Source organism: Schistocerca nitens, chromosome 2 (assembly GCF_023898315.1).
Source record: "Schistocerca nitens isolate TAMUIC-IGC-003100 chromosome 2, iqSchNite1.1, whole genome shotgun sequence".
NCBI lineage: Eukaryota > Metazoa > Arthropoda > Insecta > Orthoptera > Acrididae > Schistocerca > Schistocerca nitens.
The window spans coordinates 136,895,873-137,040,051 of NC_064615.1; the positions used below are offsets into that span (position 1 = coordinate 136,895,873).

General features: G+C 38.6%; 1 protein-coding gene across 4 annotated transcripts; it reads right to left on the reverse strand.

Annotated features, from left to right (window-relative positions):
• Nucleotides 1–17,054: 17,054 nt before the first annotated feature.
• LOC126235828 (tetratricopeptide repeat protein 14 homolog) lies at nt 17,055–99,819 on the reverse strand. Of its 4 annotated transcripts, none has more exons than XM_049944679.1 (20): nt 99,778–99,819; nt 85,819–86,046; nt 85,617–85,741; nt 67,224–67,306; nt 60,722–60,844; nt 49,720–49,937; nt 48,218–48,358; nt 42,654–42,845; nt 41,653–41,775; nt 40,732–41,010; nt 40,310–40,495; nt 40,146–40,234; nt 39,967–40,035; nt 32,537–32,684; nt 29,569–29,648; nt 23,540–23,768; nt 23,214–23,312; nt 22,511–22,641; nt 20,924–21,026; nt 17,055–19,434 (listed from the first exon to the last, which is right to left on the reverse strand). In XM_049944679.1, exons 2-20 carry the CDS (start codon nt 85,986–85,988, stop codon nt 17,790–17,792), a joined length of 4,233 nt encoding a protein of 1,410 aa, XP_049800636.1. In that variant the 5' UTR covers nt 85,989–86,046; nt 99,778–99,819; the 3' UTR covers nt 17,055–17,789. The 4 variants fall into 4 exon arrangements, with proteins under 4 accessions (XP_049800636.1, XP_049800634.1, XP_049800637.1 ...); XM_049944677.1 differs by having other exon boundaries at nt 20,924–21,053; XM_049944680.1 differs by lacking the exons at nt 60,722–60,844; nt 67,224–67,306; nt 85,617–85,741; nt 85,819–86,046; nt 99,778–99,819 and adding an exon at nt 50,641–50,778 and having other exon boundaries at nt 20,924–21,053.
• Between the last annotated feature and the right edge of the window lie 44,360 nt (nt 99,820–144,179).

Sequence of the window (144,179 nt, forward strand, 5' to 3'; positions counted from 1 at the left end):
CAGTGACCCCCAATTATCTTCAATTACTTATCTAACTTGTCGTAAATTACAGTGGCTGATGTGGCTTCTCAATAATTATACAACGGAAAAATCATCACGTTTCAGATTTTAACTTCTAGTAGCAAATGTGAATACCATGAGCTTTAATTGACGATCGACACGAGTATTACGTAGAAAGGGGATGTAACAGATGAAACTTCTGCAGTTCTGAGTGAAGCCTTATGCGCTCTTATGCGGTATCACGTGCGTTCATTACCTTGTCGGTGGTTAGGCAGCGTCAGGGAGCGGCGGGCGGCGCAGATCCACACACCTCGCTGTCTCGGAAGCAACTCTCCCTAACCTCTGCTTACTACAATTTACTGAAGTTGGTTTAAGAAAAAGATATCTGGCTGTGTTTTCAACTGACCAATCAGCATATCAATGTTAACTTTAAGCTCCGCCTACAAAAATTCTGTCTATTCAATGAGAAACGTTATACTTTTCGTGGTGGGGCAATGTTTTTAATGCTTGCTACGTAACAGAGACGCGTATAGTCTCACGCTAAAACTTGCAGCTGGTATGGCCCTTTAGTGTTATCGTAAGATCTATACTGTTCTTCTGGAGGGCTCTATCTTTTAACATGGGCTGGGGTTGGTCTTGGCGGTCGGCAGGTGATGTGGGTGTCTCTTATCGTAGGGCCTTCTAGCTTATATGGCTCTGCTCTCGGCTTATGTTCTGGTTTGCCTCCTCGGAACTGCGTCTGTTTCACGGTGGGAAGGTATGACATGCATTTAGGCGTTCTTGTGTTAGTCTGTGGTATTCCATTTCCTCACTCGTTGATCATATTACTTTGGTTAATTTAATGTCAGGCTTTATTCGGAGCTATGTGACATACTGCCGGATTTGCTATCATGTCAGGGTTTTCATGGAAGGTGTTGGATTTTCCTGAAACCTTACAGGCTACATTAAGCATGCGACAGTTGGGTTAAAAACCAGTTTGGGTGGAGTCTCCGAACTATCTGCGTAGCCATTTTGAGTAGTGGATTGTGCTGAACTGGGAATGCATGCATAAGATCTTAGCAGCAGACAGCAACAGAGCAGCTAGCCACTGCAGCATGTATAACTACTAGGTGGGCCATTCGTGAGTGAGAGTCCACAGGAAAGGTTCACCAAAGTGATCAGAAGTACTGAGGAAAGATTTCTATGGAAAAGTCGACCAACTTTCACTTCGGTAGCTCCAGGAACGGTCGTGGTCGGTCCTCGTTCCTGGACGGTAGTGGCCACTTCTTTTTCCAGGTTTGGTGGGTCCTTGTTGCTGGAACGGTTGCAGTCAGTCTTCATTCCAGGAATGGTTCCAGCCTGACTCATTCCCACCCGTCCCGTTCTTTTTCGGGTAGTCACACGTTTCATTTCAACTTTTTTGTAATTATTCATAACTTATATAAAAATTAAATGGTATGTGACAAATACATATTCTAACGCAGTAAACAAAGAAATCTGCTTATCTCTTGGTAGTTTTGATTAACTGTAGAAAACATATTTATCACAAGGCAAGTTGTTGTTGATTTCTTTTTTTTTTAATCTGTCAATTTTTTAGGTTTCATCTGCCTGATTGAACGACTATTTCTTAAGATAACTTTATATCTTGTTTTTCTGCAGTGTAAGAAATATTTATGTAAACTTGCCATTTTCGCATTTCTTCCAAAAATAAAAGAGAAGCTAAGCTTTCACATGTAATGTTGATCTGCGAGTGTTACACTTTAAGATACATCACACAAATGTGTCAGTGAAATTTTTAACAACGACATTAATGTCTCATTTCTGGGCTCGAAATTATTCTAAATGGTCGTCCTCAAACAGTTGATTTTTAAATGAGAGTCAAACGCTCTGTGATGTAAGAAACGCATCCTACAGTCTCGCACATAGTTCATCTTGTGTAAAAGGAAATTTACTTTGAAAGAAACGCTTTTCAAACAACCATTGGCAATATTTTCCCGCGACTTGTTAGGAATAGGTTCGTTTCAGCAGTTTCCAGAGAACGCCAGATAACAGGCGTCACCGCGCTTGCGCAGCTACAACGCACGAAGCCCCGTATGTTCATATGCGTAAAACATAAAAAGATCTTACATGATGTCATAAAAGAAACCATTAGAGAATACTCCAAGGGCATCGGAATTTCGGGAACCATACTAAAATGTATAATTTGGCTTAAAGTGCACATTCGTATGCACAGATTCGGATGTAAATTTTCTTGGAGTATCACTACTGTATTATCTCATGTTTGGCCCTTTACTGTGTCATAATGCCATACGTGCTAGCAGATGAAAACGTGCACTTGAAAAGCAGTGAACAGCTGAAACTAGTCACGAGGTGTGATTGGAAAGTTTTCAGAATGGGTCCGCTACTGCTTACTGGTTTGGTCGGCAGGTACACGGAGGGTGGAGAGTGAGTCATTGCCCTGTCCTTCAACGCCCTCTGATAGGAAACTACGTTTCCTTTATTCAGTTCGTTGTGACAGCTGGTTGAGTGCGGGTCTGTTAAGGCTTGTTGCCAGATTCTGTCTGCGTGAAGGTGGACGTAAAAACGGAGCAGCGAGTTTGTGTGACATTTTGTTTTAAAACCGGGAAATCAGCTTCTGAGACATACGAACTGTTAAAAACAGCTTTTGGAGATAGCTGTATGAGCCAGTCAAATGGTTTTGTCTAACAGATTTAAAAATAGCCGCGAATCCTTTGGAGAAGAACCACGCTCTGGTCGTCCTCCCACCTCAAAAACGAATGAAAACGTTGCGAAAGTTCGTGACTTAGTATGCTCTGATCTTAGACTTACAATTAGGGAGATTGCTGACGAATTTAAGTATCTATGCAGTTCAGACAATTTTAGCTAATGATCTGAACATGTGTCGAGTGTCTGCAAAATTCATTCCCAAAGTGTTGTCTAGTGACCAGAGACAATATCGACTTGAAGTGTGCCAAGAACTGATTAATCAGACTAAAATGACCCAGATTTGTTAAATAGGGTAATTACAGGTGACGAATAGTGGGTATATGGATATGATCCTGAAACCAAAGTGCAGTCTTCGCAGTGGAAGACTCCAGGTTCACCACGACCGAAGAAAGCACAGCAAAGTCGGTCGAAGGTGAAGACAATGTTGGTTATTTTTTTATTCTACCGGTATTGTACATCATCAATTTATCCCTGGAGGACAGACAATTAACTAGGAATACTACAAATGTGTCCTTGAGCGTTTGCGCGTAAAGGTGCAGAATTAAAGGCCTGCATTGAGGAAAGACAGAAGTTGGGTGCTACACCATGATAATGCACCAAATTTTTGACCAAAATAAAAATTCCTGTACTTCCACTACCGCCATATTCCCCTGATTTGCCCCTGCGGAATTCTACCTGTTTCCTAAACTGAAAATTTCACTGAAAGGGAAGCGATTTTACTCGATTGAAGACATCCAGGCAAATACGGAGAGCGTCCTTAACACACTTCAGGAAAAAAATTTCCAGGAATGTTTCCAAAAGTGGAAACACCGTTGGAGTCGGTGTGTTCAGTCAGAAGGGGACTATTTTGAAGGAGATGCATCACAGTAGCATGTAAGTATAACCATTGTACAATTACCACCCCATTCTTAAACATTTTCAGTCACACCTCATAAAAGCCAAATTTCTTTAGCAGACCGCCAAAAATAACTTCATTGTTCTGCAAGGCGATTAATGCTTGACTATCACAAAAGTGGAATAAAATAAAATCTGAAATTAATCATATATTTTAGCCTTACATAATTATGTGAATGTATTTTAATTCACTAGATAGCTCCTGGCCACAGAAATCCGTTTTGTTTTCGTTTGACATGAGAGCAATAAACGAAGAGGAAACAACAGATTCGCTAAACGCAAACACGTGTCACGCGAAGACTGCGCTCTGTGCATCAGCCCGGAACTACGGCGTTTCCGAACTGGGGCAATACTAGATAGTGGCGCCACCCGTGCCCCCTCCCTCGAGCGTTTGAGGTAAGACGTCAAAAATTTAAAAAAAATCGACTTTTCAAAAATTTGTTCATTTTGCTGCGCACATCTTTCTGAAGAGTCTGATACATTAAACATATGTGTTCGAGTAAATGTAAGACATGTTACTTAGTCTTAAGTATGCCAAACTGTAGTGCCACGCCTCTTCACACAGCGTTCTTCTGTCGCATGTCACTGTATTTCGCTCTATGGACTTCAAATGTGTAATATTTTGCAATGGGTGCCATCGAACTATATTCAGGACAGTGGGAATTAAAATGTCCTGTGGTGCCTCTCCTGCTCCCACTCAGCCAGTTTGACATCCTGCCCCCTCTTTACCAAAACTCGCAAGTAATACTGTATAGGATTAATTGTAACTGGAAGAACAAGAACTCTTCAGAAAATTTGCACTCTTTATTGCCTATTAGCTACTAACTTGCTGTTTTGAGTGACATAAAATTAAATGTTGGATACATAAAACCAGTAAAGACAAGAGACAAGCAAGACAGTACACATTTCTTCAATCTTTATGCCCTAGCATTTTTTTCTTTCTAATCTTGTTACAGGTTTACATGGCATTCTTTCCTTTCTGGGAAGGAATCTATTACCTCATCGAAGTACGTCAAACGTTTTTCTACATGAAAAAACGAAATGTCGTAGTCCAATACTGGAAAATCTGTTAATACAAACAGTACCCAAGACTGGTGTGCTTTCTCGATCTGATTACGTGTATTTTGTTATTGTCTGCTAGATAAAACGAAACAGGCCTGCCTAATATTGCAACAATTGTAACACACACCAAATAAACGAGGCTGTTAGGCCTAGTACAAGCAAAAAGTTTTATGTTAGGAAATAGCTTCACATTTCATTCATGCGCTCCAGCTTCTGAAGCATGAAGTCGAAAAGTAATAGTACGAAATTTTTATATGAATTTGGAATCGCCATATTCTTCCGTAATTTGTGTGATGTTCCCGTTCCTTCCTCTTCCTCGTTCTTACAAAAAAATCTTGTTATCACTAATTCTGTAATTGTTCCTGTCAGTGTCAATACTTATTCTCCCGTTAACTTCACAAACCCTGCCACAATCACCGGTAGAGCTACCCCACGTTTATTCTCCAGTTAGGCGTTATTACGTGTTCGTACAACGTGTTTTCCGCGCTGCTCCCGGTATAGAACAAGGCTGCTAGCCGAGGACTGTACAACTGACCCATACTAGCGTAGCGGACTGGCCAAAAAATTTCTTTCAAAATCTCATTTTCTTGGATACATCGAGAAGATAAAAGGTAATCTTTCTTACCTGTTGTTCCTGGTAGTCGTTTATTTCCGCTCTGGTAGTCTGAATCTATGGATTTCTCTGGTAATTATAACAACGCTGATCATTCGCAAACCCATTCAACCATATAAACAGCGATTGGCTTTCACCCGTTCAGCTTTATTCTGCTCAGCTGGTCACAGCTCCGCCCTCTTTTGTCTGCAGGAAAGTTTATTTCTAGATGCGAAGGGGGTTCCCCTGCCAGAGACATTACGTAAACATTCAAAAATCAACGTATGATTCATTCAGAAGTCAACTTAGAATTCGTTCAAAAACCAACAGCGATACGTTTCAAAATCATATGAATAATCGATAGACCAACGTGCGCTGGATGCTGGGCGCTTTTGTGGAACAAGGTCTTTTTCTTAAAGAGTGTGAATTTGATCCCCCCCCCCCCCTTCAAATTGCCAACCGGAGGAAATCCCCGGTTTGTCCCCCGCTCCTAATACCGGGCCTGTTGCGCATGCGTGAATCTGGCAGCTTAGGTGCGCCAGTAAAATTTTTCCGTGTAACATCTGGCTGCTTGCTGCTATTGGTTATACAGCTACAGCCAAGTTTTCCTAGCTGCCGGAATTTGTCGCAGCGAGCTGCAGAATACGCTAGCGTCTCCCACTGTGCGATGCGGGTCGCAGGGTGCTGCGTGTAACGTTTTCCTAGGCGCGGCGCGGTGAGCGTCAGAACCTAAAAATTGAAACTTTTTTTAGAATTTGGCAACTGCTCCTGATAGAGTGATACGAGATCTACCTCCTGATACCTTTTTTTAATTCTATGAAAATTTTGTGCTATTGAAATAGATAAATATTTAATATTTTAAGGAAAGTTGATTTTTCGTGCTACTCGATATTTATGACGCCATACCTTCTAAACTAATAGTAGTACAACAACGTAACTTTATAGTTGCCTTCAGTAGTATATGTCGATAACGTCTGCAAAAGTTCTCGCCAATAGAGTCGATTTCTGGCCAAATTAAGTCTTGTTTTTTTTTTCATTTGATTTTTCCACTCGGCGTTGGCCATATTCAACAAAATTTGCTTTTCGGAAACCAATTCGATAAGTTGCTCATCCTCTAAGGCAGAGAATTGGTCAGCCGACATTTCTGGTGATTTGTTTCAATAACAACTCTGTTAAAAATTGTCTGTTGTTGCCCGTGCGTGCGAAAAAAACAGTGCAGCTGTCGTCTCGCTGCTGCTCAGTTCGACTACCCCCGCTCCTCCGCCCAAGTAAATCGCTGCGACGTGCGGGACCGGCTCCTCACGAAGCACGCAAGCGTTTCTCGCAGGCGGAGCCCGCTGCGTTGTCTGTCTGCAACCTAGGAAAATGGTCACGTATGTTTGCATTGTGCGAGTGAGCAGCGAGGTCTCGCACGCGTTTTACGCAGCGTGCTGCGGGAAATTCCCGCAGTTAGGAAAACGCAGCTTAACTGCCACACCTCTGTAGCCAGAAGCGGGAGAAGGTACCACTCATACGCGACTCAACTGCGCATGAGCTCGCTCGCAACTTCAAAACGAATCTAATGTAAGCAGTTGTGATGTCAATTTCATCGGAACAATTTGTTGTTATGAATAGAGCACGGATTTTGCATATTTTTTACGGTACCTGGTATTATATCTTTACGAATTATATTATTTTGGAGGTACTAGGCTACTTTAAATTCAAACTTAAAATGCATATTTTTGGTGTTTGAGCATATTATTGTCATATTTAGAGGAAATGGCCGTAAAGATGCATATTTTTGACATTTAGAGGTCATATTGAGGTTCATTTTGTTCCCTGACAACCCAAGAACGTCCCAGAGTATTAGGCCAATATCTGTGGCTTGGTTCTAAAAGTGCCAATATCAATACTTGTCAAAACCGGTTTTATTGGTGTACGCCATGTAGTTTCACGTGCACTTCATAATTTTAAAACGGCCAATGTCTAAGCCACACAGGATGAGAGATACTGGGGTTTTAATATGTAAGCCTCAGAGCATTTTATCAAGTTCCCAATCAGCATAGAAGAGCCAACTTAATGCCAATCTAAAATATTATTAACCGTCTATTAAATTTATTTCATTTTTATTTGCTTTAAGGTCACCCCAGTACCAGTACAGAAGGAAATGCATGTTCGTCATTATTTCAAGTTCTGATGAAGATATATTTGAAGATTCTGATGAATATGTTCCAAATGGTGACGAAAGTAGTGATGAAAGCAATGACAGAGGGAATATGGCAGTACGAAAGGCAGTTAAAAGATCTTCAAGGATTGAAGAAACTGATCTAATTCAACAGCAGCCTGGCAATGAAACAACAAAGTTCAATGGAAGGGGGAGGAAGAAATGTGATCCACGGGATTCATCCAGGAAAAGAAAGCGAAACGAAAAATTGTGGGAGAAAAATCGGAGGAAAGAATTGAAAACTGCAGGAAAGGAAGATGTGACGTCGAAAGGAAATGTTATAACTGCTGAGTTCTGAAATCATCGTGTAAGTGCAGGAAAAATTGCGGAGGAAAAGTAAATGACGAGAGAGAGAGAGAGAGATGTTCATAGAATATAGCAATTTGTCCCCAGAAGCTCAAAATCAGTTCATACCTAATCATGTGTCTGAGGAAAAGAAACATTTGGAGCGTTTAACACGTTCACTGCCATCGGCGCACCAGCGCGTCCGGCCGATACTAGTGCATATGCCGTCGACGCGCCTGCGCGGCGAGACACTCAGCTGTTTCTCAGCGCCACAGTTTAGTCGGGCACAGCCATTCGGTGTGGTTCATTGCGCAGGCACTCTAAGAACGTATTGTTTTCAATTTTTGCGGGTGCGGTTCGTGTGTTTTCCCTACAGTTTTTCTCTGTTGTGGGACTGAAAATGGAAGACAATCGTGACACGGCGGGCCCTTCAGAACCTAAGAAACGTAAAACACAGGACACAAGAAACGTACAAAAACTAACGGATGCGGAATTATTACGAATATTAGAAGAAAGCGATTCGGAAACGGAACTGGCCAGTGAGGAGGACGGCGTGGAATCCAGTGAAGAGTCTGACGGAGCCGAGTTTGTTTTAGATGAGACTGTAGAAATGGCTGTGAATCCTAGCGACAGGGAAATGGCAGAAGGAGTGGTAACAAGAGATAACGCAGCTGATACAACTGTTGCGTGGGAAAGAGAGCCAGTTGGAATGATAAATTGCCCATTTATAAAAAAAGAGGGACTGCTTATTCAACCGACGGAAAACACTCCCTTAGATTATTTTCGTCTTTTGCTGACGGACGAATTTCTATTGACAGTTGTAGAAGAAACAAATCGAAACGCGATTGAATTATTCCTTTCTGCGGGAACCAAAGGACAATCACGAATAAACTGTTGGAAAGATGTGACTGTTGGCGAATTGTTAGTGTTCTTGGGAGTTTTCCTGCACATGGGAAATGTAAAGATGAGGAATTTGCAGGACTATTGGAAAAAGGACGCTTTATTCAACGTGAAAGGAATTGCCGATAGTATTTCACGAAATCGTTTTCTGCTAATACTACGTGCATTACACTTTTCTGAAAATCCAAAACAGGGCAAACCAACACCATCCGACAGGTTGTATAAAATACGTCCCGTTATCAATTTTTTCAATGAAAGGATGTGCCAAGTTTACTACCCTGGACGGGAACTGTCTCTGGACGAATCAATGATCCTTTGGCGTGGACGATTACTTTTCCGCCAATACATCAAAAACAAAAAGCACAAATATGGCATAAAGCTATATATTTTGACAACTCCCACTGGAATGGTCCTAAAATTCGCGGTATACACTGGCATGCTGGACGATTTAGGAGGAAGAGGCCATGCGCAAAAAATTGTTCTTCATTTACTAGATGAAAAGTTGAATGCTGGTCACCATGTGTACATGGACAATTACTATAACAGCTTCGCATTGGCAAAGCTGCTCCTGGATAAGAAGACCCACTGCACGGGAACTCTGAGGGCGAATAGGAAGGATACACCCAAGGAAATACAGGAAGCAAAACTACGAAAAGGTGAAGCCGTTGCCAGATTTGCGGAAGGAGTTATGATAGGTAAGTGGCGTGATAAGAGGGAGGTTTGCTACATTTCTAATGCATTTACAAATGAAATGGTTGAGGTTGAAACCAAAAGAAAGGAGAAGAAATCTAAGCCCTTGGCCATTGTAAACTACAATAAATTTATGGCGGGAGTTGATCGGCACGATCAGATGTTATCATATTACCTCTCGGAACGCAAAACCATACGCTGGTACAAGAAACTTTTTATCCACGTTGTGGAAATGATACTGACAAACGCACATGCCCTACACAATAAATATTGTGGCACAAAAATGCCCCTCCAAGAATTTAGACTCAGTATTATAAGAGCACTATTGCCACGAAAGCAGGTAGAACGGCCAGTCAGAAATCCCCAACATGTTGTGGTAAAACGAGAATCAAATGGAAAATCAAAAACACCGCGAAAAAAGTGCAGATCATGCGCCAGCCGTGGACAACGAACAGACACGATTTACGAGTGCCTAGATTGCCCAAATAAAGCAGGATATTGTTTGAATTGTTGTGTTATTCACCACCTCTAAAGGCAGATAGCACTTTCGTTGCTCATTTATTTTTCGACAGTTATGTGTCGGTACTATTCTTAAACTTTGTATTTATTTTATTTGTTTGAGAGTAATGGATAAAGCTCTAGATTGTATTTTTCTTAGATTTGACATACATTTTATTTCAGAAGTTTCTTCGAGATCTTGTGTTTGTATTTGAATGTTTCTACTATATTTTTTGTCCAATAAATATGTCGTTTGTCAGTAGGATGTTTCGTTTCATTTATGAATATAAAATGAAATTGTAGTAACCTAAACTGTCACACTAACCAGGAACAATACACTAGACGCATTGGCGCGTCCACGGCCACCCGCTACAGAATATGGCCTGATATGCCACTGACGCCTTAGTGCGCCCCAAAACAACTTTGATTCACGAGAGTAAATTTGATTGTGTACTTATAAAATAAATACATGTTATATTACTTTTAGCAACATATTTTCAGATTCTATTAAGAAAAATATTGGTTACGTGGCAAAGCAAGGCCAATTACAGTGGCAGTGAACGTGTTAAGGAACAAACCTGAAGGCACTGCGAGCAGGCGAAAATATTCCAGGAAGTACTTCCTTTAAAAGAAGATAAGAATAATCGTACAAGACGGGGCTCTGAAGGAGGAGTGTGTTCTGAAGATGGACGTGGTAAATATTCTAATCATCCTAAAGTTCCATCTGACGACATCGATTTAATAAAGGAACACATTAATGTGTTTCCTCCCTACGAAAGCCATTACCCGCGATCTCATTTTCTCCAGACTTGAGAATTTCAGCAATGTACCAGCTATATCAAGAATTTTGCCAAGTAAAATGTAGGATGCCAAGAAGTGAAGCATGTTATCGAGGAGTTTTTGTGACCTGTTTCAATCAACTGAAGACTGACACCTTTGCAAAATGTGCAAATAAGTCTTGTTACTCAAGAATTGTACTGATGATGCTGAATGTTATAAGGTTGAAGTGGAACGACAGCAACATTTGGATTTGGCCCAGGCTGCTTATGATCAGAAAGACAGTGATAAAAAGAAAGCTGAGCAGAATTCCAATGTAGTAACCCTGGCCTTTGATTTGCAGAAATGTCTACTCACTCCTTTTCTACGCTGTGGTGTGGCATTTTACAAAAGATAACTTTGGACTTTCAACTTGACCATCTATGCAAAAAGATATGAAGAACGTTCTCCTGTATGTTACATTTGGAATGAAACAGTGGCAGGAAGCGTGGCCAAGAAATAGTTTCTCGTCTATATTGTTATTTGATGAAACTGGCCGACGAAACTGAGGTATACCTGTACAGTGACTCGAGTACCGGACAAAACAGAAATATTTTTATTGTCATCATGTTTCTGAGAGTAGTGGACGAATTCATGATTCAGAGAAGACGTTTGGAAAGCAACCGCAAGTTTCTTGATGTAACTTGGAATCTGGCTCAGTTCACACAGCCATTAAGAAGACAAAGAAAACAACAACTGTTGAAGTAGAACTGCCAAGAGACTGGGCCAAATTAATACACATGGTTCCCCAAAAGCCACCCATAACTGCAATAGAGCTGGAACAAGACTTCTACAACTCTAAAGACTTGATGAGACGTCATTATCCGCACAAGAAAATAAACACAGAAGAGAATCCTACCGTTTGAAGTCACTCAGGTATGCCAGGAATTGTCTCCCACAAACACAGTTACATTCAAGACGATGGATCTGAACAGAAAGAAAACTCGACATTTGTCTATGCCAAAACTTGCACCTATTTCTGATGCCATCATACCAATTTCAGAAAAGAAATTAAAGGACTTAAGGGATCTCTTTCCATACATCAATGTAAGTGGTTGTCCATTCTATATGCAGTTCATCAATCACCTGAGAGCCAGTACACAGCTGAAAGAGATACACACACATCTTACGAAGTGGAGGATGAGGATGGTGATGGAAAGGAGTGATATATTTTGTTCTCTCCCCTTTTACAGTATCAAACATAGTGTATGCAATGAGTGACAGTTTCCCCTGAATACGAAATCAAACAGTGTTTTCACGATTTACAGTGATAAAATGTGATTTTTGGAACACGTAACAGTTCCTGTCAGGTATTAAATTCTTGAGGAATATCTAAAGTGATTTAATCAATGAGTACAAGGATATATTTATCTTAAAATTACCTGTTTCTGGTTATTCAGTGTACCTTACCCTGATGTCCAAAGAGCCAATGTCAAATAATTTAAAAGAGTTCATGATGTTAGAAAAGGCCAATGTCCTCTCAAGTCCTTTAATTTTGAAGTTGAAACCTCTAGAAATTTATTATTTGAAAATAAGCTTTAATTAAGTTGATTTACTGTAATGACAGTAACAAATTGTCACAAATATACAGGGTGTTACAAAAAGGTACGGCCAAACTTTCAGGAAACATTCCTCACACACAAATAAAGAAAAGATGTTATGTGGACATGTGTCCAGAAACGCTTAATTTCCATGTTAGAGCTCATTTTAGTTTCGTCAGTATGTACTGGACTTCCTCGAATCACCGCCATGATTTCATACGGGATACTCTACCTGTGCTGCTAGAACATGTGCCTTTACAAGTACGACACAACATGTGGTTCATGCACGATGGAGTTCCTGCACATTCCAGTCGAAGTGTTCGTACGCTCCTCAACAACAGATTCGGTGACCGATGGATTGGTAGAGGCGGACCAATTCCATGGCCTCCGCGCTCTCCTGACCTCAACCCTCTTGACTTTCATTTAGGGGACATTTGAAAGCTCTTGGTTACGCAACCCCGGTACCAAATGTAGAGACTCTTCGTGCTCGTATTGTGGACGGCTGTGATACAATACGCCATTCTCCAGGGCTGCATCAGCGCATCAGGGATTCCATGCGACGGAGGGTGCATGCATGTATCCTCGCTAACGGAGGACATTTTGAACATTTCCTGTAACAAAGTGTTTGAAGTCACGCTGGTACGTTCTGTTGCTGTGTGTTTCCATTCCATGATTAATGTGATTTGAAGAGAAGTCATAAAATGAGCTCTAACATGGAAAGTAAGCGTTTCCGGACACATGTCCACATAACAAATTTTCTTTCTTTGTGCGTGAGGAATGTTTCCTGAAAGTTTGGCCGTACCTTTTTGTAACACCCTGTAATGTTAATAGTTGTCAGAAAATATTCAGAAGCTTGTAACTTCAAACTAAGGTTCTTGACAGTTGCCCATTTAGAACCAAGCCACAGAAATTTCCAATGGGGTAATGTAGGGCGAGCCATCAGAATAAAAGCCTTTCCAGTAAATGTGGGTAGCTTATGGAGGGACATGGTCTTTTTCCACTTAGGTAGTATCTCGGATAAAGATGCTAAAGACTTGTGATGGTTAATTGTTGAAAGATGGATTATCGGAGTAGAATCGTGCTTCGGTACTTGTTGCCCGCAGTTAATGCGGGTTCAAGTTGCTCGCCCGCCTAATCTCTGCAGTGCACCAACAATGCCCTACTAGTTATTGTTGGCATTTCAGAGTGTTTCCGTGCTGTTCACACCAACTCTTTGCTACCTTCTTCAAATTTCAGTATGCCAGGCCAAAGTCCAATAATTTACGGCAATGCATCAGGAGCTATTGTGCTTTCACAACAGACGGAAAAATAATATTCTGCCAACTATGTGAAAGAGTTAAGTTTAATTTTTTTTTTCTTTTTTGATAATTTTTCCAAGAAATTAAAACAATTAGTAAGCTCATTTGTACATTTGCTTGCTGTTTTCTATGTATGAGTGGGAAGGAAAAAACAAAAAAAAAAACAACCTTTAGGAATTACCTTTGGCGTTCTTGCAAATTAAAAATAATAATAATAATAATAATTAAGTGTTGTGAGGGGATCGAAGTTCCAATTTTTAGAAACTTATTTGTAGTCTTAATTCACTTTTTTGAGTGACCATCTTGCAAGTACACAATGTTATCTTACATTTTTGTACAACTGTACGTACTTGATATTTACTCACTTCTCCAACACTTTAGGTCAGGGTTGGGAAAAAATTTCAACTGGATCAGCTAAAAAGACATCTCAGCACCAGAACAATGAAACCGAGGCACGGTTAAAAATTTCACAGCTACCACTGATCTCATTTCCGAAGCACATGGACGACAAAAATGAGTCCAATGAAGATCTTTGCGAGGCTTTAATAAAAACAAACAACCCTTTGAATAAGCTGGAGAATGAAGGATAAGGACCTTCTTAAAAAAAATACACAAAAGATATTCCTCATGAGTCAACACAAAAAAAGAAATACATGAAGCCGTTGTAAAAGACCCTTGAAAAATAAATTTAAACTATGTTTGAAAATTGAAAGTGAGTGAAGTATTTCAAGAAAGGAAAAGACAAATGAAGAACGGGCTTCAGGACGAGTCTGCCTCTAAATGTTCACTGCAAAAAAGAAAGTAAATTAATTTTTAAATATAATTTTTTTGAGCAAATTAAATAACTATTATTTTGGTCAATGTATATACATAAGAAAATAGTCAACATTTAGGTAGGTGCTAAAACAGATAAAGTTTGTTTTTGTATGTGTGTCTGCTACATAGTGTCCACATGTTTGTGTGTATTTTTTTAAATTTAGTTTCTCTATTACAGACACTGGAGAATATTAGGAAAGACAGTGGCGATTCTCCAGTCTGACTATCCGTTGAAGAAACCATTGATTCTTGCGGTCAGTATATGGTACACGTCATAGTTGAAAATTTTTTTCCGGTGACGAGGACACCTCCTATGTGCAAAGAAGTGAAACAAATGACACACACCACGATTGCATGCACAGTGCAGGAACTATTGTGTATGATTCACCAATATTGAATAGTTTAAATTATAGGTAATACGAGTGCAGTTTTTCACATCATATCCCGAGCCAATAATAAAATTTGTAAAATCTTTTGATTTTCTTTCACGTGTGCTATGGAGAAGTGAAGATCGGAAACGTGGGGAGAACAATGTTTAGGCCCCTGCTGCATTAAATTATGCTGAAGGCTGCAGTGTCTCCAGGTGTTTTACCTTAAAATTATTCACCTCATGTGTCTGGCTCATGGCATCCATTGAGTCGGTGAAGAGGTCAGAGCCCCAAGCGGAGTGAGAGCTTTCAAGACTGCTCACCCTGACTATCCTCTGCCACCTGAACCAGTCTTGACGAGGTGGGGAAAATGGATTTCAGCTGCAAACTATCATGCACACAACCACAGAAAAGTTGAAAAGGTATGGATGTGTGTGTAGTTCCAGATAAACTGAATAAGCAAAGAAAACATAGCATAGAATTCCAATATTAAGGTTATTTCTCTTTACAGCAGTTTTTAGCTTGAAACTGACATTCACTAGATTACTTTCTTGTTCCAGGTCCTAAAGCACTTTGAAGATTGTGAAAATTTAACCATATTAAAAGCCAAGAACACCCTGAAGAATTCCAACGTGTTACACAGCCTATCTTTCATCCGAGCGCACTTGGGTGGCCTTCCAGACATAATTGAGAAACCTGAGACTCGTAACATGGAAGTTACGAAGGCAGTGCCTCTTGTCGAAGGACTCAGGACACAGAGCAAGAGTTGGCAAGGTCGGATTGGTGAGTGACTTAGAAGAAAGTTGGATGCAGTTCTTCATAGACATCCTGATTGGCCTACGATTCAGAATATCGCTCAGTTACTGGAAGGAGAGAAACGCTCCGAGAATCTAGATGATTTCACATTGCCTGCTGTCGCTGCTCTTAAATTTTTACCTGTAGTGTAATGTGATGTTGAACAATCATTTTCAAGACTGAAAATGCTATTATCTGACCACAGGAAAAATTTTCATGTAGAGAATATGGAAAAAATGTTGGTAGTTCAAACAAACTATAACTTTTAGAATTTACGTTATATTCCATTTTATTCCTTGAATTATAGCCATTATTGAAAATATTTGATGGTTAATTAATTAATTTTCCCAAGTAAGATGAATATATTGAAGACAGAGAAATGCATAATTAAAGAATTTTAGCTGCACATTTAAAGGCATATACTGGCAGTAAGAGCATATTTTAACTGCATGTTTCAAGGAGTTTTGCCGCACATTTTGTGGGTTTTAAGCGCATATCAATCAGAACACTAGTTATGAAGCATTGCGTAGTCTTCCTGAACCCTTTGATACATTTTGCTCTTGTATAAGCACTGTGTTTTGTTGTATATGGCGCATATCCTTTGCAACTTAGTTTTATTTTCCCCGTCGTTCATGTTGTATTGCTGCAGTATTATTCTGCCATAGCGAGATACAGTAATATCCTTTGTCCGAGTATTGGTTCTTACCAGTCAAAGTTACAAAAATTTAACTGAAAACTAAAACAATGAAAGATTCTCAGAACTCTAAAAATTTCCCGGGTTTTTCCCAGATGAAAAAATTCTCGGGTTTTTCCCAGGTCATATACACCGTCTTTATATCACTTTCATGACCACCTGTTCATTTTCATGACCTGTAGACATCTTGTATTACATTTTAATCGTATTTCCAATGGTACTACTGTGCTTTTTGCCTCTGTGACATTCCCTGCACTACTCGCCCCCATGTTCTGCCAGTTATTAGTTCATGGCACTGGATTCTGTGACTATGAACTTCAGGGGCATCTGTGTGTTAATCTATGTGACATTACTGCAAGTACTTTTTATTTGAGTTTATTTTTACTGACTGACTTTAATTTTTAAAAAAGTATATAGATTGCAAAGATGTCCCTTTCTATGTAGAACCACCTGAAGATGCTGCTTTAATGCAGCAAAACTCGCCTGAATAAATCTAACAGCTGTTAGCAGTTTATTATGCTCTCATGGGGACCTACAGATGACCACCTAATGAGCCTATTAAATACAGAATTTAAGGTCTTTGTGACTATTTCGAAGCATATGCATGTGTGCAAACTCATCACTGATGTGTTGTAACACAGTAATATACTGTCATTAAATGGCACTAGTTTCAGTGTCATTTGCATTTTTGTTTCCTTTGTTCATCCAGTGAAAATACTTCCATATTTTGCAAGTAATGTCACCAAACTGCAATTTAAAATTGCACCTTAGCATGTATCAAGTACTGCAACTGAAAATAGTTCGTTACCACAATACTTTCAATTCTGCACAACACTTTATAGTTTGTATAGAATAAAAAAATGCTTAATCAAATTAGCTCAGAATTTACAACAAAATGCCAGGTTCATTCATTTATTTGTTTAGCTGTAATAAATACAAAGAATGAAATACAATGTATTTTGATACAATTTATTACTGTATCCAAGACAGTAAGATGACAATTTACAAAATTTTAAAATGAAGTTCGTATCTCACATTTCTGTCAAGTGTCAAATATCCTAAATGAAGTTCAAATGAGGTGTTATGATATTTGTACAGCCTGAATGACAGCCTGATTTTCCTCGTAATGAACTGAAATATTTAGTATTGCAAGAACATCACATTTCTGTTTTTGATAAAACTATGCAGTAATAAACTGATTACATTCAAAGAAATTACTATTCAACTACTGAAATGCTTAAAAGCTACACACAGTTTCAGCAGTCTTACAGGCACTATTCTTAAAAGTTGGAATGTTCTATCAATTATAATTGGAGACTCACTTTTACATAAATCATACTTCTGCCCATCTGCTGTGCTTTCAAATAAATGAAGGGAACAATACATACCTCACACAACGAACTGGAAGGTTATATTAAATAACGTAAGATCACAAAATATTTACAATGTGTATCAGCAGTGTCATGATAATAGTGCACAAGTCAAAATAGTGACAGAACAAAAATAATTCAGTTCACTATGCACACAACACTACAATTACTTTTACTGAGATGTACACAATTTCTCACACACAAATATAACATGGAAAGTTAAGGCAAAGGAATATTTTACAGTCACAATTCTGATGAAGATCACCAGTTACTGCTCGATTTTCCAAATGATTTACTTCTTTCCTTTGAGTCATCTTTTTTCTGACCTTTAACTTTATTCAGAAACTTGTCCATTTCCTCAATGCTATTTTCTGGTGGTAATCTTGGGCCCTCTGATCCCCTATTTCTTGAACTCTTCTCTTCAGAGTCTTTCTCAGCCCATTTACCTTCGTAAGATTTACGGTCAACATAACTTGATTCTCTTGATGGTGGGCCACCTGGAGGTAATGGTGGCAACCCATAATCATCATCATCAACAGCTTCCCCTTCACTTAATGGTTCATCCCTAGATTTACTGGAAGCTGCTTGTGCATCATCTTTCTTATTTTCCTCTGCAATATACTTATTTATCTTTTCTTTCGCTGCATCAACCTTCTTCATAGGATCATCATCTTCACGGCTGTAGCTCCTCCTACCATCACTACTTCTGGATCGAGGTCTTCCCTCATAACGTCTGCTATGGTAGTCTCTGTAACCAGAACTAGGTTTATAGTGAAAAAACCTAGGCCTTCCTCTCCCTCTCCCTCGATTGTTAAATGGCCTGTTTCCTCGACCGGGTCCATACTTTTGATGGAAATTCCTGTTCCCACGATTAGCAAAATTACTTCCACCACGTGCATTCTTATAATTGCTCTGGAAACGAGGCCTGTAATATGTGCCACGATTACGTGGATATCGACCCTGAAATTTATTCATATGGTAATCGTGCCTCCTGCGACGGTCATCAGATTCACTTCTGCTACGCCTCCTGTAATCCTCAGACCGAGATCGGCTACGTGAATAGCGATCGTATGATCGACTGCGGCTACGGTACGAACGAGATCTTGAACGTGATGCTGAACTACGATAATAAGATCGGGACCTTGAACGGCTACCATACCTAGCATATGATGCTGAGCGTGATCGTCTACCATCATAGGAAGCAGATTTAGACCTGTTCCTATTCTTTGGATATGAACGAGAGCGAGACCGTGAGCTATTACTGCTAGAAGCACGACTGTACTTTGTTCGAGAGCGAGACCTGCTACGTGATGATTCACCCGATGAAAGCCTTCTACCAGGACCTGCACTAGATGAAGCTGCAGTTGGTGTCTGTTGTGATGTAGGAGTAGGCTGCTGTTGCTGTGGTTGTTGCTGTTGTGGTTTCTTTTTCTTTCGTTTCTCAGAAGCATTGGAATCGGTATCACTATCAGTCCTTGGGCCTTTGGCTTGTGAACTGGAGTTTGCTAACACTGGTGTTGTCTTGCCTCTACCTGATATGGTGAATGATGTCTTTGGGGGCATACCAGGTGGCAGGGGAGGGAGCTCATCTGATTTTTTTTCTGAGGAACGAGATGAGTTTATTCTAAAACCACTCTGAAACTTATCCATAAACTGTTGCGTTTTAGTAATAGAATCTTCTCTTGCTTCCTCTGAACTTTCTTTTTTAGGTTTTTCTTGTACAATCTTTTCAGCTGTTTCTCTGGATTTCCTGGCACTAAACTTTTCTTCCGGTTGTTTCTTCTTGCGCACCTCAGCTTCATCTTCACTACCTTCTTTATCATTATCTTTTAAGAAAATGAACCTCTTCTCTTCAATTTCATCCCATGGTTCCTTTTCAATTTGAGATTTGTCCTTTTTCTTAATTCTGTAAAACAAAATACAACATAAAAATTCTTGCAGTTCTTATAAAATGAACAGCATTTATTAAATTCAGTAAATTGAACATACTGACCAACAAAGCATATACATATGATTTTAACACATTATTAATTGCAGCAACTCTCACATGAATGTACTAAAGTGTGGACAAGCTGTTGATTGTAACTTCTATTAAAAGTAGGAATTAAAACTTTGAAGAAATTTCACAAATGCAGTTCCAGTTTAATTTCTACATAGTATTTCACACAAGCCAAAAAGACTAATGAGATGTGAAAACTCCCTTATTCCACTGTACTACAAACACTATCCACAACTGGAAAAAGGAATAAGGAAATAGTCACATCCATCACAAACAAGGTTCATTTCATTATAGCACAGCTCTACAGGATAGTTGTTGGGAAAATGATGCAGTTTGATGCCATGATAATAAATCCGGCAGATAATATTATGAAGCTTTGCACAGTGTTGCAATTTGAGTAGACATATCAGAACCCATAAGTCAGAACACAACAATGCCAATGCACAAAATTTAGCTCTTAAATAGGAACAGAGATACAGCTCAAGCAAATCATGAACTAGAAACCTGTCATTTCTGCCACAACACATATCATGTGAGAATTATAAAAATTAGAGAACATAAAAAATGTATACAGAGCTTTCACAACAATCTTATCTTTAAGCTTGCATGTAATATATGGAATTGGGGAACATTACTCTGGTACACCTGGTAACCTGTCACACATTTGGTAGCTTGCGAAGAACAGATGTGGACATAGATGTATTATGTCCCAGCTAAGGTTAGCAGCGAACAAAGGCAGTCAATATTAGCCAATGTATATGACATCAGTTTAGCAACTCGTGTCGCTAGATCTCACCACGTAGGAACTTTTTATCAGCATAGGGCCTACATATCACAACGTTTCACCGATTTTGTCAATCAACAAGTAGTGTAGTTTCCTGAAACAACCATTCTTTACACTATTAGAAGGTTTGTAAGAATTCAATGTCGAGTAGATAATAAAGTGTGTGAAAATGATCGTTATGTATTATATGAGATATCCCAGGGACATCACGAAAACTGCAAATCAGGTGTCTTTTGTGTTAAAATTTTCCCAGTTGTAGTTCTTAATGGGAAGCTATCAACACTACCACGCATCTATCCATAGAAATTGCAACAGTGTCTTCTTTTAAGTTGGATTTTTAACGCCATTTGTGATTAAGATGGAAGTACTTGAGATTTTTGTCAAGAATAGGAAAATAAATTTACTACTGCTTGTTTGAACTAAGAAGCCAAATGGTCTGCTGGAGCAATGATGGGATCACATGTACCATCACGATTAAGTTACTGCTGGTCAGCCAAGGACACAATTAATTCCAAGGAAGAAGTTGCTACAATGAGGTCTTCAATATTATTACTGAGTATTTAAAACACACAATAATTAATTTTGATGATGCATGTACGTATGGCCACATACCTAGTGTTTGTTGAGCCAATCTGTATCTTCCATTTCGAAGGCATGACTGTAGCGGACTCTGGTGTTGCTTTCTCCTTTGAATTTGCTGGTGGTGAAGGTGAGTCTGCAAACATATCCATCTTTTTCTTTTCTGCAGCAAAAAGAATTATTTGGTACACAAATATGATCACTACTGATAAAATTGATATATCATAATTTCATAGTGAAAGAATTAAGAAAGAATGAATACATATCAGAATGTTGTGGTCAAACAAAAACATTACAATGAGGGAATGAGGTTATCCTAACAGAAGTATGAAAGTCTTCTGAAGCAACATATATGGGGGCAATCAAAAAGTTTCCATTCAAAAACTGTACAGTCCAGAACTGGTACATCAATGAAGCAATATCTCGATGAGCACAGAGGCAATCATCCACAGTGTTGAAGATACCTGTTTGGTAGAACACCCTGTCCTGCTGCACGAAGGAGTCCGTAACTGCCTGCTGCACGTAAGTATCCAACAGGAATAGTCAACCCTTCAAGGCCTTTTTAACGGATCAAGGAGTGATAATCACATAGGGAGAGATTGGGACCTTAGGGTGACTGCTGAAGTGTATCCAACTTCAGTTGCAGTTAACTTCTGCATTACACTTGCAATATGGGACCTGAATTTATCATGAAGGAGCGCACCCCTTGGCGCATCTTCCACCAAGGTTGTTTTTGGCAGACATGCTGCCCCAAACACATTCTTCTTTCTCCAAAACACGCCCATTGGTGTTAGTCATTCACAGCCAATAAAATAACAGCACATTGGTCCTGTCTGAACTCATTTGGTAATGACACCATAGTTCATGTTTCCACATTTTCTGCACGCGCGTACACACACACACACACACACACACACACACACACACACACACACACTGAAAAGACACAAATGCCACACTAATTCATTGCTCACATGTTGGTGCTTGTATACCGGTAAAGCATGTACGCTGCAGCATTGCCCTGAAATGGAAACTTTTTGATTGGTTCTCGATTGCAGCATGTAACTTGACACCAGCCAATTGTAAATAAAGATCTGCGCTGTATTGTTTCTTGAGAATTTTTGTTTTTAGTTCTCAGTTTGTATTCCAATCCAGGCAGACAACAAACAAGCGTTCGAAATTAAATGCCTGTAACAGTTTATAGCATATTTATGTATGAAGTAAGGAAGTAATGTACTGTTGACCAAATTATAGTTTCAGGAATGTAGCACAGACTTTAATACAGCAGCAAACAAGAGAATGTACAGCTATGTAGCCAGTTATATCTTTTCACAGAAACTGACAGTGGGTTTTACATAATAAGTTTATCAACCCCTATCCTCCAACATCTATGAATCAACACATCTCTTCATATCATTTACCTTTTCCTTTTTAATTCTGTGCTTTGAGAATTACAGTGTATAAAATAACTGAGGCCTATCTTTGTAACACCAACAACAGTCCTCCTACAAGTGATGTTGCGAAATTTTGTATTCTAATATTACTGATGCCAACATAATTAAAACCGTTTCTTCTTATTACCAAGGAACACACATTTCACACATGTACATCAAGTCTTACCTCTTGCTCTTAATGTTTCTTCTACTTTTGCCTCTTCATTGTGAACAAAAACAACTTTTGGTGATGCATGTTTATTTTTCCCCGGGCTTGAGGAGTGCCTCTTCTTTTCTTTCTCACCTTTCTCCTCACTCCTGCAGAAATAAGAACATAAAGACTTAAAATATATGAAAGAAGTAGGGCCACATTTGCATCAGAAGTGCACTTGTCACATTTATTTAGACTCTACTTTTCAACATTCACACAGATGTATAAACTGAACATGTGATGAGAACAGCATACAGCATAGAAGGAACATAAATTTTTAACATTTCCTCCAGAACAGGATTTCACTTCATCAAATATGCAACAACCAAGTTTCTGTGAAATAGCGCCTACATTTATGAATACATAGTTTCAATAAAATATGCTAATTTGTTTCCATGTTTTTATTAACTGCAACAATAAACTCTTTCAACTCAGAAACCATTGTAGATAGTTCCACACCTAATACCTAAAACTCTACAAACACATGTAATATTTAATAGCTACTACCATAAAAATTTGCTGGGCCATAAGGCAAAATTAAATGTCAGAATGACCAGTGCAGCATCTTCACTATCTAAATACATTCGGAAATGATCAAAATTAAAACGTCTACAATAACCTCACACTACTGAACTTTAAAACTTAAAAATACAGAAGTTTATAGTATTTTTTCTCTCACCTTTTTGATAACCCAGTATCCTTCTCCACCTTGGCATAATAAGCACTTAACTTTGATTCCAAGTCTTCAAGATCAGGAAGGTTTTCAAGTCCAAGCAATCTGCAAAAACAAGACAATTTTTCCTCACAAAAACTCATTCCTTAATTTAAACGTGACAGCTGACAATCCATCACTATTTTACTACTTTCATGCTCACCTTTTTTGTAGTGATAAAGAATCATCTAGTTAGGTTGTAATATATATCAAGAACTTTATAAGGCAACTGTGAGCAATAGTATAGCCCCCTGAATACCACAAGAAACAAAAAATTTAAAAAGTAAACAAACCTCAAGTCCTTTTTGTCACTTCCTGACCCATACAGGAATTCTTCTTCATCATCTATACTTTTTCGTTTTCGTGTTTCGTCCTTAACATTGAGCTCCTTCCTAATAGCATCTCTGAACTTCTTTGACTCCATCTGTTCTTCGAAATCTTTTATGTCAAATTTATCGGAGCGTTTGCTCCTATGTTTCTTCTTCTTCTCATGCTCTTCACGTTCCCTCTTCTTCTTCTTATCTGAAATAACCAATTATGAGCAAACATATTCTTTAGAATTATTTCTACACGCAAAATGGAAAGAAATTTTTTGTGACACATAGTATGTATCATCAAGATGGACAATAAGTACACATAATTATCTGATTCTGCAGAACAATTTAGGATCTGTATTTTAAGCAGAGTTTGCACCATGTTTGAAACAGGTTTAATAGATTGGTCACAACATCGTCTGGAGCTAGCACCAGACGATTAAGGTTTGCAACATGTTACAACATAGTAAAACTACCGCCATGTCTGTGTTGATACAGATTGCAGGAAGCATTTTTGTCTGTCCTGCTGCCTATGTTGTGGTGTACTTCGCACAATGGAGTATTATTATCAATGTGTTGCCCAGAAGTGGAATGCACAAGACAATAGATATTCAGATTTATGACACCGAGGCAGAGAGGTTAATCTGGAAAGAGCAAAGTGCAAATCACAGGAACTCCAAGTTACACAAGTAGCAGTGACGCAGGAAAGGAACCGAGTTCTTTGCTAAAACAAGAGAGAGAAATTGTAGAACTTTGTCTTTGAGGTGGAAACAAATTTATAGAAGAGAACTGAGATATCATTAACAAAAGGGAGATCAACTGCAGATTCCCCGACATGTTCCTTAGAACTGACTGCAACATTACTGTAGAAGAGACGTTAAATGTTGATAATGAACATGATTTGGTAAGGCTATACACTCTAAAGTAATGTAAATATTTCTAACAACACTGTCTGACAAATTCAGATCTTGCAGCATGTCACTCCCACCACACCTTCTGCAGTTTCTTTTTAGTCCACAAATGACTACTACACCTTTATCTCAGTCTGACTATATTTTCAATGGACATAGCATAGCACACGATTTAATGTACAATGTGAAATGTTTGCCACCAGCTTCAGTGATGCGGACACAAACAGCTGACACAGTGTGTGTGTGTGTGGGGGGGGGGGGGGGGGGGTTTGCAAAGAAAAAGTTTTGAATTCAAGTGTAAATGCGGCTTTACTGACAGCATCAAAATATTCAGTTCTCCTATGATGAGAGTACATCTCTGGGTCAATGTGCACAAAAGCTGAGACCTTATCTTCCACACAACAGTAGACACCAGCCATAGAACGTAATTTTAAGTACAAATTGATATCAGTAACGTAAGATTTAGAACATTATTAAGTAAACTAAAATACAAAAAATTCAATATATACCAAAGTACGGAACATGAACACACACAAAACAAATAACTGTGAAATATGACCCTTGAACTGTATCTCTTCAGCATTGGCTAACTCAACATGCTTAGGCAACAAAAAATTGATCAATGATTGAAAATGTATTTAGTATAGATAAAAAATCTAGTTATGAAGTGCATCAGAAGGATCACAAAATATATGGAAATGTGCAACCTTTCTGTGTTAGTTGCTCTTACTCCTCCTGGCAGAACTGTTGAAGGGAAGGAAGAGGGATGGAGTGAAAGGAAAATGGTTCAAATGGCTCTGAGCACTATGGGACTTAACATCTTAGGTCATCAGTCCCCTAGAACTTAGAACTACTAAAACCTAACTAACCTAAGGACATCACACACATCCATGCCCGAGGCAGGATTCGAACCTGCGACCGTAGCAGTCCCGCGGTTCCGGACTGTGTAAGGTAACAGGGGATAATATGGAACTCTTTCAAGTAATTTAAAATTTAAAGCATGTCAGCAGAGATAATATGCTGGGCAAAATAGACCGGAAAATACTTGTTTGTGTTGTGATGGACGTTGTAGTTCCGTTGGATAGTGTTTTGGTTTTCTTTTAATTGCAACGAATTATAAAAGTGTGGTGATAATTTGTAAAATTATATAATGTATTTAGATTTAAGTATTTAAATATTATAAAATATTGTAAACGAATTGTGGCCATGTTTAGCAATTATTTTGACTACTGTGGTGTCATGTGACCCGACTCAGGACTGTGGATGTGAGCGGGAAAATCGGGGTCTTTTGTCGTTGGCCGTTGTGGTGGTGAGTTGGGAGCGGCAAAGTGCCGCGAGTGCAAGCATGGATGGCAGGGTATGCGAAGGAACAAAGTGAAAGTGTGTGAGACAAACAGTGTACGAATTGCACCGATTATTATTTGTGAACTTAAAAATGCATGGCCACAACGTTAAAGTGTTTCTTTTGAATAAATAAGTTTCAATCTGAACGTGTATAGTTCAATTCACTGCTCTTCAAAAGCCAGCCAATATCAGACTCAATATTAGGGGCGCAAATGCAACCGTTTACTACCAACCCCCTTTACAGATGAGCCACGTGAAAAAAATAGGTAGTAAACGAGCCCGAGTTCAGTTGCAACTGCAGCGCCTAGAACCGCACGGCCACCGCGGCCGGCTCGGAGTGATAGGACTGGTGTAATTTAGGAAACAGGGAGAGTTAAGGAAAAGATGCCCTGAACCTCAGGCCAGGGGAGACTTAGTGTACGGAATGAGAGGGAGTGCCTACTGTTGGTGCATGACATTTTCTACTCTTGTAGAGGGCAGGCACGAATGGTCTTTCCTTCTCATCCAACACAGTAAGATTCTAGGCAACTTTTCTTTAACTCTCCCCATTTCCTAAACCTCACCAGTTCTTTTCCTTCATCTCTCTTCCTTTTACTTCAATCCTGCTGCTATAAGAAACCATTGGCTCCAAAATCTTGTATATTTCCATATTTTTACATGCATTTCCTCCTGCCGCCACTTTGTGAGATTTTTTACACGTGCTACAAAGGGAATGAACAGCCTTGCAACTAAAGAAATTCTACAGAAACAGCTCTTATTTCACACTGCAGTAATTTAACATTTTCAAAGCTGATAGTGGCTGTCTAACAACAACTTGGCATTTTGGAGGAGGGTGTGCAGGATTCACGTAACATTTTATACTGAAATGGACAATGCAGTGCAATACATTCTTCTTCAAAGTTTGTTACTCTTAAAGGTCCTTTCCTAAGATTATCTTCCTTTTGATCTAACAGTCCAAGTCATTCCCATACTGTTTATTGTGTCTCCCACTTTCAGTGTTCCTGTTTCTGCTGTGGATGAGCTAATACTGGAGAACTTCAATAACACTCACATTATTATTTACAATGCTATAACCTGTTTCAATAAATGAGATGTCAAAACATGAGCTTAGGTCAGTATTACACTACCATATTCTTTGTCAACATTGTTACGTCAAATATTTATGTCCAAGATATTTGATAGTGTAATACGGAACTTTGCCAAATCTCGCCTTTCGCCAAAGAAATATGATCGAATCTAGGCTTTGTCGTAGATTTGATCACAAAAGTTGTTTGCCTTCCGTTCACTGCAATATGAAATGTAACTGCAATATGAAATGTAACCACTTGGAGCACTGACATAGATAGACTTCTGTAGTGTGTTTATAAAAATGGTTGAGAAGTTAAGTTGGCGTGTTCCTTCAACTCTTTTTTAATATCCTTGCTTCAAATGGAGTGGGAGGTTGGCAAGAGGCACAATGCATGCTATTAATCTTGTGATGATGGGCAGGTGGGTCACACCCTAGGCGACTTCATATCCACAATCGCAGCTACAGCCATCCACCTCTATATCCGGAAACATCCAGGCAGCCTTTCAGCAAGCCGTTATAGAGGAGATGGACATCTCTAAAAGAAATTTATTTTTCTTAGCTTTCAATTCTACTTAAGTCTACTTTTGAACTCTGGATGCCACGATTTAAAAAGTACTTCATCTGTTTTGCAATTTTTATCAATTTTACAGTTGTTGTAAGACTAATTCTATTAATTAAATTATTAAAAAATAAAATAGTTCTTATTGCCCATACAGTGTACAAAACATTTATCTAGCTTAAGATATTCCTCCTCTATTGATTTAGAAATCGCTTCACATATTTCTGGAATTATTTTGGTTAATGTGAAATGTGTTTAATTAGAGTGCTGTATTGTAAGCTAGAGTAGCTCTCTCATGTATCAAGAAATCATATTATTATAGTGAGCCTGTCTTCTGCACATACAGCATTTGTCAACTGAGTATTCTATTCTGTAATATGAGAAGCCACTTTACTAAGAAACTACTGAAATGCACTCTAAGCCATTTGTAAGTAATTCATAAAAGACTTGACGTCCACCAATTGCAGCTCTACTAATATATTTTTCGGAACACTTATTAACTTGCCATAAAACCCAAGGCTTCACCTAACAAGGGAACCTCCCGATCGCATCCCCCTCAGATTTAGTTATAAGTTGGCACAGTGGATAGGCCTTGAAAAACTGAACACAGATCAATCGAGAAAGCAGGAAGAAGTTGTGTGGAACTATGAAAAAAATAAGCAAAATATACAAACTGAGTAGTCCATGCGCAAGATAGGCAACGTCAAGGAGAGTATGACTTAGGAGCACCATGGTCTCGTGGTTAGCATGAGCAGCTGCGAAATAAGAGGTCCTTGGCTCAAGTGTTCCCTCGAGTAAAAGTTTACTTTTTTTATTTTCGCAAAGTTATGATCTGTCCGTTCGTTCATTGACGTCTCTGTTCACTGTAATAAGTTTAGTGTCTGTGTTTTGCGACCGCACCGCAAAACCGTGTGATTAGTAGACTAAAGGAAGTGCCTCTCCAATGGGAACCGAAAACATTTGATCGCAAGGTCATAGGTCAACTGTTTCTTCCACAGGAAAACACGTCTGATATATTCTATACGACACTGGTGACGGCATGTGCATCACATGACAGGAATATGTTGTCGACCCACCTAACTTTTACACTTGGCGAATGGGTAAAAAGATTCTTCTACCTTATCAGATTTAAGTTTTCTTGTGAATGCGATAATCACTCCCAAAAAAGTGATGAAAACATAACAGTTTGTCACATAAACTGCAACAAATGAATGCAACAGTTTCACAGTCGCACAATTTTCCCTGTGCTCTGTCAAAACATATGTTTTTAACGTTTTCAAATTTTTCCGTTTAGGTGTAGCGTCCCCATATTACGGCGCAGTTACCTCGCATTCGGACGGACAGATAATAATTGTCTGAAAACAAAAAATTAAACTTATTACTCGAGGGAAGACTTGAACCAAGGACCTATTGTTCCACCGCTGCTCACGCTAACCACGGCGCTCCTGAGCTCACAGTACCGTTGATGTTGGATATCTTGCGCATGGACTACTCAGTTTGTATATTTTGCTTATTTTTTTCATAGTTCCACACAACTTCTTCCTGTTTTCTCGATTGATCTGTATTCAGTTTTTCAAGGCTGTGCCAACTTATAACTAAATCTGAGGGGGGTGCGATGGGGAGGTTCCCTTGTATGTATGTTTCCTTTTCTTTCCACTGCCTCTCTTCCAAAAGCACACACAATGCAACTGCAACTGTGGTACAAGCAACTGCAGCGCATGATAACAGGTTGTCGTCCAACAGGTCTGCAACGACTGCAGGGAACACTATGCACACTAGACAATGATCCATGTTCACAGGTGATCATCTCAGCATGGCATTGACCACACGATCTATGGCTCTATGTCCAGTGCCACACACTCTGGGATTAACTGGACAGGAAATCAAAAATTGCATCAACAATATGTCTGCAGTGCAGTGGGGGAGGGCAATACTATAAGCTTTTGGACTCAGATTATGCTGCTCTTATGTTTCATATTTACATACACACTAACTTTTATCGAACTTCTGAAACATTTTCATTGCTCTGACATGTTTACGAGGAATTCTTGTCACATGAGAGAACACACTTTCTATATAATTAAGTGTTAGTTTAAGAAAATAAAACAACAGCTCTAGTACTTACTCTTCTCCTTATCACGGGACTTCTTTTCCTTCTTTTTCTTCTTCTTTGATTTTTCCTCCTGAGCTTTCCTTTCCTTTTTCCTTAAACAAACAGTCATCATGAATATAAGCAACTACCTTGCAACTGATACATAAATTTATAAAAATCAAGTAGAACAAAGGGAAAGAAAATGCATTACATTTTTCAGCTGCTTTATTTCATGAAGATAAATAATATGATAAGCAAAAATGAAACGTATAATCATATTTTCATGTAACTCTTGTAATAAACTTTTAGTCATAGTTACACTATATGAAGAGGTTTGAAATTCTGATCTTCACAATACAAATTAATAACAACTTGTGAATGTGAAATTATGAAATAGTAAATTAGTTCTCACAACCCTGTATATGAACTCAATTGCTTGCCTGTACTAACTGGCAGGATACTTGTGATTCATTTGTGGACAAACATGTTTTAAATGTTACAGTACAATACGTGTTGAAGTTTCTTTGATGAAATAGAGCTGAAACAATCTTACACTCTAACAATTGACAAAAATTCTTTTCTTAACTTTGAACTTCATGGGAAACAACTGAGAAATCAACTTTTTTGCAAAACTTCAAGACTTAACTTATTCCATAACTATATTATCTGAATTACATGTTCTACACCGGACTACTCAGCAAATCACACAGAAGTGCCTGGCAGAAGGTTCATCAAACCACCTTCAAAACAATTCTCTATTTATTACACTCTCAAAGAGCATGTGAAAAAAAAATCTTTATCTTTTTGTGTGAGCTCTTTATTTCCATTATTTTCTTGTGATGATCATTTCTCCCTATGTAGCTCCTCAGCCTCAATAAAATATTTTAACATTTGGAGGAAAAAGTTGTTGACAAATTTCATGAGAAGATCCTGCCACACTCTCCCCCCTATTTCTCTAGAATACTAAATGTGCTGCCCTTCTTTGAACTTTCTCAATGTACTCCCTTAATCGCATCTGGCAAGGATCCCACTTTGCACACCAGTACTCTAAAATAGGACAGGTAAATGTACTGTAGGCAATCCTCTTTAGATCTGTTGTTTCTTCCCAGTGTTGTGCCAATAAAATACAGCATTTGGTTCGCCTTCCTCACAACTCTTGCAAGTTGATTAGTCCCTTATAAACTTTCTTCTTCTTCTTCTTCTTCTTCTTCTTCTTCTTCTTCAAAGACTGAAAACAATGGATTTGTTTATAAATAACTTTTCCGCTACCAATCACGATTTTCTTCTATTCACGATTTTCTTCTATTCAAGTTTTACACGACACATTTTGGGAAATGATTTCCATTTTCAAGTGTGTTTTCCCTTTGTACTATTCCATTTTTAAATAATGTTTTCAATATGTGAGGTTCTGCTTCATTTTGTTGACTTTACTGCAATACATAAAAAGATGCAAATATGTTGCAATACAATCAACACAACAAAGCCGAACTTCACAGATCGAAAACACTGTGTAAAAATGGCACAGTAGAAAGAGAAAACATACTTGAAAATGGGAATCATTCCCCGAAATACGCCGTGTAAAATATGAATAGAAGAAATTGTGACTGGTAGCAGGAAAATTATTTATAAACAAGCCTATTACAATTTTTTCGTAATTGTAATTCCTAGCCATTTCGTTGAATTTACGGCCTTTAGATTTGATTGATTTATCATGTTACAAAATTTAACAGATTCCTTTTAGCACTTATGGATGATTTCACGATTTTCAGTGTTTAAAAGTCAATGACACAATGAATATTTAAGATGAATTTTTCCTAGTTTCACTTTATGACAGATGCATTAATTTATATGGAAAAATGCATATTCTGACGATTGAAATAGCACTTTGGAGTGCAATCAATGAAAGAGAGCACATGCGAAAGATAGTCCGATTAAGTTACAAAATATTAACTAAGAAGTGAGGTGACATTGAAAACAATTGAATCGACGAATATTAAAAGGGCAGAAGTCCACTGAGGCCAACTTTCAGTAAAATGAATAAAACTGTCTCATTCTGAAAATATTGGAAAATGTTCAATTGTATGGTACATATCTGTAGAACTAGTGGCCAGAGAGATACTTAATAAGAATATATAACTGTAATTCAAGTTCCCTATTATAGATACATTTTTAAAGATTGAGTACTACTATCCTTTTTAACACATCACAAAGAAATCAAGTCAATTTTCTTTAGTTTTACTAATGGATTATGGGAACACAAAGTTTTTTTTTATGACAAACCAAAAAGGTTCACGTAAAACGAAACTTTTATTACATGAGAAGGTAATTAAAGTATGAGACATTTCAAGACAAATCAAAAGCCTTCAAGAAACAGCATCATTTAATCACTGTATGCAATTGGTTAGCTATCTAAAGTAGTCCACCAGAAGGCGATTCGGAAAAAATCATGAAATTGAAAATTCTCCAGAGCAGATTTTGACTGCTACAGTGTTTCCACAGAATACTGTTTTTTTTTTCTCCCCCCCTAGTAGGATGACCACCAGTCTCTTGCATGTTGAAGGGGCCATTGTCCAGACTGCTGCTCTCTTAAATCGCCAACCTCAGAAACCTGTACTTGTCAACTGCCATTAAGCCTCTGGAAAGTGGGTGACAAAGGTCCTTTCAGCATTAAACAATGCAGCTGCCCATGTTGAACCCGAAAAGGCAAACAAATAAAAATCTAATAAACACAAGACTACTGCCTTTTTAACATTCAGTAATTCAATTTTCTTGCAAAAATCCCTTTTTTAAAAAAAAATACTTCACACACCTGAAGCCCCACCCCACCCCTGCTGCTTGTCCTCAATATTAATTCTCTAATTTACTTACTCTTGTGATTTGAACAACACTTCTGTAGCATAAAGAAAGAAGACAAATTTCCACAGAAAACCATACAATATAGAGTAACATTAATGATTTTCTAACTGGCATACAGACAGATTAAGACGAGTCATCAACTTACCATCGTGCAGATTCCTCCAAGAATTTTCGAACCTTTTCTTCATATTCTGAGTCTCCTTTAGTCTGTTCCAAAAATCTACAAACTCTCTGCTCATAATCATCTTTTTCATATGATTTTTGCATACTGGTATCTTGCACAACCTGAAATGCTGTAGAATAATTTACATTTAGTAATGATTATCGGGGAAAATCTGTACGCTAAGAAATTACGCTGAGACCGTCGTGATAAGCTTGTTTATGAAACGAAAGGAACAGAACTGTTCAAACCAACAACACAATTGTTGGACTTATCTCTACAAAATTACATCCAGAAATCCTGAAAAAATTGTTTTCTAATACCTACGCATCTAGTCATTAACACATGCCAGTTTTGGGAAACATTTTATGCACCTGAAAAGGATCAACTACTGCTTAAAGACATTTTGACAAACAAAATTACTGTAACATTGAAGAGCAAAAATAACAGTTTATAGACATGGACAGAAAAGATCACTGGATAACTGTTGCTATGATAACATATATGCAAATGGTGAATGGCTGGAGGGGCTAATGTATCTGTTAAAATGTGTCATTGTATAAGTCGAAGTTGTCACTGCACTATGATAATATTTTTAAATGTATCTCATATTTTTAAATGTATCTCATATTTTTAAATGTATCTCACATTTTTCATGACAATATGTTTCATCATTTTAGATTAGCAGCCTTCCATGGGATCTGTGACCATGTTGTCATTAATGATTATACATGTTTTGTCAATCGAAATTTTTTTTACCTGACTCCTCATGCCGTGTTTGCGTTATCCCGTCATCAGATTTGTGGCGAGACAGAATTACGAATTAAGAAGCATATATCACATTAAATCCAATTTAACTTCTTCATGGCATTGACACCCAGTATTTTTGTCACTCCTACTTATTCAATTACAATGTCAATGCCCAAAACTGGATATGGCAATACAAAACGTTACATGGTAAACAATTTTTACCAATAAGTGGCATTAGTGACATTATCATAGTACCTATGACATCTAGCATATGCAACATGTGTCATCTCAGAACTGACAAAAATAATTTATTTTACAAAATACCTTTACAGGCCTTCAATATAACATCCATTTCTGCTTATGACAGCTTCTCAACATTTTGGCAACTTCTGTATTCTGGATAGGGCACTCTCATTGTCAAGCTATCTAATTACTCGGGTCGCTTCATCATCATCAGTTGTATCCAAACATTTTCCACGGAGTTGTTCTTTCTTCAAATAGGGAAACAAATCAAAGTCTGGTGGGCTCATATCAGGACTATATGGTGGGCAGGGAAGTATTTCCCATCCACATTTGTCGAGGTTTCTTTCACTGGTAGGGCAATACGCAGTCTTGCATTATCACGCTAAATGAGGACACCAGCTGCAATCACGTAAGGCCTTCTTTGACGAATTTTCACTCGCAAAACATTTTTCAGAAAGACTTTTTTAGTTCGCTTAGGCATTCTGTTTGTAGGTATAACACCATTCATGTCATACACAAAGATCATAATCAGTTTCACCTTTGATTGTTGGTGGAGGAATTTTTTTAGGTGTGGAGACTGAACTTTTTCATTATGATGACTGACTTCATCTCTGGCTCAAAATCTCGTATCCAGGTTTCAAGTGCAATCGCGACCTGCTTTCTGCTTATCACCCACATCATGTGGAACCCATCTGGCAAAAACTTCACTCACCTTTAACTTTCGATTTAAGATTCTGTTAACTGAAGTGAAAAAAACAATCTGGCCTCATATGCAACTTCCTCACGTTTTGGCAATCGTCGCTCGAAATAATCTAAGAGCTGTAGTCTGTTGCAAATAATGGCCTTACACTTGTTGGGTTGTCCTCAGTGATAACCTGACCTCCATGGAAAGAAGCAGACCACAGTATATTGTGCTACAATCAATGACACTATTCCCACACACCACTCTCAAAGCACTGTAAATTTCCGTTGGGTTCTTTCCATGTAGGTATCCAATTCGGATGTACGAATGCTGGTCACTACGTGTAATCCGACCTGACATGGTTTCAACTTTCGTTTTAAAATTGAATTGCCCACAACACAGCCACGCAAACCAGCCAACATGTATATGACTATCACACCTAAAGTCTCGCTCACAAATTACATTAATTTCAACTCGATCATGCCACCATAATGGTCGCACATGCAATGTACTTTTGAAATGGAAGGGCATAACTGTTACATTTCAAAATGTTCGAATTCGAATGTAGTATGTGACCTTCTTGAGACACGGCACATTTATTTTAACTACTAATTAACGGCACTGTTGCTTAGTACACAAATTACAGAAGTTAATGTAAAAGATGGTAGTAGGGGAACAAGGACTTTTTTTGGAATTACAAAGGACCACTGCCGCATGCAGCCTAGCAATCAATGATGCTTGTAGAATCTAAAGCATGGGTGACCAACATTTCATCTTACCTGGACCACATTGTAACAAAATTAGTAAACAACTAATATACAGGGTGTTTCACAATGTTCCAACAATTTCAAATTTGAACAACATTCAAACTAATTGCCAAACAAAGCTGAACATTTTACATAAGATACAAAATTTATTCGGTTTACTTATGATATACGTCAGACAAATAACATCCATTCGCAGCTACGCAATACTCGAGGCATTTCATCAAGTTTTTGAACACATCTTTCATAATTGCTGCAGGAATTCCGGAAATTTCATTTTGAATTTGATCTGTTAACTGTTGTAATGATTCTCATCCGCTATAGTACACTTGTCTTCAAATAGCCCCATAGGTTAACTTCTAGCATGGTTAAAGTCAAGGAGTTCGAACGGTTTTGCGAAAGCTGTTTGACTTTCGATTCTAAGTGCTTGCAGTGCAAGGTTCTTTCTTTCTTTCTTTCTATCTTGGCGTGTGATCTGTTCACTTCTTGGGCCGCATTCATACTATCTTAGGGGCGCACACAGCCTGCACATTGGCCACCCCTGGGCTTGGCTAATTTATAATGTAAAAGTTATGACAGTTTAGGGTATTACAAGCTATACTGCCCACTGGGTTGTATGTCGCATTGATCCTTAGTAATTCCAATAAATATCCTTGTGTTACCTCCTACCACCTTTTAAAGTGTGTTAATTTTCTTTAATTTGATATACGATGTTTGCTGCTGCTGTTGCTCCTACCACTTTACTGTAGTATACACTTCTCCAGTCTGTCTTACACTACTGTCTTATGACACACATCTCATGATGGTGTAACTTGTCATGAGAAGTTACACAATAAAAAATTTTGGTGTCAAAGACAAGTGTATAATCGAAGAGCTTATGCACTTAGATTTAAAGGCTTTCATATGTTCACAAAAAATGCACTTCCATCACGCTTATGAGCAAAATTTACAAGCAACTACCTCAATATCTGACAATACCTGGAAAATAAATTGTTTCTTCAGAAAATATGTTGCTCACAATTAATTGTGAAACTTGAAGTGACAATAGTGAGTTTTTACGGCAATTAACAATGAATAGTTACATCTAAAAACTAAGTTCTTAAATTGAGTAAACAAAGCACAATACACATTTTGAGAAAATAAGTAGCACCAAGCATCTGGAACCTTAATGTAGAGCTTCCTTCAGGACAGTAACCTGTCGTCACATTATCATTAACTGTATACAATCTAATCAACTCCAACAGTGTCCATTCATTCATGTAACATTCAAAGTGCAAACTGTGTTTTTACTAAGACTGCATAACCATATTTGAGCTGTTATTCAGGAAAAAAACATGTTAGCTACCTTCTCTGTGTTTGGTACGTTATTCAATAATTACTTAACTGGATGAAGAACAGCATTATTATTCGGTCAGTACAAAGGTTCTAGGAAAGTATTGCAATACAGATTTATTTACTTTATTTTTCTTAAAGTAATTTCCTCCACACTGAATACATCTCACCATACTCCGAAACCAACCCCTAAACCAGTTCTCCCAAGTTTCTGTAGGGAGTGAGGCACACTTGTTCCAAGCCCTTGGGTGGTCCTAATCATTTGTAAACCGCACTCCTTTCAGCTTTGTTTTCACATGCGGCAACAATGCAAAGCCACAAGGAGCAAAGTCTAGATTGCAAGGAGGGTGCTCAAGAACTTTCAGTTCTGTACCCTGGACATATTCAGTGCATGCTTTGGGACAGTGAGCGATCGTGATGGAGGAACCTAGTGACCATTCTTGACTTTGATTGCAGGTTCTTCAAAGATTGGATAACTTTGGGTAGGCATTGCTCAATGTATTATTATTTTTTTTGGGGGGGGGGGGGGGGGGAGCAACTATCAATTTCTTCTTTACTTGTCAGAATTTTCTTACAGCTATGGGTGTGATGTCTTCTTCAAAGGCCCAAACTTTGTTTTGTGTCGTAGCATGTCATAATAGCACACCCAAGTTTCATCACCTATCGCATACTGAGACTGTCACTTAGAAAACTTCTCTAACATCTCCCAGCATCAAGTCACACAACGGCTGCTGTTCTGTCAATCTATGCGGCACACAGAAACAGCAAAGTTTCTTTACTTTAAAATGATCATACAGAGCTGAAAGAACTGCTAGTGCATTTAGCCCTAAGATATCCTTTATATGCTTACAGGTCATTCACCTTGTCTTCGTCTAGCATTTTCCTCACAGCATCAACGTTTTTCCTCCATGACTGATGATCGTGGCCTTCCTGTTCCCTCAGCGTCCTCCAGAGTGAAATTTTCTCTTTGGAAGTCTCTGTACCACCTCAATATAGTTGTACAATAGCGTCATAAGACTACCATCTTATCACTGCCACTTATAAGCAACTGAACTGATTTGAGGGCAATGGAAAGGGTATGTTGCTCACGAAGAAAAAGAGTTTACTGTGAGCAAAGTGAGGAAATGACTCTTCAGGACATGGAAAACATCACCAAACTGGACAAGAGGTTGGTTGTGATGCATACAAAGAGAGTAACTGATGAAGTGTGGAATAATGAAAGTCAGATCCAGTTACAGAACTTCTTACTGCTTCCAGCAGCTGCTCATCCACTTCAGAAAATTCCAGTGACTGTAGGGACTGGTATCTACCATATTTCAGATAATGCAGGTGATTGCAGCTAGCAGTCAATGAAAATATGGAGGGGGGAGGGGGGAGAGAAAGGGAGAGAGGGGGAGAGAAAGGGAGGGGGAGGGGGAGAGGGAGAGGGGGGGGGAGGGGGAGAGAGAGAGAGAGAGAGAGAGAGGGGGGGGGGGGGGGCAGGGGACATTACTTTCTATTTGAGTATAGTTTCACCTACCCAATCAGAGTGAGAAACAGTTTGCATTTAGTGCTCATTTCTTTTTGGAGTTTGCTCATACAGGCTAACTTTAATCGTCATGAACAAAGCAAGTACGATCAATGGTTTTGCCACCAAGTTGTTGACCTCAGTTTTCTTGGATACATTGCACATGACAAGGCTGTGGTTATGTAACCAATTCAGCTAGCCAAAGAGCATCTCACTTTCTCCTCAAACCTAAAGACCCGAAAAAACCCATCACACCTCAAGATAAAATAATAATAATGAAGTCAAGCACTGATGGTTTGGTTTTTAGTGGTCTTTGAGTGTAACATGTCTAAGATTCAATTCAAGCAGTCTTAATACAAAACAGTTTCAACAGGACTATACAGTAGTAGATCTTTGCACCGCTAGCTGGCGAGAGCTGCATATCTGACGAGTCAGTGTGCGGAGTGGCATTCAGCTGGGAGGACATGTTGCGTGTCCACAGTGATTTTCATAATACTCTGTGTTTGGTGTGTGGCAATTTTACGATGGATCCACAAACAGAACTGCGCATGTGTATCAAATCTGTGCGAATCTCGGAAAAGTGCTGCGGAGACCCTTGCAATGATTCAACAAGTGTTTGGGGGACAGAGCATGAGCTGTACCCATGTGTTTGACTAGTTCTCAAAGACACAAAAAAGAAAGTCAGGTGAAGAGAAAAGCACAGAGCATGATCATCGTTTTCTTTGATACCAAGGGAACAGCGCACAAAGAATTTGTCCCACCCAACCAAACAGTGAATTCCATGTACTACTGTGACGTTTTACTACGGCTCCGTGAGAACGTGCGGCGCCGATAGCCCGAACCTTGGCGTGCAGGAAACTGGCTGCTGCATCACAACAACACATCCTGTCACATGTCCTTGCTCACCAGGACGTTTTTGGAGAAAAAAAAAAAAAAACATGGCGGTTGTACCCCACCCACCATACTCGCCAGATTTGGCACCTTGCGACTTCGCGCTATTCCCAAAACTGAAACAAATTGAAAGGCCATCGGTTCGATATTCTAGAGAGGGTTCAAGAAGTATCGCTGGCCGTAATAAACATCCTCAAAGAACAGGACTTCCAGAAAAAGTTTGACCAGTGGCAGAAGTGCTGGGACCGGTGTGTACATGCGGATGGGAACTACTTCGAGGGTGAAAGTGACCACTGCTCCAAACGTTTTTAACAGATGGCAGCACGTCCCGAAAATTTTGGATAGCACCTTGTATATACAAAGAATGCAAATTACCTGTCAGCCTTGACCCATTTTATATATAAAAACGTAAGTTAATTACCAGAATAAATCACTGCAGCACAGATATAATTTCTTCACGGGTTTCAGTAACATTTTTGTAATTGTGTTTGCTGATATTACAACATTAAACTTCAAGAATTTAAAAAGGCCTAACAGTCTTCAGAAATCTCAGTTACATGAAATCTCTCATTGACAGTGCTGCCTCACCATTCCTACTCTATTTTTCACTGTATCAAAATAATAATTGTCTTAAGATGTAAGACACATAGGAAAATTGTTTATGACATCTTTCGTTTCTAATACAATTTTAGCCAGTAAATCGGCATACCAACAATCACTTCTTTTTTCAGCCATTCTCGGACTTACTTCCTCTTTTTAAATGTTTACCAGCTACAGCTAAAGTAACTGTGGCACATGCTTTCTTTTGGGTGCCTGACATCTTAACCTTGTAAACTCGCATTGCCAACTGACAATATTATTGATTGTGCGAGGTTAACTTCAATATCTTAAAGACAAGACAAACTACCATTGTCAATAAATACTGAACATATGTAGGCCCCATAACAGCACTTATAAAGTGATATGCCATGTGTCGCCTGTAAGTGGCAGTCCATGTGACAACACTTCAGCGGCCAATGGCAGACATTAACTGTATTGGGCTTCCAGTCATTTGAATTCTGCAATAATCTGAAAGAAATTGCTTGAAAGATATCACAATGACAAAATTTCGTTTACATGCACCTACATATTAAAAAAAGGTATGTGTAAGTGTGACTTACTGACTCTCTCTCTCTCTTTCACACACACACACACACACAAACACACACACACACACACACACACACACACAGTCTTAAATACTTACGAGTAAAAGAAAATGGAACAGCAGGTGGATTGTAATGTGATACCCTCTGCGCAAGTAAACCTCCAAGACCTGAAAAAATTACGTAACTTTACTAATAGACTTCATGTTGAAGATCAGAAATTTATCAAAATGATATGTTTCTTTCACTCCAGAACAAAATGTTTGACTTGAAAACGTACCTTCAACTTCACTGTTAGGATCCATGAGAGCCATTCTTTTGCTTAACGGTGAAAGTGATTTCTCTCTCTTGTCTTCTTTCTTTTTGGAACTGTAATCAACATAATAATTTAGTCATTTATTACTCACAAAGTTTCTCATGCAAATTACAAATGTAAGTACAAACCTTTTCCTGTGCTTTTTTGAAGATTTTCGGGACCTGGAAGGTGAGCGTGAACGTGAATGGGATCCAGATCTCGATGAAGCTGAGCTTGAATCTGAAGATGACGATGAGGAAGAAGACGAACTCCGAGAACTTGCTGAACTGGAAGTACTACTTGATGAACTAGAACGGTGGCGCCGTTTCCTAGACCTAGAAGCAGAATTAGATTACATCTTTAAGCTGGATCAATGAAAGAAACTGCATGCTACTATGTTCCTGGTTACTTACAATGTGAAGAAAAGTAACTGTAATTACTGTATTAGACACAAAGTATGTTACAACTGAACTTGGCCAGCAGTTAAAATTTACAATAATGCAATGAACTTTATCCAAAAAATTATTCTGCTACTATCGGTTCCATTACAGACAAGAAAATAATGACTCACTTCCTCTCTTTCTTCTTCTTGGACTTCGATTTTTCTTTCTCCTTTTTCTCCTCCTCTTCATTGCTTTTCAGTAACTGCTTCAATGTTTCTTTCACTTCAGCAGATTTTGAAGAATTTAAGCCTGGTATGGTAACTTCTGAATCTGATAATTTAGAGCTGTTCAGAATCTTGTTTTTCAAATATTCAATAGAATTTTGAGCTTCTTCGTGAAATGGTATGAGAGATAAGCAGTTCTGGTATGCTTTCAGGGCTTCGTCAAATTTGTTTTCATCTTCATAACTGAAATTATGGGAAAGAATAAATAGCAACATCACAAATAAAATTATCATTTCATTGTAGCATTAAGACTTCAGTGACTGCCTTCTTGTGAGTCTTGTAATTTCTTACAGGGAACTTCACTGATAATGTCATCAAAGACTTGTCTAATGAACTAAATCACCAAATCAATAAACCCTGCAATACCAACAATTAAGTGTGCCTCACTATACGCTCCACTTGGTTTTATCAATATGGCATTACAGTTATCTTCTTCTGAATAATGTAACTAAAATTATACTACACTGATCACAAAAAATTGAATTTAAAAAAATGGAAACCTGATCAGAAATGTCCTGTGAAACAGCTATCTGCATGAAGAATTAATTATCACATTCATAAATACACTCTTACCTCACATACACTTCAAATCTCCTCTATAACATGAAACAGAACACTTATCTGTTCAAATGCTACAAAATAATTGGAAAGTTCAATATTTTCAATAGTTAAAACACAATTCAGTGTCCCCACCCATTATCCCCATTGTTCTGCTTCAATTTGCACATTTACTATTTTACAATACAACCTTTAAAACTGTATTCTCTTAAAATACGTTTACCTCTATAACTAATAGTTACAGATGTACACAACAGTAGTTCTCACCTTCTCCCCAGAGCAACCAATGTTTCTCCAGCATATTTACGAGCATTCTGGTGGTTGGGGTTCAGTTTTAGAGCTGTTTCAAAATCTTCTATGGCTTTTTGGAAACTGCCACTATTTGCGTACCTGTAAGAGGATGAAAGCACAGATTAATTATTAGTAATCACACTCTACTATGTGTAAATGATCAACAGCTCTGCACATACTCTCTCTCTCTCGTGCGCGTGCGTGTGTGTGTGTGTGTGTGTGTGTGTGTGTGTGTGTGCGCGCGCGCGCTTATGCAAGAATGTAACTGATTAAAGCTATGACTGGGGATAGCATTGGCTTATACAGTGTGCTAATTTTGCATTTTAATCTGTATCTTCTCAATAACAGTGTGAATGGACCATTGGAAAACAAGCAGTTATTGGATGACAATATGGGCCAACTATTCAGCTGATGAAACCATTGTTTAAAGATTTTTCTCCTTCTCTTGCAAATTTTTAAAATACCATGAGACGTGTGTGCGAGTTGCATCTCGTCGAGTGTGTATATTTGTGTTTGCCATCTAATTCTGACGAAGACCTTACTGGCCGAAAGCTATTATTTGTGACAGTCTTTTTGTTGTGTCTATACGCGACTCAGCATCTCCGCTATATGGTGAGTAGCAACTTTCCTTTTCACAATATTGTTACATTCCATCCTGGATTTTCCACTGTATGAGATTACAGCATCTATGGTTTTTGCACTAAATATCACCTTTCAACTCACTTGCTAAAGCGTAAATATGAAGTATCCTGCTCTTTAGATGTTCCAGATTTGCACAAGACTATTTTCACACTTTAGCAGCCACAATTTTGTTGCAATTTCCTTTTCAATATATTTTAGCTACATTTATTAAAATATAAATAATACTTTCAAAATAATTTGTTATTCAGTAACATAGGTTGAAAATGCTAAGGAGAATGACTGTAATGGAGTTATAGCAGTAATGATGAGGGTGGAAAAAATTTCATGGTTCTTACAATGCTCCACGTGCCACCAATCCTTCAACATTCCGAGGATCGATGTTCAATGCTTTGTTCAAACACTGAAATGCCTCAGAATGCCTTCCTGACTTGAAATGCTCAATGCCTTCGGCTACACTCCTGAAAGCCCACTTGCTCGCTTGTATCTGACGAAGTTCAGATGCATACTCTTGTTCAGGGAATCTTCCACTGCAAAAACAGCAAAACAAAGTCGTTTTTAGAATCACTCATTTTAGAATCATCCATTTTGAAAATGGATTACCTTTTATATAAAAGCATGGTTGCATGACTTTTCAGTATACGCAATACCAAAGTTTTAATAAAGTTTACCTCAGTCTTGAACTGATCTCCACATAAAATAAATTAATATATTGAATGTCACAAGTTTGTAAAACTTCGACAATTATTAGTATTACTGTTGAAATAGTACAGAACTGTGTAAAACAATATGTAATCAGTAATGAGTAGAATTTCCAACAGCTGTACCAGTGTCACCAGTTCATTCACTCCCAGCACACACATCTAAAACAAAATGTGTTATGCAATTTCCAACGCACATAAAGAAAAAAATCTACAAAATTGTACAAGCTGTCATACAAGATGAAGGAGAAAATAAGTCGCCAGTCTGAAACAGAGATGATGTAATCGATGATATTTATTATGTTCCAGGTTACTATGTCTTGCAATAATGCAAAAGACACTTGTCGATTTGTTGACCCATGATGGATCAACAGAGACTTGTCAATCTGACACGCAGAGTGGTGTAAGTGAATTTTGAAAGAAGTCTTACTGTGCATTCCATTGAAACAATCAAACTGGAATACCAAGCCATTATACAATTCTTTGTTCCTGACAATTTATCACCAATGCAAATTCATATTAAATAGATTAATAAGATGACTGCTCCCTGGTTTCTATAACTTACGAAATGAGCAGCTGGATTCAAACACAGCAGCATTTCTCACAATGCTCTGCAATAAGTATTCAGCACTTCCGCTGGACAAACTACAGAAAAAGAGAAACAAATTCATTAGTCATGAATTTCAGAAGGAGAAAGTGTTCTTTTAATGGGAAATTGCAAACAACCAAAAATGTGGTTTAGCAACGGGACAATTAAGGAATCTTAGGTTCGAATTGTTGATACGTCATTTTTTCCCCTCTCGCTAGATGTTTGTGGTTGGACAACCTTTCAAAATATCTTCTATTCTGTTGAATAAGCAGGGCCTGAATACACTTAAGTACATCCACTGGAAACATGCTGAATTAATACAGAAGAATTCAATGGTAGCCCAAGAAATACTGTTCTCAAATGCTTTATACAAAAGAAAAATTTACTTGCACTTTGCACAAGAAGTGACATAAAAAGGACAGCATTAAATTAATAATTTTAACAACAAGGGTTTAAATGAAGATAAAGTTCAATCACCAAAAACAAGATTCAAAATGGAATTCAGGTCTGATTAGACATGGATGACAACTTTTCTTAAAAGTAACTAATTTAGCATACAATTTTACTGGTGAATGCCTAATCTGTTTCACTGGATTGATATTAAGTTAAAAACTGTGAGAATATTGTATGCACCCACACACCACTGAGGTCATCTACATTTCAGACACTGTCTATTTTAGATGAACCACAAATATAGCTGATGAATTGTCGAGCAACTCCAGAGACCTGATTTTTATTTGATACTACATTTTGGAAATAAACTGGAAAGAAATTAATACACACAGGAAATTTTTGAGTAGTGGTATTCAGTAAATGTGTAAACGTAAAAGTTGGACCAGTCTTACGAAAGATTTCACATGTTCACCCTCCCTTGAATAGAGCAGCAACAGACCAAATGTGCAACAGGAAAAAGGCATAATGAACATTTATTTTTAAAAACTGCCTTATTTTATTACTAATAGTGTTTTCACAATTGAAATCCAGAGAGAAAGAAGGACAATGTAAATTGAGTTAAAATTCCAGACTGAGATGATTCACTAAAGTTTATCCCTATCTGTAGAAGAAATCAGAGATGAAACACTGGCGAGCATATAGGTACCTCAAGTGGTCTCCTCTTTGTAGGAGTAATACAAGTTGTACGAAGGGCACCAAAATTCATCATTTGATGCCAAATGGACATGATTGTTGACAGGTGATGCCAAATGGACATGATTGTTGACAGGTGACAGATTTCATTCTTGTTTAAAAGTAACCAGCTGTTAGAATTCCTTTTTGTGCAAGTCCCTCTTCCTTTCTGATAAAATTAAAACTGTGTTTACACATTTTTATTGCTTCCTCTTCATACGTGTGATGATACGACATTCTCTTGGAGAAAATGCTAGCCTCATTTACTTTTATCCATGGTTTTCCCAAAAAACCTTGCTTTGCTGTGCACCTCACTGCATGCTATCGTTTTCAGAAAACCCGATTTCGATATAGATTATGAGCTATGCTGAGTGTTCATGACCATGTTTTGTGATGCGCAAGGACATGAATGGGCGTAGGTCCGCGTGTACCCTTCACATGTAAAACCCAAAATGAGATATCCTTCCGCTCTCCACTTCAAATAAAATTTCGGTATCTTATCTACATTTCATTCACTGGATAAACATATGAGCAAAAATCAACCGTAAGCAGAGTTTGCACAACATTGTTTTACCTCTGCAAAATCTCTAAAATTTCATGCAATGTTTTACTTAATTTGATGTAGCACAGTAACTACCGTATTTACTCGAATCTAAGCCGCACTTTTTATCCGGTTTTTGTAATCCAAAAAACCGCCTGCGGCTTAGAATCGAATGCAAAACAAGCGGAAATTCTGAAAAAAGTTTGTGGGTGCCGCCACAACTTACTTCTGCCGTCGAATATATGTAGCGCTACACAGGCATACTTTGTAGGCACAAAGATGAATAATGGCGCCAAAACCTCTGCGTCAGTAAATAAATTTAAAAAAAAAAAAGGTGGAAAGACGAGCTATTTTCTCCGCCCCGAGTTTCGACTACTGCATTTTCATATATTATCCAACGAAGTAAATACAAATTCCGTATTGTTCATCTTCGAATATAGCAGCATTTGAATGTACTACGAAAATCCGACTGGCAAGACTGTTTGGAATGTTTGTCAATATGGCCAACTCTACATTCTGAATTTTTTCCTATCTGTGAGAAAAGATGGTTGCTAATAGGAACTTTTATAAATTGTGAATCACATGCAGTATTCTCATCACCATTAGAAGAATACGCATATAAACATTTTGCCATGTATTGTTTCATGTTTGCTGCTATCTCATTTAAATCCTGTCTGCCTAATAAACTACGAAACTAGAGTGAGACAACAGCAAACGCGGAAGAATATACATATCATGACATGTTTATATTCGTGTTATTCTTATGCTTAATAGTGATAGTCAGAAATGAAGCACGGCAATTGACTAGATTTTTAAATCTAAGATGACTAATTTCCGTGTAGAATGTAATGTACTAAAGAGGTGCCTGCAAAGATTTTCAAACGGAGAAAAATTTTCGCTAAACTCTCGTTCACAACATCTTCTATCATACGCAGTCTATTATTTGGTTCTTGTTGATCATTATCTGAGAAAGCAGCGGTGTAAGTAACAACAAATAGCAGTTTCTTGCCATTGTTTCGCTAATGAGACGATTCCGCTCTTTTTTTTTATTTTTGTTTTTTAATTGTAGCGTGCACAAAAGCAAGCCATGCCGCGAGCGGCGACAGGCCGTAAACACGCACTATCAGAATGCGACTAACAATGCATGGCACAGTACAGTAACGCATTTTCAGCTTAGAGTGACGTAAACACCTATAACAAAGAAAACTGTGCTTATCAGATCAAAGAAAAATAAGCAATCAATTCAAACCAGACGAAGCACGTGGAAAAAGAAGGGTACCCGTATAAATACGGACGGAGCGCCTGACACATAGCAATGGCTACCTGATAAAGCGTAACTGCTAAGCTTACGATTCGAACCAAACTACTGTAGCTGTATCGTCATTCATTTGACCTAAATTGTGTCTCATATTACAATGGACAAACTTTGTTTCGATTTGGAGATGCGGCCTATAATTTTTCTCTCCCCTTGAATTTCGTGTCTCAAATTTCAGGTGCGGCTTAGATTCATGAAAATTTTTTTTCCTTGGTTTCAAGTCTCATTTTTCAGGTGCAGCTTAGATTCGAGTAAATACGGTAAGGCAAATAATGAAAAGAAATTCAGTTCTTTATCAGCTGTAGACTGTATGATGTGCAAAATTAAATTTTTTCACCTAATAGTTTTCAAAAACATCTGATGGCAGTGTTTCATACAGGTCGGAGCAGCAGCTCAGCAAGCACCAGCATTTGGGGAGCAGTATATCGATAACAAAAGAACCCCAGCACAGAATGCAAAGAGCTCATCTGTAGCAGCAAAGATTTGAAGTAAAATTTCATGAGACCAGCTCTTTAGCAATGGAGAGAAATAGAAATTTAGGAACATCAAAACAACTTTTAACAGAAAGTAAGGGGAAGATAAAAATGGATGCAGATGTTACACTGAGAGATCAATTCTGATGTTCAGTTATTTGTAATCATGCTTCAGAAAATATAGATATTTTGGAAATGCCACTGGTTACCATGCACACAATGATATGGCTTTTGCCACGTGGTAAGAATACCTACTGACAAAGCTGTATAAAAACCCAATAGGCAAAGAATGATAGCAAGAAAGTTTTGTATTCTACAAGACAATCCACTCCGTCAACTGCAGCTCTTTGCCGAAGGCTAGGTTATAAAATCACACACAAACCATCACACCTTCTTAATAGATATGCAGTGACGCTTCCCTCTTATCAGTCTGGAAGTGTTATCAGAACCAAACACTGGGATTATACAAAAGTTTCTCAAAACAAGTTGTACTTGCAGAAGGAAATGAGCAAAGACTTATATAAATAATTAATAAGTACAAAGAAGCTAAGCCTATTACTATTCTTACTCTATCCAAACATTTACTTTTAAGAATACTCCTTATTGAGTACACTGGGTCAACCACAATAAAAACTGAATATCATCATGCCGTCATAAAGGCATTACCATTTAAGAACACTGAGATTTACAGAGAAACACAAAACGGAGGGCACCGTACGAATAATTAGTGACAATACAAATGGCCTGCAACCAAGATGAAATCAGAAAAGAATTTTAGCAACTACCATAAGCTTGACAAACATTGGTGTAAAATTACCAGACTAACAACAATCAATCAAAACTGTGAAAAACACTTGGGCACTGTTTTAACGTTCGTGCATGAGCAGGAAGTAAAGATGAACATAAAATAAATAAATTTGCAGTCTCAACTCAAACTGGCATTAATGGGAAAGCTTTATAGACACTACCAAAATCAGCTTAATAAAAAAAGATTCTTCGTAACAAACGACCCACTTTCAGTATGCACTCTAAACACTCAACCAAGTGAAAATCCATCTTCAACTGACGGTGTACAAATGAAAATACTAACAAAACTAGTCCACCAGGTGTGATTCTATAAACATATTTCAATGTTTCGTTAATTCTATTGATAATTACCGCATTCCAGTCATGTGTGAATAATTGGTGCTTCCAAGACCAAGTAAATTGGCCAAGTAGTTAATGTTGTTCGGGTTGTAGAAACCTAAGGTTTTCTCCAGTACTTTCTGGTAGGACTCTCCCTTCATGTCTTGAGTTTTCCTATGAGAAGCAAAAAATATCATACATTAAACTCAGCAGCAGAGTTACCTACTTTCCAATTCTAATCTTGAAATGACATCTTCAAAGTAACGTATACATGTCATCCAAAGAAGATGGAAAGCAATTAATAGTTTTTGTAAGAGTTCAGTGACAGCACAATTCATATAGGTAACTGTCATATTTACAGAAATTAAGCTCCCACAACATACTCAAAACTACAAAATTTACATTTTTCTAATATGTTATAAATTTTATTTCAGTCAATTCAGTAAATGATGGATTAGCTCTTAATTTAGTTAATTGTTTATGGTCATTAAAACATGAGAATACCCTAGATGAAAGTGCGGTCATCAAACTGATGAAACGCCGACTTTTAAGGTTAGAACTCTTAAGCATGTCATAACATAATTCAGATAAAATTTGATTTGTATCAAATACACTTACATGAATCAAAACATTTATTCCAAATTTGAAAAATTCCACGGTTATAATTTAAGTATATATAACTTCTGTGTAAATGTTCTTTAAAAATTTCCAAGACTATTGACATTTTGTTGCATTTTGTCCTGATACAAACTTAGTTTGAAAAATGTAAGGTATTGTTTTTGATCCATGGACTTAAGACTATAGTTTCTGTACATACTGACAAATTTATAAATTCTCCACACCGCTAATCAATGAACCAGCAAAATACCTGGATCTCACCTGCCATTCTGTTGGCTATAAAGCTGTTATGTTACTGTACGTGACTTTTTAAAAGCACACAATTCATACATCCATCTCAGATTTCTTAATAACATCTCCCTAGTCAGTTGGGCTGGTATACACAAAAGGACATGATGGTGTTGTAATTCTTGTGTTGTGCAATGCTGCAAAGGGAACCCTATATCCAAATGAAGTCTTTCCTGACTGGTCTACAAGCTTGTGCATCACTTTTTGCTTTCCCAACAAAACAGTATAGTTGCTGGATTTTTGCAATCATATGCATTACTGGTATTTCACTTGATTGCTTTGTATGTTTATACATGCTGTAATGTCAAATAAAGAAACATTAATATTAAAGTCTTCAAATTGATTATTGAAGCAAAAATATTTAAGTTCGTTCTTTCAACACCATTCCCACTTTTTGTGAAATCAGGGAACTATAAAGAAAGCAAGAAAAAACTTTCAAATTATTTTTTGAAGACTTATACAGTTATTTCATTTTTCCTATGCATGCTCATGCATACCCACATCCCTTGATAATTTTAAATCCTCTCCTACAAATTATCCTCATTTGACAATTTCAAAATAGTGATCTACACATTTACGTAAATATCAAAAACTCTGCAATTGTGAAGTTACAGCTCAAGGTTACTTACTTATACATCTCTGGGAAATCTTCACTGGTGATTAAGCCAAGACGACACGAATACTCGGAATCGGGAGGAAGAGCAAAGCCCTTCATACCAACCACAAGCTTCTCAGTGTCTGGCATCACTTCCAGCACCTCACAGCACACCGTGTCATTGACAAGGTAGTTACGCGTAACGGACTTCTTGTCAGCTGCTGGAATCATGCTCGACATAGGGCAGAAGGCCTACAACCAATAGAAATCAAAGTTCATCAAAATTAGACTTGTATCTACAACTCCACAAAACAAATAGGACACTTCTTGCTGTGTTAACAAAATTTAATTGTTTATCTTTCCTCTCACCACAGCATAGTACACAATGCACTACATTACAACATTTTCAAAATTTTATTAGAACTTAATTGTTTTGAAGCACAAAATTACGCCTAAAAAGTAAGTAGTTCATAAATTACTAGCCACATGTAAAATTGTCCATGTCCACTGTTCTTGCCACACATCGTTGTCAACACAAAACTGGTGTCTCCAAAGTAGCTGTATCACATTATACCAACACTCCATTATCTACAAAATTATAAAGTTTCTCCGTTATCTACAAAATTATAAAATTTGTAAGATATTTGGTTGAAGGTTACATTCTCTTTATTATTAAGATGTAAAAGTCAAAAACTTTTCAAACTGTATGTCTTCATACAACAGGGGACAACAGCCATTTAGGGTAAAAAAATTAGAAAAAAATAGTTAACAGGTACCTTATACAGGTAACATCCTAAAACTGTCAACTATTGTAAAGCAAACTTTAAATTCTGCCATGGGGAGAGCTACATTGTCAGCACAACTGCTTAAAATATTTTGATGTGGTGGTTATTTAATGTGAAATGTCATACGCAATACGTGGTAAGGTCTTATGTGTAACTGACATTACAATTACCTTTCTGGCTGTCAGTGAGACTAGATCTTCCAAATCTTCAAAATTAATATTCCTTAGTCTGTTAAGACATTTATCATATTAAAAACTGGCTACATACAAATCAGCAGCTTTTATGTACTGAGAACATGAGTTAAAAGTTCTTGTTGATGTTCCAATATTATAGCATTCATCCTGGTTTCTAAAGAAATGAAATAGAATATATATTTTTATATATAAGAAAATAAATTATAAATTTTAACAATAAATGATTTCTTGAGAATCCACCAGTAATAAGATTTTTAATTATCCTTGTAAAAAATACAACAGTAAAATGACCTGCTCCAAAAACTGGAACATTTTCCTTGAAAGTTTTGATTGGCAGTCCAATGTGTGAGCCTTTGGCAAAATCACAGAATACAGTGAAACCCGTATTTTACGCTTTCTGAAAAAGATTAGTGGTAACTCAAATGGGCTCTAACAAGCAGTCAAAACTTTTCTTCCTCTATAATACAAGGTAACAATAATCTTGCACTAATCCAAACAGTGACCACTGTGTATAAAGATGAATCACTGAACACTACTAATAATTTGGTTTGCAGAATATACAGGTAAAACACATAGGACAAACAAGATGTATTTCAGAAAAAGTAAAGAAGTACAACTGACCTTCAGACTGCAAACACCAATTATGAGAGACAGACTGGTGTTGACTACCGAGCATGCAGATCTTACCGTATTGTGTTCCAAATACAACTGGGGTAAGACCACCTTTACAAGGGAGGGAAGCACTCAACTACACTATCCTGTGCAGTTATCAGTTGCTATTACTTAGCTGAGGGTACAGGATACCTATGGGTGTTATACACAAACACAAAGGTACAGGACTGGACTAATAACTTCCCATATGCTTACAGCGAGAAAATGTCAAGACACATTAGAGATAGGGTTTCATGCCCATCCTCCACACACAACTATCTACATTATCTGTCTGAACAGCACCCTGCTGGAAAGCAGCTCTTCCGTTACCACCAGCTTCACCATACACAAGAAGCATGTCTGTGTATTTTGCAAACGTGTAATGCACCATGTTTCCTCTATCAGTGATGCACAAGTATTGACTCGGTCTCTCAGCAAAGCGGACAATAAGTGACATCTGGGGATCTTTTGACGTAGTACAAGTCATCGTGTTTGCTCTGTTGCGTACCAGGACAGGGAACTCCAAGACATCTCTCTTGCCCTAAGCATTGATGAACATTGACTAGGTACACAACGGAATTGAGAACTGTCGTAGAATGGTAACGATACAATTCCGGACATGGGTTCCTATTCAAAATGTTCTGTACTCACTACCCTCTACATGTCCTAGAAGTTCGTAACGGGAATTTCCGACCACCCTTTATATGAAAAACAGAAAGGCAAAGATGTGAAACACTGCTGTAAATAGCACTGCCACTTGAACTGGGACTTAAGTTAGTTTCTCCAGTCACGGGAGGAAGTCTAGCAATGTAATGGAATTGCTGAGACTCTGGGACACCAAAGACATCTTGCTCTCACCAATGTTATGTCTTACACGCTAAAAAGTGCTACTACTGAAATTTTTTGAGTATAAAACCTAGGATTAAGCAATCAACTTCAACTTCACTTTTTTCTATTAATACCACAATGACTAACAACCCACGTTTCACAGAACACAGTTGGGGAATCAAATAAACTACAAGAAGACCTCTCATCACTTCTGTCATGTACACATGTCAATAATGACTCCTAATACTAACTCCTAAGATGAACTTCCACACACCTATAATGAAAAGTTACATAACCTTATGCTGTTAAATGAGATGAAGTTGACAGATTTTGGACTTTAAACTTATTTTTGAATCTGACCAATTATTTGTTATGTGATAGTTGTGGATTGCCTATAATAATAAAGGTGATTAATTGTTCTGAAATTTTGTCAATAACTGGAAAATAAATCTGGCATAATAATTCAATTTTCAAGCTAATTTCAGAGTAACATATAAAGAAAAATTTAAGGACCAAAATATGTGATCACAAATTTGCTTTATGAAATTCCAAAGACACACACACAAGAAATACTCTATATACACTGAATGCCAACATGTAAACTTCAACATGTCAACTTCAACAGAAATATCCTCTTTCTAAAAGATCAATTTGTGCTCAAATGGGTCCCTAGGTGGTGGTTAGTGTTTAACGTCCCGTCGACAACGAGGTCATTAGAGACGGAGCGCAAGCTCGGGTTAGGGAAGGATAGGGAAGGAAATCGGCCGTGCCCTTTCAAAGGAACCATCCCGGCATTTGCCTGAAACGATTTAGGGAAATCACGGAAAACCTAAATCAGAATGGCCGGAGACGGGATTGAACCGTCGTCCTCCCGAATGCGAGTCCAAAATGGGCCCCTAGTGGGAAGTTACGTAGTAGTACTGATTTATTCTATCCTATATGTTTTTTTGGGATGCTGAATCTGAGTTTTACCTACAGATTTTGTGACAACATTGGGAAAAAAAACCTGAAAGAAAAGATTCATTTTTGGTGGTCTTTTGCTCATAACTCTGAAACTATCAAGTGTAAAAGTAGATTAAATTTCCTACACATTTCAATATTTAGGTTTTTACTCTGACAAACCACTGAGAGGCAACAGCTAGCCGAAAATTAGTGTTTTTCAGCTGTATCAAAGTTTTTCCATTATAACACTCTTATTTAGTGTTAAAGGTCATAATTTAGTGAACTACTACTCCTATTAAGTTGAATACAGCATACACTGATTTCATCTATTTTGCAGCTACAAATATTAAAAAAGAAAAGAAAAAGCACCAAAAATAAAAAAAACAAGAAGAGAAATGCTATTACTTTATTTCCAACAGGCTTACATACGTACAAGAGACTACTCATCAAATTGTGTGCCTATGGAGTATCATCTCACCTGTGCAATTGGATTCATGGTTTCCTGTCAGAAAGGTCACAGTTTGTGGTAAGTGATGGAATGTAATCAAGTAAAACAAGTGGCGATTTAGGAGACAATCTGGGTGGTACTCTTAGATTGTCCACAGATTATGTTGTCATTTACCACCAAGAGAAGTCATCAGAAGATCAGAAACACTAGAAAACGAATTAGACGAGGTATCTGTAAGGTGCAAAAAGTGGCAACAGACCCTAAATAATGAGCAGTGTAATGTTGGTGGTTGTTTGGGGGAGGAGACCAAACTACGAGGTCATCGATCTCATCGGATTAGGGAAGGAAGTCGGCCGTGCCCTTTCAAAAGAACCATCCCGGCAATTGCCTGGAGCGATTTAGGGAAATCACGGAAAATCTAAATCAGGATGGCCGGACGCGGGATTGAACCGTCGTCCTCCCGAATGCGAGTCCAGTGTGCTAACCACTGCGCCACTCACTCGGTCTGCAGTGTAATGTGATCCGCATTAGCGATAAAAGGATTCTGTGTAATTTCGGTTACATGGTAAATCACGACAGATCAAAAGGCTGTCAATTCAATTAAATATCTAGGATTTACAATTACAAACTTAAAAATTGCAAAATCACATAGATAATGTTGTGAGCAAGGTAAACCAATGACGGCATTTTATAGGCAGAATGCTAAGAAGGTGCAACAGAGTTACTAAAGAGGTGCCTACACTATAGAAGATCATAAAAAAGTAAGAGTTTTGTATAGGGTATAAAAGAGATTTTTGTCGACAGCCAAAATCAGCACTTTTAAACTAGCACCAGAGAAAAAACCTACTGAGTTATAATAAAAAAGCAACAAAAATAAGATTTTTTACCTTTTCTGCATTATTTACAATGTTACGTCAAGAAATTCTGTTGGCAAAACTCACGACACTCCATTCAGTACAAAACAATTTGATTGGAATATTATTCCAACTGTTGAGTTCAGTAATTTTTTTCTTTCAATTTTGAAAATTTGACTGTTTCTGTATCATCAACAACAGGCCACACAAAAGGAGACTCATTCCTACAAAGCGATGTCCTAGGAATTTCCTAAGAACTTTCAAACTGTGAGCAACAGGGGTGGCAAAGAAATAGGTGATTTTGAACCCACCGTTGAATTTAAAATGTCAATCACCTGAAAATGGCATGTACATGGCTTAATTTTTCTTCACACACGAAGTCTTACGGAACTTAAGACATCATCACACTTTACAGGACTGGCACTGGAATTTGATTAAATTCTTCCCAAACCTGATCCTTCAGTTCCTCAATTGTGTGCAGTGGGTCACATTGGGAGATCTGTGATTTCAAACGACCCCAAAGGAAGAAATTACACGCTCAAAGGTTAGGGGATCTTGGAGGCCAAGAATTGTCCCCATTCTTAGAGACGAGATGACCTGGAAAGATATTGTCGAATGTGTTAATGGATGCCGAGAGGTATGGATTGGGGTGGTCATTCCAACAATTCTCTGCAGAAGCGTAGTCTCTTTGGGAGGTCGCTGGCGTTCAGTTTTTGCATTATCTGAATTTTGTAAGGGCAGTATTGCACACCCTATCTCCCATTTCCCTCAAAGTTCTATAACCAAAGCAGTGCAGACAGGACTGGAGCACAAGATTGTAATGAGCATAAAATATACACTGTGCTGCCACATAGCTGTTGTGGTTTTTGTAAAACGCCATCAAGGCAACAGTGTGTCGTTCACTGGTTCACAATGCTATCTTGAGTGATCAGGGTCAACAGCAAAGGTTTGTTGTCCAGATGGCATCATTCCTGTTTCCTGATTCCTAATGTAACATGCCATTTACAGACCTGTCAAATCACCCATTTCATTGCCGCATCTGTTAAAATAACAAGCTGTCACAGCAACTTCCTTGCGCAATTTGTTCGGATTTCAACAATGACATTAACATTGCACAGCTAAACGTGAGAAAAAATGTGCACAAATGAACAGCACACACACACACACACACACACACACACACACACACACACACACACTGAAAAAGAGGGATGGGGCAGGGGCAAATGGGGTGGGAGGGCAGCAGCAATACCAAGAAGGCTAGTAACACCTTTCTTCTGTTGTGTTTTTGTGTGTCATCTACAAACTGATGGTTCCCTTACCAATTTTTATCTACTGTGTGAATCCATGAATTTGAATTATTGTAACAATTTAAACTTTTTTAGTAAATGAATTAAGGGTGTTCCAAGCATAAGTAAATGGTGAATTTCAAGTAGATTCCAGCATAAGAGACAGCATTTGCTTGTTTTTCAAGTATCTCCAATAAAGGTACAGGGGATCCAGACAAGATTTCAAAGATATGAAAAGAACAACTTTAGCACATGCAACTCCAATACCATGCTACTACATAAGAATGCAATTCATAAAGCTGAAAGGTGGTGTACAGCATTGAGGAAGTTACACATGGAATGTGCGCCAGCAAGAAGCCAGAGTTGTATCTTCTAATAGTTGAAGCAATTGGTTCATAACTCTTTCTAGGCTGCATTACCTCACACCATACTATTTGATCTAAGTTCTGTGAGATGTTAGAAAAATTTTAGTAGCATATGATAGAAGAATGCATGTAAGTAACAGTGCACCTTCATAACTTGTAAGAATAACTCCTTAAAAGCTGCATTAAAAATTTATTAAGAACTGCACAAGCGTAGAAATGTGACGTAAAACTGGGTTTCACTGTATTAAGATATTATTGCAAAACACTTCAGTTTAAAATCTGTAGGGTAGCTGTTTTCGTGTACCGTTCAGTACACCATATGCACTATGTGAACTGATTCAAATCACAGAAAGAACTTTACAACAGACCAAGTGATTCATGCACATAGAGAAATAATCCATCTACACAGTTTAGACTGTAAAACATTGGTTTCCACTGTGAGTGTACTACTTATCTTGTCAAAACAATTCAGACTACTTCATACAATGTCTTACCATACTCAGTAAGCTTCTGGATTATATAGTAAAATTATATATACAATGTTATGTTATACTATTCATTCAGTGCTTGACTTTCAAATGCACCAAATGCTGACACGAAGATGGTTTTCAGTCTTTTATTTTCTATTTTCGGTTCAAATCCACTTAGCCTACACCATAATTTTTGCTCCAAATCTGTTTTGAAACATTTTTGGAAATAAAAAATCCATAACTTTCAACTCAAAAGCTCTCTCTCTCTCGCACGCACGCACACACACACACAAAGTAGCTCACAAAAATAATTAATTCACCATGAAACAGCTGTTTCAAATGTAGGAGGCACATTCCTGTATCCATTTTCCATGGAGAAGTTAAAAATGAAAAGAACAGCAATTTAAAAGAGTATATAAGTATCAGAGAAGTGTTACACAATTCCTAAATGAACATTCAAACATGATACAACTTCTTAATGGGAACCTCACATTCTTGTCCCAAATATGAATGAAAAAGTCAAAAATAAATTGAGAATAAAAATACCTTTAATCTGATGCAATGAATATCCAGTCTGAGTCAATACTAACTGTCCAATGATATCTACTGAGGTGAAATAACTTACTTTCCTTAAAACATTACATACCTCAATCATCAACGACGCACCTATTTATACACCGCGGCAAAATATCAAGTACATGGAATAACAGCTGCTGAGAGCATTAATCCTTTTCTCGCTTCAGCCATGCGCAACGAAAATCACAAAGTACTGTACAACACAACATTTTAAGAGTACAGGTTCAGCCATTATTTCAGAAAGCTGTTTTTCAATCACATTTACTCCATTTAAGAGAATTACAGTAAGGAGCTGAGAGCACTTCGAATTACAAATCCTGTTTTAATCAAACAGTGAAGCCATCAATATTGAAAGTATGTTCTAAGTAGTATCTGAAACAATCATGTAATTCAAAAATGGAAATCCAAAAACAAACCCAACATTTAAACATACGTCCCATATTAACTGATGTACAAAGTATTTACTTTATTCATTTTACACAAAGCAATAGATTTCCTGCAGAAATGGTTCCTGGCAAAGACTTTAAGGAAGAAATATAAACAGTTGGTTACAAGACAAAAATGGCAGTATGAAGTATGGGACTAATACACCCGTATTACCACCGCATTGGAAAAATAGCCGCACTGCGAAAAATTACTGATTTAGGATCATCTACCTGCCAAATCACAAATTTTCAATGTTTGTGACAATGGCTATCTTGTTCCTATAATCCAACTACTATATGTTCCCAACTTTTATGCAAAGTACTAAGTACGTACACACATTAACTGTGGAATAATCACACAAGTTTACTGGCTACACAGAAGATAGAAATAGAATTAGAGTAACTGAAAACACTATAAGCGTCAAGAAAAATTCCTTCAGCTTCAAACCCAAAAACAGCAAGTGCGCACACACACACACACACACACACACACACACACACACACACACATTCAACAACCCTAGTTCTAATTACAGTATATCTGCAGTATTCTGAAATAATATTTTAACTTAGGGCCAAGAAAATCTGAAGGCATCAAGTTTAAGGCAGCAAAAATTACTAATATCTCCATTTTAAACATTAGTTCATTAAGTGTTACAGCAATACACATGTAATGAAATGTAAGCACTTCCAAACAATTTAATATTGTCGAATGTCCTCAGGAAGGTTTCCTGAGAAAGAAAATGTGTTTTGCTCTAAAGGTATAGAGGCAACATCCAGGAGGTTAAGACACAGATTTTTCATGTACAATAATAACAACCCATCTTTCTTCTTACAATACAATGATAGTCAACTTCTTCACTTATTATAAGTTTGTTTTGTTCCCCCAATTCCTACATTTGCTTTAATATGAAACTGGGAATACTTTTATGAAATAGTTGACATTAGGAACACGAGAAATACAGTAAAATGACGCAAGACTGGAATGGCTGACAGAATTTTATGTTGGCCAAGTTAATATTATCAAGAACTGCTGAGAAATATTTCGCGATTGTAACATTGTACAAGATTTTGGCCCCATGATTTGCCAAAAGGGAATATTGCAGGCCAAGGACAGTCTCACGCATTTCAGAATGGGAACGAAAGTATACTCCCCAAAAAGGAAAGTACAAAAGATGGCTCATTTAAAAATGTACAAGAATACTTTGTTACTCCACCCTCATTTAATGTCACGGTTTGGATCTTTGCCTAACATCGCTAATAAATCTGTCTGTAGGAAAAGAGCCTTTATTTACCAATGACATTAACAGTCTGAACAGGAAGTTTCCAATCTTGTCAACTTGTCAAAGACACAAATTATCTTCTGAGTATCTTCATTGAATTTTTTTCCGTTTTTAACTTTTTTGACAGTTCTACAGAGATTCATCATTTCACTCAGATAATGAACCCATAGTCACAAGAGTGCATATTTCACCCAGAACTTAACATGTAATTTAAAGTTGACATGTCTGAACCTCAAGGATCAGTTTCCCATGTAGCAGAACATCATTCATCAATCCACACTCCACAGGTCTCAGTTGTTAAGTACACCACACAGCAACATAAAAGGTTATCTTGGAACCAATTCCTTTACTGCCATTCCAACATGCTACTTTCCATATTGCAGCATTGTTAGTGGTTTCATAGGACATTTCCTTGCAGTTTATACTGACAAATATGTATTTCTGAAGAATAGCTGAAAAATGAAAAATTGAGTACATCATTTCCTTAAAATGGCAGATAAAAATTTCCTTTTCATTGAACTGAATAAGTTTGCTTTTATGAAATGTTCCAAAATCATACATTACCTGAAGCAGCATCTCCAAGATGAAATGCCACACCTCATTTGAATGCAATAATTATTATGGCAAGAATGCTTCTTTAAGCACATTTCCATTTCATTAAAAGATTACGTAAATCGTCGTCCATGGACAAGGCAAAAATTAAATGCCCTTTGTTCATCAGCATCCTTCTCAGTAAACTACTTTTCAAAAATCATGCTGTAGGTATCTTAGAAATAGGAAACTGTAGAACAAGGGAAACTGTTTAAAATATTTTGATATCCATTAGGTTTAAGCACAAGCAAGTTACTATTGCACATGCAGCTGCTTGCTTCTATGGAGTAGGAAATCCTAAGAGAACGTAAATGATTGATGCAAGCCATTATTTTTGGGCTCTGAAACATCTTAAACAAATGTACCAAATACTAATGGAAAATTTGAAATCAATAGCCCTCAAGATTTTTTTTCATCTAGCATTTAGTCTCTGGAGTGGGAATCATAAATCAATATGACAATCAAACTCAGGAATGGAAATCATCAGTAAGCCATTTCTCGAATCAAATCCAAACTATTCTGAATACTTTGAATTCAAACTGGACGTGCACATCAAAGCTTTTCTTTTGGCACGGAAATTCAAACCCATATTTTTAATTTGTCATCAACTAATTGCTGTATTTTGGTACTATAAGAACAGGTTATCCAATGCTGATTTTCAACAAAAATATACTTAATGAACACTAGAATCGAAAATATGGATCAGTCACTGGAAACATTTAACAGGAAAAGATTATCAAGCGACGAGGGATGGTCCAATGCCTTGCAGAATACTCGCAGGTAATTGCAACGAAATAATTATACGTCTTGCACAAGAATAATCAACTTAACTATCCACGGTGAACTTTTGGTATTCTGTCCAGAATTCTGGACATTCTTTATCCTTAGCAAAAACAGCTCACAATGGGTGATTTACCTGCTGCAAATTATCAAAAGCTGCCAGCTACTTCAGTTGTCTCTTAAATTAACTTGGGGCTGTCAAAATCGTAATCAACAAACAATAGTGAAAGCAGAATGTAACTTACACGTTTTGAGATAGAGCTTCCACATCTCGCTAAGATACTGGAAATAACATACAGCACATGCATACGAAGTCTCAGTACGTTCTCACATTATTTTGGGAAAAGAATTCAGCAGTTGAACCCTACTCCAGCACATCCAACGAAACCAAATATTAATACAACAATTTTCAAAGACAAGTGAACTTCAGAAATCTGAAATGCAGATTTACCATTTTCTTAGAATTTATATAAAATATAAAAAACATGTACCACATATATACATGAGACTCTGACCTTCAAATAAATATATAAACCTGTATGCCATTTGCAATACCTTGACATTAATGTCTGAAACGTAACGCTGTTGTTCACCATCAGAGCACAAAACCTTCAACATCAGGCCAGAGACGGATTTGCTGACAATAGAACAAAAGACGACGTCACCTCTCTGGAGGTTCTGTAAAAATAAACAAACAGGAAAAAATGAGCTTTAAAGCTACCTCATATCTGAGAAATTAACAAAAAGAACATTTTATGCAGTATCATTTTTGGTTCCAATATGCTCAATAATGTTGCAACTTATTAAAATTCATCATATCTCATTACAATTAACAAAAGAATTACTTGCACATTTGTGTTCCATGAAACAGGTCACAAGTAGTTCTACTTCCACTAGTAATATCTGTTGATTAGCTGGAGAGCTTAAAAGCTGAAGCGAGGTTTTGGAGAGTTTTATATGTGCTTGGTTACAGGACTTCGAAAATCAACAAAAGATGTACGAATTTTAATCCTAATGACTTATTGATACTACAGCCATTTTGCTGCCCACTGTGTATTAATTAGATTAGGCAACATTCTTCCCTCAGACCTTTCTACATTTTGGCCCACTCACATTGGACATTTCTCTCATGATCTTGTACATCAAAACTGTGGGGGACGAGGGGGTTGAATGATCATTGTTCACTGCTGTTGTGTAATATATGCCTTACACCTATGTAATAATTTCAGTCCAATCTGTTCAGTAAATTCCCTGATTGCCCAAAAAGGGTGCATTTTTAATCCACTACGTGGAACATTTCCCACGGTACCATACTCACCAAAGTACAGTAACATTTGTGTAAAGCAGGACGGGATGTACTGACCCCCACTCTAGCCGAATCTGCAAGTTCGCCTGAAGAAAAAAAAAAAAAAACTTTTGGCAATCTTAATGTCCCATGATGTCGCTTCAGGTGATGCTAGGCCTATAACCTGTAAACCATATTCCTTAGCTTCCCACTTGCAACCACTAGTGGAGAAACGTATTTCCCGTTTGCTAGAAGCAGGAGTAATTCAACCTCCTTTCAGCCCCAGGTATTCACCTATAGTAATAGTCCCAAAAAAATTAAATAAAAATAAAATAAAAAAAGGAAGAGAGTAATGGGGAACAGGCTCATCACATGTAAGTTGGTATGTAAGCGGTCAGTAACCTCATGAAACCAGATACTTATCCCCTTCTAAGGACTGATCACCTTGGTAAAGACAAATTCTTCACTATTTTAGATATGCACACTGGCTACCATCAAATTCCTATAGTTCAGAAACACCAGGAAAAGATAACTTTTGTTGTGCCCTTCACACACCCCCTCGGGCATTGGGAGTCCTAACATGACAATATTGTCTTTTAAAGTATGAGGAGAGAACATGCAGAATGATTGAGAAAAGTGCCAACTCTGTTAGTCACACGAATTTAAATTTGAAATAGGAAAGTGCAGTTTCGCGAGGTCACAAGTGTACTACATAGGCCACATAGTTGTAGCATATAGTGTGCAACTAGATCTGCAGTTAATGTACACAGTGAATGTTTTTCCAGTGTCAAGGAACGTTAAAGAATTGCAATTATTTGTTGGACTGACAAACTACTATCGCCATTTCATGGAAAACTATGCAGCCAAACAATACCGCTCACAAAATTGTTGTAGAAGGGAAACAGTGCTATGTTAAAATTGAAGAAAAAAAAAGAGAGTCTTACAAGATCACCTGTCTTGGCTTATCTGGATTTTGCACTATCCTTTACCTTGTAGCACGATTCTAGCAACACAGTCATCAGCTGCATTTTGGTTCAAATGCAAGATGGTGCAGAAAAACCAATTGGTTATGCATCACATCAGCTGAATCGAGCTGAACAAAACTACAGCATCACTGAAATAGAACCTCTGGCTCATTTTGGCACCCGTTGCTTTCGGTTTTACCCGTAACAATGACAGTTCGCGGTAAATTCAGTTTACAATGGATTTTGTGTCAGCAGCAGACTTGTTATATCAGCCTTAAAACTTAGTTGAACAGTCAACAACAAGCCTGGCAAGTTAAATCAGACTGCAGGTGCTCTGAGCAGGAAAATTAGGATCCTGCCAGCAGACAAGGTGCTTACTGAGGAATTAAAAAGGTCACAAGAATCCCATGCTAAGTATAAGACATGGGCTGCCTACCCATATTTTGTCCCAAGAGACTATGTTTTGTATAAGAGAATGACTCTTGGAGAATGAGCAGAAATGCCAAAGGCTATCCGTAAACGCATACTACAACTATGTCACGACAGCATACACACTTCATAACGGGGAAAGTACATGTCACAGGCCATTATTGGTGGCCACAGTGAAAGAATGATGTCTAAGGATTTTAAAGTCTCCTGTGTGCTAAGAGGGTGCATGGACAAAGATCTAAAATACCTCTCCAAACTTTGACTGAAGCAATAGGGCCTGTCCCTCAAAAATTGTCAATGATACTTATTGAAGAAACGACTGCTGAGACAGTGTAAAAGTATTCTCCTCAATCACTTAGTACTACCACAGCTCACACTTAGTACTACCACAGCTCACACACAGGTTGGAGTAGGCTACTGACATTTCTAATTTCATGATACAACACCAGGATATACGAAGTAAAAGGGTTGAGTCCCTTCGAGATTGCTCAGGCCACAAAATGCGCTCGAGATAGAGAAGTTACCCCTGGAATAAATTCCAGTACAATGAAGCACCTGACCGAAAGATTGAAATTCGTTTGGAAGAGAGCTCAACAGAGCAATGCAGCTGCAACAGGGAGGCACTGACTCCATAGTCAAAAGAATACTTGACTGCCACTATAACAGGTAGGAGATAAGTAATGTTACAGCAAACCACCATGAAACCATGCACAACTAAAAAATTTGTGCACGCCAGGATGGACCATTTCAGAGATTGCATTTCACTTCATGTGTCAACACCAAATTACAGCTCACAGAACAGAAGACTGTAGTTCATTTTGATTGGTTTATCAAGTATAAAGCGATATACCACCTCCTGTAGCAGATCCTTCCAAATTCCAAGTATCATTCACCACAACAGCCAATATGCACACCAATAGATGACTTTATGTCACTATTATTTACATGCTGCCACTTCACACAATTTACAGCTTAGGGATTGAGAACATTTTATCATCAGCCTTCGTACTTTCTATGTCAATCTATTGTTTAAACAGGTTGATAATTCAGTTGTGTTTTCATCTTAATAAGGCCCTGATACCTAGAATATTTTGCTGAAGTGTTGCACCTGTGCTGTTCTAACTTATAAAGTAACTTCTGCGCCTTACAGTTCTTTAAACATGAAACCACTATTTTACGTTATCATGCGGCCCACACTGAAAAAACGAAAAAATGAGGAAAATGCAGAATTGAGGAAAATTTTGAAATGCCCTAAAATGTGAGCAAAAACACATGTAATTGGCATATAAGAATAAATATCACTACCCTCTTCAATACTTTGTATAAAATCTGCCTAAGTGATGGGAATTAAACGTACAACACAATGTTTATACAATAATTTGTGGTAATGAATTTCATTAGTTCTTCAGCAGCTAAATGTTAAAACTGTAAGCGTAAATGCCGAAATCTGCTTAGACATACTTTCTCACCATTGCTGTCATTGTTTAAAGCTTTTCTTAAAAGCCACACTTCATATGCTCACCACCGTTATAGTGTTATTTTAGGCTTGGTGAAACTGAGACATGAAAAAATGAGTTTACTTCCCCAACTGACATTACAAGCTTATTAGAAGTTGGCTCAGTGAATTTCTGTACACTGTGTAAAATGTAAAGTTGAAAGCAAGTTCAGGTGCAAAGTATATACACGAGTAGTGTATGTAGTTTCCTAACTGTATGGTATCAGATATGAGCACTTAAGTCTTTAAAATGTGCTATCACAAAACCATTGTTCTACTTCTGTGTGAAATCCCCGACACAGCACAGGACCTGCACAAAAAGTATATTTTCAGCACTTCACAAAATGCTTTCACCCCTACCAGCACTCCCGTCAATGAAGGGCCATTTGCGTGTGTTAGTGTGGTGTGGTGGCTGTGCTGTTAATTGGGTGATGTTTCCTCAATTATGACCAAGCATATTCTTTGAGACTCAGTGTCAGAATTTAAAAGGCGGACGATTAATATTGTTGCTGAATACAGTACACCATAAGTACAAGCAAAAAGGTGCGACTGAGTAATACATGGCTCAAAAAAAGATGGTGGGTGGGCCCTTTCATCATGTATTGGCTCAGTCCAGAACACCTTGCATCGACTGTCTTGTTTTTCCATTACCACTGCAATCTAGCATTAGTTGTATCTTAATTGTGCAGTGAAGCTAAACGTTGCAAGTTGTGCTGGCAACACTGATCGTGGATTTGGTCAGCATTTCCTCTCTCACATCTCCCCTCCTCACAACAGCCTGAAATATTCCCTTAACTTTGCCCACCAATTGCGGCGTGAACCATCTATCTTTTGTGCCATTTATAAATCACCAGTCACATCAAATGTCAACAGGAAAAGAAGACGACGATGTCAAGTGAGACGTCAAGTAAGATCTTAGAATTAAGGTAATCCTTATTAGGAAGAAACGTAAAATCGGGTATTTTCACAGGAGCTACAATTTTATGGTGTAGAATAGAAAAAAAAAAAAAAAAAACACAAAATTGGCGAATGTAAAATTGAGGTTCCACTGTAATTTGATATCACTAATGCCTGTACAACATTTCTTCCCCATTGGATTACTGCAACGGACGATTTCCTGCCATTATTAACATCTCGACTTCGTCAAACAGTGCCAGCCATACAGCTGAACCCTTTTGTCCACTGCGTGACGCTGTGCGTTCTAATATGGTTGTACTTCAGTTCCACGTGACTGGCAAACTCTGTGCTGCTAATGCGTCACTACTTTTACATTTTTTGTTGCAGTCTGTCTGTTATCCCAAAATTAACTGGTATGACCTTTTCAGCCACATTTCGCACTTTTACTCATTCCTCTGTATTTTATTGTATCTACCATTGAATTTGTTTGCACTATTTCACTGTGTTGACTGAAGACAGTTTCTCACACGAAACAAATTCAATTGATCTCTGAATTAACACAATAAATTTTACTTACAATGTCTCTGTCCTCCCTGATTACTGTTAAAATAAACTGTCTTGTTTCAGAATTCTGTTTTCATAAGTTCAATCTGCCTTATCTCAGGCTGGCAAACAACTGCTGTCACTCTGGTGGTTACCTTGTCATTGTAAGGATGTTGGACACTGTGTGCTCAGGTCACTCCCAATGTCATGAGGCTCCTATTCTATTACAAACTATACTGGGCCTGTTACCTCCTCTAATATTGCAAGAAATCAATCATTCACTTTCTTTATTAAAAAAATTAACAGTTGTCCCATAAACATGTATTCATTATTTTTATGTCGCATCCTAATGCTTGCTATACGATTGTTTCAGTTGCTTACACTCCTCATAGCTGTCCCTGAAACCAGCTTTGCCTACCTTTCTAATGCTGCCACCATCGCAGTCATGTGTAACCAACTGTAGTCGCTGCATGGTGTTGTAACAATTATACTCACATTCCAATATTTGACTCGTTAGATGAAATTAAAAACTGCATTGGTAAATGAAATAAATATTATTACCCCCAACACTCACAACCCAGGGAGATGGGAGGAGATGTGCAAGTGCCCCAGGGTCTGAGTGAGAGTAATGTTTAGTATTTCAATTTTAAGTTTCACCTACTTCACCATGCCCTTTTCACTGATTAAAGCAGCAGTCACGAAGTTGTTTGTGGTAACATAACATTGTGAGTCACTTTACAACATACAATCTGAAACCAGCAGTGAAATAGCAAAGGGAAGTAATAAGGTCTAGAAATGAACGACAGTAACTTATTATGTATGTTAAATGGGTGCCTGTTACTGTATCACGAATGGAAATACAAAGCAGATGAAGTAACATCCACTCCACACACTTGTATAATTTACAACGACCACAACCACCTTTCATGATCAATAGAACGTGAGTTTAAATAATTCTCTTTCTCTTATCTATGTACAGACATAACTGTTACAAAATATCTTTCTGTCACTGTGTAAATGCTGTTGGTAACAGGCATGGACTTACAGGTGTGATATAACTGCCAGCATGTATTTTTACTAACTTCTATACCCGTTTCTACAAAATGAACCCCCCCCCCCAACTCCCCAATACACATATTAAAAACTCATGAATAATTTACTTAAAAGAAAAAGAACTTATCCTCTAAGCCTTGCAAACCACACAAAAGTAACAGTACAGTTTTTCTCTCTCTAAGCTCAGATGCAGGATGTCCCACAGCAACATTTAATGCACAAATTATCTTCACAACATTACATATATTTTCAATCCATGTGAAACAAAATAAAAATTGCAAGATGAAGTACTGTCAAATTTAGGATTTAACAGTAAAACAGTGACACTCAAAAACATCAGTGTCAGATCTTAAACATATCAAAAGCTTATTATAAAATGATTTACATTACCTCTAGAAAATGCATGAGACGGCTCTGCTTGTCCAGATCAATGAATGCTTCGTATGGAGGCATGACAGCATAACAATCTGAAACTAATACATTCATACTTACATTAACTCACTCACAATCACAATTACGTAAACATCAGATGATATGTTTCATGTCTAAGAGCATTGTATCCTATATGAAAACAGATTTTACTGGGTATTTTAAGATTACTTTTCATAAAATAGCTCAATGTTATGACCAATAACAACAACTAGCAATCACTACCACCAAGTATCAGATATTACGTATCAAAAACTAAGAAAATAGCTTATTTGAATTAAATTCACTATTCTTCCTGCTGACAAACCTCTAATCGCTTATCCTATTTAATTTTTTGATTTTTGAGGAAACATGTAGTCGCCAAATTCTCAACTTGAGTGCTTGAATTTACTATATTTTCTTTTTAGATACTACTGAATTACCACAAGCACATACAAATAATCCAATAAAAACAAACGTAAAATTGACAGAACTAATAACATGCAACTTTATGTATCCATTTGCTTGCAGAACACTGGACTGTTAACTGTATCACAATTTCATGCTTTCAGTTTCAAAATCCGTTAGGCTGTGTATTACGTTTTATATCTTTTTCATGGCATTTAACACTATGATCAATTGTTAACAAATGTATGTTAAATTTATAAGTAATGTTTTCTATGTATTGACAAAGAACTAGCATACATCAAGGATTACATATTAAAGACAGTGTCATTTTCATGCTGTTGAAAATAACACACAGCATTTTTACTAAGAAAATTTCTTATTTGCATATTCACATAGGGTAAATTTGATACAGATCATTTTCAATAAGATATTCTTCTTAGAGTGTATAAGAGATTTTTCTTTTCTGGCTCTTTTAGAAAAAATATTAAGGAAAGGCAAACCTACGTTTCTAGCATTTGTAGACATAGAGAAAGCTTTTGACAATGTTGACTGGAATACTCTCTTTCAAATTCTAAAGGTGGCAGGGGTAAAATACAGGGAGCGAAAGGCTATTTACAATTTGTACAAAAACCAGATGGCAGTTATAAGACTCGAGGGGCATGAAAGGGAAGCAGTGGTTGGGAAGGGAGTGAGACAGGGTTGTAGCTTTTCCCCGATGTTATTCAATCTGTATATTGAGCAAGCAGTGAAAGAAACAAAAGAAAAGTTCGGAGTAGGTATTAAAATCCATGGAGAAGAAATAAAAACTTTGAGGTTCGCTGATGACATTGTAATTTGTGACAAAGGTAGTGAGGAGTGACGAGGCACAATTTAATCTTAATGGAACCGTGGATAAATGAAATTTACGACCTTTTTGGGTCGTGCAGACCTGAACAGCAGTGTTATCACATTGGATCTGTAGATAATAGAGGCGCACATCACTTTCATGAAAGATATTGATAATTCTTTGAGTAGAATATCCAACTGATCACGTTTGTGTAACACAATTGAGGTGATCATGAACTTATTTTCCATTTCCTGCATATATTGAATCAGTACTCTAAAGTCTTTCTGCTGACATAATATTATTACTCTCCAACAACTATGTCCTCTAGAAGCATTTGACTGCCATGCTGAAGCAAGTTATACTTCCACAGACCTCTGTAGACAGTAGATAAACAACTTCCAAGCAGCTGACCTCAGCATTACTAAATTACTTAAATCTTTCCAAAATTATTTTCACCATGAAACCAATATGATATTACAGATGAAATCCTCAGAGAGCAGCTCATATTCATTTCAAAAGTCATTTCAAAAGTCAAGAACTGATATCTGCGATTTCTGCTGGGAGTGTGAAGTCATACTGAATGTCAATGCAAATGATCCTCATAAAGAAGTATATTAAGAACACAAATGTGCATTTCTGCAACAGGCCACTGCAGTTTTATGTATTTAACAGTCACTGCCAAATTGACCAATGACGTAAATTTTGTTTTCTAGAAACACATCTTCCTTTTAATACGATTTTTAGGTAGTTGGTTGGTTGCGTGTTCCATTGATCAATCACACGGTACGGTGGTCGTTATGATGTGGAACGTGTCAAATATACAAGCATATATATATATATATATATATATATATATATATATATATATATATATATATATATATATAAAAAGAAAGATGATGAGACTTACCAAACAAAAGCGCTGGCAGGTCGATAGACACACAAACAAACACAAATATACACACAAAATTCAAGCTTTCGCAACAAACTGTTGCCTCATCAGGAAAGAGGGAAGGAGAGGGAAAGACGAAAGGATGTGGGTTTTAAGGGAGAGGGTAAGGAGTCATTCCAATCCCGGGAGCGGAAAGACTTACCTTAGGGGGAAAAAAGGACAGGTACACACTCGCGCGCGCACACACACACATATCCATCCACACATACAGACACAAGCAGACATATTTAAATATGGATGAGTAAAGGATAGTGTAAGTCGTCTTTTTTCTCATATTATAATCATGGACGTCACTGTTTTTAAACTGGTCCATATGGTTGAGAACAAATTTCATTAGTGAGTAAATGTACTGTGAGGCTGTTGTAAGAATTCCCAATCTTTTAAAAAGATGCCAACAAGATGAGCGACTATGAACCCCACACATTATTCTAACCACTTTCTTTTGAGCAGTGAATACTTTTTGTCTAAATGTTGAATTACCCCAAAATATTATTCCGTATGTCACCAAAGCATGTTAGCTTACTAATTTCTATATCCTCAAAATTGGCAATTAATATGATTGCAAAAGTTGCTGAACCTAATTGCTTTAGAAGATCCAAAATATGAATTTTCCGATTAAGATTTTCATCTATATGTACACCCAAAAACTTAGTATGCTATACCCTGTCTACTGACTTCTGTTGATGTGTTATATTTATTGAAGGAACTGTACTTTTGCAGCAGAAAATTGGATGTACTGTGTTTTTACAAAGTTTAGAGCAAGCCCATTTGTAGAAAACCAATTAATGACTTTTCCAAAGATCTTATCTGTACCATTTTCAATTGGAGTTTCTTTTACTGGATTAATAATGATGCTTGTATCATCAGCAGTGTCAGTTCAGCTTCCTGTTTCTATGAGGCCCAAAATGCAGTCATATGTAAACAAACATATCAACATGTACTATAATCATGGAAATTACTACTGTAATAACGTTGACTGGGAACAAGTCTCTCATCATTAAAAGTTCACTGCAGTAAAAACCATTTCAATGACAAGCGATTTCAGAAGCCACAGAAAATCAATCACAACATTCCCTAATTGTGGGTAACAAAAGAATGTTACACCAATCGTACTCTGAGACAATATCTTCGCTACTTTACTTCTATGAACAGAATGTAGTTTATTTCCGAATAACCTCTATGGAAATGTCTGTGCTTTATAATTCCTCACATATCTAATCCTACAGAATACTTTCCCTTGCGAGGCTGTCCTAACACCATCCAGTTCAATTTAGTTTGGTTCTAGGTCCATGGCACTGGGAACACTGACTGCGATAGTGAATTTGCTGTAAGATCATTACGCTTCTATCAGATTCATGCGGAAAACAAAACGAAAATATGAGTATATTAAAATTTTGTAAATTGCTTTCAGAATCAACAATCATAACCATACAACATGTTTCCAGTTAGGGGATACACACATAGTCAACGCAACCGCAACTTCGGCCTACATGGAAAGTTCAAAGAGATATTGAAAACACTGAGAATATATCTCAATGTATTACAGTGCTTCAGTGCTGCAGAAAGAATTCAGTACCCTTTGAAGTGGTAGGAGTGGGCATTACTGAGCACTGGGCATCAGCTTTGTTACCACACTAAAAAACCCATAGGAAAAACAAGGCTGGTATATAAAACTTATTTTGTATTACAGCCGGAATTCATTTGCAGTCATCAACTTATTCATGAACATTCACTTCTTATAAGCAAAATAAAAGGACGAGGTACACTGACAATGCTGAAAACCAAAACTGCAATGCCGAAGACACCCCTTCCTGGGATTACAGATGAAAAAGGCAAAAACATTTTTGCACTTCTGAAGTTCCTATGAGAACAAAATGCAGAAATGCTGAAGACAAATGCAGAAGACTAGGCATCTGCAAAATAAAGTGAGTACTCTGTTTGTGAAACAGAAAACTGATTGTTAATAACCATGCTGAGATTATTAATCATGTAAGACAAAGTTCTTTTGTACATTAATTTCAAAATGCCCTTCGTCATATGTCTAACAAAAACATAGATTTTGTTGCAAGTCCGAGAGCACTCTCTTTAGTTTTAACAACTTTTTAATAGTAAAACATGGAAAATTTCACTTTATGTTTCATGACATTCAGTAATCTATACAAAAATAACTAAGTTTGGTTACAATATCATTTCAAAATATTTTAAGTCTTGCATATTACACTATTGTGTCATATTCTGAAACCAGAATATTTCATTTATATCTGACTGGAATTTAGTCAATGTATGGAGATTGAAATTAAGTACAAAAAATAAATGTCTGATGCTCTGTTACTTCAATTTCAACGTATATCGGGTAAGTCATTGTCCCAGGGAACAACTCAATTTTTCCTCTCTGCTGCCCTGTAAGTTGCGCAGAAATCTACATGCCGCAATGCTGTACAAAACCACCTCTGAGTTTGATTCCAGTAGGCAAGTTTTGCACTATCAGGCACAGTTACTACAGGAAATGGTGGTGAGGAAGGGGGGGGGGGGTGATGTAATGATCGGAAGCTAAGTTTACATCTGCAGCCACCTGTGCTACATTGTTCAAAGCTGGTACTAGAACTGCATAACTGCCAGGGATCCGAGGATCATCTCTCAGCAGCTGCTACACTACTTTTCACTAACTGGAGATTTCACCAAAAAAATCTTTCAAATTCATCCCTGATATTCTCTTTGCTGGTTTTGCATGGTCAGTGTTCATAGTCCTGATATTCTGTAGAAAATTTTACCAACAGATGGCATTGTAAACATGAGAATACGCATACAGATGCACGACTTATGGCTGTTCCTCAGCCTGCGTCCCTGACACCCAACATGGCAAGTGCTGCTGGTAAAGCTCTTTTACAACAGCTGTGACTGTGCCAGTAGCCCTGCAGAAGTTCCAGACACTCAAGGGTATGAAAATAGGCATTGGTCTTCTAAGGGTCTGGAGAAAATGATTACAAAATTTGAGAAGACAGGTTCTTTTGAAACGCAATGTGGAAGAGGCAGGAAAACAGTTCATACAATGTTTGTCAAAAAAGTCAATTGATCTAACGTCTGCTGAAGACCTGCCACAGCATTGCAGGAGAGATCGAGCGGTTGTGTGCAAATGTGCGGTGCACGATGAACTTGCTTGAACATTGGACATGCCCATGAGCACAGCACATGAAATCCTAAGAAACATCCTGCATTGTTATCCATAGAAAATTGCACATGTTCAAGAGTTGCTTCCTGCTGACCTGAGACAAAGACAATATTCCCTCTAGATTCTCTCACTTGCACAGAAGTAGACAATGAATAGCCAAGCAATATTCTGTTGACAGACAAAGCCCATTTCCATCTCCAAGGACATGTAAATATGCAGATTTGCAGAATATGGGCAATGTACAAACTGCACACATATGCACACACCAACTGCTTCCATAACATTCTGCAAAGGTGGCTCTGGGTCAGTTGAAATTATAGTTTATTGTAGGGTCATATTTTCTTGAGGGGATGTGTCCTGCGAGTACTGTTACCCGTACAGACACTGGTAAAACTATGAGTCTTTTGTGCATCACATTCATTCAAATCCTCCAACAGAGGAGATGTGTGGGGAAGATCTTTTTTTATGCTAGATGGCACTCCACACATTGCACAGCCAGTGAAGTGGCTGCAGTTCGGAAATGCTAGAATGATCAGCCGCCAATTCCCTCAGCCATATTACTTCTAGCCGTGGGATTATCTGCAAGATGCTGAATGCAGTGCTCAAATTATGAACATTACTGAACTGAAGGCACACATGGTGCAACACATTCTGAACATGACTCCAGACACTCCAATCTGTTGTGGAACATGCTGTTTCTCGATTTCAACTCTTGGAAGAAAAATAGTTGAACATATCTTTCTTCAGTCCCATGTCAATCAGAAACCAATACCATTTTGCCTTTTATACAGTTTTCAACCTCAGGACAATTAAAAACCAAATTTTCCCTATCTGATGTCGTATGGCCTTGCCATGGTGGTTGGGCTTTTAACTAGCAACACCACAACTGCTGATTGCTGAACTTTTGCAATCATCCACACAGATAGTGTAACATGCAACACAAACTATAGCCACCGTACTATGATTCATTTGTCATATGTAGCTGACCCCATTTACATTAAGATGCTTACAGGACCATCTATTGGTAAAATTTTCATCAACTCTTGTTTTGCTCCATGACGTTTCCCCGTATCAATAATATGTTGTTCAAATTTTACATCATTCTGAGCAGTGGTTTTTATTTTACAGCATTTTCAAACTGGAACTTCGACTATGGACACCTTGTAAACTACTTGTGTTATAATACAGGCATTCAAAGTACAAAAATGTGTGGGACTTGCCCATGATTCCACCTTGTTTTCATACTCAACAATACAAATCAATGACAGAATGAGAAGACAGACTGCTATGGACTGCATAAAGATTTGAAATCCTGAGGGCTTAAAGGTGGAAGAGAGAGTAATATGCAAGAAAGAGATGATTGACAAAATATCTTGCAAGATGGTTGACATTTGAGGCCAGGAGGAAGGGGGGAATTAGACAATTCAGAAAATAAGAGACACGAGCAAAGAAAGGAATAATTACTAAAAGGAAATGCTGAGACCAAAGGACACATTGTAATGCCAGTTTCCACATGTGGACTTCTGAGAAACTGGTGTTAGGAGAGAATCTAGAGGGTATGTGTGGTGAAACAGGCACCGAGATCATGACTGTCATGTTGCAGAGCATGCTCTGAGCCAGGATATTGTGTGCTGCTAGTATACATTCTCTGCCTATATTCATTCAGCCAAATCAATAACTTGTTGGTAGTCACAGCTGGTGCGTGACGTGTCATTTTCCAGATGGCTTTCCCCTTGCTAGTAGATATTGCGAGTCACAGAGCTGACAGTGGTGGTAGGAGGGTGCATAGGGCAAGCTTACAGTGGGAGCAGTCAGAGTAGGGAAGCCTAAGCAGAAGAAGCATAGGGTCTGACAAGGATATTGGAGAGATGGAAGGAGGGAACACTTTTCTCTGTATGGTGGGCAAAATGCAAAATGTCAAGACAGAATGTACCTCATTTCACAGCATGATTTTAAGAAGTAATAACCTTGTTGAAATAACTTGATTAATGCAAGGGCTGATCAATTAAGACAGACTGATTTTTCCCTATATCTTCCGTGATAGGATATCTGTACCACAAATATTTGCAAAGAGCAAGTTTTACATAAATTGTCCATAGGTGGCAGCACTTTGATATCAGCAGGTTGGTAGTAATGTTCTATTGTGTAGATGTTCTTTGAATTTTGCATACCAAACAATGGAGGTGAGGCAAGAGGAGCAGTACAGTGTAAAAAAATTCTGTGATCACTTAAACCATATAGTCATTGAAACCTACAAAAAGCTGACACACATACAGTGAACATGCAGTACCTCATGCAATAGTATTTAGGTGATTCAAGATTTCAAAGAACGTAGACTTGTCTGTGTTAACCAAAGTGAACCTTGTGTTTTGGCTTCTGCTGTGACTAAGTCAACATCAACACAGCTGCTGTGATTGTCAGTGAGATCAGCAGGTTACGTTACATAACCTCAGTGAAGTGTTGAGAATTTCATATGGCAGAGTCATTACTATTATGCATGATCATTCTACATATGACCACCATTTCTGCCCATTGGGTGCCTCATCTGTTGACTATCAAACAAACGGTTGTGCGAATGCAGACAAGCTACGAGGTGCTGCATCGCTTTGCTGATGGAAGGGCTGTGTTTCTGGAATCGATTACCACCAGTGATGAGTCATGTCTGCATCATTATGATCCTGAAGGAAAACAAGCAGTGTGGAAATCGATGGGTTCTGCAACACCGAAAAGCTTAAAGTTGTTGAATCTTCAGGGAAAGTGAGTGACCATATTTTTTCCATTCATGAAATGATTTACCAGCCAGCAGTTTCCCTTCACACCACTGTTAACAGCAGCATACTACACATCAGTATAGACTGAACTGATGAAGCACACTGCAAAGAAACGACCATAACTTCTCGGGCAGGGTGATGACTTCAACATGACAATGCACGGCACCATATGGCGAATCAAGTTGTCCCATTTCTGGCACAATCCAATATTACCTGTGTATCGCATCCACCGTACAGCCCCGATCTTGCACCCCGTGCTTTTTAATTTTTTTTTATCACTAAAAGCAAAGCTTTGGAGCATTTGATTTGAGAACTCTGAAGCAGTGCTCAAATGAAGTGAGGTTATTCGCAAGAACCTCACAAAGAATAGCTTGTGCATCACTTGTTCAAGGACTGGCAGATAGTATAAAAAGTGCTTTCACCTAGGAGGAGGAATAAATAGAAGTATCTTGTGAAACAATTAAATGGAGTAACAATAACCTGTGAAAAAAATTCAGTCTTTGTTGATCAGCACTTGTACAGTCAAGACCAGGATAGTATTAAGTGACAAGAGGTGTACTAAGCTATTTTTTGCAGGGATCAGCAGTACCAGTATATCATGTGATGGCCCAGGAAATCTGCTTTTTATCAAGGCTGGTAGGGTAACTGTGTCAAGTGAAGGGTATTGTACCGAACATGTGACATGGAAGGGATGGCATCTGCCAAAACGTGAATAATGTTGCTTGTAAGTAGGTTTAATGTGAGCAGAAGTGTGCAACTTACTATTAGTGAGGATGATATCAACATCAAGGAAGGTGGTATGGGATTTGGAATCTAACTGTGTGAAATTTAATCGGGAGAATGTTTTTAGAGATTCCACAAATTTTAACAGGCCATCCTCACCTGGAATCTATATGATATTAATGTATCTAAACCAAACCGGACGAGAGGGCTAATGGATCTCAGTACAGCCCTAAAAGTGAGCCATGAATGCTGGGATAGGAAGAAGCCACCCTCGTTCCAATGGCAGTGCCTGATGTGTTTGTATGTCTGCCCCCACAGGTAAAGTACTTATAAAGGTGGTTACGGTGAGCAGGAGGAACGTCATAGTTTGGAATCATGTGGGCACTGATAGAGGTAATATTCAGCAACAGACAAACTATGTACATGGGTAATAAATGACACTCAAGATGTGTGGTGGGAGTGGGACAGACAGATTTCAGGCAATCTTGGTAATGGTTGGTGTCTACTGTAGTCGTCGTACTACAGATTGCAAATGTTGAGACCGATGTGTGTTCATTGGTTGTTTTGAAGTTGGCAACTATGGGACAGGGAGTGCGATCTATTAAAGGGAGAGCCATTTGCAAAAATGACGCCATACACCAACTATTATGTAAACACTGTCTGGCCTATTGGTGTGGTTACCACCATGGTATGGCTACCACCAAGTTATCACTTAGGCTAAATGGGCATAGACAGAGGTGTATACTAACAACACTCAATATCCTGTTGCAGAGCATGCTGTACAGTGTGACAGTCATGACCTTGTTGCCTATTTCATTGCACATGCCATCTAGATTCTCTCTCTACACCAGTTTCTCAGAGCTACACAAGTGGGAAATTCCATCACAATGTGTCCTTTGTTCTCACCACCCATCTTAATTTACATTAATTTTTTTTTGGTCTCAGCATTCATTTTGAGTAACTATTCCTTTCTTCACTCCCTATTAGTTTACTGTGTAGTCTGGCCTGTCAAATCCCCTCCCTCATACCTCACACATGTCTACCACAGATAATGTACTTAGCTTTCTGTTGTTATTGGAGTCCGCACAGGCTACGATGGCCTAAACACAGTGACCAATTTTCATCTGAAGCACTGGGAGCAAGTTCATTCAGTTGTTCAGAATGGGAGGCAAACAGTGTTTGACCCTTTCAGCCAATAGGCAATGACAGAATTGAGATGCACAGCATGCAATCCTTCTCAAATGATTTTACGAGACAGTTTTTTACATATAGTTTTATATGTCAGCTTCATGATGACATGTCCATCATCATTTCGTTAATGGTTTTAGTAACTGTGGCATTTGCAGGTAAGTAAGATACGGAGCAAAATTTTAAAGTACTTTGCAACGAAAAATAGGGGTCATTATGATTTTGTGTTTGGTGCATATTACATAATGTTGCTGCATATGAAATTTTTCTTCACGCTCTGGTGGACGCCACTGTCACTCAAGAAAACTGATCTGATGTAGCAGAATCATTTACTATCACAGGAACAAGTGCTGAGCCAGTCAGAGATACAAACACCATTTCTCATACTTCGTGATTTCAGATATCAAAATGAAATTTTGACAAATGATAGCATGCAAGGAGGTATTGTTTTGTCACATGGTTACTATCCAAAACTTCATTATTTGCTGTGTTATTCCAATAACTACAGAATTTTTCAAAGAAAGAATGTGTTTTTAAGGGCTATCAATAGCTGGTGAAACAAGAAATGTTATGCGTTTCAGAACAAGGTAAGTGAAGATAAAACGTGATTATTTTTGTACCAAGGCTGTGGTTTTTCGTAAGCTATCAACCTTATTTTTCCTCAGTTCCTCACTTAATAAATCACTGTTTCAGAATTATATTGCAACTGCATCTGCATATGCTAGAGAGGAGACACTGTGTAACCTCCGCTGAGTTTTGGTTGAAGAAGAAAATTTTAACGTGACAACAAGTATGTTTCACTAAAAATTCACCACTCCCAATGCTTCTCTGAAACTTAACAAATGATTAACAAGCCAGGTGAAAATAAATAGCTGCTGATTTTGAATTTTCATTCTTTTTAGATACTAACCAAAGCTGAGGTGACATCTTTTTGAACTGTCACCATGGAAGTGTGGGCATATAAGGGCTCCACTTAATATTGACAAAAAAATTTGTGCATAGCTTCAGTTTAGCATGGCACTTCCCCTTCAGCACCTGGCACTTTCGCTTCAAGACCTGCATACCCCCCCCCCCCCCACTAAAGCTCTCACCACTGCATGCCCTCCCAACTGTGCATCTACCGGACACAGTCTAACTCTTAGATGAAGTTTTGGCAGTATTCTGTCTCGCTTATTACGTTCTCTTTGAACTTTAAGCTCTCAGGTTTTCAAATCTCATCCGGTGCAGTCCAAAAGGAAGTCTTCCCTCGCATCTATCTGGTAAGTTTCTCCTGACCCTGGTTCTGGACAACTTTTCAATCCTCAGAAATCTTTTCCTTCATCCTTCTCCTTCAACATTTCTGGCAGAAGCAGCCACTAGGTCCAAAAGCTTGCACACTTCCTTACCTTCTACATGTGTTTTCTCCTGCCTCTTGAGTAAATTTTGATCTATTCAAGTATATTGTAATTTCAAAAATTAAGTAATCTCATTTATACCCGGGCCGCTGAAACATTGCACTTGACGTTTGCGTATGAAGTTGGCAGCGTAACAGAGTAACAAGTGAAGAACGATAGGCGCTAGGCGTTCAGCGTAGGGCGCCAGCCAATCACAGCGCAGTGAGCACTGCTGTTACTCACGTGCTGTGACGTCAAAGTTCCCACGTTGCCGGCTTTGTTTGGTGAATGTGTATACAACCTGAATTCTATGTTGTTTACCGCGTGTTTTCGTTGTACTGTGTGCTATATCGTTGTGACTTTTGTTACGTTGTGAGTGTACATACTTGGAAAATGCCACCGAAAAGACTTCGTTCACCTAGTGACAATCCTTTGCGTCAAGGGGTGCCGCTAAACAGCCAGGCACTGGAGTTGCTATGCAGAACTTGTGAGTTTTACGAGCAGGAGAAAAACTACGTAAGCATTCATGGACAGCCATCAATTCCTGCCGACAAAGTGGTGGAACGTACGTCGAAAACTCTTGGTATTAGTGCAAGAACCGTAGTAAGTAAGGGAGTATTACTACAAAACATGGAAGATACTGAAGTGAGCCGTAATGATTCCGAGCTGTCTGGATCAAATAATACATTTTTATCAACCCCGGGAAAGAAGAAAAAGCGGCCTAGTCCTATCACAGATTCAGATTCTTTCCAGACTGATGCAATTCGTAGGCATGTTTATGCTTACTACAGCAGAAAAGAGTATCCGACTGTAGCTAAGTTATTAATCTCTTTAAAAGAAAGTGAACTCTTCAGGGGTGGTAAAACATCACTAAAAATTGTGCTAAAAAATATGGGTTTCCGTTACAAAACGCTAGACGGACGCAAAGTACTGTTAGAGAGGGCACATATTGTTACCGCTCGTAGCATTTTCTTGCACAAAATTGTGGGCAGAGACATTCATTCCATAATTTGGCTAGACGAAACGTGGGTTAATGCCGGGGAAGCTGTCAGTAAATGTTGGACGGATAACACACCCAGCAGTAGCGGCCATCAGCCAACGGGAAGAGGAGCTAGATTAATTGTGGTCCATGCAGGCTCCTCCAGTGGTTTTGTTCCTTACGCACTTTTAGTTTTTAGAAAAGACTGGTGATTACCATGAAGATATGGATCTCACACGATTTGTTGAGTGGTTCAGGAACCTTTTAAAACAATTTCCTGTCCCTAAAACAATTGTAATGGACAATGCTCCATATCATTCGGTGATACAGAACAAATCCCCAACCACAAATGATCGGAAAGAAGTTATGGTGCAGTGGTTACAGGCTAGAAATATTGCAGCGGATATGAGTATGACAAAGGTTCTGTTATATTCTCTTGTTAAAGAAAATAAGCCTACGACACCTACATATGTAGTAGACGAAATTGCCAAGGAGCAGGGTCATACTGTAATAAGGCTGCCACCATATCACTGCCATTTCAACCCTATTGAGTTAATATGGAGTGATGTAAAAATGTATGTAAGGAACAACAAGTCCTTTACAATAACAGAGGTGGAAAAACTGTTGCGTGAAGCCTCGTGGAGAAAAAAAGTAGAGCACGTCGAGAAGCTTATACGAGCAGCACAGACAATAGAAGGCGTTATCAGTGGCAATGAACAATTAATGATTTGTCTTGCTGATGACGACGAAGAAGACGGTTTTGGCTATGAATCGGACAACAGTGACGATGGCGAGCTGGATGGAATTGCGCCATTATCGCTGTAAATTGGTGAGTGAAAAATTACTAATATTGGTTATTTATTACAATCTCGGTTATTATTTATTTTGTAAACTACGTACATTATTGATTTTAAAGTACCAGTCGTCAGATGCTTGTTTTTTGTATTTCTTTGTTCCGTTATCGAAAGGGTGCGCATCGTTGTGCTTTTACATGCATTATTATACGGTTGTTTACTTCCTGTCATTGTAGTACAACTAAAAACGAGTTTTTATATACACTGTAATTGCTCAATTGCTTGCATATACGAGACGGGACGGGAAACTGTATCGTCTGCTGTGTGTATAGAGGTTGCTGTTGCAACATCGCTATTACAGTATAGCCAACCTAACTAGACAAAAAGCGAACTGTCAAGTGCAATGTTTCGCCGGCGGGGGTATACACAACTGTAAGATTTAAGAAAGAGGAGCTCTTTAAATAACTTCCACTCAATACCATATAAGTGGTAAAAGATATGACAATGCTCTCACACCCACTTGCATCCGTCCCAGTCTCATCGATCCATTAGCAGAATTACTTTTATATCATGTATCTAATACCAAATGGTGTACTACTGCTGTTGCTATATGTATGTCTGGAACATTATGAAGCCACTGTATCCCAGTAGTTTTAGGGGATGGGGGAAGAGGAGGAGGGTTTGATCTACAAATGCTTAAGAAAATGATAAGAGGACTTGCCTAATACTACTGCCAACCTCACCAAACAATAAGCATAGCAGCCATTAGCAAAGTAAATGCTTTGCATACGCCACCACTTGTGTGTTTGGAGTTGCTATTTTACATTTTAACAATGGAGAATCCATGATAGAATAATGAAAATATCACACACACACACACACACACACTGGACACAGACTGGATTGGGTAACAAAGAGGCTGGGACGAGGAGGGGGAAGGATAGCAAGGTATGGATGTGGGACTGAATAGTGCTGCTTATTGGAGCAAGCATGGAAGTGGTGGAGACAGGATAGGGATGCTACATGCAGTCACAAGTTTGTCTTTTTTTTTTTGGGGGGGGGGGGGGGGGGGCACTGAAAAGGAGAGGGGAAAAATGTGTAGGTGGAATACAAGGTTGTGTAATACTGGAGTGGGACCAAGGGAGGGGATAGGTGGGTGAAAAGAAAAAACAAGGTATTAACAGACGTTGAGGCCAGGTCACGGGAACAAAGGATACATTGCAGGAGAGTTCCTGCCTACACAATGTTGGTTACCTGTGAAAGCAGTCCTGTGCTCTAAAAACTAAGCTGCAGCTACTGAGCTGCATTCTACATGGGCACAACAACCAACAAGATGTCCATCACCCTGAATGGCTACTGACAAATTATGGCCAAGAGACAGAAGGAACATTCATTTGCTGAACACACTGCCCAACACAATGAGCTTCACTTCAATGACTACTTCACAGCCTGAGCCATCTGGTTCCTTCCTACCAATACCAGCTGGTTTTCTAATATGAATGGTGTTTATAGCACTATCACTGTGTTGCACTGTTGTATAGGAGAATGATGGAGAATCAAGTGCACTCTTAACACATCTTTGATACTTGGAATATCTCTACTGTCACACAAGCAATGTATTTTAGTAATTCACCAAGATAGTATAACTTATTCCACCACTGCATAGTGAACGCATTATTGTGGCCAAGATACACACAAAGCCCATGCCTACTACAGTAGTACAAGTTTATACGCCAACTAGCTCTGCAGATGATGAAGAAATTGATGAAATGTATGACGAGATAAAAGAAATTATTCAGGTAGTGAAGGGAGACGAAAATTTAATAGTCATGGGTGACTGGAATTCGTCAGTAGGAAAAGGGAGAGAAGGAAACATAGTAGGTGAATATGGATTGGGGGGAAGAAATGAAAGAGGAAGCCGCCTTGTAGAATTTTGCACAGAGCGTAACTTAATCATAGCTAACACTTGGTTCAAGAATCATAAAAGAAGGTTGTATACCTGGAAGAATCTTTGAGATACTAAAAGGTATCACATAGACAGAGATTTAGGAACCAGGTTTTAAATTGTAAGACATTTCCAGGGGCAGATGTGGATTCTGACCACAATCTATTGGTTATGAACTGCAGATTGAAACTGAAGAAACTGCAAAAAGGTGGGAATTTAAGAAGATGGGACCTGGATAAACTGAAAGAACCAGAGGTTGTAGAGAGTTTCAGGGAGAGCATAAGGGAACAATTGACAGGAATGGGGGAAAGAAATACAGTAGAAGAAGAATGGGTAGCTCTGAGGGATGAAGTAGTGAAGGCAGCAGAGGATCAAGTAGGTAAAAAGACGAGGGCTAATAGAAATCCTTGGGTAACAGAAGAAATATTGAATTTAATTGATGAAAGGAGAAAATATAAAAATGCAGTAAATGAAGCAGGCAAAAAAGAATACAAACGTCTCAAAAATGAGATCGTCAGGAAGTGCAAAATGGCTAAGCAGGGATGGCTAGAGGACAACTGTAAGGATGTAGAGGCTTGTCTCACTATGGGTAAGATAGATACTGCCTACAGGAAAATTAAAGAGACCTTTGGAGATAAGAGAACCACTTGTATGAGTATCAAGAGCTCAGATGGCAACCCAGTTCTAAGCAAAGAAGGGAAGGCAGAAAGGTGGAAGGAGTATATAGAGGGTTTATACAAGGGCGATGTACTTGAGGACAATATTATGGAAATGGAAGAGGATGTAGATGAAGATGAAATGGGAGATAAGATACTGCGCGAAGAGTTTGACAGAGCACTGAAAGACCTGAGTCGAAACAAGGCCCCGGGAGTAGACAACATTCCATTAGAACTACTGATGGCCTTGGGAGAGCCAGTCATGACGAAACTCTACCATCTGGTGAGCAAGATGTATGAGACAGGCGAAATACCCACAGACTTCAAGAAGAATATAATAATTCCAATCCCAAAGAAAGCAGGTGTTGGCAGATGTGAAAATTACCGAACTATCAGTTTAATAAGTCACAGCTGCAAAATACTAACGCGAATTCTTTACAGACGAATGGAAAAACTGGTAGAAGCGGACCTCAGGGAAGATCAGTTTGGATTCCGTAGAAATGTTGGAACACGTGAGGCAATACTAACCTTACGACTTATCTTAGAAGAAAGATTAAGAAAAGACAAACCTACATTTCTAGCATTTGTAGACTTAGAGAAAGCTTTTGACAATGTTAACTGGAATACTCTCTTTCAAATTCTGAAGGTGGCAGGGGTAAAATACAGGGAGCGAAAGGCTATTTACAATTTGTACAGAAACCAGATGGCAGTTATAAGAGTCGAGGGGCATGAAAGGGAAGCAGTGGTTGGGAAAGGAGTGAGACAGGGTTGTAGCCTCTCCCCGATGTTATTCAATCTGTATATAGAGCAAGCAGTAAAGGAAACAAAAGAAAAATTCGGAGTAGGTATTAAAATTCATGGAGAAGAAGTAAAATCTTTGAGGTTCGCCGATAACATCGTAATTCTGTCAGAGACAGCAAAGGACTTGGAAGAACAGTTGAACGGAATGGACAGTGTCTTGAAAGTAGGATATAAGATGAACATCAACAAAAGCAAAACGAGGATAATGGAATGTAGTCAAATTAAATCGGGTGACGCTGAGGGGATTAGGTTAGGAATTGAGACACTTAAAGTAGTAAAGGAGTTTTGCTATTTAGGGAGCAAAATAACTGATGATGGTCGAAGTAGAGAGGATATAAAATGTAGACTGGCAATGGCAAGGAAATCGTTTCTGAAGAAGAGAAATTTGTTAACGTCGAGTATAGACTTAAGTGTCAGGAAGTCGTTTCTGAAAGTATTTGTATGGAGTGTAGCCATATATGGAAGTGAAACATGGACAATAACCAGTTTGGACATGAAGAGAATAGAAGCTTTTGAAATGTGGTGCTACAGAAGAATGCTGAAGATAAGGTGGGTAGATCACGTAACTAATGAGGAGGTATTGAATAGGATTGGGGAGAAGAGAAGTTTGTGGCACAACTTGACTAGAAGAAGGGATCGGTTGGTAGGACATGTTTTGAGGCATCAAGAGATCACAAATTTAGCATTGGAGGGCAGCGTGGAGGGTAAAAATTGTAGAGGGAGACCAAGAGATGCATACACTAAGCAGATTCAGAAGGATGTAGGTTGCAGTAGGTACTGGGAGATGAAGAAGCTAGCACAGGATAGAGTAGCATGGAGAGCTGCATCAAACCAGTCTCAGGACTGAAGACCACAACAACATTCCACCACTGCAATCCAAGAAGCCCATTCTCACGAACATTGTGAGAACTGTTGAGTTGCTTGAATACATTAACATAAGTGACTAATTTTATAATATATTTCACAGTATTATTTGTTTGTACAAATACTGTTCTGTAATTAGTGGGAAGTATCCTAACACATACATTTACTTCAATTTATTGTACTCTGCAAGTTGTTTTATTGGTTCAGCCTATATACAACCAGTGCTGTGAATGTGATTTGAGTGTTTATGATGCTAAATTGTTACAACTTATACAAATGTAATGTAACCTTTATCATTATTACTATAATGTTTTTGTGAGTACGTAAGTACTATAACCCACCCCACCCCCAACTTATGCACTATTACATATACTGTAAGAAATAAATTTCTCATTTCATTCCTTAGATCACATGAGAACATATGGAAAACAAGTGGCAAGAAGGAACAGGATGATAGGCCATTTTTCATTTTTTAAGACTACAGAATAACTTCCATGGTACAAGAGGAAGCTTTAGAGATAAAAAGATGTCGGGAAGGACAGAGACTGGAATAAACTCAATACATAAATGTAAGTGTGCAAATGCTAATCTAAGATGAAGAGGTTGGCCCAAGAGAGAAATCTGTGGCAGTCCTGCATCAACCCAGACAGGAGACATATGACCAAAAAGAAGTCCCTTTGCCACCATTGATGACGAGTTTACAAATTCTTTGTGAAGACTGTCTCAGTAAAAACTGTTGTTGTGGTAAAACTGTTGTTGTGGTCTTCAGTCCTGAGACTGGCTTGATGCAGCTCTCCTTTATTCTTTTTCACTACTGTTTCCATTTTCTGCTGTATGTGTGTAGGCAGTATGTAATTCAATACTCAGTTACTAATAAGAATGAAGAAAATAAAAGCAAAGCAGATATATTTTTTTACTTCACATACCATCATCATTTTGGGTCTTATCCTTGACTGTTTCACTTGCTTCTGAAAGGGAGAGCTCAAATAGAGATGTAGCTTTCTTCACAATGAATTGTTGCAGTTTCAGCCTCTTTCCCCTGTCTTGAAAACTGCAATAAGAAACTTGTTAAACAAACAAAACATTTAAAAACCTCGAGACAAAATGAATAATAAAATAAACACAAACCTCAGTTGTTTCTGCCGTTGCTGATATACTTCAAAGTCAATCTCCTTTGAGTTTACGTTCACTTTGCTCAAATCATCTTCACCTCTCTCACTCTCCCATAGCTTTTGTAACTGTTGTCCATGAAAATTCAATGACTGGACCACAAGGTCCGGATTCAATGGAGGCTCCATTGCCTATCATTAACCACTGACAATACTTGTGTAAAGTGGATTAATATGATTGTATTTCCTGGAAAGAAAATCAGAAATACAGATCATCATCCGATTTCCACATTGCAAAGGACAAAATAAGGACTCAGCTGAAGAAAACAGCAGACCACACTCATGACATTGTGGATAAAATTATTCGCATGGTTGCGTTATTTTGTCATGTAGGTTAATTTTCTTTTGTTTGTCAAAAATGTGATTGAAAAATATCCATAGTCTGTAAACCACTATTTGAACATTAAAGGAAAAGGTGTTTTTTTTTTTTTTTTTTTTGGGGGGAAGAGGGGAGGGAGCAATGTAATCACGATCTGGCCAACAGGTTGCTGCAAGGAAAGAAGTATTGATCAGATCCCACACTGCAACCAGGGATTGAACAGGAGCTGCTTTTTCACTCATTCTAGTATAAACACCGTGTAAAAGACATAAATTGTCTCAGTGAAGTGTGTGTTCCTAACAGCCATAAGCAACAATGGAGGTAGGCAGAACAGCAGCCGATTTTCAGTCCCTTATGACGTAATTAGGCCTTTTCATCAAAAGAAAAAACTATTTTGCATTTATTATTATTATTATTTACATACATGTGCATACTGTACCACACAATGTACAAACAGAATTTTTCAAAGTTTTGTTTTAATTTTCCTTTGTGCCCATAATACTTTCCTCTCTCTCAGAATGGATTTTTTTTCTACTTATCAATATAGTATGTTCTGATCTTAGGCAGTTTTTCTGCCGGTATGAAATCTAGTCATGAATTTTCTGTCTGATACCTCAATAAATGACATCCCTTTAGTAGCTGGCTAATCTTTCCTGTTAATGAGCCACAGAACAGCGAAACAATAGCTTCTCCGGGTGGCAACACCCTCAAAAAGATGGTAATGCTGCTAAGAATAGCTTAGGAACCGGCAGTCAGAAGATTATAGTGGGGGCGCAACAAAAACATTACCTTCTATGGAACTAGAGTGAGCACCAGTGACGTCACTGACAATAGCAACAACCAAATGACAGTCACAACTTTACAAAGACCAAGGAGTACTCTGCTGAAAGCTCTTGGATTTTTGACCACTTGACAGGGATGCAAGTTTGGGAAAATTTTATCAGCGCCCCTCCATATCACCGCGAACTATTCATACATAAAATAACTTACTGTTACACTGAAAGTCAAACAACTTCAACAAGCAATCTTTGAGGTGAGAAAAGAATGCTATGATTCAATACTGAGAAGCCACTTACATAACTGTCAGTAGCCTAAAAAGCATTAAAAATTAACATCTTGAAGTCTTCTTCCTAACTATGGCATTGCAAATTGTGGATGTAGTTCGAGATTGTATCCTCACAAGACACTTATCTATACAATTATGCAAAATGATAAAAAGGATGACTGAAATACAATTATTACCATTATTATTAATTTTGAACAACTCAAGGCTCTTACAAAATCTAACAGCGCATTTGTTAGCTGCAACAGGCAGAAGACATGTTCTGTTGCTGCTGCATATTTTAGCAATTTTGTCTGAGATAAACACATGCTGGAATATTGTTCTTCAGGCTTTGTGTGAAACAAGAGTCGACAAGATTCATGTGTCTATTTGAAATTCTAGATTCACATATTTTACTGTTCATGTCACTTCTGCATAATCTTTCACCAACCGTGTCAAAACCCGTTTGTATTGTGATGTATTGTGAAATTTCAAACATCCGTGAACGCCAGCCACGATAAACTTACTGTTATCGTCAATTGTAGGCTTAAAATTAATTGTGCTCTTTTAAAATTTTTGAGCAGAGTAGGCCTACCCTCATCCAAAACAATCATTCTCTAATTTCACTGTACAATATGTAGAATTTTTGAGAATTTGTTCTAAAATCTAAGAACTTATCCCAAGTCCAAACATAATGAAGTACCTCAACCAGTACGACTTCCTCCGTGCAAACCAGCATGGATTCCAAGTTACATAGTGGACACCCTCTGCATTGTGATACTTGTACATTATACACAGAAAAATAGTTGGTGATTTTTCCACTGTATGTACAGGTTTTCCGTATTCAAATAACTTGGCAAGATTAGGAACTTCAGGCCCCCTCTTACATCTAACCAAGCATTCTACACATTTTGCATTATGTCCATTACGATAAGCGTAGAATTGTGTCCACACAATGCCTCTTTTCTGTTGTTCAATTTAGTGCATAACTTCCACCTCACAACTTCGTAGATGAATCTGTGCACGTGTAATGTCCTGGAAATGTAGGCTGTGCATTAAGTGCATTGCTTCCTGCCTTCAGTGATAATCATCGCACTTTTTAGCAAATGAAAGGTAGCTGAGACCCATGCGTGTGGCACTGTGTCGTGTGTTGCAGTTATGCTGGGAAGTGATTTATGTGCAATAATACATATTGACCACAAACGAAGCACTGTTAAACTTACAATTGATTACAAAGAAGTCATACAGAATGCCACTTCTAAAAATTATAAATAAAAATTTGGGATGTGATTCCCTGAGCATTAATTGTCAGATAAAAAGTCTCTGATCATATTACTGTAAAGAATAAGATACCGTAAGTTTTGAAATAGAAAAACAGAAAAGAAAAAGAAATTTATGAAATCAAACAATGGACAATCCAGGATGGAATGTAACAATATCATGAGAAGGAAAGTTGCTACTCACCCTATAAAGGAGATGCTGATAGGCACAACAAAAAGACACTCGCAATTTTAGCTTTCCGCCATTAAGGCCTCCTTCAATGACACACACACACACACACACACACACACACACACACACACCTGCAGTCCCAGGCAACTATTGCTGAAGAAGGCCTAAATTACTGATAGCCATAATTGTGAGTATTTTTGCTGTGCCTAACTGCAACTCAGCATCTCCACTACATGGTGAGCAGAAATTTATGGTAAGTGTATCTGAACACACAACAAATTTCCATGCAAAACTGAGGAGCCTTACACCTGAACAACAGAAATGCTGGGGTATGTTTAGCTCCTAAAATAAAAAAAAAAAAAACTACTAGAAGTACAGATGAAGGACACTGATTGATGCAAAAGATACATAATTGAAAAACATAACCTCCATTCTATTTAAACTACATATTATCTTTCATGATTAAGAAAACCTACATATTATCTTTGATGATTAAAGTTGAGTAAACAACTTGTTTTATAAAATACAAGTAACACTGGAAGTTAATTAACCCTCACATAACTAAGAGCCTGCCTCACGTAGTTCTCAGTCTCAACAATAATGCTTTGTTTTGAAATGTGAAATAAATAGTTTCAATTGGTTAGAAGTCACCAGTTGCCAGCTAATGAAATTTTATTGCTAGCCTTATCAATACAGTTTCCATAAGAAAAAAATTTAATACTTCTGCTGTGATCTGAAACTAGCAAATGAAAAATTGTCATAACTTTGTATTGTATTTGTTGTATTTCTTATTTAAATACTTCTTTACACAGAGTCACTTTTGTGTTTTCTTTTTCTGTCACCTTTTTATCATCATAAATGCAGCATGAGCTCCCAAGCAAAGGAGATTTACAGCATCCTGTTTGCATTATCAGAGAAAGTATGGACACAAAACTGCCAATGCACACACGTCTTTTCCACAAATGTTTCTGCTTTTCCTTATCTGCAAATGTGCATGCGGAAAGATAGTATGGCCACACAATATTTACATTACACCTATTGTACCATGTGAAACATTCATTAATGTCAGTACTATAATTCAGGAAGAGAAAACAACTTAGCACAGTTCACATTTGTTCATGAGTACAACACAGAAGTTACAGGGAGGTAGCTTCAACTACGAGGGATAACAGCAATTGTCAAGAGTCAAAGGGGAGAATGGGGTGGGGAATGTGATAAAACTGTGTATAAGAGTAACTGACTAAGAACTGAAACAAGAAAGTAATGTAAATAGCAGCATTTGTATGTATACTAAGAAAAATATGCCACAAAAAAATTCACATACTTCAGCAATGAACCATGGACCTTGCCGTTGGTGGGGAGGCTTGCGTGCCTCATCGATACAGATAGCCGTACCGTAGGTACAACCACAACGGCGGGGTATCTGTTGAGAGGCCAGACAAACGTGTGGTTCCTGAAGAGGGGCAGCAGCCTTTTCAGTAGTTGGAAGGGCAACAGTCTGGATGACTGACTGATCTGGCCTTGTAACAATAACCAAAACGGCCTTGCTGTGCTGGTACTGCGAACGGCTGAAAGCAAGGGGAAACTACGGCCGTAATTTTTCCCGAGGGCATGCAGCTTTACTGTATGATTAAATGATGATGGCGTCCTCTTGGGTAAAATATTCCGGAGGTAAAATAGTCCCCCATTCGGATCTCCGGGCGGGGACTACTCAAGAGGATGTCGTTATCAGGAGAAAGAAAACTGGCGTTCTACGGATCGGAGCGTGGAATGTCAGGTCCCTTAATCGGGCAGGTAGGTTAGAAAATTTAAAAAGGGAAATGGACAGGTTAAAGTTAGATATAGTGGGAATTAGTGAAGTTCGGTGGCAGGAGGAACAAGACTTCTGGTCAGGTGACTACAGGGTTATAAACACAAAGTCAAATAGGGGTAATGCAGGAGTAGGTTTAATAATGAATAGGAAAATAGGAACGCGGGTAAGCTACTACAAACAGCTTAGTGAACGCATTATTGTGGCCAAGATAGATACGAAGCCCACACCTACTACAGTAGTACAAGTTTATATGCCAACTAGCTCTGCAGATGACGAAGAAATTGAAGAAATGTATGATGAAATAAAAGAAATTATTCAGATTGTGAAGGGAGACGAAAATTTAATAGTCATGGGTGACTGGAATTCGAGTGTAGGAAAAGGGAGAGAAGGAAACGTAGTAGGTGAATATGGATTGGGGGGAAGAAATGAAAGAGGAAGCCGCCTGGTAGAATTTTGCACAGAGCACAATTTAATCATAGCTAACACTTGGTTTAAGAATCATGATAGAAGGTTGTATACATGGAAGAACCCTGGAGATACTAAAAGGTATCAGATAGATTATATAATGGTAAGACAGAGATTTAGGAACCAGGTTTTAAACTGTAAGACATTTCCAGGGGCAGATGTGGACTCTGACCACAATCTATTGGTTATGACCTGTAGATTAAAACTGAAGAAACTGCAAAAAGGTGGGAATTTAAGGAGATGGGACCTGGATAAACTGAAAGAACTAGAGGTTGTACAGATTTTCAGGGAGAGCATAAGGGAACAATTGACAGGAATGGGGGAAAGAAATACAGTAGAAGAAGAATGGGTAGCTTTGAGGGATGAAGTAGTGAAGGCAGCAGAGGATCAAGTAGGTAAAAAGACGAGGGCTAATAGAAATCCTTGGGTAACAGAAGAAATATTGAATTTAATTGATGAAAGGAGAAAATATAAAAATGCAGTAAATGAAGCAGGCAAAAAGGAATACAAACGCCTCAAAAATGAGATCGACAGGAAGTGCAAAATGGCTAAGCAGGGATGGCTAGAGGACAAATGTAAGGATGTAGAGGCTTATCTCACTAGGGGTAAGATAGATACTGCCTACAGGAAAATTAAAGAGACCTTTGGAGATAAGAGAACCACTTGTATGAACATCAAGAGCTCAGATGGAAACCCAGTTCTAAGCAAAGAAGGGAAAGCAGAAAGGTGGAAGGAGTATATAGAGGGTCTATACAAGGGCGATGTACTTGAGGACAATATTATGGAAATGGAAGAGGATGTAGATGAAGATGAAATGGGAGATACGATACTGCGTGAAGAGTTTGACAGAGCACTGAAAGACCTGAGTCGAAACAAGGCCCCCGGAGTAGACAACATTCCATTGGAACTACTGACGGCCTTGGGAGAGCCAGTCCTGACAAAACTCTACCATCTGGTGAGCAAGATGTATGAAACAGGCGAAATACCCTCAGACTTCAAGAAGAATATAATAATTCCAATCCCAAAGAAAGCAGGTGTTGACAGATGTGAGAATTACCGAACAATCAGTTTAATAAGCCACAGCTGCAAAATACTAACACGAATTCTTTACAGACGAATGGAAAAACTAGTAGAAGCCGACCTCGGGGAAGATCAGTTTGGATTCCGTAGAAATGTTGGAACACGTGAGGCAATACTGACCTTACGACTTATCTTAGAAGAAAGATTAAGGAAAGGCAAACCTACGTTTCTAGCATTTGTAGACTTAGAGAAAGCTTTTGACAATGTTGACTGGAATACTCTCTTTCAAATTCTAAAGGTGGCAGGGGTAAAATACAGGGAGCGAAAGGCTATTTACAATTTGTACAGAAACCAGATGGCAGTTATAAGAGTCGAGGGATATGAAAGGGAAGCAGTGGTTGGGAAGGGAGTAAGACAGGGTTGTAGCCTCTCCCCGATGTTATTCAATCTGTATATTGAGCAAGCAGTAAAGGAAACAAAAGAAAAATTCGGAGTAGGTATTAAAATCCATGGAGAAGAAATAAAAACTTTGAGGTTCGCCGATGACATTGTAATTCTGTCAGAGACAGCAAAGGACTTGGAAGAGCAGTTGAATGGAATGGATGGTGTCTTGAAGGGAGGATATAAGATGAACATCAACAAAAGCAAAACAAGGATAATGGAATGTAGTCGAATTAAGTCGGGTGATGTTGAGGGTATTAGATTAGGAAATGAGACACTTAAAGTAGTAAAGGAGTTTTGCTATTTGGGGAGCAAAATAACTGATGATGGTCGAAGTAGAGAGGATATAAAATGTAGACTGGCAATGGCAAGGAAAGCGTTTATGAAGAAGAGAAATTTGTTAACATCGAGTATAGATTTAAGTGTCAGGAAGTCGTTTCTGAAAGTATTTGTATGGAGTGTAGCCATGTATGGAAGTGAAACATGGACGATAACTAGTTTGGACAAGAAGAGAATAGAAGCTTTCGAAATGTGGTGCTACAGAAGGATGCTGAAGATTAGATGGGTAGATCACATAACTAATGAGGAGGTACTGAACAGGATTGGGGAGAGGAGGAGTTTGTGGCACAACTTGACCAGAAGAAGGGATCGATTGGTAGGACATGTTCTGAGGCATCAAGGGATCACCAATTTAGTATTGGAGGGCAGCGTGGAGGGTAAAAATCGTAGGGGGAGACCAAGAGATGAATACACTAAGCAGATTCAGAAGGATGTAGGTTGCAGTAGGTACTGGGAGATGAAGAAGCTTGCACAGGATAGAGTAGCATGGAGAGCTGCATCAAACCAGTCTCAGGACTGAAGACCACAACAACAACAACTTCAGCAAAAGCAATAAGAGAGACAAATTTCACCAAATGGGAAATAGTTCACTTCGACATTACAAACTTAAGATACCGATGCTCCAGTATGGAAAACAATGAAAATTATAGAACAAAATATTTTACAGCATAGAAAAATTTCTATTAAATGAATTTGACAAATTCTTCCATCTCCTCAAAACTACTTTTCCACAAAGTTATTTTGAATTCAACAGAAAAATTTACACCCACGCAAATTGAGTAGCTATGAGAAAATGTGTAAGTCGCACAGTTGCGAATGTATGTATGAGACTTCAGAATCTGTGTCTTGACTGTGTATATATCTTTCGCATTGCCATGGACACTGCTGCTCTTTATTTTGTCCACTACATAATACATGGATGCTCTTGTGACTTATTCTGTGGACTGTATAATACATTATTTCATTCTAACTGTATTTAATGTGTGCAATAAATCTTAGTTTCAATAAGATACTGCAAGCAAATTACTGTGCTAGCAGTTATGGGCCTAGTCTATATAATTCGGCATAACATTTTAAAAAATACCAGTTCATTGGCTACCAGAAATTAGTTGCAGTGCATGGCAATTGGAACCATGTAATAACTAATGCAATAGTTCTGTAAATACAATTCACTGGTTCCGACTGGGAAACTGGTGGAAGAGAAAACTTTAGTACATGGCAGTTTGCGAAGCGAATAAATGTAGATCACGAACATTTGTAGGATTCTTTCATATGATGACATGGTTGGAGACTGGCTGTTATCTGAAGACAAATATTGATGGTGTTGAGACAGCAACCAGCCACAAATAAAATTGCGGCTAGTTGCTCTCTCAACACCATCAACATTTGTGGGATCGCATCAGTGGCTCAATAACGGATGTAACTACAGTTTGCACAGCAAGAGCTAAAATTATACTCTCCGTTCATCCGTAGATATATGTTAATTTGCAAGGTACATCTATAGCTATGGAAGCAAGGGACAAGCTGAAGCAAGTCCACGAAGATTCTGGCCTCTTCCTATGAATAGGTCGACTAACGACACTGTTGGTTATTAGACTGGAAAATTGATCACCAGTTGTAGAGTATGTGTCAATATAATTTCCACATCACAAAAATAACATGGCTTGAGCTTTGAAGTTAAAGAAGAATGGATTGAGTGTATTCACTTGCAGGATTACCAGACAAACATAAACCTATGAATATGAGTTAGAAAATTCAAGTTTGCCAATCACAGGAGACTCCATAAAAATTGATTAATGAAAGAAATAAATGACAACACCTACAATAAATCATTTACTAGTGACACTGCACTGTCGCAGCAAGGGCAAAAATGATGCAAAAATTCCAGCCAAGACGTTCTTTTCAAATGCAACTGCATGTAAAGACACATGGACAGAATCTTATGTAGACCTAGGTGCATCAATGCAAATGTCTAAATGTCCACGTGACAAAAATAAGTGTACAACAGTGAAAGCTCATAAGCTGTAATAGCAAATAATTATAAAGGAATAGGATTTTTCACTTGCAGATGTTCCCAAGGGTAACAAGAAAGCAAAATTAAAGTAGAGGATATCCTTTATGTGCGTCAGCTAAGCACAAACCAACTATCTCTTAGTAAAATGGTGAAAAAAGGTCATTCGGTTTTGTTTAACAAACAACGCTGTCCTATTTACAACACATCCAAAAGTGTAGTTGTTAGTGAACCATTAGCAAATGGTATGTACCAAATAGACCAACCAAATGATCTAACTTCTGAATCAAAATCCATACTACAGTTAAAACAGCACTGACTTGTGGCATGAAAGACTGGGTCATTTGTATTCTGGCTAGTAGAATTTCATTTGAGGGAGCAGTTAATATTCTTTGTGCCATATGCTTAGAAAGCAAACAAACAAGACTACCTTTTTCACGATCTGGCTGAAGAACCACTTAAATTCGAGCTAATTCATTCAGATTTGTCCAAGCCAATGAAAACAATGTCAACTGGAGGAGCCAAATACTTCCTCATTTTGATGTCTATGCCAGGAAACTACTTGTATATACTCTCGATAAATAAAAATAAAGTACGACAGCTGGTATGAGACTTTAAAAATCTAGTTGAAAGACAAACTGGAAACAGGATCTCCACTCTGCACACAGATAGTGGCACAGAATATGTGAATGATAAACTTTTCAGACAAGGAGGGATCCAACATTGGCCTACAGCACCATATACACCAGAGAAAAACGGAGTAAAAATGGTTCAAATGGCTCTGAGCACTAGCACTATGGGACTTAACATCAGAGGTCATCAGTCCCCTATAATTTAGAACTACTTAAACCTAACTAACCTAAGGACATCACACACATCCATGCCCGAGGCAGGATTCGAACCTGTTACCATAGCGGTTGCACGGTTCCAGACTAAAGCGCCTAGAACCGCTTTGCCACACCGGCAAACAAAGTAGCTGAGCTTCATAACCATACAATAGTAAGAAAAAGCAAGATGTGCCTGCTCTTTGAAGCAGATTTGCCAAATTAATTCTGGATAGAAGCAGGCTCTGATGCAGTCCATTTAATTAACAGATCTAATCTATAAAGCCAAGACTCCAGAAGAACCTTAAACAAACAATAAGCTAGATCTCCAACATCTCAGAATATTTGGAAGCAAGGCGTATGTTCACATTCCAAAAGCTTGACAGCCTGGGTCCTGTACTAGTCCACCGCGGCAGTCAGGGTCATAACGAGCTGTAAGTGTCCTGGTATTCATTGCATATTTCTTTACCCAAGCAGTCATTCACTGTACTGTCTGATGTAACTTTGCCACTGACTTAGATTTTACAGCACCTAGCCCAACCAGTGATTTCTAAAATGTTTTATGGAACATTTTTTTGTGTGTATTGCTGTGTGTAAAAACTTATTTTCCCGTCTCTTGCTATTTTCAGGATATCACCTGAGGAGGGGTATGTAAGTGTCCAAACCCGGTTGTGTTCTAAAGAGAACCTTACAACTGTAGTGGTACTTTCAACCTCTGGTATAATGCTCAGTCGCATATGTTCCTCCAACACGAAAGCAGAGAAAATTTAAACTGCATTACAAATTTCACACAAAATACCGAAAGGACTTACTATGAACATTCTTGAAGAACAGGAATTATATGTTCATAGAACTCTAAATGAACACACAGATTTTAAATGTGAATACTATCTCAAAAACTTCTACTGACATAATAGAATATGAAAAGCAGTAATCACATGGAAAGCGAAACATACACAGACCAAAGATAAAATTCAAAGAAAAATAGGAATGAAATGTAACATCTCTGGTAAGCTGTATATATTTTGTAATATTTGCAAGAGCACATAGGGACTGAAGAATCGCAAGAACGTAGGAAATTAAGGAGACGGGACCTGGATAACTTGAAAGAACCAGAGATTTTAAAAGTTTCACAGGTAGCGTTAGGCAACAGTTGACTAGAACACAGGAAAGGAATACAGGGGGAGAAGAATCTTTGAGATGAAATAGTGAAGGCAGCTGAGGATCAAATAGATAAAAAGACAAGGAATAGTACGAAATGCGCAAACAAAGTTGACACTCGACACGCTGGCCAATGGGAGCGGCTGTAAATGGGAAATGCCTTTGAAGTCACTCCCATCAACCACAACGCCAAGGGTCAACTCTGCGCATACGATAGAAATCCTTGGATTACACAAAAAATTTAACTGGTTAAAAGAGAAAATACAAAATTGCAGCAAATAAAGCAGGCAAAAAGGAATACAAATGTCTAAAATGAGAGACTGTCTGGAACTGCAAAATGGCTAAGTGGAAACAGACCAAAAACTTTAGGATTTAGAAACATATTTCACTATGGAAAAGTCAAATACCACCTACAGGAAAATGAAAGGCCTTTGGGTAAAAGAGAAGCACCTATATGAATATCAAGAGCTCAGATGGAAAACCAGTCCTAAGCAAAGGACGGAAAGCTGAAAGGTGGGTAAAAGTTGCATATTAGCCGTCCCTTGCATTTTTCAATATGACACAGGCAAACATTAGGCTTTGCTACCAGTCAATTTGTCACCACAATCAGATTTTTCTGCTCTCATATTCATTGGCATTGTCAACTCAGTCAAATTGTCACTTCCAACCAAGTGAGAACTCAGACTGCACTACAGACCTGTCTGTCACCGAAGGGGTCCAACATGTACCTTTAGCTGAAAGGTTGAAGGAGTACATAGTGGGTATGTACGAGGGAGAGGAACTTTAAGCAACAACATAGAAATGGAAAGATGAAGATGAGATGGGAGATATGATACTGTGAGAAGAATTTGACAAAGTAGCATAAGACCCAAGTCGAAACAAGACTACAGAAGTATACAACATTTCATCAGAACTACTGATAACCTTGGGACAGCCAGCGAAGAGATTTCCACCTGGTGTGCAAGGTGTATGAGACAGGCAAAATAACCAAGACTTCCAGAAGAATGTGGTAATTCCAAAGAAAGCAGTTTATTACAGTTATGAAAATTACTGAACTATCAGTTTAGTAAGCTGCAAAATACCAACATGAATTCCTGACAATGCAAATGCTGGTAGAAGCTAACCTCAGGGAAGATCAGTTTGGATTCCAGAGAAATGTAGGAACATGCAAGGCAATACTGACCCTACAACTTACGTTAAAAGGTGGCTTAAGGAAAGGGAAACCAACATTAACAGCATTTGCAGAGTTTAATAAACCTTTTGACAATGTTGCCTGGAATACTCTCTATGAAATTCTGTAGATACCCGGGATTAAATACAGGGAGCAAAAGGCTATTTATAACTTGTACGGAAACCAGAAGGCAGTAATAAGAGTCGATATACATGTAAGGGAAGCAGTGTTTGAGAACGGAGTGAGACAGGATTGTAACCTATCCGTGTTATTCAAGCACTGAAGAAGCAGCAAATGAAACAAACAAAAAATTTGGGGTTTTCAATCTCACTGGAGAAGCAGCAAAAGAACCAAAAGAAAAATTTGGATTAGAAATTAAAAATTTGGGGAGAAGAATTGCAAACTTTGCACTTTGCCAACAACACCGTAATTGTCAGGCACATCCAAGAACTTGGAAGAACAAATGAACAGGATGGACAGTGTTTTGAAAGGAGCATACAAGATGAGAAATTTGTTAACATCAAACATAGATTTAAGTGTTAGGAAGTAGTTTCTTGAGGCACGTGTCTTGAGTGTTGCCATATATGAAAGTGGAACATACACAAACAGTTTAGACAAAAACAGAACCTTTTGAAATGCACTGTTACGGAAGATCATTGAAGATTTGATGAGTAGAACACGTAACTAATGACGTACTGAACAGAAACCACAACCTGATCATGTGAAGAGATCAGTTAATAGGACACATTTTGAAACATTAATAGTTCACCAACTTAGTATTGAGGGGGGGGGGGGAGGAGAGAGGAAAGAATGTGGAAGGTAAAAACAGCTGAGGGGAACAACAGATTTATAAATTAATCAGATTCTGAAGGTTGCAGTAATTATTCGGACAGGAAGAGGCTTGCATAGGATAAGAGTAGCATGGAGAGATGAATCAAACAGTCTTCAGATTGACGACCACGTCAACAGATTTCAGCGTTTCTACTCTGCTTCCCATCATCTTGGAGCGTCCCAACATTGAATTTGGTGCCTGACAGCCCTTATACATGACCGTAATTTCACTGTGTTCAAGGTGAAGAAACAACACAATTATAATGCACCAGGTTGTGACAGTTAACCCCCTACAAATCCGCAATTTTAAATAAGTGTTACCACTAACAAACCAAAAGCATTTGGAAATGCACAAATAGAATCTCCAGTAACAAGGCAAATTAACAATCGAGTCACCCACACGTTTCGTTATCATCAGTCTTGCAGAAAGGTGAATATGTTAAACAGCCGCAATATGACAAGTTTGGCATACAATTAATCATACACATGGATAATGCACAGCATATGAATAACACGCTATCTCCATTCGCGACGTGAACGAAATATTACAACTGTTAATACAACCACTCTGGGAAACAAATACACAGGGTAATAATTAACATTTTTTCCAATAACTATTGCAATTATGCGACATTACAACACAACCCGGGTATCCGGTGTAGTCTCAAGTTGCACAATCAGAACAGTCTGTCACGCAAGCACGAAATAAATTTAGAAAACAACTATTACTATTCATTTACATACAAAACAAATGATACAAAATTAACTAAACAAAGAATTTATTTATCTTCGACCGTTCTTCCAACTGACGAACTTACACCCGTATTGTGAGCACAACATGGCGGCCTCTCATGAAAAGAGGAATGACGCAGTAAATTAATACATCAAAGACCAATAATATACTTCAAGCAACAATAATAGTGCAATGAGTTCATGGAGCATAAATCACTTTTTAACCACTTTTACAACATATAAAACGAATTAAAAACCACACAAATATACAAAATAATTTCACCACACCCAACTCACCTTCTTCGCTTTAACGAACAAAGAAACCAAAGACAACTTACATAACATCGGGAATGCAACCAAAGATATTATGTACTTAAAGCTGTTTCACAAAATAATCGAAATTGTATGAGAGCTAATCGTGTGTTGCAAATTAGTTTAATACAAAATATATTGAAACTTTGTTTGGTTAGTAACACCTGTGACTTTCAACTGTCTTCCTAAGTTTCATTTTTGTATTCGTCCAGGGATCATCTAATATTGGTTGGTTGGTTTGGAGATCGGATCTAAGCATCTTATAATGAAATAGGATTTGTCATCATAATACAATGTATTCAAATAATTCAAAATATTAAATATATACAATATATAAATATGTTTTACGAGGATATGATAAATAGTTGGCCGTGGCCTTCTTGCAGGAACAATCCCGGCCTTTCCCTGAAATGATTTAGGGAAACGTAAGTCAGGGTGGCCAGACAGAGCATACTCCATCCTTCAGAATATGAGGTCAGTGTCACGACTATAATTACACTGCCTCATTCGGTTGGTTCCTACTGTACAAAGTGCAATGTGCATAACGTAACTTATAATTTAGGAAAAAAAGTATCACTCTGTTCTTTCGCAGTCTCTAGGCTTACACAATCACTGTACTCTCTACAGAGACCGGCTTGTGACTCCATGACAACGATCATGCTGCTATGCCGTCAGCATTCCCTTCAATCTGCCTACAATCAACAAATATTCGCAAGCGTAAAGAGTGGAACAGCATAGGAGGAGCTATGTACATGAGTAAAACAATCTGTTATCGTGTACTGCGAACTTTTTAATCCTAACGAGAGCGAACAGGGTCATAAAATACTGGAAAACATCTCCACTCCGAATTAAGATTTTCCTTCGATGGTGCAAAACAATACCGTGGCTATCTTAACGTGTGAATAATCACTGGGGTACTTCTACTTTTAGGGAAAAGTTTCATCATGAAACGAAACACAATGTATCAATTTTTCCGAAGCTATGGCTAGAATGAAAATATGATTACAGAAGTCTAAAAATAAACCTTGGTTTGCACAAGGAATACAGATATCATGTGGGACAAAAAGAAGCCTGTATTTACTATCTAGGAACAGTTCTGATGTTAGCATTGTAATGCATTACAAAGAATACTGCAAAGTATTGAAAAAATAATCCAGAAATCTAAGCAGCTTTATTATGAGAAAAAATTGGAAAAATGGAAATGAGCATATGGCATCGTTGGCCAGGAGGCCCCATTGGGGAAGTTTGGCCACAAAGTGAAAGTCTTATTTCAGTCGACGCCACATTGGGCGACTTGCGCGCCGGTGATGAGAATGACGAGGACAACACAATACCCAGTCCTTGAATACAGAAAATCTCCAAGCTGGCTGGGAATCTAACCCAGGCCCACTTATGGGAGGCAAGCACATTAACACTGAGCTAAGCAGGCAGACATGAGAAAAAGATAATTACATCAGAAAATAAAATAAAAACTATATGGAATATAGCGAAGTCAGAGACAGCAGGGGCCAAAAAGGAAGAGGAACGAGACAATGGTAACAAATGCATGTAGTGTTGCAAACCTCTTAAACAAGTACTTTGTTTTTTGTTACTGATAGCTTGGGGTTATCAGGATCAATAAAGAGTGCAATGGAGTATGTGAGACCAATCTTTACAAATAACTTCAGTAAAATGAAAATGACACTCACGTCTCCTAAAGAAGTAGCATCCATCATGAAATCCTTAAAATAAAAGCGTTCTAGTGGTTATGATAGCATATCAGTGAAGTTAATCAATGATTACTCAGGCGAGCTGAGTTCTGTCTTAAGCTACTTGTGTAATCAATCTCTTATTAGCAGAATGTTGCCAGACTGGCTACAATATGCTTAAGTTAAGCCTCTTTCAAAGAAGGAAGATAAACAGACTCCATCAAACTATCAACCAACTTCACTTTCGCTGGATTCTTCATAAATACTTGAAAAGGTTATGTTTAGAGTCACCTTAAGTATATGACTGCAACTAATTAATTGCCCAAATCCTTAAGGGTTCTGATATAGAGGAGGCTATTTACATGGCCAAGCCTAACATCTGCATGTGTGGCAAGGTATGTCGTCTCGTGATGTCACATGTTCAACATTCCTCATCCATTTTTGGGGTATTACCTGACATTTGTAATCTTACGTGTTTTATATTAAATTACTTTTCTCAGCATCATTGACATTACTTCAGGGGTTTTTAAACATTAATAAGAATCACTCCATATAATGTTTATAGCGAAAGACCTATGTTGTGGTGTGAAATGCATCACTGCATGTTTTACAAAAACTGGAGTCGTAGGAAGTCTCAGTGCTGTGAAGGGAAACTATTACCAATGTAATAATGTGATCAGGAAAATGTAAACATAGTATGCTTTTACTGTGAGTTTAGGAATTTCTTGTAGGCTTTTTCTCTAGACCTCAAAAAAGTGCTGATCTGTTTATAAAGGTGAATATCTTTCCTGATTTGTTACTATAAAAAGGACATTTATACGTACCATAACACAAGAGAGTGGAATGTCGTAACAAACTGCATCAACATAAAGTCACACTTCCACAGGTACTGAAAACTTGCAAATGCACTTCCCTACCACTGATCATGCTATCCATATTGCCCATTTAGTTCTGTTTGATTTAGTTATTTCCATGCTACATGAAACATAAATGCAGTCTCTCACTTCGATGTTGAACGAGTTCCTTTTAATTAATTTGTTTATTCAACCATCTTTAAGCATTTGCATGCAGTAGATGTTATCATGAGTAATGTAAAACAGGTTTTATAAATTATGATTGACATGTTAAGAAAAATACTTAAATACTCTTTGGTGCTACACATAATTAAAGTACACATAATAAAACAACATACATGATAAAACAATGTAGTTGTTACATTAAGATTTCTCCACATGGTTAATAGTTAAACATGGAACTAAACATTGTTAAATTATTTACTAAGTTCCACATAATAAAACAATAGTGGACACACACAAAAATTTCCTAACGTGGTTAATAGTAAAACATGAGCTGAATATTATTTAGTTACTTGCATATTCATTATATACATGAGACAAGATACCAGACAGGACAAAAAATCATAGAAAGAATGTACAAACAAACAGTATTATGAGTTATTTAGTAGATCAGGTCTACTTCTGAAGAGTTTTCAGATATTTTAAGAGTGCAAAAAGCTTTCTCCTTCAGCAGTTTTTGTGTCTTATTTCTAAAGGTACTAAGAGAGGTAGCACGTGCCTGCAAAGGTAATGTGTTGAAAAGCTTTATTCCTATGTATTCACAACTGCCTTGTGCTTTTTTAAGTTGAGTGGTAGGTATATCTATGTTTAATGCTTGGTGGGTATTATGATTATAAATTGGATACCTAAGGCTGTAACTGGTAAGGTTTTCAGCTATGTACAAAAGGTAGCTTTATATAAAAAGATATGATACTACCATTACCTGTAACTGTTTGAAATAAAGTCTACATGATATATATATATATATATATATATATATATATATATATATATATATATATATATATATATATATATATATATTTAATTTCAGAGGTGCTCCTGTTGGTTTTCTCCTGCCAAATAAAATTTTCCTGGCCCTTCAAGTACTACACCATAGACGAATGCCACAACTTAAATGGCAAGCTGAAATCTTTTCATAGTCAACAGCTATCTCATTGGCTCCAAATCACATACTGGATAATCTGAGGAAATCTTTACTTTGTTCTTTCAGTTTCCTTTGACAGGTAAAGTACATTCACTATGAAAACAGGGATATGCTGAACATTTATATGACTGCCTTAAGTTACCTTTGTTTCATACACAGATATATACACCAATGAGCGAAAACACTATGACCAATACCCAAGTACCCACTGTGAGACTGAATGCTGTCTGGTGGTGATGCGGGCACATGGTGTGCAATGGAATGTTTTTAAGCGGAACAGAGCCAAAGGGAATGACACTAATATTCGTATGGGACACAAATTGGGAAATATATCGATATAAAAACTCTGAGAAGGACAGATTGTTAATGCCTGGCACCTAAGAACAAGCATATCAGTAATGGTGAAGTCCACATGCTAGTGTGAGCATCAGTGGGAAGTGGTGAAAGATTAGGAAACAACAAATATGCGGCAAGGTTTTGGACGGCCATTCCTGCTGTGAGGTAACAAGCGAGGTGTGGCGCCCTGGAAATATTATATGTTCGGATTTGGGGTGCCCACACAGGACGCTCGTTAAAGCCGGGGCCCAGGAGCAAAACACGTGGTGGCAAACGTTAGCCGGACGAGAGGGGTAGCCCCAGTGCATAGTCCAGCCATGTGGCAGGGAATTCCGCTGTGACGAGGACGGTGCTTTGTGTTGATGAAGTAGATGTCTATGCCAGGAGTGCCAAAGATGGCGGACTTTGTGAAACCTTAATGGCAGACATTTCACAGTTCGTATAGAAATTAATAGTAGCCAGATGAATCATGATACCTCAAAAAGAAACATGTACATTACTATTATTTGCACGACGATTCTGATGGTGTAATCAGATTTTCAATATCTTTATTAGTATAAAGTTTAGTGTCTGACGGTAAATTATACAAGTAACACTCAGCAACAAATTTCCAAAATATAAACGCTTCATCCGATTTTGTCGATTGCCATGTATTTAGAAGGCTATTAGTGTAAACCTAAATTGGTATGAATTACAGGCATGTAACTTAAATACTACATGAGTTATTGGAGGTCAAAGTGGCCGATTACTACCGATCGCATCAGGCCATAAGTACTCCACAGTTATACGAAAAAACGATAGCAGCATGCTTATAAACATATTGATTCGTCTATGTCTTTTTTAATATCCGATATATGTTATTCATGAAGAAAATGGTGAATTATTTACTTTGTTTTAGAAAGCACAGAGACATTAGGCTCCTGGTCTATCTTTTGCTTCTTTTCTTTTGATATATGAGTATTTAATTTGTTTACGTATTTAATAATGTGTGTTAGCGCGTGTTTATGGTCCAGTCGTAGGAATATTTATTTAATTTCAAGTATTTAAACGTAATTCCAGTATTTCGTATATGTTTCATTATGTTGTGTGTGGGCATTGGTTTGAAGACATGGCGCAAGTGCTCTAGCCAATCACAGCGCTCGTGAATGGGGAGACCAGCTGGAAGTGGGAGAAGAGCATCGTTTCCAGAAAGGGCACAGGACAGTCAGCGGAAAGACTTGGACAGTGGAGCAGTTCGCACGTGGTCGCGGAGGATAGAAATATTTCGGAGTGCCGACCTGTGCTCTTGTGTGATTTCCGTGGCTTGTGCAGTGAAGACGTAGCATGCGTTTAGAAGTGAATATCTCGCGAGCTATGTTGTTGTTCATAACTAATTACGTGCAGTTGGAATCTATTGTTTCCCTGCTATTCAGCTTATATTTTATTTAATTGCTGGACCATCGACACTAATAAGTGTTTTGCAGAAATATACCGCATTCTCAAAAGTACTTCTTCTATTGTCCTCATCATTTAAAGTCGTTACGATAGAACCTGCAGATTGTATTTAATTGCAATCGTTCATTTATAAATGTCTATATTACGTTCAAAATTCGCAATTGCCGAGTGATAGGAACCGTCGACCTTTCGATTCGTGTGTCTATTCATATTGTATACTGTATACTCAGCAGTATTTGGCTTGTAATGCAACAATTACGAGTCCCAGCCCTAGACAACGAAACCAGCCAAAATTTTTAATACTGCCACTCTGAGTTGGAGGCTGCGTAGTTATTTTGGAAAGCCCGCACTCATCACAGAACACGAATGTAGGAGGCTTTCCCACTGTGTAAAGTTGTATAGGTGACGATCCCTGGCAAATCTGACGACAGAGTTCACTGTTGGTGCAGGCACAATCGTTTTAGTTCTACACTGTTGAGCACACACTGTTGATAAACACGGGGCTTCACAGCAGATGACTCCCACATGCTTCCAGGTTGACCAAACAACATAGTCAATTACAGTTGGAGTGGGCACAGGATCATCGAGATTCGACTGTGGACCTCATCAGATGAATTAAGTTTCTTTTTACACCAGTCAATGGTGGTGTTCAGACATGCAATCATCCAGGTGAACAGCTGTCGAAACATGTACTGTACCTTGGATGCAGGCTGGTGGGGATAGTATTAAGCTCTGTCGAACATTCATCTGGGCTTCCATGGGATCTTTGTTAGTAATCCAAGACATGACAGCTGTAGACTATGTGAGCACTATTACAAACCACCTGGATCTCTTTGTACTTGATGTCTTCCCTGTCGATGATGGTGCCAGGATAACTATGTGTGTCATGATGTCAGAACTCACATTCATGTTTTGGTCACAAAACTCGCCTATTCAGAACCCAATGCAACACCCCTGGGACTCTGTCACGGCCAGCTCCTTGCCTGCAAATTACTGACTATATTTTGTGCGAATTATGTGGCCTGTGCGCAGGTATTTGGTGTTACACATATCTGGAAACCCATGAACGGCTTGTCGAATCCATGCCACACAGAATCGCCACCATATGGCATTCAGAAGCTGGACCAAGTAGATGGGCACCATATTCTGGCTCATCATTGTGCTTATCTATGTACAATCCAATTTTCTGAAACACATACACGAATACATACGCAGAATTTTTTCCGTGATCTTAAAGGAGCTACAAAGTGGATAATTTTCAATGTAGGATCGAAGAAACTTAATTATGTATTACATTCTTGGCATCTTTGGGTATGTGACTGAACATTTTTATGCTTGCATAGTGTGAGACATTTCTCCTTCTAGTACAGTATTTATGAGCATTAGTGTCCTTTTCTGTCTGTGATTGATATGTAGCAACAGCTTTCATAAAGGAGAAAGTTTATTGTGAGGCTGTTGTGAGTACACTCAGTTATTTAAGCAGCTGTTTATAAGAAGTTCTTGAGTGAACACTACACATATACATCTACATCCATACTCTGCATATCACTGTGAAGTGCATAACAGAGTGTACTTACCAATGTACAAGTTTTTATGCTTCTTCCCATTACATTCACGTATGGAAACTGTCCTCTGTGCAGACTGTAATTACTTCAATCTTGTCCTCATGATACCTTTGGCAGTGATACATAAGGGATTGTAGTGCATTCCCAGAGTCATCATTTACAGCTCGTTTTTGAACCTTTATGAGAAGGCTTTCTTAGGATAGTTTGCGTTTATCTTCAAATGTCTGCAAATTCTGTTTGATCAACATCTCTTGGACACTTTCCCATCAGTCACACAAACCTGTGATCGTTAGTGCTGCTCTTCTCTGTACATGTTCAGTATCCTTCTTGAAGACAAATGTGACATGTGCTTCCTTCCGCCTACGGGGCATGGTTTTTGTATGAGGTGTCCACAGTAGATTATGGTTAAAAGAGGGGCTAACTCAACCGCAAATTCAATATAGAATCTGAAAGGAATTAAATTAGGCCCTGAAGCTTTGTCAGTTTTAGCGATTTCACCTTTTCTATACACCATTGATACTAATGTATATGTCACTCACCTTTAGAGTGGTGTGAACATTAAACTGGGCAATACTCCTGGATTTCCATTTGAAAAGGGGCATTTCAAAACTGAGTTAATTGCTTCTACTTTTGCTTTGCTACCCTCTGTTTTAGTCCCTATCCTATCAATGAGCGGCCAGATACTTACTGCGGTATGACTGCCGGACTTTAAATGCAGCCAGAATGTCTTTTGATTTTGTGAGTGCTCTTTCTGTATAGAATGCTATGGTAATCGCTGAAGGCTAATGTATTGCTCTCTTGGCAGCCAAACATCTTTCATACAGCAGCTCCCTATCTACATATGTAAGCTATGTTTTACACCTATAATTCAGTAACGCATGTTTCTTTACATGTTTCTTTTAGTGACTGCAACACACACTGTTCTACTAGGTCCATTGCTACCAAGTGCATGACCAACTATTCTTTGAAACCTGAGGCACACTTCTTCTATATGCTGATCTCCAGAACTAAATGTTTTGAGTTCCTTACTGAAATGCGATATTACTGCCTCTTCATCCAGTTTACTGAAAATATAAGTCCTTCTACTTATTTTAGTTGCCCTCTGTACATTGGTAACAATTGTTGCTATTATTACCCCATGAACAGTGATACCAGTTTCTAAGGACATCCTCAAAGATATCAGGTTTGTTTGTTACAATTAAATCAAATACACTTCAACCAATCTCCTCAAGGTAGTTCTCATAGAATGCATTTAGCAATGTTTCACAGGGCTTCTCGTCATGCAAAGTACTTACTAAACTGTAACATTCCCAATTGATTTTTGTATCATTTAAGTCTACTCCAATGATGACAGCATGACTGGGGAACTTACTAGTGAACTTAGATTTTCTCTAAAGCTTTCATTTACATCTGGAGGTGACTGTGTTGGTCAATAGAAGGATCTGATACTGAGTCTTGCCCAAACAGTATAGCATGCAATTTCAAGTTCTGTCTCTGGGGATTTGGGTTTTTGTCTACTGTGACAAACACACCATCTTCTTTTAGCATTAGCCTGTCTTTTCGATATACAGTTAAAATTTCCTCAAAAACTCACTGCTACCAATTTTGGGTTTCAAGAAGCTCTCTGCACTTAATATGATGTGAGCACCACAGCTTTTTAGGAATGTTACGAACACTGGCCTTTTGTTGCGAATGTTTTGGTAGTTAACCACCAGCATTTTAATTCCCTCGCCTTGTAGGTGGGCATTTCGTTGGATCTCATCCTGACGGTTCCAGATCACTTACAGCTATCGTTATTTGGATTGAATAGAAAGTAGTCTAATCTAAAAACTCCTTGTATGCATCCCACACACATTCAGCTATCTGGGTAGCAGCCACTGATGTGTAATGCACAGCTGACCACAAAGATAACAACCTTACAGCAAGTCCAGGAAGTTGCAGCCTTGCTTGTAACAGAATATTCAAAATCTGTTGTTCAGTCCTTCCACTCTTCTCAGAATCAGGGTATCATAGTCAGTTCTAGGGACAGTGCTGTAAATTGTAAGCTTCGTTGAAACTCTGTTTGCAACGCTGATCTTCTCAACTTTCTCTGCCAGACATGAAGTAGGGCTTCAGAACCCAGATGACAGGCATCCTATGTCCCAATGAGTTCCACAGTCTGCAGTTGGTTGCATCATGTTCCCTCAATGGCTGCCAGAATAACCTTTTCAAAGTGGTGAATGAGGTCCCCATAAAAACAAATTTAAATGCACCTGGTGTTCCTTCCCTGCCATTTCTGCCTTTTCCCTAAACCATACCATTATTCACCACATGTTTTAACAGCTAAGAGCCATTAAATACCTAGCCCTTTTCAGTTACCTGCTCCTGACACAAGACACAGCATTTTTCCCAAAATGAGAAATGAGTCTCAATGAGTTTCAGTGACAGACAACACCTCGAATAAGTTTCGTTAGAGGGATTGATGTAGAACACCCTGTCTTCTCTCTGGTGCCTGTCTCCCCTGTACAGGGTGCCTAAAGCCACTGACACACGACTCTCTGTCAGACTGCAAACTGATGAGTAGCAAAAGATGCTGTACCTCCAGCAGCGGAGACATGATCGATAGGGGAGGATAGTACACTGAAGAGCCAAGGAAACTGGTACACCTCTCTAATATCATGTAGGGCCCCCGTCAGCACGCAGAAGTGCCCCAACACGACGTGGCATGAACTCGACTAATGGCTGAAGTTGTGCTGGCGGGAATTGACATAATGAATCCTGCAGGGCTGTCTATAAATCCGTAAGAGTGCGAGAGGGTGGAGATCTCTTCTAAACAGCACGTTGCAAGGCACCCCAGATATGCCCAATAATGTTCATCTCTGGGGAGTTTCGTTACAAGCAGAAGTGTTTAAACTCAGAAGAGTATTCCTGGTGCCACTCTGTAGCAGTTCTGGATGTGTGGGGTGTCGCATTGTCATGCTGCAACTGCCGAAGTCTGTCGGAATGCATAATGGACATGAATGGATGCAGGTGATCAGACAGGATGCTTATGTATGTGTCACCTATCGGAGCTATATCTAGACATATCAGGGGACCCACATAACTGCAACAGCAGATGCCCTAGACCATTACAGAGCCTCCACCAGCTTGATCAGTCCCCTGCTAACATGTAGTGTCAATGGATTCCTAAGGTTGTCTCCATAGCCGTACACGTCCATCAACTCGATACAATTTGAAACGAGACTCGTCCAACCAGGCAACATGTTTCCAGTCATCAACAGTCCAATGTCGGTGTTGAAGGGCCTAGGCGAGGTGTGAAGCTTCCTGTCATGCAGTCATCAAGGGTACATGAGTGGACCTTGACCTCTGAAAGCCCATATGGATGACGTTTCGTTGAATGGTTCCCACACTGACACTTGTTGATGGTCCAGCATTGAAATCTGCAGCAATTTGCGGAAGGGTTGCACTTCTGTCACATTGAACGATTCTCTTCAGTCGTCATTCGTCCCATTCTTAAAGTATCTTTTTTTGGCCTCAGTGATGTCGGAGATTTGATGTTTTACCGGATTCCTGGTATTCACGGCACACTCGTGAAATGATTGTACAGGAAAATCCCCACTTCATCGCTGCCTCAGAGATACTGTGTCCCATCGCTTGTGCGCCGACTATAGCACCACGTTCACATTCACTTAAATGTTATAACCTGCCATTGTAGCAGCAGCGACCAGTCTAACAACTGCATCAGACACTTGTTGTCTTATATAGGCGTTGCCGACTGCAGATCCATATCACTGTATTTGAATATACATGCCTGTACTACTTCCTATGGCTCTTCAATGTAATTAACGTAACTTTTGTATTTCTGGTACATGACTGTAAGGGCTCACCCAACACACTCATTTATAGCATCTTCCAATCATAGGGCAGTAGTGGGGGATATTTCCAGCTTTTTATGAACGTGAACTAAGTCATCTCATGTTCAAGAACAGCAGTCTCAGTGGAGCTCCATAGTGGCTGGCGTAATGTTTTACAGCACAGTAATCTAATAACTTTAAAATAAGCCTGTCATATGCTTTTCAATGTCTGGATCTGATCAGCTAAAGGTATTACTAAGTCCTTTTAAGAACATTTAGTAACATAGGACGGCACTTCCGCGCGCAGAGGCGGAGCAGTAGCGAAGCATGGAGTCGATGAGTTCAACGCATGTGTGCTGGCAGAGAGTGGGCAAACAAAGTCCATGTTGCGAAACAGTCTTGCTAAGGACAATAGTCAGGTTCGTTTGAATTTGGTACATCGTATTATCTATGAGGGGAATAATTCATTTTAAAACTGATTGCGAGCAATCATCTACATGGCAGAAATTTTACTTCACATTTTGACGTTGTCAAATGCTCCACAGCAATTGTCTGTTTGACGTCGGAAGAAGAGGATAGCAGATGCAGCTTTGTGAAGACGTCCAGAAAAATGTTTCTCAAAATAACGTTTGCCGAAGGGCAAGATCGTCGAAAATTGTTGCAGTAATTGCCATTTAGTTTGATTTGGACTGTGTTATAAGCAAAAATGTTATACACAACAAAATTAACTTCGAACTCAAACCGGAATCATTATGTTCGCTTGATAACTGCTTCTTGTCCACATAATTTTTTTAACGTTTATAATGCATGTGTGTAGATGTGTTTGACTGTAGCTCAATGTAAATCATTGTGCATAAAAAAAATTACTTATAACGAGGACTAGTGCATAATACTGTCATAAAAATTATCAGTATGTTATATTTTTCAGGATCAAAAGGTATTATGGGTGTAAACTAACTCGTTGGACATTACAGGGAGAGACTGCATTTATGATCCACTGAACAAGAAAGCAATTAACCATCTTTTGTGAATAACTTGTCGGAATGCTGTCTGATAACGCCGAAAACCAACAATATCTCGACAGGTAACCTTCCGTTTCATTTTAAGGCAGTTTCCGATTCATTCCTTGAAAATGACAATTTGTCAGAATATTGGAGTTTTGACGAATTTATCCAGCTGCGTAAAAGAACATATAACACAGTGGGAAAAGCATAACTTCTCATTGGGCAATGTGTTGAACATTATAGTGTGAATACTTCACAGACTACAAATTCCTGATCAATAAACTCTTAGGAAGTTCTCATATACTATGTATGTATTTGATATTTTGACAAGCACGTTTTTAAACCATGAGTCTTTAAAACCAAGAAATATTATTACTTAACTTTGTTGCAACGTCTACATCGTAATACAATCATCACTTCTATCTGAGTCTATATCTGAACCATCTGACTGTAAACTGAGGATACAAGTTTCAAGAGTGATATCCATCTTCACCTCCCTATCAGAGTCTTCTTTCTGAAACTTTTCAGCATGCCACACACAGTATGCCCAAGCTGAAGGGCGATGCACAAGCGTTCCAATGTTTGTTATTTAGCCTTTTTTCTTCCCCCCCCCCCCCCCCCAAATTAATTCTACAGGTTTAAACTGACAACGATATGTGGGTAAATACAAAAGCATGTACAAAGATTCATGTTCAAGAAAGTCAAATTTCTACATTCTGTCGCATGAATGGTTTAAAACATCGAGCCGCAGGAGTTCGCCACGAGTTTGGCCTGTACTGTGCAGTATATTTTTCAGTAAGAGAATAATATCCACTTTCCTAGTGTTTGTACTTTGCGTTTTATATGTAACAGCTGAATGATAATTGGAATAGTACATTACAATAACCGAATTCAAAGCTAGGTATGGCAGTAATTGTTCAGTGAACCACTTCTTTAAACTGACATCGTTAATTTGCGAATGATAGTCACTGCCATTTTCCTTACATCTAAATACAAATTTACTTTGGGTTGTTTATGGGAAGAGACCAAACTGCGAGGTCATTGGTCTCGTCGGATCAGGGAAGGACTGGGAAGGAAGTCGGCCGTGCCTATTCAGAGGAACCACCCCGGCATTTGCCTGGAGTGATTTAGGGAAATCACGGAAAACTTAAAGCAGGATGGCCGGACGCAGGATTGAACCGTCGTCCTCCCGAATGCGAGTCCAGTGTGCTAACCACTGCGCCACCTCGCTCGGTGCCTACAAATTTCCTCTCAGGAATAAATCAAACGAAGAGCCAGCATGCAGAATAATTACCCAAGAACATTTTCGCATAGGAACTTTGCAAGGTATGCATGGAATGATTCTGATTGGCCCACATTTCATCAAGGTAGAACTATCTCCTTCACATACATCGTGCATCTTTATAAGGGCTGTGCTTCGTGTTGCAACTGTGTCACTTCTTTCAATTACGAACTCCCTTCTTAACACATTTGAAATCAGAGTCTTTTTAAATCTTTTGCATTGACGAATCGCTACCTTTGAAGCCAATTTGTTCTTGAATAATTGTAACAAGATTTTGTGATATTGGCTATTCCCTGCTTATATACATTTCAAACACGCAGCTCTTTAAAATATAGTTGTCGAAACCATTTGTGTTACAGGTTTCTCACGATTTCGATGCTTTCCAGGTGACACAAAAACAAATTTTCCTGGTGTTTTTATAGCTCTGACGCTTTCTGTCACTATTCCCTGTATAGTTCGCCTACCGACATGTGCTTCTGCAATTCGTTCTTGAGTTTTCAAAATGTCAGATTCACATTTGAAAAACTTATAAATGCGGTATTACACGCGCAAACGAAGATGACACTGGGCCCGGTGGCTGATGGGAGCGATTGTAAAGGCATTTCCCATTTACAGTCGCTCCTATCAGCCACCGCACTGAGTGACAACTTTGTTTGCTCAACAATACATAACCATCCTCACCTGCTTGTGACGTGTCTTCATCTATAACTACATCCTCTGCAATTCACAATTAAGTGCATGGGGGAGGGTTTATTGGGCTAACTACCTTCTACCTTCAAGCTACTTTTCTACTGTTCCACTAGCAACGCCAAATACAGATAAAATATCTTCTGCACCACCCAAAATATTTCGGCGTTTAATGTCTTTTGATAACTTGTAATGAACTTCTGATTCTGAATATAAAAGCTTTATTATAGAAACTGTAGTTAATATGTAATGGGAGTGGAGTGGGTATTACACGACGGTTAGTCGCGAACGGTACTGGTCTACCATGACAGCCATCTAGCGGTAGAATGGGTTAAACTACGAAGATTAGCAGACACATTATACGCGCTCCAGGATAGGGAGCAGTTCTAAACTGCCGTCAATCCGGGCATGCGCACTAGGTAGCGATTATTCGCGTATGCGCAGAAGGGGGTACCGCAGTGCTTTCTGCTTGTTACGAGGCTTGGAACTTAAATAGTGGCAACTATTTATTCACAACCGATACAAAAGAGTTACATATTTGCTCCTGTTACAGTCCTTCAAAGTAGTCACCAGCGTTGTGTAGAACCCGTTGCCAGCGATGTGGAAAGTGTAGTCTACAGTTAGCAGAGCGGTCTACTGCATGTCGAATCTCTGGAACAGTTCTGAAGCGAATGCCACGAAGTGGTTCCTTCATCTTCGGTATCAAATCAAAGTCACAACGACTTAAGTCCGAGGAGCATGGTGGATGGTACAGTACTTCCCAGTCCCATCGATCGAACAGAGCAGCCACATCTTGCGCTGTATGCGCCCGCGCATTGTCGTGAAAAATGATGGGTGGGTTGCGCAGAAAGTGTCGCCGCTTCTTTGGAAAGCTGGTCGCACGTGATGGTGACTTTGATTTGATTCTGAAGATGAAGGAACCACTTCGTGGTATTCGCTTCAGAACTGTTCCAGAGATTCGACAGGCAGTAGAACACTCCATTTGCACGGTATGTTGGCAGTCGTTTCTTTCTGAATAATAAGCATTTAACGTTACACAGTGATTTTCGACTTGTATCGTGAATGAATGAATGATCGTATGGCACTGCTGGCCGGGAGGCCCCATGTGGGGAAGTTCGGCCGCCGGATTGTTAGTTCTTTTTAGTTGACGCCACTTCGGCGACTTTGCGTGTCAATGACGATGAAATGATGATGAAGAACACACAACACACGCTCATCACTAGGTAGAGAAAATCCCTGACCCCGCCGGGAGCCGAACCCGGGACCCCGTGCGCAGGAAGCGAGAACGCTACCACAAGACCATGAGCGGCGGACGATTTGTATCATAATGCCTTAGCTTACGAAAGTTCATGTTAGATTTGATTGCATCTCTTGCTTTATTTCAGCATGCCAGAAAAGAAAAACTGGCAGTGATGGCGAGAAAGTAGCACATTGGACACTGCATTCCATTTACCGAAATGGAGAAATAACACAAGTGCGCCTTTAAGTATTGGTCCTTTAAAGTGTTGCAAGTTGCAGTGCATACACCCACAACAATGTTTGAAACGGTGGGCTTGGCTATTCTGTGGCTAAAAGACACTCTTAAAAGAGTCCCCAGTTGATAGGAAACGTAATGTTACAACCAGCCTGCAACATAACGGGGTATGTACTGGTATTTTATCAGTGATCTGGGCTGGTATGGTCACAAAACATACGAACATATGAATTAACTCATACTTTCGAGAAGGTGAGGTAGCCACCCTCATGAATGTGTCACTCTTGCTAATTCCATTTTTCATCACAGACAGCAGCTTCTCGAAACAGGTCATGTCCATCCTCACTAAGTTCCGAAATTCTTGCGTATCTATGGGCCTCAGTTCTTTCATAAGCAATATACGCACGTGCCTTCGTTCCTTCTATGCAGCCTGGGTCGAACTCAACAACGTCTGGCTTTTCGTTTTCGTCTTCGTTCTGCCCTAATCCAAAGATTTACTGTCACTGCCAGGGCAATAGCTCCAAAAACAGTGGGTCCTCCAAGCGCAAAATGTAAATTTAGATATGCGTGTACCTGTATAACCAAGTGTAGTAATATAAAACTAACTGTTAAGTCTGTAATTCAGGATAGTAGTAACCTGCGTAATAGAATAACAATTGCTTAACAGATAATGATAAAAAACAATTTCTTTTTAAATAGGAACCATGAGCTCACATAAAAAATTTGAATGAATGACGTTCCAATATGTCATACAGTCTCCCTTGTGATTTGTGGGGTAGAACGAACGACTTTACATGAGATAAAACGGTTCTATTTGCGATTCGCGTGCTATTACCGACTCCTGCACATGTGCACCAGGTATACCCCACGTGGATGGTGTAATAGGTCTACGTGAACCAGCCTGTAGTTACAGATATGCACACTTGGGGCCTGGTGCATAGGTGTACAGTTTAGGCAATCGTGTAATAGGGGCTTAACAGTGCATTTGTTTCTGACTGTATATAACTGATTGTAATTATAATATAAATATTGTAGATTGCTGGGTAACAGCCAAGGAAACTTTGTTTTAATGTATCGATAACAACGACGAAATGGCAGTAGCTGTGCCATTGTTTATCTTTGCATATGGGGAGTCTATGTCGCGCTGCGAGCAGAGAGGTGGCACAGAAGCTTGAGTCATGAAAGAGTGAGGAAGTATTTGTTGGGCGCTCCCAAAGATGCGTTGTGCAGCTTTGCTCGCGCCAATGTTGTTGTTGTTGTGGTCTTCAGTCCTGAGACTGGTTTGATGCAGCTCTCCATGCTACTCTATCCTGTGCAAGCTTCTTCATCTCCCAGTAGCTACTGCAACCTACATCCTTCTGAATTTGCTTAGTGTATTCATCTCTTGGTCTCCCTCTACGATTTTTACCCTCCACACTGCCTTCCAATACTAAATTGGTGATCCCTTGATGCCTCAACACATGTCCTACCAACCGATCCCTTCTTCTAGACAAATTGTGCCACAAACTTCTCTTCTCCCCAATTCTATTCAATACATCCTCATTAGTTATGTGATCTACCCATCTAATCTTCAGCATTCTTCTGTAGCACCACATTTCAAAAGCTTCTATTCTCTTCTTGTCCAAACTATTTATCGTCCATGTTTCACTTCCATACATGGCTACACTCCATACAAATACTTTCAGAAATGACTTCCTGACACTTAAATCTATACTCGATGTTAATAAATTTCTCTTCTTCAGAAACCCTTTCCTTGCCATTGCCTGTCTACATTTTATATCCTCTCTACTTCGACCATCATCAGTTATTTTGCTCCCTAAATATCAAAATTCCTTTACTACTTTAAGTGTCTCATTTCCTAATCTAATTCCCTCAGCATCACCCGACTTAATTCGACTACATTCCATTATCCTCGCTTTGGTTTGGTTGATGTTCATCTTATACCCTCCTTTCAAGACACTATCCATTCCGTTCAACTGCTCTTCCAAGTCCTTTGCTGTCTCTGACAGAATTACAATGTCATCGGCGAATTTCAAAGCTTTTATTTCATCTCCATGGATTTTAATACCTACTCCGAATTTTTCTTTTGTTTCCTTCACTGCTTGCTCAATATACAGATTGAATAACATCGGGGAGAGACTACAACCCTGTCTTACTCTCTTCCTAACCACTGCTTCCCTTTCATGCCCCTCGACTCTTATAACTGCCATCTCGTTTCTGTACAAATTGTAAATAGCCTTTCGCTCCCTGTATTTTACCCTTGCCACCTTCAGAATTTGATAGAGCATATTCCAGTCAACATTGTCAAAAGCTTTCTCCAAGTCTACAAATGCTAGAAACGTAAATTTGCCTTTTCTTAATCTAGCTTCTAAGATAACTCATAGGGTCAGTATTGCCTCACGTGTTCCAACATTTCTACGGAATCCAAACTGATCTTCCACGAGGTCGGCTTCTACTAGTTTTTCCATTCGTCTGTAAAGAATCCGCGTTAGTATTTTGCAGGTGTGCCTTATTACACCGATAGTTCGGTAATTTTCACATTTGTCAACACCTGCTTTCTTTGGGATTGGAATTATTATATTCTTCTTGAAGTCTGAGGGTATTTCGCCTGTTTCATACATCTTGCTCACCAGATGTTAGAGTTTCGTCAGGACTGGCTCTCCCAAGGCTGTCAGTAGTTCTAATGGAATGTTGTCTACTGCCGGGGCCTTGTTTCGACTCAGGTCTTTCAGTGCTCTGTCAAACTCTTCACGCAGTATCTTATTTCCCATTTCATCTTCATCTACATCCTTTTCCATTTCCATAATATTGTCCTCAAGTACATCGCCCTTGTATAGACCCTCTATACACTTCTTCCACCTCTCTGTTTTCCCTTCTTTGCTTAGAACTGGGTTTCCATCTGAGCACTTGATATTCATGCAAGCGATTCTCTTTTCTCCAAAGGTCTCTTTAATTTTCCTGTAGGCAGTATCTATCTTACCCATAGTGAGATAAGCCTTTACATCCTTACATTTGTCCTCTAGCCATCCCTGCTTAGCCATTTTGCACTTCCTGTCGATCTCATTTTTAAAACGTTTGTATTCCTTTTTGCTTGCTTCATTTACTGCAGCCTCGGGCATGGATGTGTGTGATGTCCTTAGGTTAGTTAGGTTTAATTAGTTCTAAGTTCTAGGCGACTGATGACCTCAGAAGTTAAGTCGCATAGTACTCAGAGCCATTTGAACCATTTGAACCATTTACTGCATTTTTATATTTTCTCCCTTCATCAATTAAATTCAATATTTCTTCTGTCACCCAAGGATTTCTACTAGCCCTCGTCTTTTTACCTACATGATCCTCTGCTGCCTTCACTATTTCATCCCTCAAAGCTACCCATTCTTCTTCTACTGTATTTCTTTCCCCCATTCCTGTCAATTGTTCCCTTATGCTCTCCCTGAAACTCTGTACAACCTCTGGTTCTTTCAGTTTATCCGGGTCCCATCTCCTTAAATGTCTTACAATTTAAAACCTGGTTCCTAAATCTCTGTCTTACCATTATATAATCTATCTGATACCTTTTAGTATCTCCAGGATTCTTCCAGGTATACAACCTTCTTTTATGATTCTTTAACCAAGTGTTAGTTATGATTAAGTTATGCTCTGTGCAAAATTCTACAAGGCGGCTTCCTCTTTCATTTCTTCCCCCCAATCCATATTCACCTACTATGTTTCCTTCTCTCCCTTTTCCTACTGACGAATTCCAGTTACCCATGACTATTAACTTTTCGTCTCCCTTCACTATCTGAATAATTTCTTTTATTTCATCATACATTTCTTCAGTTTCTTCGTCATCTGCAGAGCTAGTTGGCATATAAACTTGTACTACTGCAGTAGGCATGGGCTTCGTGTCTATCTTGGGCACTATAATACGTTCACTATGCTGTTTGTAGTAGCTTACCCGCACTCCTATTTTTTTATTCATTATTAAACCTACTCCTGCATTACCCCTACTTGATTTTGTATTTATAACCCTGTATTCACCTGACCAGAAGTCTTGTTCCGCCTTCCACTGAACTTCACTAATTCCCACTATATCTAACTTTAACCTATCCATTTCCCTTTTTAAATTTTCTAACCTACCCGCCCGATTAAGGGATCTGACACCCCACGCTCCGATCCGTAGAACGCCAGTTTTCTTTCTCCTGATAACGACGTCCTCCTGAGTAGTCTCCGCCCGGAGATCCGAATGGGGGACTATTTTACCTCCGGAATATTTTACCCAAGAGGACGCCATCATCATTTAACCATACAGTAAAGCTGCATACCCTCGGGAAAAATTACGGCCGTAGTTTCCACTTGCTTTCAGCCGTTCGCAGTATCAGCACAGCAAGGCCGTTTTGGTTAGTGTTGCAAGGCCAGATCAGTCAATCATCTAGACTGTTGCCCCTGCAACTACTGAAAAGGCTGCTGCCCCTCTTCAGGAACTACACGTTTGTCTGGCCTCTCAACAGATACCCCTCCATTGTGGTTGCACCTACGGTACGGCTATCTGTATCGCTGAGGCACGCAAGCCTCCCCACCAACGGCAAGGTCCATGGTTCATGGGGGGGCGCGCCAATGTAGGTGCGCCTAATTCGTTAATGGGCGAGTATTGAGAGCACAATAGGGATGGACAGGCAGAGGAAGCTGCAGTTCTAATTATTGCCTATCTCATAATTACATCTACATCTACATACATAATCCACAAGCCACCTGACGGTGCGTGGCGGAGGGTACTTTGAGTACCTCTATCGGTTCTCCCTTCTATTCGAGTCTCGTATTGTTCGTGGAAAGAAAGATTGACGGTATGCCTCTGTATGGGCTCTAATCTCTCTGATTTCTTACTCATTGTCTCTTCGCGAGATATTCCTAGGAGGGATCAATATACTGCTTGATTCCTTGGTGAAGGTATGTTCTCGAAACTTCAACAAAAGCCCGTACCGAGCTACTGAGCGTCTCTCTTGCAGAGTCTTCAATTGGAGTTTATTTATCATCTCTGTAACGCTTTCGCAATTGCTAGATGATTCTGTAACGAAGCGCGCTGCTCTCCATTGGATCGTCTCTATTCTTTAGCTTGTGCCTTGTCCCGCAGGTACGCAGTGTCAGCATGGTTAATTGGATTTCGCAATGTTGGATTAAGGAGTGGCCGGATGCCCATCCTGCCGCCACCCCGTACCCCTCAGGACGGAATCAGTGTACCCCAACTGTCTGCGTCTAGGGTAAAGCGTGAAATAATGCAAAAGTGTTCAGATGTCTGCGAGCCATGTAACTAAGGTGGGACGTTGGGACCAGCCCAGTATTCACCTAGGGGATGTGGAAAACCGCCAAAAACCACATCCAGGCTGGTTGGCACACCGACCATCGTCGTTAATCCGCCGGGCGGATTCGATCCGGGGCCGGCGCGCCTACCTGAGTCCACGAAGCAGCGCATTAGCACTCTCGGCTAACGTGGCAGGTCTCTGTTGGATCGTCTCTATCTCTTCTATCAACCCTATCTGGTACGGATCCCACACCGGTGAGCAGTAATCAAGCAGAGGGCAAACAAGTGTACTGTAACCCACTTCCTTTGTTTTAGGATTGCATTTCCTTAGGAGTCTTCCAATGAATCTCAGTCTGGCATCTGCATTACCAACGATTAGTGTTATATGGTCATTCCATTTTAAATCACTCCTATTGCCCATTTACAGATAATTTATGGAATTAACTGCTTCCAGTTGCTGACCTGCTATATTGTAGCTAAATTATAAAGGATCTTTCTTTCTATGTATTTGCAGCACATTGCACTTGTTAACATTGAGATGCAATTGCCATTCCCTGCACCATGCGTCAATTCATTGCAGATCCTCCTGCAATTCAGTACAATTTTCCATTGTTACAACCTCTCGATATACTACAGCATCATCCACAAAAAGCCTCAGTGAACTTCTGATGTTGTCCACAAGGTCATTTATATATATTGTGAATAACAATGGTCGTACGACACTCCCCTGCGGCACACCTGAAATCACTCTTACTTCGGAAGACTTCTCTCCATTGAGAATGACATACTGCATTCTGTTATCTAGGAACTCTTCAATCCAACCACACAATTGGTCTGATAGCCCATATGCTCTTACTTTGTTCATTAAACAACTGTGGGGAACTGTATCAAACGCCTTGCGGAAGTCAAGAAACACAGCATCTACCTGGGAACCCGTGTCTATGGCCCTCTGAGTCTCGTGGACGAATAGCGCAAGCTGGGTTTCACACGATCGTCTTTTTCGAAACCCATGCTGATCCCTACAGAGTAGATTTCTAGTCTCCAGAAAAGTCATTATACTCGAACATAATATGTGTTCCAAAATTCTACAACTGATCGACGTTAGAGATATAGGTCTATAGTTCTGCACATCTGTTCGACGTCCCTTCTTGAAAACGGGGATGACATGTGCCCTTTTCCAATCTTTAGGATCGCTACGCTCTTCTAGAGACCTACGGTACACCGCTGCAAGAAGGGGGGCAAGTTCCTTTGCGTACTCTGTAAAATCGAACTGGTATCCCATCAGGTCCAGCGGCCTTTCCTCTTTTGAGCGATTTTAATTGTTTTTCTATCCCTCTGTTATCTATTTCGATATCAACCATTTTGTCATCTGTGCGACAATCTAGTGAAGGAACTACAGTGCAGTCTTCCTCTGTGAAACAGCTTTGGAAAAAGGCATTTAGTATTCCGGCCTTTAGTCTGTCATCCTCTGTTTCAGTACCATTTTGGTCACAGAGTGTCTGGACATTTTGTTTTGATCCACCTACCGATTTGACATAAGACTAAAATTTCTTAGGATTTTCTGCCAAGTCAGTACATATAACTTTACTTTCGATTTCATTGAACGCCTCTCGCATAGCCCTCCTCACACTACATTTCGCTTCGTGAAATTTTTTTTGGTCTGCAAGGCTTTGGCTATGTTTATGTTTGCTGTGAAGTTCCCTTTGCTTCCGCAGCACTTTTCTAACTCAGTTTTTATACCACGGTGGCTGTTTTCCATCTCTTACGATCTTGCTTGGCACATACTCATATAATGCATATTGTACGATGGTTTTGATCTTTGTCCACTAATCCTCAACACTATCTGTACTTGAGACAAAACTTTTGTGTTGAGCTGTCAAGTACTCTGAAATCTGCTTTTTGTCAACCCTTGGTTCTGGAGACAACTCAGGGTTCTCAACCAGCCACAGCAGCAATAGCGGTAGGTTTGCATTATTGTCGGCTACGTTCTTCGTCGGCCACACAGCTATAACATTGCAAGACTGTAAAGAGACAGATATAGTATCGTAGAGGCATTACCCACTGACATTTCTTTCACAAAGTATGACTAACTTGAATAACAATCTGCGACAGTTAAAACTTGTAGGACACCTCTGTTGTCATTGGCCTCAGACATAATTACGAAGCAGGGTCTCTCCCCTTTCTATGTAATCACCGAGTGTCGTTAGAATATGAGAACTGATTAACTATTTACTACCTCAGAAAGATGTTTTCACTCTGCAGCGGTGTGCGCTGATATGAAACTTCCTGGCAGATTAAAACTGTGTGCTGGACCGAGACTCGAACTCGGGACCTTTGCCTTTCGCGGGCAAGTGCTCTACCAACTGAGCTACCCAAGCACAACTCACGCCCCGTCCTCACAGCTTTACTTCTGCCAGTACCTCCTCTCCTACCTTCCAGACTTAACAGAAGCTCTCCTGCTTTACCACCTGTTCTGTTCGATTGGTAATGACCAGTTTTAGTCTAATTTTTCTGCTGCAGTAACTATTCCCTCTTGTATCTCATAAAAGGGTTATAACTAATTTACAATATTGAGTATTCACTTAAGTTATTTAAAGTAACGTAAACTTTTAATGGGAAAACTAATAACTAAAAATACAGCACTAATTAAGAGTGTGCAATTTCATTTATTCTGTATTTAGCATAGTGAGTGACTTCTGCTGGCTTGGTATGTATTTTATTGTTATTCTTTTAAAAGTAAAAATAAGTTGCTCATTTGCTTACAGTAAAATCAATTCAATCTTTCAATAACCAAAAGTTTGCCTTTTTCTAAGTTTTGCATTATGTTTCACGGATTTTAGTGAAAGTCACTTTTTACATAACAAAGTTTTAGTTGCATTTATTTAACCAATAGCTTCATTTAACTTCACTTTCAAAATTTAGTATTTCAGAATAAGTAATGGCAAAGTCAGTGCTTTCCAATTCATTTATTTTTTCATAAACTGTTGTGTTGTGGAAAGGAATGACAACCCTCTGTTGCCACACCAGTGATTATGTGATTATAGTTCTTTGCCATTACCTTTATTAAGATTCTGGAGATTATTGCCCCAGTGGGCTGACGACCATTTAATTATCCCCTTTTTAGCTAATCAGAATTTTTTTGTATTATCAGTATTTATTTTTTGTATTAACTCTTACATGGTACCCTTGCACCCCCTGTGTGGTTCATTTACTACATCAGTGTTTAGATTAGGTTTAGAATAGAGTCTTCCTCCAAAAGGGTCTCTTTTGCACTTTCCTCTTTCTGACCAGTATTATTTTCCTTCGGCAGCGATATCATCATTCACTTTAAAATTTCATTAGGCATACGCAATTATGGTCAGTTGCACCGCAATCCAGTAGACGGAATCGGAAGGGGGAGGTTATGCACTCTAGTATGCGGGAAAAACGAACAATCTGTTTTCTCTTATTTTATTATAATGATTATTCCTTTCTGTGTATGTGGGCACCAACAAAATATTTTCAATCTCTGAGTAGAAAGTTGGCCATTGAAATTTCATGAGAAGAGCTTGCTGCAAAGAAAAACTCCTTTGTTTTGTTCACTGCCACCCTACTTCACATATCATATCCGTCGCACTCTCTCCCCTATTCAACGATAATAGAAAACGAGCTGCCCTTCTTTGAACTTTTTCTATGTCCTCCGTCAATCCTATCTGATGTGGTCCCACACTACACAGCAGTAACCCAGAAGAGGGCAGAGAAGTGTAGGGTAAGCAGTCTCCTTAGTATACCTGTTGCATTTTCGAAGTGTTCTGCCAATAAATCGCTGTTTTGGTTTGCTTTCCCCACGACATTATCTACGTGATCGCTCCGATTTAAGGCATTCATAATTGTAATCCCTAAGTATTTACTTGAATTTCCAGCCTTTATATTTGTGTGTTACATTGTGTAGCCTAAATTTAGCGAATTCGTTTTAGCACTCATGTTGATAACTTCACACTTTTCATTATTTTCGCACATGCAGATAGGTTATCTAAATCGCTTTGAAATTTCTTCTCATCATCATATTACTTTATAAGACGGCAAATCACAGCACCGTCGGCAAACAGTCTGATAGAGCTGCTCAGATTGTCTCCTAAATCGTTTATGCATAACAGGAACAGCAGAGGCCCTATAACCCTTCCTTGGGGAACACCAGATATTAATTCTGTTTTTCTTGATGATGTTCTGTCGGTTACGACGTACTGCGACCTTCGACACAGGAAATCGAGAATCCAGACACACGACTGAGACGATACCCACAGGCACACTTTTTGATTAGAGAGTCGATTGTGGGGCACTTCATGTTTGTTACCTCACATGACCTATGGGATATCTCACTAAAACGTTTACAGATACACATTAACAGATATACTGCCACAAGAAAGTAACATCCATCGGCATATGAACAAATAATTCGGTCGCTCTGTGAATGAAACTGCACTGTCGCGAATTGCGGCAATAGCGCAGCATGTAGGAGAGAGATTCTTGCAGTCTAGTTTGTAACTCGCGGCTAGCCGCTCAGAGAGAGAATGAATCTTATTGGCTGCTAGCACCTAATGCAGGGGGATGCGCAGAATCGCCAAAAAATCTGGCAACCTCCCTACATGACGCAAAATCTAAAAGCACCATGAGGCTCCTCTTTAAGCAACAGAAAAACCAGAAATGAAAGTCATTAATTCCCTGAAGATTTTTTTAAGTTGTAGTCTCTAAAAAACACAAAATAGCTTTAATTTACAATAAATGCAAGTAATATACACTCCAACTGGAAGTGAAAACTAAATATGACATAATATGTTAGTTATAAGATATGCTAAAGTAACTAAATCACTAACCCCAATATACTATGAAATAGGATATGCACAACACTCATAAGTTCCAAATATGCTCAGAAATGTACTTTTATCCACATTGATGTGTACTGAAATTCAGGGTGAATGACTCTTTGAACAATAATTGTACATCACAAACCCTGATTTCCTGGGAAATAAGATGCACAACTTTTCTAACTTATGAAAATTCTCATTACTATACATTTACAAATGTCAGAAAACTCTCGAAAATACACTTTTTCCATAATTATAGAATGAAAGTATGATACAAATGGGTTTCTTATTTCTGAAGGGCTCCATGTCCATGTTTTGAGAAAATTGGAAAAAAAATGATTTAATATTTTACAGGGCATTTTCTTAATTGTTTCCATTGACCATGTGAGAGATACCACTATGAACAGTTATTTCTATTTATTATATACTCAAATATTGTCTATTTATTGACTGGAGCCAAATATTTCTGTTGGACATAGGGCTTTTCTGAAATAAGTGAGAAATAAAAATCTTTAAACCCTTACATGAACCAAACAAGCTGTTTAACGAACATTTCAGTAAATGTTAAAGACAATGTTTAAAGAATTCACAATATCTGTTAGTGAAAACAAACTCTTTATCAATATTGAAAATCACAAATAACACACCTTCTGTGTCTGGTACTCCTAGAATACTAGGATGGGTTCTCCCTGCTCTGTGTAAGCAGTTGACATCTTTGTATCTATCATTTTTTGCGTTGATAGGAATGTAGTCACCTGAATAGGCTCAAACAGCTGGGAAATTGGCATTGGATTGAGAAACTCGAGGTAGTTCTAATCTTAATGTATGGGTATTTAAACCAGTGATCGTACTGCAGGCTGTTACTGTCCCAAATACCTGATTACTGAAGACAAAATGATGAAATGTTGAAATGCTGAAAGTTACTTTCAAGTCCCTTCATGATGTAATTGTCTCTAGTGAATGATTAGTTCTCTTATAAAGTCTAATACACCTCGACTTGAAGTTAAATATTTCATCTGTTGAGACTACCTTTACAGGGTATTATCATCTTGCACTTGATGATATGATCAGTTGAGTGTAATCCAGAATAGTATATCCTCCGTTAATTCTTCCCAGTGATCTCTTGATTGTGCCACAAGCTCTATGAGACTGTAAGAAAGAGTGTCCCCTGACAGAAAAGAATACCTACATTTTATGAAATTTTCCAGCATCCACGAAAGCTTGACACATTCTTATTAAACAATTATTTTTGTTTTGCACTGAGCAGTTATCACACCTTGAGGGTGTACATGGCGAGGCAGTGATACAAGAAAGTGCACACACTGTTAGGACCTTTTGTGGGCGGAACTTTCGTGATAAAGGTAATGAAATGCCATATTGTTTTTGAAATTGTGAGTGCCAAAAATATTAACCATCAGCTGCCAGAGATAAAACAGCTCTTGAACTGGTACCCTTGGTAGATGAAGATTCTGCATGAAATCAAAGGTCAGACTCAAAATATGTTTGTTTTCATTGCACAGGATTTCACTTAATTCAGAGCAGTATAAAACTGCTTGGATTGGATTGGATTGTGTGGGGGAGGAGACCAGACAGCGAGGTCATCGGTTTCATCGGATTATGGAAGGACAGGGAAGGAAGCCGGCCGTGCCCTTTAAAAGGAACCATCCCGGCATTTGCCTGGAGCGATTTAGGGAAATTACGGAAAACCTAAATCAGGATGGCCGGACGCGGGATTGAACCGTCGTCCTCCTGAAAGCGAGTCCAGTGTGCTAGCCACTGCGCCACCTCGCTCCGTAAGAATTGCTTGGCTCTTCTCTTTTGCACCATTTAATCACAAACTATGTCCATCAAGATGCTTCATTCAGACTTTTGTTTTTAATTTTCACGATTAATTTCTCACATTCACACACACATCTGCCTGTGGTCTGCTGAAATGAAGGTGGATATCGTGGTTAAATATTTTGTATCCCGCCTGAAAGGCGGCGCGTGGGTCTGCTCCTGAAAACTGAAAGGTTGGCCGAATGAAGGAAGTGAGTAGGAGCAGGAAAAGTAGTACACGTCGGTACTGCAAGAAAGTAAAAGTGGTTTACTGGTGCATGAACATATACAAGGCATACATAACACTGTAAGTAAGTGCAAAGCCATAGACCCGACGTAAGTAGAGCAAAGTATATGAAGCGAAGCTGAAGCGAAGTGTCCTGCCCGTCTGCTCTTGGTCAAATGGGCAGAATCTGAAGCGGAGCTCGTAGAGCTCTCCCGCTTCAGCTAGAGTGCACTGTCGTTGGTGTCTGTCGTAGGGCCAGCCTAGCAGAGTGAACCTACGTTGTGGCATTGTAGCTATCGATACCACAAAATATTTGCTGATAAAAGTCGTATTTGATAAGAGAAACGGGATTCACATCTTTGAAAAACTCGTACATGATCTTTCTATTCAAGTCGACACTTAAGTAAATGTTCGCTTCACCAGCATAATGAGACTTTTCCACTGGAAATGATGATACATGCTCATAAACTTGGGCAGTTTCAAGTACTGATATTGAATTACTGCCCTTTGACTATTCTCATTCATCTTTAGAGCATTATCCAGGCGGAAGTAACTGTCTTATTCTTGTCACCCTTTTTTTGCCAACTGCAAATATGCTTGGAAATGCTTGCGTGAAAATTTGGGTACTATGATATCTGAAAGAATTAGCCTTTGGACTTCTTCCTTCCCTTGGTCTATGTCATTTTACTTTTTCTGCATGTATTAGACTCTGAAGGTAACGATCTTGTTCAACTTTATTATTAAGATCCAGAAATAAGTGAGAATTGATAACTGATCATCTTGACTAGTGGATTCAAAACACATATAACTGGATGTATAGGTTGTCTGACAGATTTTGCTGGTGTTGGCTTATCTCGATGGCTGGTTTGCTCCAGACCCTTTAGTTTTGCAGATTTTATTATATTTCACTCTTACTGCTGAGGGTGATGTACACCTTTCTCCTCCTTTGCTTATGGATAGGTTAGACTTCACAATCAGATTCACTCATATTGACAGAATATAAGATATTATGAGGACAAAGTATCACATCCTCCTGCTTGCTCTACAACAATGACTTTGAAACAAACTATAGATGCACTTTTTATACCGCTCTCCAGCCTTTTCTGTCAATCACAGCACCTCCATAAAGTACGTGGAGGTATTATTTAGAATTGTTGATAGCAAAAGCGCCCTATATCCTGGACATGGGGTTCTTTTGAAATCAATAACAATTTCTCTGCTTTATATTTTGGCCAGCTGATAAAATGCGGAGATCCTTTACATACTCACCGATGAGTCGACCCATAAAGAACATAGACAAGAACACAGACAAGTCATGAAAGTAGACATAGGGCCCCTCTGAAATAAGCGATTCAATAGTTTTTGAAAGAGTGGACTATTGCCAAAGGTTTCCAAAAAGCACAAACTAAGCTTACAGTTGATGATGCTGTACAAGTTTTTTTGCAGAACTCTAATGTTCCAAAATACACAATACATCACGATACAAACCAATATTGAGGCAATCAGTAAAAGATTATATGAAAATGATATGAACAGTGAAGTATTAGTGTCCAGAATTTCGAATTAGTAATCGAATGGAAAATCTATGAATTGCATAACGTTTTCTTTTGCTTAGTTGAATTCGTGACACTTCTGCATTGAAATTTCAAAGATGAACACTGAAGTTGTAACACCATAGCTCTAGTGCTGTACGGATTTATTTTGCCTTTTGCTTTGGTTTAATGTTATAACATTGAGTATCTGTAAATGTGTTTGAATCAATAACATAAAATTGTATACTCCTTTCTTTGTAAAAACTTTGATGTCATGATTTGATTCTATGCAATGTAGTGTATCTGTCATTTAAATTCCTTGTCCCAATTGGAGGGAGAAAAACCTTACTGTATATATTTGGAATTTGTTTAAATATTTTTTTTAGAAATGTCAATATGTGCAAAGGTTTTGTTTTATTTAAAATGTTTGTTTGTTGTTATGTAAACTGCTGATCCTAACTTAGGGTTCTTAGTAATCCTGTATGTAAAAGGTAGTGTGGTTCCCCTCGGGAATGGAACTTAGTAGTGTGCGCAAATTGTGGTTGGCCTAGGTAGAAAAGGTGGAACAAGAGTCAGTAGGGGATGAGCTACCGAACTGTGCACTGCCCATGTACAAGTTGTATATTGTGCTGGTTCCGAGAGAGGCTTTTCCTGCCGCTTTCCAATGCTTTGGATAGGTGGATAAATAGATGGAACTATTCTGGAATTGGTATCTATCATCACCACCAAGAAGGGACAGAGTCCAACAATTCTGCCTGCAAATCCACCTACCAACATGCTGTTGCCACCACATTGTGCAATCACTGTAACGGAATACTATAATAATGTACAGTGAAGGATAAGCTTATTGGATGTGTTAGTGTGCTCAAATATAAGGTAACTTATAATTGAATTCATGTACCTACCTTTGATTTTTTCCCTATCACAACACCTCTCAGGTTCCTCTCCATTTGAAGTATGATTACCGAGTGTCCTAGTTTGTGGAAAAAATGAAAGCCTCGAAGCCATATAGTTAATTAAATAATGTTGTTTGATCTTTGGTAAGAAGGGAGTATTCAGATTTACTGTGGATTTAGTGAAATTGTGGGAGGTAGTAAATGTAGTCTTGTGAAAGCCTCCCAGTGATGGAAACAGTCCAATTTAAAGTTTTTTTGGAGTTTCACAGTCACCTATTTAATCATTTACTTGAACGTAGAAGACTGTGGTAATAAAGACAATTTGCAGTTTCTTTTAAAAATTAAAAGTTCTTAAAACTGAGGCTTATAAAGTTTTGCTTAGTTAATGATCATAGTGCTGCCTGTAGTAAATTTTAAAAGGTGAGTCAGTTTCTTGTAAATTTGTCAACATTGTGTCTCACTGCAGTGAAAGTCGTGAATTGCAGTTGTGGAAAGTTGGATGCTTGCTAAGCACTTGTTTATTTTTGGTATTGAAAGTGCATATTAATAGTGTAATAAGATCCACAGGTTATCCTTTACCACTATTTATGAAAACAATAATTTCTTTATTCAAAAGACAGTGAGAAGTAAGCTGTTAGTGAATTCCATTTAACTTTCATTCTAAATACAATAGTACTTAGTTGACAGATATTTAACCAGTGTCCAGTTCATAATTTTGCAGTGAACTACATTTATAATTTTATGTCAGCTAGGAAAATGTTTGAACAATAATACTGAACCTATGTCCAATTAATGATCCTGCAGTGAATATTAACAGTAATGTTATAAAGACCATTCAGTTTGAATAAGCCCTGAAAGTAATAGCGTATTATCTGTTATATTTATGCAAATAGTTTGTTCTGCTCTGTCAGCTCAAATCTTACCATGAACATAGGCAGGTGTCAGAGTTCATTGCACTGACGTGTAGCAAAGTATAGTTTGTGTTTGTCCGTTAAGGTTACTCATACTTAATTTCTTGAACAAGAATGTCAATCATCCTCTTGCCTAATTAGGCTGGCGACCGTTTTACTTGTTCTTTGAACAGTGTAGATAGGTAAAATATTGTTTGTACTGTTCAAATATTTATGTAATTCTGACTTTCATTTCTGATAAGCCACCCCAGTTAGGTGCAACACAGTCAACATAATAAAATTCCTCTCAGAGAATAACACTGCTCTGTTGCTTTATACCATAATTACTCAAATAAAAAAGTTCTATCTTACAAACTGCCTCCAGCTTCGAGGTTATGGTACAGCAGTAGCGAACGGTAGTGCTATAAAGTGTCAATCTCTTTGTGTGTGTGGGGGGGGGGGGCGGGGGGCGGGCGACGTCATCAGTATCCTGAGTGGCTTGATGCTGCCTGCCACGAATTCCTCCTCTGTGCGAAACTCTTCATCGCAGAATAGCACTTGCAACCAACGTCCTCAATTATTTGCTGGATATATTCCAGCCTCTGTCTTCCTCTACAGTTTTTGCCCTCTACAGCTCCCTCTAGTGCCATCGAAGCCATTCCATGATGTCTCAACAGATTCTGAGCAGGACTTCCACATTCCTTGCCTTATCAGTGCACCTAATTTTCAAGATTCATCTGTAGCACCACGTCTCAGATATTTCGATTCTCTTCTCTTCCGGTTCCCACAGCCCATGTTTCACTGCCATTCAGTGCTGTGTCCCAAACGTATATTCTCAGAAATTTCATCCTCAATTTAAGGCTCATGTTTGATACTAGCTGACTTCTCTTCCATGAATGCCCTTTCTGCCTATGCCAGTCTGCTTTTGACGTCCTCCTTACTCCATACTTCACTGGTTATTTTGCTGCTAGGTAGCAGAATTCCTTAACTTCATCCACTTCGTGATCCTCCATTCTGAAGTTAAGTTTATTGCTGTTTTCATTTCTGATACTTCTCATTACTTTCGTCTTTCTTCGATTTACCCCCAACCCGTATTCTGTACTCATTAGACTGTTCATTCCATTCAGCTGATCATGTAATTCTTCTTCAGTTTCACTAGGGATAGCATTGCCATCAGCGAATCATATCATTGTTATACTTTCACCTTGGATTTTAATTCCAATGTTGAACCTTTCTTTTATTTCCCTTATTCCTTATTCGATGCGCAGATTGAAGAGTAGGGGCGATAGACTACACCACTGTCTTACAATCTTTTTAATCCGAGCACTTCGTTCTTGGTCGTCCACACTTATTGTTCCCTCTCGGCTTTTGTACATATTGCATATACCACTCTTTCCCTATAGCTTATCTTTATTTTTCTCAGAATTTCGAATATCTTGCAACTTTTGACACTGTCGAAAGCTTTTCTCAGTTCAACAAATCTTTTTGATGTGTCCTGATTTTTCTACAGTCTTGCTTCCAATATCAGCCGCAACGTCAGAATTGCGTCTCTGGTGCCTTTACCTTCCCTAAAGCCAAACTGATCGTTATTGAATACATCCTCAGTTTTCTTTTCCGTTCTTCTATACGTTATTCTTGCCAACAACCAGGATGCATGGGCTGTTAAGCTAACTGTGCGATAATTCTAGCACTTGTCAGGTCTTGTAGTCTTCAGAATTGTGTGGATGATATGTTTCCGAAAGTCAGGTGGTATGTCGCCAGACTCGTACATTCTACACATCAAAGTGAATAGTCGTTTTGTTCCACTTCCCTCAATGATTTTAGAAATTCTAATGGAATTTTATCTATCCCTTCTGCCATATTTGATCTTAACGCCTCCAAACCTCTCTTAAATTCTCATTCTAATACTGGATCACCTATCTCTTCTAAATCGACTACTGTATCTTCCTGTATCACATCAGACAAATCTTTACCCACACAGAGGCCTTCAATGTACGCTTTCCACCTATCCGCTTTGTTCTCTGCGTTTAACAGTGGAATTCCCATTGAGTCTTAATGATACCACCCTTACTTTTAATGTCGCCTAAGGTTGTTTTGATTTTCCTGTACGCTCAGTCAGTCCTTCTGACAATCATTTCTTTTTCGATTTCTTCACATTTTTCATGCAGCCACTTCGTCTTAGCTTCCCTGCACTTCCTATTTATTTCATTCCTCAGCGACTTGTATTTCTGCACTCCTTAATTTCCGTGCTATTTTTTGCACTTCTGTCTTTCATAGATCAACTGAAGTATTTCTTCTGTTACGCAAGGCTTCTTTGCAGTTACCTTCTTTGAACTTATGTCTTTCTTTCCAACTTCTTTCATTGTCCTTTTAAGAGACGCACATTCCTCTATAACGGTACTGCCTACTGATCTATTCCTTATTGCTGTATCTATAGCGTCAGAGAACTTTAAGCATATTTCGTCATCCCTAAGTACTTCTGTATCCCACTTCTTTGTGTATTGATTCTTCCTGACTAATCTCTTAAACTTCAGCCTGCTCTTCATCACTACTACACTGTGATCTGACTCTATATCTGCTCCTGCGTATGCCTTACAATCCAGTATCTGATTTCGGAATCTCTGTCTGACCATGATGTAATCTAACAGAAATCATTCTGTATCATCTGGTCTTTTCCAAGTATAGCTCCTCCTCTTGTGATTCTTGAACAGTGTATTCGCAATTACTAGCTGAAAATTATTACAGAACTCAATTGGCCTTTTTCCTCTCTCTTTCCTTTTCCCTAGCCCATATTCTCCTGTAACCTTTTCATGTCCTCCTTCCCTCACAACTGCATTCCAGTCCCCCATGACTATTAAATTTTCATCTCCCTTTATGTACTGTATTACCCTTTAAGTACCCTCCCATACTTTCTCTATCTCTTCATCTTCAGCTTGCGATGTCGGCATGTGTACCTGAACTATCATTGTCAGTGTTTGTTTGCTGTCGATCCTGACAAGAAATACGCTATTACTGAACTGTTCACTGTAACACACTCTTTACCCTGCCTTTATATTCATAACGAATCCTGCTCTTGTTATTCCTTTTTCTGCTGCTGTTGATATTACCCTATAATCATCTGACCAGAAATCTTTGTCTTCTGTCCATTTCATTTCAATGACCCCTACTACACTCCTGGAAATTGAAATAAGAACACCGTGAATTCATTGTCCCAGGAAGGGGAAACTTTATTGACACATTCCTGGGGTCAGATACATCACATGATCACACTAACAGAACCACAGGCACATGGACACAGGCAACAGAGCATGCACAATGTCGGCACTAGTAAAGTGTATATCCACCTTTCGCAGCAATGCAGGCTGCTATTCTCCCATGGAGACGATCGTAGAGATGCTGGATGTAGTCCTGTGGAACGGCTTGCCATGCCATTTCCACCTGGCGCCTCAGTTGGACCAGCGTTCGTGCTGGACGTGCAGACCGCGTGAGACGACGCTTCATCCAGTCCCAAACATGCTGAATGGGGGACAGATCCTTATAAACCCAATCTTGAAAGTCTTCTGTCTTTCACTCATAAATTTCATTGAATTTTGTATATACTTAGGTAGTGGTGAAATGGCACTACCAAAATTCTGATATGTTTTACAGTATCTTTGTTTAACATGGTCTTTAATTGCATCCCTAGATCGAATATATCCAAACAGATCAGCAACTTGATTTGCATAAAACCATAGGTTATTGTTTTCATTAGTAATCATAAACACTTGCTTATTGTTGTATGTAAGTGTGTTGTTGAATAGAACTACAATCGACGCCAATTATTACAAATAATTTTTTATTAGTTTTTGCCAAAAATAATCAGTAGCTGAATTTTTATTATCTTTGAGAAATTGCACGTAATGCATCTTGATTTGTTTGTTTCTAGGGTACAAATATTTGTCCTCTGGAATATGGGACCAATTGCCATAAATAAAGCTAAGAATGTTGTTAGTGATCATATAGATAAAAATAGCATTTCTTTCATTATATGTTAGGGGCGTCTGGCAGATGCTTCTGATATTTTTGTAAATAAGCTTATCATCTTCATTGACATTTTTTCTAATTGCTTCTTTTGTATCACATTATGTTTTGTATGGTAAATTTACACACATTATAATTAATTTCAGGATATCCAAAGTCAATAACTACTATGGGATTACGTAATTTTTTTAATTGAATAGCTTAGTAAACACTTATTCAGGTATAACATATTTTATTCTTTAACGAATTTTTCCAAGTAGAATTAGATGAATGCAATTTCACAAACAATCACGGGGGAAATATAACTAAAGAATGTCCAGGATTGGCCCCAAAAAATGAATTCTGCATTTAGATACACAAATGGTTTGTTGCATTTTTCAAGGACAATCGATACATTCTATGAATACAGTGAAGTTACAAAAAAAGTAGTTAGAACTGATTTATCTTTATTTGGTATTGACTGTCATAAGACATTTGCATTAGTTCCTAAAGTAATAAATATATTGAAAGACACAGTACAAAAATTGGAGAATTTAACTTTTTCACAAATCTAATAAATTTTTTTCTATGTAAATGGAGAGTGTACAGCAACCATCGCAGCAATCTCCAGAAGGCATCAAATCTAAGTTTTGTAAATATTGCAGTACTGAGAAGTCAATTGATAATTTTACTTTACAGAAATACACAAAAGATGGCTACAAAATACTGTGTAGACTATGTGTAAATAAATATCATGTAAAAAATTACAATGAATGTCTAATTCTTTGTGTATGTGCAAAAAGTGATGCTAAATACTGTTACAAAGTACATTTACGCCAGACTAAGAGTGAAGAACATTCGAAAGTATTATTATCAATCAATAACAAAGAAGCTGTCTCTGAACAAGCATCCGCATCTCCAAAGAAATGTAAAGGTTGTCAAGAGATTAAAGTTTTAAGTTGTTTTTATATAAATCCTTCACATAAAGATAAACATAATAATAAATGTAAGAGTGTACTTTAGAATATATGAAGAACAAGAAATTAGCGACAGCTAAAGCAGGTTTAGACTACATCTGCGTCTGAAACATCTCAAACTTAATCAATATTAAATCCTTACCATCGATTTGTGAATCCTTGCCATCGACTTTTGAAAAACTAATGTTTGCAAATATAATGAATTTTATTTCCTCTAAATAGAATTGTCAAATGGAGAACTTCACAGTTGCTCAACTTCGTGACTGTTGCATGAGACATAACTTGAGTGGCTACAGCAAACTGAACAAGGCTGATCTAATTAGATTTGTTGTAGCACATCGTCGGTCGACACAACATATAAGATGCCCTGCAGGACGCAATCTTTGGAACCAATTACCATATTCTGAAATTGGAGGCGATGACGAGATTTTCGAAACTAAGACAGATAAAACATTGAAACAAATATTTCCATTTTCTACCAATGTGTTTGCCAAAACTAAAGAAGATAAACCATTGAAAAGAGTATTTCCATTTTCTACCGATGTGTTTGCGAAGCAGAAAACTGAAGATAAACCGTTGAAAAGAATATTTCCATTTTCTACCGATGTGTTTGCGAAACAGAAAACTAGAACCAATGAAAAAGCATTATCCCCCTTTTACACTGATTTGTTTAAGAAACGAAGAGACAGGAAAACAGTTAGAGATTATGTAGTTGATAAAGCATTTGCTAACAGATTACAAACTATAGATTTTGAAAACAGTATAGACTCAGTTGAACCTGATCATTTCTTGTCTGCAGTGGAGATGAAAATTCTGAAAATTGTGAAAGACAACCTGAGAGTACATCATGGTTTGAATATAAATTTCAATTTATTTTGTGAGTACAAATTGGAGACAGATGATAAAGTTCAGAATTTTGGACACCAAACACAAAAAGAGGCCATTATGACAGAGAAGTATTTTATAAGAAATTAGAGCGTGGGAAAAGTGATATTTTAGCGAAAATATCTAATTTTCAAGCACAAGGATCAGGATGAACATTAAAGAGAATTATTGGTTTACAGCTAGCATTTAACAGATATGTTCCACTGAGGGGGTCATCCTACATTGAGTTACCGGCAGCTATAAAAAGCAAAACGCTTGCCTAAACGTAAAAAATAACGATCAAAAATGTTTTCTGTGGGCTATAAAATTCGCATTGTATCCTGTAGATAAATATGCTGAAACAGTAACGAAATACAAAAATGTTGGTCTTGATCGTGATCAGAAACTTGAAAATATTGAGTTTCCTTTAGTGGTTGATCATATTCCAAAAATAGAGAGTAGAATTAATGTATCTGTCAATGTCTATTCATTTGATGAACAATATTGAGTACATCCATTAAAAATTATAAAAAGTAAGAGAGAGAAACATGTAAATCTCCTTTATTTCAAGAATGAAAGTAACTTGCATTATTGTACCATAAAAAATTTATCTCGCCTAGTCTCGGGTCAAATCAATAAACATGAAGAAGTAAAATTTATTTGTCATATGTGCTTGCTTTACTTCAACAGCAAGAAGAGGTTGGATGAGCACACATCAAATTGTTTGACTAAGAAGCCATTAGAAGTAGAAATGCCAAAGGAAGGATCATATGTGCATTTTAAAAATTATCAGCACACACAGATAGATCCATTTGTTATTTATGCTGATTTTGAAAGTTACCTTTAAAGATGGACAACTGTCAGCCAAATCCTGAATACTTGTATACGATGAAATATCAAAAACCCGAGCCAAGTGGTGTCTGCTACTACATCAAATACATGAATGTACACTATAAATACCCTGTCGTGTACAGAGGGCCGAACTGACATAAAAAGTTCATAAAATGCATGAAGCAAGAGGTTGAAGAGGTTGGACGAATTTATTCTGAAATTGAAGAAATGAAACAATTAACTCCTGAAGAATAATCAAAACATGTAAGATCAAACGTTTTTACACTGTGTAGATGTCATTACTCACAGAAAAATAAGAAGGGTCATCATCATGATTATCTAACTGGAAAATATATTGCTTCATTGTGCAATAATTGTAATTTGCAACGAAAACATCCTAGCTTTGAACCTATTTATTTACATAATTTATCTGGATATGATTGTCACCTCTTTGTGAAAGAACTTGGCTACAGTGGGAAGAAGATAGATCTAATCCCACATAATGAATATAGATACATCAGTTTTTGGAAGACTACAAAAAGTTTGAAAGTGAGATTTATTGAACCATTTAAATTTATGGCTTCATCACTTGACAAACTTTCATCAAATCTGAAAAAGAATCAAATGACAAACATTAGAAAATTTTTCTCAGCAGAGTTGTTCCAGCTAGTGATAAGGAAAGGTGTATATCCATATCATTACATAGACTCTTGGAAGAAATTTGAAGATACACAGATACCAGAAAAAGAAGAATTTTACAATAAACTGTGACATACGTGATGAAGTTTACAAACATGCAAAAATAGTCTGGGAAAAATTCAATATAAAAAATCGTGGTGAATATCATGATCTGTATCTGAAAACTGATGTCTTGTTATAGGCTGATGTTTTTGAAAACTTTAGAAAAACTTGTGTTAAAGCTTATGATTTGGATCCATCTTGGTATTATACAGCACCAGGTTCATCTTGGGATGCAAGGTTGAAAATGGCTAAACAACTGCTTAATTTACTACATGATTATGATATGGTTTTAATGGTTGAAAAGGGTATACAAGGGGAATATCACAATGTTGCAAGAGCTATATCAAGGCAAACAACAAGAATCTGAGCGATTTTGATGCTACAAGACGTCAAACTACTTGGCATATTTAGATGCAAAGAATCTGTATGGTTGGGCTATGAGTCAATATCTGCCTTATGATGGATTCGAGTGGGATGATCCAAGAAACTTTGACTCTGCAAAAGTAGTGAGATGTCAAACACTTCTCAAGGGGGATACATATTCCAAATAGATCTTGAATATCCGAAGAAACTGTGTGATTTACATAGAGATTAGCCACTTGCACCTGAAAATAAGATTGTACCTGGCACTAAAGAATTAAGTTGTTGACTACACTGAGTGACAAACATAAATATATGATCCACTATAGAAATCTCGAACAGTAGCTCTCTCTTGGGATGAAGCTTACAAAAATACACAGAGTTTTAAAATTTAAACAATCTGACTGGCTGAAGAAATATATAGACTTGAACACAGTGATGAGGACCAAAACTACCAACGACTTCGAGGAAGACTTCTATAAGCTAATGAACAACTCAGTCTTTGGTAAGACGATGGAAAACATAAGAAACAGAGCAGAAATAAAATTGGTTTCAGATGGAGAGAAATGTTATAAAATTATATCAAAGCCAAATTTAAGGATAGAACTAAATTTAACGAAAATCTTGCTGCTATCCATATGAATAAGACAAAAATTACGTTTAATAAGCCTATCTATGTTGGAATGAGCATACTCGATCTGTCTAAAGAACTGATGTATGATTTTCACTACAGGACAATAAACCCAAAGTATGGGGAAAATATTGAGCTGTGCTACCAAGACACAGTCAGCTACATATACAATATTCAGACTGAAGACTTCTACGAAGACATGAAATCGATGCTTGATTGCTTTGATATGAGCGACTATTCAAAGGACAACATCTAAGGCATTCCTCAAGCAAACAAGAAAGTTGCAGGAAGAATGAAGGATGAGTGCAATGGAAGAATAATGGAAGAGTTCTGTGGCCTAAGGGCGAAGATGTGCGCCTACAAGGTTGGCGACAAGGTGATGAAGAAATCAAAAGGATTTAAGAATTGTGTAATCAAAAATAGAATCAGTTTGGAACATTATAAACACTGCCTGTTCAACGATAGAGAACCTTACAGAAGGTTTAATATGATACAAATTGAAAGACATGAAATCTACACAGTTGAAATAAACAAGAAGGCGCTGAGCCCACATCACAACAAAAGACATGTCCTGGATAATCGAGCAGATACATTACCATATGGACATTACAAGTTATTAAAAAATCTAATAAAAATTTTTCTATGTAAATGGAGACTCTAATCAAGAAGCTCAACAATGTAAGTGTCTCGAAAGACATTAAAAAATAAGTGAGCTAGAGATGTTTAATAATGTTACTGGCTGTGAATATTCAAATACAAGATATGGAGAAAAAATTTCTGTGGAGCTTAATAATGATTTTAAGATTATTTTACCAGACAGATTTTCTAAACTAATTACTGATTGGGATTTCAATTATTTGAAAGAAGGGGACATAAAACTGAAATACCAGGGAATGAAGAAACTTAAAAATAAAAAAAATGAATTTCATGATATACACTCCTGGAAATGGAAAAAGAACACATTGACACCGGTGTGTCAGACCCACCATACTTGCTCCGGACACTGCGAGAGGGCTGTACAAGCAATGATCACACGCACGGCACAGCGGACACACCAGGAACCGCGGTGTTGGCCGTCGAATGGCGCTAGCTGCGCAGCATTTGTGCACCGCCGCCGTCAGTGTCAGCCAGTTTGCCGTGGCATACGGAGCTCCATCGCAGTCTTTAACACTGGTAGCATGCCGCGACAGCGTGGACGTGAACCGTATGTGCAGTTGACGGACTTTGAGCGAGGGCGTACAGTGGGCATGCGGGAGGCCGGGTGGACGTACCGCCGAATTGCTCAACACGTGGGGCGTGAGGTCTCCACAGTACATGGATGTTGTCGCCAATGGTCGGCGGAAGGTGCACGTGCCCGTCGACCTGGGACCGGACCGCAGCGACCCACGGATGCACGCCAAGACCGTAGGAACCTACGCAGTGTCGTAGGGGACCGCACCGCCACTTCCCAGCAAATTAGGGACACTGTTGCTCCTGGGGTATCGGAGAGGACCATTCGCAACCGTCTCCATGAAGCTGGGCTACGGTCCCGCACACCGTTAGGCCGTCTTCCGCTCACGCCCCAACATCGTGCAGCCCGCCTCCAGTGGTGTCGCGACAGGCGTGAATGGAGGGACGAATGGAGACGTGTCGTCTTCAGCGATGAGAGTCACTTCTGCCTTGGTGCCAATGATGGTCGTATGCGTGTTTGGCGCCGTGCAGGTGAGCGCCACAATCAGGACTGCATACGACCGAGGCACACAGGGCCAACACCCGGCATCATGGTGTGGGGAGCGATCTCCTACACTGGCCGTACACCACTGGTGATCGTCGAGGGGACACTGAATAGTGCACGGTACATCCAAACCGTCATCGAACCCATCGTTCTACCATTCCTAGACCGGCAAGGGAACTTGCTGTTCCAACAGGACAATGCACGTCCGCATGTATCCCGTGCCACCCAACGTGCTCTAGAAGGTGTAAGTCAACTACCCTGGCCAGCAAGATCTCCGGATCTGTCCCCCATTGAGCATGTTTGGGACTGGATGAAGCGTCGTCTCACGCGGTCTGCACGTCCAGCACGAACGCTGGTCCAACTGAGGCGCCAGGTGGAAATGGCATGGCAAGCCGTTCCACAGGACTACATCCAGCATCTCTACGATCGTCTCCATGGGAGAATAGCAGCCTGCATTGCTGCGAAAGGTGGATATACACTGTACTAGTGCCGACATTGTGCATGCTCTGTTGCCTGTGTCTATGTGCCTGTGGTTCTGTCAGTGTGATCATGTGATGTATCTGACCCCAGGAATGTGTCAATAAAGTTTCCCCTTCCTGGGACAATGAATTCACGGTGTTCTTATTTCAATTTCCAGGAGTGTAGATCAGATGTATGGACCAGGATGTTAAGACGTCACAATATTAAACCCATCTTTATATCAAGGTGGCACCCAAGTTCTTATCCTGCCGCAAGGACAATGAAAGATCTTGGAAATCTGTGTAGAATCTACTGCAACAAGAGTCATGGTATGTGGGATGTTTTCCTAAAAGATTTTCAGGACGTGATAAATGAGCTCCCACATAGCACAACCTTGTTACCACCAATAACAGTTTTGAAGAATAAATATCCAAAAGATCGTATCCAGGAGTTAGTGGATTTCCCGCCCAGTAAACGACTACAGCATATGGCCATAGTTGAAGCGCCAATTAGTAGAATAAGAGCCGTGGGGGAGAAACGTAAGGCTCGGGTTGACAAAAAGGCACGTGTAAGGGAATTTGCAATAGGGGAAAGGGTACTTGTAAAGACCCACAAACTTTCTAACAAACAGAAAAAGTTGTGCCATAAGTTCTTTGCAACATACAATGGCCCAGTGAGGGTGCGAAAAAAGGCACACCAGAATGCATATGAACTGGAAGCAATCAAAAGTGGTAAATCACAAGGGGGTGCATCATGTCGGTCATTTCAAGCTGTTTGTGAGGTAGGTTTGGATGACAAGACACTGGGACAAATGTACATATAGAGTAATTAAGTGTAAGTAAAATAAGACGTTATGTGTAGATTTCTTTAAAATAATATGGTATAGAAAAATATTATATGTTTTGCTGAGGGGAATTCTTAATAAACATTTTAAATTGAGTCATAGCTTAACATAACATTTACTGGAATTGTAGCATAACATATGTTAACCATTTCAATTTCAGGTATTGTGTCATGTTCTCCAAGATTAGAGTATTGTTTGTCATGTGTCGAATCGAGGTAGTGGGGTGAGTGTTAATTGTGGTTGGTGTGCATTGCGTCTCACCGTAGTTGTGGGTTTGATTTGCGTCTATAGAGACGATAATAGGTGGCCTGTCTTACCGCTGGGTAGTGACGCACCAGTTCGAGGATGTTCGTTTGATTTACGTTATCATCCTTAGAGAAGTAGGTGGCCAGTTTCTAGCAGGAGCGAAGTAAAGCACGATTTTCGAGGGTATTTTGAGTGTGTTGTTGCGTCCACAGAGACGTGCGGTGATCTGTCTAGTACGGAATGTCTGGACGCACCAAATTCGAGGCTTTAATGTCGCGATGTGGGTTGTAGCGCCCGGTGGTTTATTTGTATTTGTCTGGTATGTTCCACGTGTGCTCGTGTGAACGCCGACAAGGTTGAAAGAGTAGGTTATCGAGATAATCACAAGACAAACATTCTGAAGGATGTGCAAGACTGAAGAACTTGATTACAAATATGTAACAACTGTAAACATGAATACTAAAAGTTTAATGCAATTTTTCAGGAATCAGCGTTATTAAAATTTAATACTGTAAAAAAAGCATAAATATGTACAAAAAAACTAACGAAGATTGGGCATGAAAAAAATAAGCGAAGGAAAGGTATCACGAAGAAAAGCAGAGATGTCGGTAATTGACAACTATAACTAATCTGGGAAAGAACTGTTTTTTTTTTTTTTCACAGGAAATGTGGGGTGTCCAACGTTGACAGCAAGGACGGAACGAAAGATAACTTCCCTTCCTTTTTCCTTAGACCTAGTTGGCCAACAATTCCCTAACACATCCTAGAAACATTATATTATGTCTGCATGATGAAGTATTGAAGTAGAAACTACAAGTCATTTATATAGCATCTATAGTAGAAAGTGAAACATTGTAGTAAGAATTGGTGGTGGTAAATATTCTATCGAAATGTTTTCTTTCCCTACTGCAAAACGAAAAAAGGAGAATGATGTTATTTTGTTTAAATGAGTTAAATTGATAAAATTGGCAGATATTAATATTATTGACAAGAGTAAATGTATGTAAAATATGTAATTTATGTCGAGAGTAGAGAGAGTAAACTTTGTAAAGGATCCTATAAAATGTAATGTTTTACTTTGTATAAAACTAAAAAGGACAGAAATTGTTGTAAACAGATGGACGTGGATGTTTGGTCTCAGAGGACTGGCACACAGAAGAGGGAGAGTGTTTGGCGTAAGTGAAGTACTGGCCGCAGTGGGACGACAGCGAGGAGAAATCACTGTCGCTTTCCATGGCCGAAGCAGGTAGCCATCTGGCGGGCTGCGTACAAATGGAAGGTACCCCTTCCACCGGAGTGCTCCAGCTGACCGCGAAAGAGCCGGCGTGGCGAGAAGTAGGACCCGTACGGCGGCCTGCCGTCACAACAAGCGGCGGGCGACACATCAGCTGTCCGTCATAGTGGGGATTCCAAAGCTTGAATGGTCCAGCGGAGAGGAGGGCGGCTCAAGGCCGACTGCCCATTCTCGCGCTGCAGACAACGAGGTTGTAGTGGACGAACACTGACTGAGAGCAACAGTAAACACAGATCGTGTGGATGCATCCAAAGCCTTCTACACTACTGTATTGCAGCTTTATACATAAGCATATTAACATCTCCTGATCCTGTCACAAAATTTCCCTATCCAAAAATAATAGCTGGTGAAACATAACATGAAGAAAGAAGACTAGGTACACATTTGAGATTGGAAAAACACGAAGAATGAAATAGGAAACAGTGACACAAGTCCTTAGTCGCCGAAGAAGTGTATAGGTTCCTAAAGCCCTGTCAGTACACAGCACAACATATGTGCACTATTAATTAAATCGTCATCTTACACCTCTTAAACCAGTCATAGTTCTGGCAGTCCTGCAGCTAATTGAAGAGGCCTATTGTACGTCGGAGGAGATTCCTGAATGATTACCATTGTTGCTGACCACCATCGAGCCGT

Excerpts from the sequence above, each read along its gene's own strand:
- LOC126235828 (XM_049944677.1), bottom strand. The coding sequence starts at position 85,988 with ATGGAGCCTCCATTGAATCCGGACCTTGTGGTCCAGTCATTGAATTTT. Across the intron at positions 40,496-40,731 it reads AAGAAGAAGAAAGAGAGGAA|GTCTAGGAAACGGCGCCACC; the intron begins GTGAGTCATTAT and ends TTCTGCTTCTAG. Across the intron at positions 23,769-29,568 it reads GTCCCGTGATAAGGAGAAGA|ATAAGAAGAAGAAGAGGGAA; the intron begins GTAAGTACTAGA and ends TGGTTATTTCAG.